The 124,575-nt window shown below is 46.8% G+C and overlaps 1 protein-coding gene across 3 annotated transcripts; it reads right to left on the bottom strand.

Annotated features, from left to right (window-relative positions):
- Positions 1-7,470: 7,470 nt before the first annotated feature.
- Positions 7,471-74,193, bottom strand: LOC137359168 (serum response factor-like). Of its 3 annotated transcripts, none has more exons than XM_068025241.1 (3): positions 73,311-74,190; positions 13,793-14,059; positions 7,471-7,550 (listed from the first exon to the last, which is right to left on the bottom strand). In XM_068025241.1, the coding sequence occupies exons 1-3, from the start codon at positions 73,812-73,814 to the stop codon at positions 7,524-7,526; spliced, it is 798 nt and encodes a 265-aa protein (XP_067881342.1). In that variant the 5' UTR covers positions 73,815-74,190; the 3' UTR covers positions 7,471-7,523. The 3 variants fall into 3 exon arrangements, with proteins under 3 accessions (XP_067881342.1, XP_067881340.1, XP_067881341.1); XM_068025239.1 differs by lacking the exon at positions 7,471-7,550 and adding an exon at positions 10,222-10,897 and having other exon boundaries at positions 73,311-74,193; XM_068025240.1 differs by lacking the exon at positions 7,471-7,550 and adding an exon at positions 10,223-10,849 and having other exon boundaries at positions 73,311-74,192.
- Between the last annotated feature and the right edge of the window lie 50,382 nt (positions 74,194-124,575).

Raw genomic sequence — 124,575 nt, 5'->3', positions numbered from 1 at the left:
TGACAATCCCTCTATCCCAGGAATTAGTTTGGTGAACCTTCGCTGCACTCCCTCTATGGCCAGTATATCTTTCCTTCAGTTCTGAAGAAGGGATACTGACCTAAAACATTAACTCTGCTTCTCTCTCCACAGATGCTGCCAGACCTGAGTATTTCCAGCATTTCTTGTTTTTATAGCATTCCTTCGGTAAGGAGACTAAAATTGCACACAATATTCCAGGTGCGGTCTCACCAAGGCTCTATACAATTGCAGTAAGACATCTTTACTCCTATACTCAAATCCTCTTTTAATAAAGGCCAATAAAGGTAACTAAAATCCCCTCTATTACTGCTTTATTACTTAGCATGGCCCTCCTGCCTTGGGCGCTATGGCGTTGGAAGGATGAATGAGAACGGGCAGAGACTGCTCGAGTTGTGTACCTATCATAACCTCTGCATCACCAACTCGTTCTTTCACACTAAACCCTGTCACCAGGTTTCATGGAGGCACCCAAGATCACGTCGTTGGCACCAGCTAGACCTCATTGTCACAAGGCGAGCCGCCTTAAACAGTGTTCAAATCACACGCAGCTTCCACAGTGCGGACTGCGACACCGACCACTCCCTGGTGTGCAGCAAGGTTAGACTCAGACCAAAGAAGTTGCATCATTCCAAGCAGAAGGGCCACCCGCGCATCAACACTAGCAGAATTTCTCACCCACAGCTGTTACAAAAATTTCTAAATTCACTTGTAACAGCCCTTCAAAACACTCCCACAGGGGATGCTGAGACCAAGTGGGCCCACATCAGAGACGCCATCTATGAGTCAGCTTTGACCACCTACGGCAAAAGTGCGAAGAGAAATGCAGACTGGTTTCAATCTCATAATGAAGAGCTGGAACCTGTCATAGCCGCTAAGCGCATTGCACTGCTGAACTACAAGAAAGCCCCCAGCGATTTAACATCCGCAGCACTTAAAGCAGCCAGAAGTACTGCACAAAGAACAGCTAGGCGTTGCGCAAACGACTACTGGCAACACCTATGCAGTCATATTCAGCTGGCCTCAGACACCGGAAACATCAGAGGAATGTATGATGGCATGAAGAGAGCTCTTGGGCCAACCATCAAGAAGATCACCCCCCTCAAATCTAAATCGGGGGACATAATCACTGACCAACGCAAACAGATGGACCGCTGGTTGAGCACTACCTAGAACTGTACTCCAGGGAGAATGCTGTCACTGAGACTGCCCTCAATGCAGCCCAGCCTCTACCAGTCATGGATGAGCTGGACATACAGCCAACCAAATCGGAACTCAGTGATGCCATTGATTCCCTAGCCAGCGGAAAAGCCCCTGGGAAGGACAGCATTACCCCTGAAATAATCAAGAGTGCCAAGCCTGCTATACTCTCAGCACTACATGAACTGCTATGCCTGTGCTGGGACGAGGGAGCAGTACCCCAGGACATGCGCGATGCCAACATCATCACCCTCTATAAAAACAAAGGTGACCGTGGTGACTGCAACAACTACCGTGGAATCTCCCTGCTCAGCATAGTGGGGAAAGTCTTTGCTCGAGTCGCTCTGAACAGGCTCCAGAAGCTGGCCGAGCGCGTCTACCCTGAGGCACAGTGTGGCTTTCGTGCAGAGAGATCGACTATTGACATGCTGTTCTCCCTTCGTCAGATACAGGAGAAATGCCGTGAACAACAGATGCCCCTCTACATTGCTTTCATTGATCTCACCAAAGCCTTTGACCTCGTCAGCAGACGTGGTCTCTTCAGACTACTAGAAAAGATCGGATGTCCACCAAAGCTACTAAGTATCATCACCTCATTCCATGACAATATGAAAGGCACAATTCAACATGGTGGCTCCTCATCAGAGCCCTTTCCTATCCTGAGTGGTGTGAAACAGGGCTGTGTTCTCGCACCCACACTTTTTGGATTTTCTTCTCCCTGCTGCTTTCACATGCGTTCAAATCCTCTGAAGAAGGAATTTTCCTCCACACAAGATCAGGGGGCAGGTTGTTCAACCTTGCCCGTCTAAGAGCGAAGTCCAAAGTACGGAAAGTCCTCATCAGAGAACTCCTCTTTGCTGACGATGCTGCTTTAACATCTCACACTGAAGAATGCCTGCAGAGTCTCATCGACAGGTTTGCGCCTGCCTGCAATGAATTTGGCCTAACCATCAGCCTCAAGAAAACGAACATCATGGGGCAGGATGTCAGAAATGCTCCATCCATCAATATTGGCGACCACGCTCTGGAAGTGGTTCAAGAGTTCACCTACCTAGGCTCAACTATCACCAGTAACCTGTCTCTAGATGCAGAAATCAACAAGCGCATGGGTAAGGCTTCCACTGCTATGTCCAGACTGGCCAAGAGAGTGTGGGAAAATGGCGCACTGACACGGAACACAAAAGTCCGAGTGTATCAGGCCTGTGTCCTCAGTACCTTGCTCTACGGCAGCGAGGCCTGGACAACGTATGCCAGCCAAGAGCGACGTCTCAATTCATTCCATCTTCGCTGCCTTCGGAGAATACTTGGCATCAGGTGGCAGGACTATATCTCCAACACAGAAGTCCTTGAAGCGGCCAACACCCCCAGCTTATACACACTACTGAGTCAGCGGCGCTTGAGATGGCTTGGCCATGTGAGCCGCATGGAAGATGGCAGGATCCCCAAAGACACATTGTACAGCGAGCTCGCCACTGGTATCAGACCCACCGGCCGTCCATGTCTCCGTTATAAAGACGTCTGCAAACGCGACATGAAATCGTGTGACATTGATCACAAGTCGTGGGAGTCAGTTGCCAGCATTCGCCAGAGCTGGCGGGCAGCCATAAAGACAGGGCTAAATTGTGGCGAGTCGAAGAGACTTAGTAGTTGGCAGGAAAAAAGACAGAGGCGCAAGGGAAGAGCCAACTGTGCAACAGCCCCAACAAACAAATTTCTCTGCAGCACCTGTGGAAGAGCCTGTCACTCCAGAATTGGCCTTTATAGCCACTCCAGGCGCTGCTTCACAAACCACTGACCACCTCCAGGCGTGTATCCATTGTCTCTCGAGATAAGGAGGCCAAAAGAAAAAGACTTAGCATGTATCAGAAATTTGCCTACTAATTCACTTTTCTATCTCGCTCGGACTGTTTGGGGTCTACAGTACACACCCAGTGAGATTTCCCCTTTTTTGTCCCTTAGTTCAACCCATATAGCCTCATTTGATGATCCCTCTAACACATCATCTTTATTGGTTTAAGCACAAAAATCCAGGCTGACACTCCAGTGCAGTACCGAGGGAGCACTGCACTGTCAGAGGTGCTGTCTTTTGGATGGGTCATTAGACCTAGACTGCATCATCTTGTTCTGGTGGATGTAAAAGATCCAATGGCACTATTTCAAAGAACAGCAGGGGAATTATCCCTGGCGACCTGCACAATATTTATCCTTCAATCAACATCACAACACTGATTAGCTGGTCATTATTACATTGCTGTTTGTGGGATCTTGCTGTGAACACTGGCTGCTGTGTTTCCTGCATTACAACAGTATTACAATACTTCAAAAAGTACTTCATTGTCTCTAAAGCAGTTTGAGATGTCCGGTGGTCTTGAAAAGCACTATACAAATACAATCTTCCTTTCTTTCTTACGACTGTAATTGTTTCTTTAAATCAATACCTCCACCCCATCTTTTTGTAATCTCCCTGTCTAAGTCACCTGAAAATCCTGTTACCAGGAACACTAACCGATTCCTGCTCTTCTCCAAGCCATGCTTCAATAATAGCTTAAAAAATCATCCTTCCATGTGTCAATCTGTGCCCTCAGCTCATCTGCCTTCTTCACTATACTCCTTGCATTTAGGTATTTACCATCAAGCACAAACAGACTCCTTTTTGTCTATTTTCCAACCTTTGTTTGCTCTGCCTTCCAATCTCTCTTGCTTATATTTGGTGTTCGATTCCCAGCTCTACTTCTCTCCCTTCTGAATCTATGCTCAGCTTCCCATCCCCCTGCCGAGCTAGTTTAAACCCTCAACAGCACTAGCAAACCTGTCCACAAGGGTACTGATCTCAGCTTGGTTGAGGTTCTACCTGTCCAGCTTGTACAGGTCCCATCTCTCCCAGAAGTGGTCCCAATGCCTCAGGAATCTGAAGCCCTCCCTCCTGTACCATCTGTCCAGCCACATTCATCAGCTCTATCTTCCTATTTCTATACTCACCAGCACGTGGCACCGGGAGTAATCCTGAGATGATTATGTTTGAGGTCCTACTTAATCTCTTTCCCAACGTCTTAAAATCTGCCTTCAGGACCTCAACCCTTTATCTACCGGTTGTTGGTACGGTAATGAATCATGACCTCTGACTGTTCACCCCCCGCTCCTCCAGAATGTTCTGCAGTTGCTCGGTGACATCCCTGACCCTGGCGCCAGGGAGGCAACATACTATTCTGGAATCACGTCTGCTTCCTTAACAAGGGAATCCCCTATTACTATGGCTCTCTTGACCTTTCTCCTCCCTCCCTGTACACCATAGTGCTATGGTCTTACCTCTGGGTGCATGCCCCATATGAACCCTCTCAGTCATCAGTATTCAGAATCAAATACTGGTTAGAGAGCAAGACGCTCACAGGGGTCTCCTGAACCACCAGTCTGCTCTTTTTGTGTGCATCTGGCAGTCACCCAGTCCATCTCTCTCTGCATTATCATAAGCTGCGGGGTGACCACCTCCTGACATGTGATATCCACAAAACGCTCATCCTAGCGGATGGAGTACAGTGACTATTGCGAAAGTTCCAAAACCCGGAACTTGAGCTCCCCCAGCTGACAACACTTGCTACACCTGTGGTTGTGCAGGAATGGGAAGCATCCTGAAGCTCTCACTTGGCACATACCATAACTGCTCAAAATGGGAGTTTCTCAAAATGGAGACGTGTGACCAGTGGTGTTCCACAGGGATCCGTGCTGGGACCACTGTTGTTTGTGATATATATATATATAAATGATTTGGAGGAAGGTATAGGTGGTCTGATTAGCAAATTTGCAGACGACACTAAGATTGGTGGAGTAGCAGATAGTGAAGGGGACTGTCAGAGAATACAGCAGAATATAGATAGATTAGAGAGTTGGGCAGAGAAATGGCAGATGGAGTTCAATCAGGGTAAATGCGAGGTGATGCATTTTGGAAGATCCAATTCAAGAGTGAACTATACAGTAAATGGAAAAGTCCTGGGGAAAATTGATGGACAGAGAGATTTGGGTGTTCAGGTCCATTGTTCCCTGAAGGTGGCAACGCAGGTCAATAGAGTGGTCAAGAAGGCATACGGCATGCTTTCCTTCATCGGACGGGGTATTGAGTACAAGAGTTGGCAGGTCATGTTACAGTTGTATAGGACTTTGGTTCGGCCACATTTGGAATACTGCGTGCAGTTCTGGTCGCCACATTACCAAAAGGATGTGGATGCTTTAGAGAGGGTGCAGAGGAGGTTCACCAGGACGTTGCCTGGTATGGAGGGCGCTAGCTATGAAGAGAGGTTGAGTAGATTAGGATTATTTTCATTAGAAAGACGGAGGTTGAGGGGGGACCTGATTGAGGTGTACAAAATCATGAGAGGTATAGACAGGGTGGATAGCAAGAAGCTTTTTCCCCCAGAGTGGGGGATTCAATTACTAGGGGTCACGAGTTCAAAGTGAGAGGGGAAAAGTTTAGGGGGGATATGCGTGGAAAGTTCTTTACGCAGAGGGTGGTGGGTGCCTGGAACGCGTTGCCAGCGGAGGTGGTAGACGCGGGCACGATAGCGTCTTTTAAGATGTATCTAGACAGATACATGAATGGGCAGGAAGCAAAGAGATACAGACCCTTAGAAAATAGGCGAGAGGTTTAGACAGAGGATCTGGATCGGCACACGCTTGGAGGGCCGAAGGGCCTGTTCCGGTGCTGTAATTTTCTTTGTTCTATATATAAACCACCTGAACCCCTCGATTAGATTCCAGTCTGTAATCACTCCCGGGTATCCATTATTCTATATATAAACCATCTGAACCCCTCGATTAGATTCCAGTCTGTTATCACTCCCGGGTATCCATTATTCTATATATAAACCACCTCCAAGTCACACATCATCCTGACTTGGAACTATATCGCCGTTCCTTCACTGTCGCTGGGTCAAAATCCTTGAACTCCCTTCCTAACAGCACTGTGGGTGTACCTACCCCACATGGACTGCAGCGGTTCAAGAAGGCAGCTAACCACCACCTTCTCAAGGGCAATTCAGGATGAGTAATAAATGCTGTCCTAGCCAGCGACGCCCACATCCCATGAATGAATAAAAAACTCAGGATACCGACCCCAGACCCTCACTAATCCTCTCCCAACCCTGGGCCCTCAGTTAAAGACCCTCCCCTCCCGACCCCGTAACCTCAGTAATCCCCTCCTGACCCCGGAACATCAGTCATCCCCTCCCGACCCCGGGCCCACAGTCATCCCCTCCCGACCCCAGAACATCAGTAATCCCCTCCGGCCCCCGGGGCCCACAGTCATCCCCTCCCGACCCCGGAACATCAGTCATCCCCTCCCGACCCCGGAACATCAGTAATCCCCTCCGGCCCCCGGGGCCCACAGTCATCCCCTCCCGACCCCGGGGCCCACAGTCATCCCCTCCTGACCCCGGAACATCAGTCATCCCCTGCGGCCCCCGGGGCCCACAGTCATCCCCTCCTGACTCCGGGCCCACAGTAAACCCCCTCCCTGCCCCCTGACTCCAGGCCCTCAAAATCCCTTTACCCCCCTCAATCCCGATCCCAGGCCCTCAGTAATCTCCTCCCTCCCTCAATCCCGACCAGGCTTGTTCACTGTCAGACGCTCAGCAAATACCCTATGACCCAGATTAGCAATCTAGAGCAACTAGTCTGGCTAATGTTTACCCAGGGAACTGAGGCCAATTTCAGCACCCTCTGACAGGAAGAGGGGGCCAGAGCCTATTATAATAAAGCAAGTTCCACACCATGCAAGCAGTGACCAGGATTCGTTGCTAGCTTCCATAGCTCAGTCTTCCTGACATCTTAAAACATAATCAACTACTTTGTTTATCCAGAGTTTTGGAAGTCAGTACTATACACAGCACACACGAGCTGCAATTGGGATATGAATGATAGATCCCAAAAAGTGAAATGACCACATCAGAAACATCTTCAAATGGTCGATGGTCGGTACAGACTCGGTGGGCCGAAGGGCCTGTTTCAGTGCTGTATCTCTAAAACTGAAACTAAATGCATCAAAACATCAAGCGGGGGTGGGGGGAAGAGACGGACGCAGGCGCGCACGCAAGGGGGGGGTGGGAGGAACACAAATACACAGGAAGGCAGAGAGAGACAAACAAAAACGCACTTGTTACAAAAGTGCTTCCATTATTTTTAATATTTTTATTTTTTTTTAGTACTTGTGTTAAAGCTGAAAAGATTCCATGGATGTGTTTTTGAATCCAAGTTCACTGACAGGACAAGATGTTGTTTGGAAGCCACCTGTGCTGGAGCTCACCTGTGATTTGGGCTCAGAAAACAGCAGAAGCCTTGGTGACCTGGGGAAATGGTTACAGAGAAGCCACACGTCAAGGTTTATGGAGGTCAGGAGGCCGACTCACTGGGGGTTTTGAACATTGTTTTCAGTTTTAGTTGTGCTGTGAACTGTTTGAAGACAGTTGGTGTTTTCCTGCCAAGAAGAAAGCACCCAGCTCACCACCTCCTCTACCTTTTTGAAGAAATCCTGTCACAATCCAGTGTGGGAAAAAAAATCCCTGGTGCCGTATAGCTCCTGAGGAGCTGAAAAAAATATCCTGCGATTCAAGTGTGTGCTGGCGGAAAAACCTTTCTCCTAGAAACCTACTAAAATAATTCTCAACATCTCCAGAACGGACTGCTTCTGAAACGATCCTAGTGACGCATCTCCGTATACCAGGATGGATACCAGTGTGGATAGACAGAAGCTTTCTCCCAGGGTGGAAGAGTCAGTTACCAAGGGATAAAGGTTTAAGGTGAGAGGGGCAAAGTTTAGAGGGGATGTGCGAGGCAAGTTCTTTACACAGAGGGTGGTGAGTGCCTGGAACTTGCTGCCAGGGGAGGTGGTGGAAGCAGATACGATAGCAACGGTTAAGAAACATCTTGACAAATATATGAATAGGATGGGAATTGAGGGATATGGGCCCCGGAAGTGCAGAAGGTTTTAGTTGAGACAGGCATCAAGATGGGCGCAGGCTTGGAGGGCCAAATGGCCTGTTCCTGTGCTGTACTGTTCTTTGTTCTTTAGACTGGGCCCCATCCAAATGCCTCATCCAAAATACAACATCTATGACACTGCAGTACTCCCTCAGTACTGCATTGAAATGAAACTCAAACATCATCATATCCAGAGGGGAGAATACTATTCACGGAGATAGAGCCAATGCTTACTTAATAGTTTACAAATGTCAACTCAGGACTGGTGAAAACTTCATGTGTCATGAGAAAAGGTCTCCAACACCACTTTGGGATTTTTGGATCATTTCTTCCATTCCCGCGCCCCCCCCCCTTAGCCATATACACAGGTAGATCCCACAGTGCAGCTCCAATCTGGGCAATCTGATCTCAGCTGAGTTGGAACAAGGACTCTGGAATTGGTCTCAGTCTCTGAGCCTGGTCATGGAGGGATGGGGGGGGGAAAAAGGAACAAAAAAAAAAAAGAGAAAATCAAATCAGCCAAGGCTCAATCCCTCAGGAGCGTATGCGCATTCAGGATATCAGCTGGCAACAACCCTACCCTCTCAAGTACCCCTGAAGACATTCACTGTCGAGGTTCACAAGCCAAACATTGCCATGGTAGCAAAAGAAGTTTTTTACCAATTGGCTTGGTTAGATGATTGAATCTTTTACGCTGGACACTGTACACCCGCAATGTAAAAATACAGCCCGCTGTCTCTAAAGCTTGAGGAAGAAACAAGCTATTTTGGAGCAAGTACATGACAGCAATTTATTCTTAAAGTCCATTCTTGGAATGTGGGTGTCACTGGCTAGGCCAACATTTATTGCCCATCCCCAATTGCCCTCGAAGGCGATGGTGAGCTGCTTTCTTGAACAGCTGTAGTCCATGGGGTGTAGGTACACCTAAAGTGCTGTGAGGAAGGGAGCAATGTTACTGGTTGTCACATGACTCAGGTTATAGAACAGAGGCAGAGGTAACAGGGGCAGAGAAGCAACAAGCATCCCTTTGTTTGGTTGTGAGTCAGTGTGCTTTTTTACCTTCTGGAGCAAGATAAACTCAAGTCTGCTGAAGCAGCATCAAGGAAGGACAGAAGACCCCAACCCAGCTCGCTTTCCAGCAATTCCATAAAAGACCCTGTGAAACCCACTGTGTTGATTCATCTCATCTCCTGTCTTTGAACAAAGCCTGCTAAAATTCTCAACACCACCTAAAAAGAACTGTTCTGAAGGATCTCAATGACCAGTCTACGTGTACTCAAAAGATCGACTATATGCCAGTTTTGGAACAACATACCTCATCTGCTGTTTTCTTCAAAAACGAGCAAGTAATCTGCCCAAGTTCTTTTGTCTGTAACAGAGCTCTGAATTTATAAAAATCCCTTTTACCTTTTCAGTTAACCGGTGTACGCGTGGGTGTGAGTGTGAAGGGACTTTAAAGGTTGGTTACGGTAATAAGGGAACTTTAAAATTTAAAATCTGTGCGTTCATGTTTTACTTCATTACTGGTTAAGACTTGTTTTGTAATATTTTTGTTGTTCAGTGAAGAAACCTGGTTAGTGTTTTCTATTCTGGGAAAAATAGAGCACATGATTGACTGTATCACTGCAGGAAAATTGAAAATATGTTGTGACCTATGGAGAATAAACAGTGCACTCCTCCTACCTCGGTCGTAACAAAATACATGGATAATACAAAAGCAAAAAACTGGTGCTAAAAATCTGAAATAAAAACAGAAAATGCTGGAAATACTCAGGAAAGGCAGCAGGACACCTAACCTGCTGAGTATTTCCAGCATCTTCTGCTTCTCGATATTATTCACTATGAAAAAGGATATTGCAAGGATGCCACGTCACCTTAATATAGCATGAAGGATAGCCCATCACAATGAGAAAAATAAAACACATCGCACCTCACAGTCAACATCAGCAAGATAAAGAATGCTTAAACAATTCTCATACTTGATTATAAAGGCTATCCAACTTTTTTTTTAATAAAAGGGCCCACTCATCTATAAATCACCATTACATGAGAAGGGCACATTATCATTAATGTATATTACAATGATGGACACCATATATCACTGGTATTCAAATGCCCATATCCCCTGGATAAAGAGCACATTACACTCTAATATAGGATGCTAAACAACAACTGCATATCTATAACACCTTTAAAATAGAAAACATCCCAGTCGCTAGAGGCATGAATCAGATCAAAATGGAGATCGGGCCAAGTAAGTAGATATTCAGAGGAGTAGATAAAAGTTTAGATGAAGAGGCGAGGTGGGTTTCAAAAAGAGTCTTACAGAAGTAATGGGAGGGAATTAGACAGTGCCATGTAACATGCATCATTTATTCCAAAGATGAAGACAGTTCAATAGGGTTAAATTATTTGAGTGAAGTTCAGACAGGAAGACATAGGCAGGAACCTGGTAGTAATTTTCGCCTTGTCAGTCACTGTCTTGATGATGTGGACAATTGATAGGTGAGCAGCATCTATCCTGGGGCTTTACAAGGCAGTGGTGAGGCTTCAGCCAGCGTACGATGTACAGTTGTGGTCACCACATGACAGGTAAGATGTGCATGTATTGGAGAACAGTAAATATGGTGTAAAACAAAAGCAACATATTGTGGATGCTGGAAATCTGAAATAAACAGGAAATGCTGGAAATATTCAGCAGGTCTGGCAGCATCTGTGGAGAGAGAAACAGAGTTAACATTTCAGGTCTGTATCCTTTCATCAGAACTGGCAAAAGTTAGAAATGAATAGGTCTTGAGCAAGTGAAGGGGGTGGGTGGGGGGGCAGGAGAATAAGAGGGAACATCTGCAATAGGGTGGAGGGCAGGAGAGATGAAATGACAAAAGGTTTCAGTGAAAATCCAAAGCGAGTGGTAATAGGACAAGTAAAGAAACTTGTCATTTTAATTCTTCACCTTGCTCCCAACTCTGACCTTCCTGCATTAGTCCAATGAAGCTCGACACAAGCTCGAGGAACAGCACTTTTGACTGGACGCTTTACAATCTTAGAACATAACCTCTTCCCCATTTTGTCTGGGATTTTTTGCTGGTTCAGTTTTACTCATTTCTTTCTTAATCCCTCTATTTTGTGTTTGTATAATTGCTCTCCTGCTATTTACACCTCACCCAGACACGTTTCTTTACTTGTCCCATTACCACTCCCTTTGGCCTTGCACATGAACCCTTTTGTCATTTAATCTCTCCTGTCCTTCACCCGATCACAACCGTCCCTCTTCTTTCTCCCCCCATTTCACTTGTTTAAAACCTCTCATTTCCAACTTTTCCCAATTCTGAAGGGTCGAGACTTGAAACATTAAATCTGTTTTTCTCTCTCCACAGATGCAGCCAGATCTGCTATTTCCAACAAAAATTATATACTGTACATACAAAAGAAACAAGGCAAGAGAAACGCAAACTCTTCAGACTAGACAAAGTTAAAGCAGCAGGGTTTTTAAAATCTTATGACAAAACTCAGTTAGGACTATAGTTCCGGTTCATCAACCTCATTTCCTGCTGTCACAATGTTTGGTCACACTTTTCTGTTAGTCATTTACAATGCTAAATGTTATGTATCACGTGACCACAAGGATGGTAGATGCAAACTAGACATTGATCTTTTTCTTCATCTAGTAATTGCTATGTTAACATAGTGCAATTAAATTGGGGCAGGCAGTCACTCATTGTAGCACAGTTACACGCTCTGGCCACCAGGTGGTACAGGCACAAATTCCTTCTGATATCCCAAATACTTAGCAGAAATAAATATATTCATCATGTGACTTGGGCAATGTCACGATATTAAATGGTATAAATGAAACAAACTATCAATTCAGATCAGTAGCAGAGAATACAAATGTGACAAGTGGAAAGTTCAATTTAAAAGTGGAATATTAGCAAAAACTCTGCTCAAAGGTTGAAACATTAGAATTAGACTTGTCCCAGGCAGATTATTCCTAATCATGTTACTCCCAGCATCTTCACCCACCCTCAACACCATCTCCTCCCAGTTGAAGCACACAGCTCTGATCATATCTTGTAAGTATTATGATGCACACACACACACAGGATAAAAACATTCAAACACACAATGAAGGTTCTGTTCAGTTAACTAATAAGATTGGTGCTCTTATTTGGTTTCTCTTCTGCTCTCCCCCTCCCCACAGATCTCTCACTCTCAAACTGGCCCACAAGAGAGTTCAGCAAGTAGCCAAGATGTCAAAAAACCAGCGGAGTGTGATTGCTAACAGCCTCATCACCTAATTCTTTGCACAAAGCTCAGCAAGGTCTGGCAGTGTCCCTGTTTCTCACAAAGTGAAAGAATGATGCTTAAAAAGATATATTCTCCCCTCGAGGTGGTTAATTTGGTCACAATTCAGTGAAATGACCACTAGGAGCCCTCAGCTCAATAGTCAGTCTCCATATGGATGTCCGGATAACCAATGTAAGCAAGCTATCTCCCAGGGAACACTTCATGGCCACTTCTAGACTGTTGCACTGCCCCATCCACCATGCACGTTATAGCAAGTGACTTATCACTGTCAATTAACAGCATGAAGCCACGCTGTGGTGTACCTTCCCTAAACCCAGCTAATGCCAGTGGTATTTCCAGTGCTATTAGCTCCAGCTCTGAACCAGAGATTCCACCTCCACCCCCAGCCTGCAAGGCTGAGTACTGCACGAGACAGTGCATCGACTCACTGAGCCTGCCTTCTCCAAATATCCACAGGTCACGGTTTGAGATAGTTATCAATGCCCAGGAAATAGTCCCTAGCCGGAGTCTCTCCCTCCAGTACATGGAGGGGGGAAACAATTCTGGAGACTGAGATTGTTCACCTCCCTGTAACATGGCCTGCCAGCCTGCTCTACATCACTGGAGACTGAGATTGTTCACCTCCCTGTAACATGGCCTGCCAGCCTGCTCTACATCACTGGAGACTGAGATTGTTCACCTCCCTGTAACATGGCCTGCCAGCCTGCTCTACATCACTGGAGACTGAGATTGTTCACCTCCCTGTAACATGGCCTGCCAGCCTGCTCTACATCACTGGAGACTGAGATTGTTCACCTCCCTGTAACATGGCCTGCCAGCCTGCTCTACATCACTGGAGACTGAGATTGTTCACCTCCCTGTAACATGGCCTGCTAGCCTGCTCTACATCACTGGTGACTGAGATTGTTCACCTCCCTGTAACATGGCCTGCCAGCCTGCTCTACATCACTGGTAACTGAGATTGTTCACCTCCCTGTAACATGGCCTGCTAGCCTGCTCTACATCACTGGTGACTGAGATTGTTCACCTCCCTGTAACATGGCCTGCCAGCCTGCTCTACATCACTGGTAACTGAGATTGTTCACCTCCCTGTAACATGGCCTGCCAGCCTGCTCTACATCACTGGTGACTGAGATTGTTCACCTCCCTGTAACATGGCCTGCTAGCCTGCTCTACATCACTGCTTTCACTACATCACTTTCTCAGCAGCCAGCTGGACACTATGCTCACTACTCACTGCCTGGCCACTCAATTTTGTTATTTTTATTCCTTCCTACCACACACCTTTTCCGGTTCTTACCTTATTTTCCCCGCTGCTGTCAGTCTCCGATACCTGATATGTGAGATCAGTTTCCTCAAATCCCGTGGCACTCATCCTCTGATCCGTGGTGGGATCTGAGCGTGGAGGAGAATCAGGGGAATTTAAACAGGTCTGGATTAGCGCTTTCCCTGTCTCACTGGTGATCATAGGCTGCAGTTTCCGTGTGGCAAAGGTATATACGTGTCCCGTCTCACTTGCCACTAGGAGGAGGACCTGGGTACCCGTTAGTGTGGAGAGTTCGTAGGCCTGCATATTAAAACAGGGTGGAGAGAAGAAAAAAAGGGATTTATAATCCCATAACACCATAATCTCACCTGCCAATTAATCCACTCCGACAGAAGGTTGGATAACACAATATAACACAACCCACTAGGATCCATGTGATATCAAGGACATGCAGTGCTGTATGCAACAGACTACGCTGTTACAGAGTCAACATGGTTTTACAAAAGAGAAACCATGCTCGACACATTTATTAAAGTTTTTTTTCCAAGATGTAACTAGTAAGATAGATAAAGGGGAACCGGTAGATGTAGCATACTTGGATTTCTAAATGGCATTTGATAAGGTGCCACACAAAAGGCTAATACAAGATAAGGGCTTATGGAGTTGAGGGTAATATATTAGCTTGGATAGAGGATTGGTTAACCGTCAGGAAGCAAGCAGCAGGGATAAACGGGCATTTTCAAGCTGGCAGGCTGTAAATAGTAGAGTTCTGCAAGGATCAGTGCTGGGGCCTCAGCTATTTACAACCTATATTAACAGCTTAGACAAAGAGCAATTACGCCAAGTTTGCTGATGATACAAAGTTAGTTTGGTATGTAGCTGTGAGGAGGACACAAGAGAAGCTGCAAAGAGATATGGACAGTGTTATAGCACAACCGTTCAAGACAAAGATAAACCAATACCTAAAGACGGGAATCTAACTCCCACATTCGAATACATATACTCAAACTAATAGCATTTTTGTTGTTTAAATTGCTTCCCAAATAGAAATAACACTAAAGTCTGCGCAGATTTAAGTTTGACAAAATGGAATCTTCAATGTAGAAGTTGCTTAAAGTCTTCGCAGTTGTCCAATGGGATCAGACGGTAGTTCAGTTCAGTATTTGAAGCATCAAACTCTTCTGCAGCGATGAGCACAGCAATTACAGTTCAGTAGTTGAAGTATTTAAATTCTTTTTTCCAGCGGAAATTCAGCAGTTCAGTAATTGGTTATTTTCTTTTAAGAAATTAGTCTAGCTTGAAGCGTCTTCAAAATATTGAGAGAGTGTTTAATAAATACTGAATAGACAGAGAGCTCTCCTATTTCCTTCAGTAGATGCTGACACAGTGTGTCTGTCTCAAACACGTTAGCCAATTTTTCAAAAGGCAATCGGCAACATTATATGTCCTGTTGTCCCTCTCTGTATGGTTGTATCCAGGAAACCAGATGCACCTTCACTTGGTAACTTCTGAGGCTGGCAGCCTCAACGTAGTACTGATCTCTCACAGCCTCAACGTAGTACTGATCTCTCACAGCCTCAACGTAGTACTGATCTCTCACAGCCTCAACGTAGTACTGATCTCTCTCAGCCTCAACGTAGTACCGATCTCTCTCAGCCTCAACGTAGTACCGATCTCTCTCAGCCTCAACGTAGTACTGATCTCACAGCCTCAACGTAGTACTGATCTCTCACAGCCTCAACGTAGTACCGATCTCTCACAGCCTCAACGTAGTACCGATCTCTCACAGCCTCAACGTAGTACCGATCTCACAGCCTCAACGTAGTACCGATCTCTCACAGCCTCAACGTAGTACCGATCTCTCACAGCCTCAACGTAGTACCGATCTCTCACAGCCTCAACGTAGTACCGATCTCTCACAGCCTCAACGTAGTACCGATCTCTCACAGCCTCAACGTAGTACCGATCTCTCACAGCCTCAACGTAGTACCGATCTCTCACAGCCTCAACGTAGTACCGATCTCTCACAGCCTCAACGTAGTACCGATCTCTCACAGCCTCAACGTAGTACTGATCTCTCACAGCCTCAACGTAGTACTGATCTCTCACAGCCTCAACGTAGTACTGATCTCTCACAGCCTCAACGTAGTACTGATCTCTCACAGCCTCAACGTAGTACTGATCTCTCACAGCCTCAACGTAGTACTGATCTCTCACAGCCTCAACGTAGTACTGATCTCTCACAGCCTCAACGTAGTACTGATCTCTCACAGCCTCAACGTAGTACTGATCTCTCACAGCCTCAACGTAGTACTGATCTCTCACAGCCTCAACGTAGTACCGATCTCTCACAGCCTCAACGTAGTACCGATCTCTCACAGCCTCAACGTAGTACCGATCTCTCACAGCCTCAACGTAGTACCGATCTCTCACAGCCTCAACGTAGTACTGATCTCTCACAGCCTCAACGTAGTACTGATCTCTCACAGCCTCAACGTAGTACTGATCTCTCACAGCCTCAACGTAGTACTGATCTCTCACAGCCTCAACGTAGTACTGATCTCTCACAGCCTCAACGTAGTACTGATCTCTCACAGCCTCAACGTAGTACTGATCTCTCACAGCCTCAACGTAGTACTGATCTCTCACAGCCTCAACGTAGTACTGATCTCTCACAGCCTCAACGTAGTACTGATCTCTCACAGCCTCAACGTAGTACTGATCTCTCACAGCCTCAACGTAGTACTGATCTCTCACAGCCTTAAAGGCACACCGTATATTTCCCGAGGAGAGAAAAAAACAGGATGACAACAGGTTAAGCGAGTGGGCAACCGGGTGGGGAGGTTGGGGATCAGCAGGGAAGTGTGAGGTTATTCACTTTGGTGAATAGAAAAGCAGAATATTTTTTAAAAGGCTTGAAGCTTCTAAATGTTGATGTTCAAAGAGACTTGGGTTTGCTTGTACAAGGAACACAAAGTTAGCATGCAGGTAAAGCATGAAATTAGGAAGGCAAATGGCCTTTATTGCAAGGGGATTTGAGTACAAGAATAAAGAAATCTTCCTCCAATTGTACAGGGCTTTGGTGTGACCACACCTGATAATACTGTGTGCAGTTTTAGTCTCCATATCTACAGGAGTCGTCACAGATTTAAGGTTTGGTCAAGAGGTGCTGGGGAGATGGGAGGAAAACTTCTTTTATTGAAACACAGTGAATTGTACTGACCTGGAACACACTGCCTACGAGGCTGGTGGAAGTGGAGATGATCAATAAAAAAGGAAATTGGATGGGCACTTGCTGTAAATAAAATTGCAGAGCTACAGGAATACAGCAGGAGAATGGGACTAACTGGATAGCTCTACGGAGAGCCAGCATGGACTCAATGGGTCGAATGGCCTCATGATGTGTCCCTACAACTCTGCATACTTGCATTGAAGGTGGTACAGTGATTGTTAACTAGATTAGTTCCTGGGTTGAGAGGGTTGTCCTATGATGAAAGGTTGAGTAAATTGGGTCTATACTCTGGAGTTGAGAAGAATGAGAAGTGATCTCATTGAAACACACAAGATTCTAAAAAGAATCTCGACAGGGTAGATGCTGAAATTGTTTCCCCTAGATGGGGAATTGAGAACATGGAGGCACAGTCTCAATTTAAAGGATGGATGAGAGGAGAAATTTCTTCACTCAGAGGCTTGTGAATCTTTGGGGGGAATTCTCCACCCCAGGGGTTGTGGATGCTCCATCGTTGAGTATATTTAAGTCCAAGATAAACAGATATTTGATCTCAGGGAATCAGGGGACATGGGCAGCGGGCAGGAAAGTGGAGTTGAGGCAGATCAGCCACCATCATACTGAATAGCACAGCAGGCTAAAGGGGCTGAATGGTGTATTCCTGCTCCTATTTCTTATGTTCCTGCTGGAGGAATGGAATTGGTGTTCCAGGGAAGAGAAAGAGCGAAGGATCTGCATTTATAAGCATTCCATCACAGTTCAGAAATGCCTCTAAAAACGGCACATGAAGTGCTTTACAATAAAGTGTAGTAACTTTCATAAAGGTAAGCACTGGCATTTATATAGCATTAGGGGGTGTTCATTCTCAGTGGTGTCAACTACCACTTGTGAATTAGACCGTCTCCCACATTCTGTTGGGCTGATGGCCAAAGCCCACTGTCGACTGAATGACCTGGTGGTCAGTCCAACCCAATGCTTGTATTCTGTGCACAGAAACGGTCAACAATTTTTAACATGAGCAGGACTATAAACATCAACAGCCAAAATTGCCATTCAAATGTACAGCAGAATCATCACACCATGGCTCAGTGCTTTTTTATTCATCCATGGGATGTGGACATCGCTGGCTAGGCCAGCATTTATCACCCATTCCTAATTGCCCATGAGAAGGTGGTGGTGAGCTGTAGCCCTTGGGGTGTAGGTACAGTAACAGTGCTGTTAGGAAGGGAGTTCCAGGATTTTGACCCAGCGACAGTGAAGGCGATATATTACCAAGTCAGGATAGTGTGTGGCTTGGAGGGGAACTTGCAGGTGGTGGTGTTCCCATGTGTCTGCTACCCTTGTCCTTCTAGGTGGTAGAGGTCACAGGTTTGGAAGGTGCTGTCTAAGGAGCCTTGGTGAGTTGCTGTACTGCATCTTGCATGTGATACACACTGCTGCCACAGTGCATCGGTGTTGAAGGGACTGAATGTTTGTGGATGGGGTGCCAATCAAGTGGGCTGCTTTGTCCTCAGTTCCGGGCACTGACCCTCTCCCAATGTACTCTGGGTGGGGGACTTCAATGTCCATCACCAAGAGTGGCTCGGTAGCACAACTACTTACCGAGCCCTAAAGGACACAGCTGCTAGACAGGGTCTGCGGTAGGTGGTGAGGGAACCAAGAAGAAAAAACATAATTGACCTCGTCCTCACCAATCTACCTGTGGCAGATGCATCTGTCCATGACAAAATTGGTAGGAGTGACCACTGCACAGTCCTTGTGGATACGCAGTCTCGTCTTCACACTGAGGGTACCCACCATGTTGTGTGGCACTACCACCATGCTAAATGGGATAGATTTCAAATAGATCCAGCAACTCAAAACTGGGCATCCATGAGGCACTGTGGACCAACAGCAGCAACAGAATTGTATTCAACCACAATCTGTAACCTCATGGTCCAGCATATCCCCCACTCTACCATTACCATCAAGCCGGGAGATCAACCTTGGTTCAATGAAGAGTGCAGGAGGGCATGTCAGGAGCAGCACCAGGCATACCTCAAAATGAAGTCTCAGTCTGGTGAAGCTACAACACAGGACTACTTGCATGCCGAACAGCAGAAACAGCACGCAATAGACAGGGCAGAGGAGAATGGCAAAGGAGGAGGGGTAGCCCTGATAGTAAAGGATGGCATAAGGATATTAATAAGCAGGGATCTGGCCTCAGAAAATCATGAAGTAGAATCAGTTTGGGTGGAAATTCAGAATAGGAGTCAGAAAATACTGGTGGGAGTAGTTTACAGGCCTCCTAACAGTCATTATATTATTGGACAGAACATTAAAAGGGAAATTGGAGCATGTATAAAGGGTAACATATTAATTGTGGGGATTTTAATCTGCCTATAGACTGGGACAACCAAAATGGCAACAGTGGTCCAGATGAAGAATTTGTAGAATGCTTTCGTGACCGTTTCTTGGAGCAATACGTTGTAGAGCCAACTAGGGATAAAGCTAATTTAGATTTAGTATTGTGCAATGAAGCAGGGTTAATGAGCAATATCATAGTAAAAGATCCACTGGGAAATAGTTATCATAATACCAGTGAATTTCATCTTAAGTTTGAAAGTGACACAATTCAATCACAGAAGAATCTTAAACTTAATCAAAAGACAATTACAAAGGTATATGGGGAGAACTGGCTAAGGTTAATTGGGTAAATAGACTGGAAGGTATGGCGGTAAATGAACAGTGGGAAATATTTAAAGAAACAATTCAAAGGGTTGAACAAAATTACATTCCATTCAAAAACAAAAACTCGTCCAGAAAGACCCATCCATGGCTCACTCAGGAAGTTAAGGAGTGTATTAGACTAAAAGAGGCTGACAATGCAGCAAAAAATAGTAGGGCGGCACAGTGGCGCAGTGGTTAGCACCGCAGCCTCACAGCTCCAGGGACCCGGGTTCGATTCCAGGTACTGCCTGTGTGGAGTTTGCAAGTTCTCCCTGTGTCTGCGTGGGTTTTCTCCGGGTGCTCCGGTTTCCTCCCACAAGCCAAAAAACTTGCAGGTTGATAGGTAAATTGGCCATTATAAATTGTCAATAGCGTAGGTAGGTGGTAGGGAAATATAGGGACAGGTGGGGATGTTTGGTGGGAATGTGGGATTAGTGTAAATGGGTGATGTTCAGCACAGACTCGGTGGGCCGAAGGGCCTGTTTCAGTGCTGTATCTCTAATCTAATCTAATCAAACCTGAGGATTGGGAGTGTGTTACAGACCAGCAAAGGGCCACCAAAAAGTTGATAAAAAGGGAAAAAATAGAATGAGAGTAAACTGGCCAGCAATATAAACACAGATTCATAGAATAGAATCATAGAAAGTTTAAGTCACAGAAAGAGGCCAATTGGCCCATCGTGTCTGTGCCAGCTGAAAAACGATCCACCTATTCCAATCCCACCTTCCAGCATTTGGTCCAAAGCACTGCAAATTACAGCATTTGAGGTGCATATCCAGACTTCTTTTGAATAATTTGAGGGTTTCTGCCTCAACTACCCTTTCAGTGAGTTCCAGACCCCCATCACCCTCTGGGTGAAAAAGTTTTTCCTCATCTCCCCTCTAATGTTTCTACCAATCATTTTACATCTATACCCCCTCGTCACTGACCTCTCTGCTAAGGTAAATAGACCCTTCACCTCCACTCTATCCAGGCCCCTCAAAATTTTGTACATTTTAATCAGATCTCCCCTCAGCCTTCTCTGTTCCAAGGAGAACAACCCCAGCCTGTTCAATCTTTCCTCATAGCTGCATTTTTCCAGTCCAGGCAACATCCTCGTAAATCTCCTCTGTACCCTCTCTAGTGCGATTACATCCTTTCTGTGATGAGGTGACCAGAACTGCACACAGTACTCCAGTTGTGGCCAAACCAATGATTTATCCAGTTCCGGCATAACCTCCCTGCTCTTGTATTCTATACCTCAGCTAATAAAGGAAAGGATTCCATATGCCTTCTCAACCACCTTATCGACCTGTCCTGCTACCTTCAGGGATCTGTGGACATTCACTCCAAGGTCCCTCACTTCCTCTACACTTCTCAGTGTTTTCCCATTAATCGTGTATTCCTTTGCCTTATTTGACCTCCCCAAATGCATCACCTCTCACTTCTCCAGGTTGAATTCTATTTGCCGCTTTTCTGCCCATCTGACCAGACCATCATTATCTTCCTGCAGCCTACAGCTATCCTCCTCGCTATCTACCACATGGCCAATCTGTGTTGCTTGCAAACTTCTTGATCATGCCTTTACATTCAAATCATTTATATACCACAAAAAGCAGCGGACCCAATATGGAGCCCTGTGGAACGCCACTGGAAACAGCCCTCCAAATCGCTAAAACATTCGTCAAATACCCTTAGTTTCCTGCCACTGAGCCTATTTTGTATCCACCTTGCTACACTTCCCGGGATCCCATGAGATTTTATTTTTTAAAACCAGTCTGCCATGTCAAAAGCTTTGCTAAAATCCATGTAGACCGCATCAACTGCACTACCTTCATCTATCTTCCTTGTTAGTTCTTGAAGAAATTCAATCAAGTTGGTCAAACAAGATCTTTCCTTAACAAATCCATGCTGACCATCCTTGATTACCCTGTGCCTTTCTAAGTGACAGTTTATCCTGTCTCTCAGAATAGATTCCAATAATTTGCCCACTACTGAGGTTAGACTGACTGGCCTGTAATTATTCGGTCGATCCCTCGCTCCTTTTTTAAACAGAGGTACAACGTTAGCAGTTCTCCAATCCTACGGCACCACACCGGTATCCAGTGAGGATTGGAAAATGGTCAGACCTTCCGCTATTTCCTCCCTTGCTTCTTTTAACAACCTGGGGTACATTTCACCTGGCCCTGGTGATTTATCAACTTTCAAGGATGCTAACCCCATTAATACTTCCTCTCTCCCTATGTTTACCACATCCAATACTTCACACTCCTCCTCCTTAACTACAATATCTGCAACGTCCCCCTTTTCTGTGAAGGCAGACGCAAAGTATTCATTAAGAACCATACCAACATCATCCACCCCTACATATAGGTTACCTTTTGGTGTTTTATAGGCCCGACTCTCAGTTTTCCTCTTACTCTTAATGTATTGATAAAACATATTTGGATTCACCTTGATTTTGTTTGCCAATATTCTTTCATGCCCTCTCTTTGCTTCCCTAATTTCCCGTTTCATTTGATCCCTATACTTTCTATACTCCTCTCGGCTTTCTGTAGTATTGAGTGCTCCGAGTCAGACATAAGCTTTCCTTTTCTGCCTTATCTTACCCTGGAAGCTCCTTGACATCCATGGGGCTCTAGATTTGGCCATTCCACCCTCCTTCTTTGTGGGAACATGTTTACCCTGAACCCCTTGAATCTCCCCTTTGAATGCCTCCCACTGTTGTGACACTGATTTACCTTCAAGTAGCTGTTTCCAGTCCACTTTCACTAAATCACTCCTCAGTTTTGTAAAATTGACCTTGCCCCAATTGAGAACTCTAACTCCTGTTCTATCTCTGTCCTTTTCCATAATTATGTTCAAACTGACTGAATTATGATCACAACTACCAAAATGCTCTCCCACTGCCACCCCTTCCAACTGCCCAGCTTCATTCTTCTGCTCTTCTATCTCCCTCTGACTGGGGGTCTATAGTACACTCCCAGCAGTGTGATTGCCCCTTTTTTGTTCCTTAGCTCAATCCACATGGCCTCATTTGATGAACCTTCCAATAGATTTTTTGGGAATTTAGAATAGTGGGAATGGAGGTTAAGGCAGTTGTATGTTCCTCCTGCAGAATGTGGGAGGTAAGGGTCGCCAAGAGTGTCCCTGCTGACTGCATCTGCGGGAAGTGCACCCAACTCCAGCTCCTCGAGAACCGCGTTAGAGAACTGGAGCTGGATGAACTTCGGATCATTCGGGAGGCGGAGGAGGTTATTGAGAGGAGTTTATAGGGAGGTAGTCACACCTCAGGTAAAAGAAGTAGGTAGATGGGTTACCGTCAGGGGAAGGAGAGGGAACCAGCAGGCAGTGCAGGGATCCCCTGTGGCCGTTTCCCTCAACAACAGGTATACCGTTTTGGATACTGTTGGGGGGGACGACTTATCAGGGGTAAGCAATGGGGTACAGGTCTCTGGCGCAGAGTCTGTCCCTGTTGCTCAGAAGGGAAGGGGGAAGAAGAGCAGAGCATTAGTCATTGGGGACTCCATAGTTAGGGGAACAGATAGGAGGTTCTGTGGGAACGAGAGAGACTCACGGTTGGTATGTTGCCTCCCAGGTGCCAGGGTTCGTGATGTCTCTGATCGTGTTTTTGGGATCCTTAAGGGGGAGGGGGAGCAGCCCCAAGTCGTGGTACACATAGGCACCAACGACATAGGTAGGAAGAGAGATGGGGATTTAAGGCAGAAATTCAGGGAGCTAGGGTGGAAGCTTAGAGCGAGAACAAACAGAGTTGCCACGTGATAGCGAAGTGAGGAATAGGGAGAGAGAGGAGTTGAACACGTGGCTGCAGGGATGGTGTAGGAGGGAGGGTTTTGGTTTCCTGGATAATTGGGGCTCTTTCTGGGGTAGGTGGGACCTCTACAAACAGGATGGTCTTCACCTGAACCAGAGGAGTACCAATATCCTGGGAGGGGAGATTTGCTAGTGCTCTTCGGCGGGGTTTAAACTAATTCAGCAGGGGGATGGGAACCTAAATTGTAGTCCCAGTGTACAGGATGTCGAGAGTAGTGAGGTCAGGGATAAGGTTACAAGGACGCAAGAGGGCACTGGCAAGCAAGAACTTGGTTTAAAGTGTGTCTTCTTCAACGCCAGGAGCATCCGGAATAAGGTGGGTGAGCTTGCAGCATGGGTTGGTACCTGGGATCTCGATGTAGTGGCCATTTCGGAGACATGGGTAGAGCAGGGGCAGGAATGGATGTTGCAGGTTCCGGGATTTAGATGTTTCAGTAAGAACAGAGAAGAGGGTAAAAGGGGGGGGGTGTGGCATTGTTAATCAAGGAGAGTATTACGGCGGCAGAAAGGACGTTTGAGGACTCGTCTACTGAGGTAGTATGGGCTGAGGTTAGAAACAGGAGAGGAGAGGTCACCCTGTTGGGAGTTTTCTACAGACCTCCGAATAGTTCCAGAGATGTAGAGGAAAGGATAGCGAAGATGATTCTCGACAGGAGCAAGAGTAACAGGGTAGTTGTTATGGGGGACTTTAACTTTCCAAATATTGACTGGAAATACTATAGTTCGAATACTTTAGATGGGTCAGTTTTTGTCCAGTGTGTGCAGGAGGGTTTTCTGACACAGTATGTAGACAGGCCAACCAGGGGGGATGCCACATTGGATTTGGTACTGGGTAATGAACCCGGCCAGGTGTTAGATTTAGATATAGGTGAGCACTTTGGTGATAGTGATCACAATTCGGTTAGGTTTACCTTAGCGATGGGCAGGGACAGGTATATACAGCAGGGCAAGAATTATAGCTGGGGGAAAGGAAATTATGATGAGATTAGGCAAGATTTAGGATGCGCAGGATGGGGAAGGAAACTGCAGGGGATGGGCACAATCGAAATGTGGAGCTTATTCAAGGAGCAGCTACTGCGTGTCCTTGATAAGTATGTACCTGTCAGGCAGGGAGGAAGTTGTCGAGCGAGGGAGCCATGGTTTACTAAAGAAGTTGAAGCGCTTGTCAAGAGGAAGAAGGCGGCTTATGTTAGGATGAGACGTGAAGGCTCAGTTAGGGCGCTTGAGAGTTACAAGCTAGCCAGGAAGGATCTAAAGGGAGAGCTAAGAAGAGCAGGGAGAGGACACGAGAAGTCATTGGCGGATAGGATCAAGGAAAACCCTAAGGCTTTCTATAGGTATATCAGGAATAAAAGAATGACTAGAGTTAGATTAGGGCCAACCAAGGATAGTAGTGGGAAGTTGTGTGTGGAATCAGAGGAGATAGGGGAAGCGTTAAAGGAATATTTTTCGTCAGTATTTACAGTGGAGAAAGAAAATGTTGTCGAGGAGAATACTGAGATACAGACTACTAGGCTAGATGCGATTGAGGTTCACAAGGAGGAGGTGTTAGCAATTTTGGAAAGTGTGAAAATAGATAAGTCCCCTGGGCCAGATGGGATTTATCCTAGGATTCTCTGGGAAGCTAGGGAGGAGATTGCAGAGCCTTTGTTGTTGATCTTTATGTCGTCATTGTCGACAGGAATAGTGCCGGAAGACTGGAGGATAGCAAATGTTGTCCCCTTGTTCAAGAAGGGGAGTAGAGACAGCCCTGGTAATTATAGACCTGTGAGCCTTACTTCGGTTGTGGGTAAAATGTTGGAAAAGGTTATAAGAGATAGGATTTATAATCATCCTGAAAAGAATAAGTTCATTAGAGATAGTCAGCACGGTTTTGTGAAGGGTAGGTCGTGCCTCACAAACCTTATTGAGTTTTTTGAGAAGGTGACCAAACAGGTGGATGAGGGTAAAGCAGTGGATGTGGTGTATATGGATTTCAGTAAGGGTTTGATAAGGTTCCCCACGGTAGGCTATTGCAGAAAATACGGAAGTATGGGATTGAAGGTGATTTAGTGCTTTGGATCAGAAATTGGCTAGCTGAAAGAAGACAGAGGGTGGTGGTTGATGGCAAATGTTCATCCTGGAGTTTAGTTACTAGCGGTGTACCGCAAGGATCTGTTTTGGGGCCACTGCTGTTTGTCATTTTTATAAATGACCTGGATGAGGGTGTAGAAGGGTGGGTTAGTAAATTTGCGGATGACACGAAGGTCGGTGGAGTTGTGGATAGTGCCGAAGGATATTGTAGGGTACAGAGGGACATAGATAGGCTGCAGAGCTGGGCTGAGAGATGGCAAATGGAGTTTAATGCGGAAAAGTGTGAGGTGATTCACTTTGGAAGGAGTAACAGGAATGCAGAGTACTGGGCTAATGGGAAGATTCTTGGTAGTGTAGATGAGCAGAGAGATCTTGGTGTCCAAGTACATAAATCCCTGAAAGTTGCTACCCAGGTTAATAGGGCTGTTAAGAAGGCATATGGTGTGTTAGCTTTTATTAGTAGGGGGATCGAGTTTCGGAGCCACGAGGTCATGCTGCAGCTGTACAAAACTCTGGTGAGACCGCACCTGGAGTATTGCGTGCAGTTCTGGTCACCGCATTATAGGAAGGATGTGGAAGCTATGGAAAGGGTGCAGAGGAGATTTACTAGGATGTTGCCTGGTATGGAGGGAAGGTCTTACGAGGAAAAGCTGAGGGACTTGAGGTTGCTTTCGTTGGAGAGAAGGAGGAGGAGGAGAGGCGACTTAATAGAGACATATAAGATAATCAGAGGGTTAGAAAGGGTGGATAGTGAGAGTCTTTTTCCTCGGATGGTGATGGCAAACACGAGGGGACATAGCTTTAAGTTGAGGGGTGATAGATATAGGACAGATGTCAGAGGTAGTTTCTTTACTCAGAGAGTAGTAGGGGCGTGGAACGCCCTGCCTGCAACAGTAGTAGACTCGCCAAGTTTAAGGGCATTTAAGTGGTCATTGGATAGACATATGGATGAAAATGGAATAGTTTAGGTCAAATGGTTTACAGGTCGGCGCAACATCGAGGGCCGAAGGGCCTGTACTGCGCTGTAGTGTTCTATGTTCTATATCATCCCTCCTCACAGCTGTAATAGTTTTTTTCACCAAAATTGCCACTCCCCGTCCTTTCTTATCCCACTCCCTATTGAGTCTAAGAAATCCTGTAACCAGGAACGTTGAGCTGCTGTTCCTGTCCCTCCTTAAGCCATGTTTCTGTTCTTCTTCCTTGGCCTCCTTGTCTCGAGAGACAATGGGTAAGCGCCTGGAGGTGGTCAGTGGTTTGTGGAGCAGGGCCTGGAGTGGCTATAAAAGCCAATTCTAGAGTGACAGACTCTTCCACAGGCGCTGCAGATAAAATTAGTTGTCGGGGCTGTTCCACAGTTGGCTCTCCCCTTGCGCTTCTGTATTTTTTCCTGCTAACTGCTAAGTCTCTTCGACTCGCCACTCTTTAGCCCCGCCTTTATGGCTGCCCGCCAGCTCTGGCGATCACTGGCAACTGACTCCCACGACTTGTGATCAATGTCACAGGATTTCATGTCGCATTTGCGACGTCTTTAAAGCGGAGACATGGACGGCCGGTGGGTCTGATACCAGTGACGAGCTCGCTGTACAATGTGTCCTTGGGGATCCTGCCATCTTCCATGCGGCTCACATGGCCAAGCCATGTTTCCATAATAGCTATGGAATTTCGCATCCACAGCTGTTACAAAAATTTCTAAATTCACTTGTCACAGCCCTTCAAAACACTCCCACAGGGGATGCTGAGACCAAGTGGGCCCACATCAGAGATGCCATCTATGAACCAGCTTTGACCACCTACGGCAAACGTGCGAAGAGGAATGTAGACTGGTTTCAATCTCACATTGAAGAGCTGGAACCTGTCATAGCCGCTCAGCGCATTGCACTGCTGAACTGCAAGAAAGCCCCCAGCGAGTTAACATCCGTAGCACTTAAAGCAGCCAGAAGCACTGCACAAAGAACAGCCAGGCGCTGCGCAAATGACTACTGGCAACACCTATGCAGTCATATTCAGCTGGCCTCTGACACCGGAAACATCAGAGGAATGTATGATGGCATTAAGAGAGCTTTTGGGCCAACCAAGAAGATCGTCCCCCTCAAATCTAAATCAGGGGAGATAATGACTGACCAACGCAAGCAAATGGACCGCTGGGTTGAGCACTACCTAGAACTGTACTCCAGGGAGAATGTTGTCACTGAGACTGCCTTCAATGCAGCCCAGCCTCTACCAGTCATGGATGAGCTGTACTTACAGCCAACAAAATCGGAACTCAGTGATGCCAATGATTCTCTAACCAGCAGAAAAGCCCCTGGGAAGGACAGCATTACCCCTGAAATAATCAAGAGTGCCAAGCCTGCTATACTCTCAGCACTACATGAACTGCTTTGCCTGTGCTGGGACGAGGGAGCAGTACCACAGGACATGCGCGATGCCAATATCATCACCCTCTATAAAAACAAAGGTGACCGTGGTGACTGCAACAACTACCGTGGAATCTCCCTGCTCAGCATAGTGGGGAAAGTCTTTGCTCGAGTCGCTTTAAACAGGCTCCAGAAGCTGGCCGAGCGCGTCTACCCTGAGGCACAGTGTGGCTTTCGTGCAGAGAGATCGACCATTGACATGCTGTTCTCCCTTCGTCAGATACAGGAGAAATGCTGCGAACAACAGATGCCCCTCTACATTGCTTTCATTGATCTCACCAAAGCCTTTGACCTCGTCAGCAGACGTGGTCTCTTCAGACTACTAGAAAAGATCGGATGTCCACCAAAGCTACCAAGTATCATCACCTCATTCCATGACAATATGAAAGTCACAATTCAACATAGCGGCACCTCATCAGACCCCTTTCCTATCCTGAGTGGTGTGAAACAGGGCTGTGTTCTCACACCCACACTTTTTGGGATTTTTTTCTCCCTGCTGCTCCCACATGCGTTCAAGTCTTAAGAAGGAAATTTCCTCCACACAAGATCAGGGGGCAGGTTGTTCAACCTTGCCCGTCTAAGAGCGAAGTCTAAAGTACGGAAAGTCATCAGGGAACTCCTCTTTGCTGACGATGCTGCTTTAACATCTCACACTGAAGAGTGTCTGCAGAGTCTCATCGATAGGTTTGCGGCTGCCTGCAACAAATTTGGCCTAACCATCAGCCTCAAGAAAACGAACATCACGGGACAGGACGTCAGAAATGCTCCATCCAACAATATCGGCGACCACGCTCTGGAAGTGGTTCAAGAGTTCACCTACCTAGGCTCAACTATCACCAGTAACCTGTCTCTCGATGCAGAAATCAACAAGCGCATGGGAAAGGCTTCCACTGCTATGTCCAGACTGGACAAGAGAGTGTGGGAAAATGGCGCACTGACACGGAACACAAAAGTCCGAGTGTATCAAGCCTGTGTCCTCAGTACCTTGCTCTATGGCAGCAAAGCCTGGACAACGTATGTCAGCCAAGAGCGACGTCTCAATTCATTCCATCTTCGCTGCCTCCAGAGAATACTTGGCATCAGGTGGCAGGACCGCACCTCCAACACAGAAGTCCTCGAGGCGGCCACCATCCCCAGCTTATACACACTACTGAGTCAGTGGCGCTTGAGATGGTTTGGCCATGTGAGCCGCATGGAAGATGGCAGGATCCCCAAAGACACATTGTACAGCGAGCTCGTCACTGGTATCAGACCCACCGGCCGTCCATGTCTCCGCTTTAAAGACGTCTGCAAATGTGACATGAGGTCCTGTGACACTGATCACAAGTCGTGGGAGTCAGTTGCCAGCGTTCGCCAGAGCTGGCGGGCAGCCATAAAGGCGGGGCTAAAGTGTGGCGAGTCGAAGAGACTTAGTAGTTGGCAGGAAAAAAAAGACAGAAGCGCAAGGTGAGAGCCAACTGTGTAACAGCCCCGACAAACAAATTTTTCTGCAGCACCTGTGGAAGAGTCTGTCACTCTAGAATTGGCGTTTATAGCCACTCCAGGTGCTGCTTCACAAACCACTGACCACCTCCAGGCGCTTACCCATCGTCTCTCGAGATAAGGAGGCCAAAGATACTGCCACATGTCTATCTGTGCCCTCAGCTCATCTGCTTTATTTGCTATACTCCTTGCATTGAAATAGATACCCTTGAACACTGCCAAACTCTATTTTATAACCCTGTCTTCCACACTCATCCATTAATCTTCTGCCTCCCATTTTCATTTCTGATTTTGTCCCAACTAAGTCTACCCACAGGTCCCCAACCTCCTACCAATCTAGTTTAAACCTTCCCCGACTGCACTAGCAATATGTCCCGCAAGGAACCCAGTCCCGACTCTGTTCCGGTGCAACACATCCGGCCTGTACAGGTCCCATCTCCCCCAGAGCCGGTCCCAATGTCCCAGAAATCTAAAGCCCTCCCTCCTGCACCATCTTTCCAGCCACGCATTCATCTGTCTTATCCTTCTATTTCTATACATACTTGTACGTGGCACTGGGAATAATCCAGAGGTGACTAGTTTGGAGTTCCTGCTTGCTAATTTCTTACCTAGCTCCCTAAATTCTAACTGCAGGGCCACATCCCTCTTTCTATCTATGTCGTTGGTTCCGATGTGGACCACAACTGCTGGCTGTTCACCCTCCCCCTTCATGATGCTCTGCAGCCGCTCAGTGACATCATTGACCCTGACACCTGGGAGGCAACACACCATCCTCGATTCACATCTGTGGCCACAGATACGCCGATCTGTTGCCCACTATTGAATCACCTATCACTCTGGCTCTTCCAGTCTCTCCTGTACCCCTCTGTGCAGCTGAGCCACCCATGGTGCCATGGACCTGGCTCTGTCTGCACTCCCCAGGTGAAGCATCACTTTCCTCAGTATTCAGAACTGAATACCTGTTGAACAGTGAGATGCACTCAGGGGTTTCCTGCACTACCTGCCTGATTCTTTTTGACTGCCTTGTGGTCACCCATTCCCTCTCTCCCTGCATACCCTTAAGCTACAGGGTGACCACATCCATAAACGTGCTATCCACGTAGCTCTCATCTCATGAATGCACTGCAGTGTCACCAACTGCTGCCCAAGTTTCAAAACCTAGAGCTCAGGCTGCTGCAATTGGCAACACTTCCTGCACAAATGGTTCTCCAGGATATGGGAAGCATTCTGGAGCTCCCACACAGCACATGAGGTGCACTCTCGAGGTTGAAGCACCCCTGCCATTCCTTTGTTTATTAGTTGACCCTTTGCTACTGCTAAAAACCTTAAAAATACAACACCATAGAATAAAACCTTACTAGTACTGATCAATCCTACTAAAAATCAGTAGTTTACTAGTTAAAATAAACCTTACTCAAAAATAACAACAATTGTAACTAAGAGCTTTTATAAGTAAAATAGAAAAGGAAGAGAGTAGCTAAAATAGACTTTTCCCTTTAGAGGCAAGGGGAATGAGGAAATGGCAGAGGCATTGAACAAATATTTTGTGTCTGTCTTCACAGTAGGAGACACAAGTTCCATTCCAGAAACAGTTAGTAACCTAGGGGCCAAGAGAGAGTGAAGAAATTAAGGATTTTGATATCAGTCGAGAAAATGCATTGGAGAAACTTGAGCAACTAAAATATAACAAGTTCCCGGGACAAGATGGCCTAGGGTTGTAAAAGAGATAGCTGCAGAGATAGTGGATGCGCTGGCTATGATTTTCCAGAATTCCTTAGATTCAGGAATGGTCCCATCAGATTATAAGTTAGCAAATGTTTACCTCCTTTCTTGAAAAGCAGTGAGAGAGAAAACAGGGAACTATAGGCCAGTTAGCCCATCATTGGGAAGATGCTGGAAACTATAATTAAAATCTTAACATTGCACTTCAAAAAGCATAGTATGATTCGAACAAGTCAACATGGTTTTACTAAAGGGAGATCCTGTTTGACAAATTTATTGAGTTTTTTTTGAGTATGTAACTCTTCTCTTCTTTGGCCTCCTTGTCTCGAGAGACAATGGGCAAGCGCCTGGAGGTGGTCAGTGGTTTGTGGAGCAGCGCCTGGAGTGGCTATAAAGCCCAATTCTAGAGTGACAGGCTCTTCCACAGGCGCTGCAGATAAAATTAGTTGTCGGGGCTGTTACACAGTTGGCTCTCCCCTTGCGCTTCTGTCTTTTTTCCTGCCAACTGCTCAGTCTCTGACTCGTCACACTTTAGCCCCGCCTTTATGGCTGCCCGCCAGCTCTGGCGAACGCTGGCAACTGACTCCCACGAATTGTGATCAATGTCACAGGACTTCATGTCACGTTTGCAGACGTCTTTAAAGCGGAGACGAGGACAGACAGTAGGTCTGATACCAGTGGCGAGCTCGCTGTACAATGTGTCTTTGGGGATCCTGCCATCTTCCATGCGGCTCACATGGCCAAACCATCTCAAGCGCCACTGACTCAGTAGTGTGTATAAGCTGGGGATGCTGGCCGCCTCGAGGACTTCGGTGTTGGAGATACGGTCCTGCCACCTGATGCCAAGGATTCTCCGGAGGCAACGAAGATGGAATGAATTGAGACGTCACTCTTGGCTGACATACGTTGTCCAGGCCTCGCTGCCATAGAGCAAGGTACTGAGGACACAGACTTGATACACTCGGACTTTTGTGTTCCGTGTCAGTGCGCCATTTTCCCACACTCTCTTGGCCAGTCTGGACATAGCAGTGGAAGCCTTTCCCATGCGCTTGTTGATTTCTGCATCGAGACACAGGTTACTGGTGATAGTTGAGCCTAGGTATGTGAACTCTTGAACCACTTCCAGAGCGTGGTCGCCAATATTGATGGATGGAGCATTTCTGACGTCCTGTCCCATGATGTTTGTTTTCTTGAGGCTGATGGTTAGGCCAAATTCGTTGTAGGCAGCCGCAAACCTATCGATGAGACTCTGCAGACACTCTTCAGTGTGTAACTAGTAGGGCAGATAAAGGGGAACCAGTAGATGTAGTATACCTGGATTTTCAAAAAGCATTCGATAAGGTGCCACATAAAAGATTAATAGGCAAGATAAGGGCTCATGATGTTGGGGGGGGGGGGGGGGGGGGGGGAGAGATATTAACGTGGAGAGAGGATTGGTTAACAGACAAAGCAGAGTGGGTATAAATGGAGCATTTTCAAGTTGGCAGGCAGTGAATAGTGGGGTGTCGCAAGGATCAGTGCTGGGGCCTCAGCTATTTACACTCTATATTGTTAGGATCCTACTGGTTTTTTTTGAGTGGAAATCTGCAGTGTGTCTTTAAGTCAGCATAAGATCAGTACTGCTTTAAGAACCAGCAAGCCTCAGGAGTTATCGAGAAGGTGCATTCCGGTTGCTGTTGGATACCACCATACAAAGTGGAAACCAACCAGCTTAAAATGTGCATCCTGGTTGCCTTGGACACAGCCACTCAGAGGCTGAGAATTGATTATACAATGTTGCAATTAAATTTTGAACTGGCTTTTAGTGGAGACAGACTGTTCTCACAGACAAACATAGCTGGGCCAGCATGAACTGAAGAGAGATTTTTTTAAATTTTTATTTATTTTATTTAGAGATACAGCACTGAAACAGGCCCTATGGCCCGAGTCTGTGCCGACCATGAACCACCCATTTATACTATTCCAACACTAATCCCATATTCCTACCACATCCCCACCTGTCCCTATATTCCCCTACCACCTACCTATACTAGGGGCAATTTATAATGCCCAATTTACCTATCAACCTGCAAGTCTTTTGGTGGTGGGAGGAAACCGGAGCACCCGGCGAAAACCCACGCAGACACAGGGAGAACTTGCAAACTCCACACAGGCAGTACCCAGAATTGAACCCGGGTCGCTGGAGCTGTGAGGCTGCGGTGCTAACCACTGTGCCACCTCTGTTGATTTAAACTGAAGGAAGGGAAGTTAGACTGTGACTTAAAATCCCTCAAAACTCTAAAGCCAAATTGATGCATTGAAGAGTGTTTGTGAGTTGTTGATCCACAGTAGTCATCGCTGGATGAAAGAGGAGTTGAAGCTTCGGATGTTGGACATTTTTCTTCCCTCATCAGACCCTGGAAGACTGCGAGTGGACTTCAATCAGACGACTGTTTCATCGGGAAGTGTATACCTGCAAGAATACTAATTTTTCTATATTTTAATATTTTTATCTTTAGTGTTTAACAGTTTAGTTTTTCCTAATAAACAGTTAATTTGTTGATCTAAAGATACCTGGTTTGGTTCACCTCAATCGGGCATTAATAGATTATTCAATTCAGCTGTGGATTTCTTTAATTTGGAAAGTTAGTTTAAAGCGAGATGTTAGGTGATTTGTGGAGTGGCGGGACTGCATCGACAGTGCGTTGCTCCACCACAAACAGAACTATATACTTCGTTTGGGGGCTTTGTCTTGAGCGGTCGGTCGTAACCATAGTAATGACTTGGATAAGGAGACAGAGTAATGTATCTACGTTTGCTGATGATACAAAGCTCGGTGGAAAGGTAAGCTGCGGGGAGGATGGAGAGGCACTGCAAAGAGATATAAACTGGTTAAGTGATTGGGCAACAAGTTGGCAAAAGTAGGGAAGTGTGAAGTTGTTCACTTTGGTCATAAAAATAGAAAAGCAGAATATTTTTTTTTTTTAAAAGATGTGAAACTGTCAGTGTCGATGTTCAGAGACACTTGGGGGTGCTCATACAAGAACGCACAAAAGTTAACATGCAGGTGCAGCAGGCTATTTGGAAGACAAATGGCATGTTGGCCTTTCTTGCAGCTACAACACTGGCATCTACCCTGCAATGTGGAAAATTGCCCAGGTATGTCTGTACACAAAAAGCAGGATAAATCCAACCGGCCAATTACTGGCATATCAGTCTACTCTCGATCATCAGCAAAAGTGAAGGAAGGTATCGTTGACAGTGCTATCAAGTGGCACTCGCTCAGCAATAACCTGCTCACTGATGCTCAGTTTAGGTTCCACCAGGGCCACTCAGCTCTTGACCTCATTACAACCTTGGTCCAAACATGGACAAAAGAGCTGAACTCAAGAGGGGAGGCGAGAGTGACTGCCCTTGACATCAAGGCAGCATTTGACCGAGTATGGCATCAAGGAGCCCGAGCAAAACTGGAGTCAATGGGAATCAGGGGGAAAACTCCCCACTGGTTGGAGTCATACCTAGCACAAAGGATGATGGTTGTGGTTGTTGGGGGTCAATCATCTGAGCTCCAGGACATCACTGCAGGAGTTCCTCAGGGTAGTGTCCTCGGCCCAACCATCTTCAGCTGCTTCATCAATGACTTTCCCTCCATCATAAGGTCAGAAATGGGGATGTTCGCTGATGATTGCACAATGTTCAGCACCATTCGCAACTCCTCAGATACTGAAGTAGCTCACGTCCGTATGCAGCAAGACCTGGACAGCAGCCAGGCTTGGGCTGATAAGTGGCAAGTTACATTCGCGCGACACAAGTGCCAGGCAATGACCATCTCAAATAAGAGAGAATCTAACCATCTCCCCTTGACGTTGAATGGCATTACCATCGCTGAATCCCCCACTAACATCCTGAGGGTTATCACTGACCAGAAACCGAACTGCAGGAGACACAGTTCTGAGATGGTCATTGCCTGGCACTTGTGTGGCGCGAATGTAACTTGCCACTTATCAGCCAAAGCCTGGCTGCTGTCCAGGTCTTGTTGCATACGGACATGAGCTACTTCAGTATCTGAGGAGTTGCGAATGGTGCTGAACATTGTGCAATCATCAGCGAACATCCCCACTGTTGAAATACTGTGGCTACTAGAGCAGGTCAGAGACTAAGAATTTTGCAGCGAGTAACTCATCTTCTGACTTCTATATACTTGTCCACCATCTACAAGGCACAGGTCAGGAGTGTGATGGAATACTCTCCACTTGCCTGGATGGGTGCAGCTCCAACAACACTCAAAAAGCTCGAAACCATCCAAGACAAAGCAGCCCACTTGATTGGCACCCCATCCACAAACATTCACTCCCTCCACCACCAACGCACAGTGGCAGCAGTGTGTACCATCTACAAGAAGCACTGCAGCAACTCACCAAGGTTCCTTAGACAGCACCGCCCAAATCCCTGACCTTGACTACCTAGAAGGACAAGGTCAGCAGATGCATGGGAACACCACCACCTTCCAGTTCCCCTGCAAGCCACACACCATCCTGACTTGGAACTATATCGCCATTCCTTCACTGTTGTGCGGTCAAAATCCTGGAACTCCCTCCCTAACAACACTGTGGGTGTACCTACACCCTAAGGACTTCAATAGTTCAAGAAGGCAGCTCACCACCACCTTCTCAAGGGCAATTAAGGATGGGCAATAAATGCTGGCCAAGCCAGCGACAACCCACATCCCATGCATGAATTAAAAACAAAGTCCAGCCAACGCCCTCAATCCCCATCGATCCCGTTTACTGACTCTCCTCCCAATCCAGTCAACACCCTCGAACCCAGGGACTGACTCTCCCCCACCAACCTAGTTATTATGAAAGTGATCCTGTTTTTTTGGTTCAAATATTTTTTGAGGAATTCGGTCAACTGAATAAGTGTTGGGGCAGTTTTGTTCCCCAAGAGGGCACTGAAAGAACTAGTTGGCAATGTTACAGGTTGTCACATGACAAGTTAAAAATAGAACAGAAACCCTGGTACCAGGAAAAAATGTGGGCAGAGAAGTCAGTTGCGCCGCTTGGTTGGGCAAGTCCAGCAGAAGCACCTCGCATCAGAGAGGATAAAAACAAGTTTTTGGCTGTAGCAGTCAGGGTGTTTTACCTTCCAGAGTGCGTGGCTGATAAAGATGACCTGAAGTGAAGGGAGGAGAGAAAACCACAACCCAGCTCGCTTTCCAACATCTCAAAGACCCTGTGAAGAGCACTGTGTCAACTCATCTTGTCTCATCTTTGAAGAAAGCCTGCTAAATTAATTCTCAACGCCACCTAAAAAGAACGGTTCTAAAAGATCCCAGTGAACTGTCTAAGTATACTCGGACATTAGACTATATGCAGGTTTGGAACACAACCTATCTCATCTGCTGTTTTCTTCAAAAATGAGCAAGTAGTAATCCCAAGTGCTTTTCTGTCTGTAACAGAGCTCTGAATTTTCAAAAACTCCCTTTGATTTTTCCACTTAATCAATATGCGCATGTGTGATTGAGTATGAGGGGCTAAGGTAAAAAGGGAACTTTTAACATTTAAATTTGTATGTTTATGCTTTGCCTCACTACTAGTCAAGACTTGTTCTATGATAAACTGATAATTTTGTTGCTCATTAAAGAAACCTGGTTAGCATGTACTATTCTGGGAAAAATATAATCGATAGTGTTAATAACTGCGAAAATTTAAAACCTAATGTTGTGACCTGTGGAGAAGTGGCACTACAATAAACAGCGCACTCCTCCCGCCTCCGTCATAACACAGTCAACAAGCTCGATCCCTGGCACCGACTCTCCCCCGACCCCCATGATCCCCGGCACTGACTCTCCCCGACCCCCATGATCCCCGGCACCGAGTCTCCCCCGACCCCCATGATCCCCGGCACCGAGTCTCCCCCGACCCCCATGATCCCCGGCACTGACTCTCCCCGACCCCCATGATCCCCGGCACCGAGTCTCCCCCGACCCCCATGATCCCCAGTACTGACTCTCCCCGACCCCCATGATCCCCGGCACCGAGTCTCCCCCGACCCCCATGATCCCCGGCACCGACTCTCCCCCGACCCCCATGATCCCCGGCACCGACTCTCCCCCGACCCCCATGATCCCCAGTACTGACTCTCCCCGACCCCCATGATCCCCGGCACTGACTCTCCCCCAATCCCGTCAATGCCCTCAATCCCCATGAGAGTTCTACAATACAACCACTCACATCAATGGCTCTACCAGAACATTAATCCCGTCCACCAGTGCCTCTCCATGATTCCCTCTGCTAATGTCTCCATATCAACAGTCATGAGTCATCCTGCAGATCCTGCCCATCATCTTCCCTTTACCTTGCTGGGGCACAGTGCCATAGACACTCCCCCCACCCCCCCTGTAATTTGTTGGGGTACAGTCCTGGAGACCACCCCACCCCTCTAACTTGCTGGGATACAGTCCCAGAGACACCACCCCCATCCCCCCAATCCTGTAATTTGTTGGGGGTACAGTCCCAGAGACCACCATCTGTCCTATAATATGCTGAGGTACAGTCCCAGAGACACCACTCCCACCCCCCCCCCCCCAATCCTGTAATTTGTTGGGGTACAGTCCCAGAGACCACCATCTGTCCTATAATATGCTGAGGTACAGTCCCAGAGACACCCCACCCCTCCATCCTGTAATTTGCTGGGGTACAGTACCAGAGACAGCCCCCACCCCCAACTCATGTATTTTACTGAGATACAGTCCCACTCACTACAGTAATTTACCCAATTCTGGAATGAATGTTGGAATAATTTTTGAATCATTGGTTTTTTGGGGGTTGTGGATGGAGGCCTTAGATGTTCACAGATAGGCATTAACAGTGGTCACTGAACAGCAGGAGCTTTGGCTGGTCTCTCCAAGGTACTGAGGTCAAATCCTATAACATCCCAATTGAAGCCAGTTAACTATGCATCAAATCTGGGGCCTTCTGGTCTGTGAAGCTGAATTCTGCATTTCAAGAACATTACTAATAATTCCTAACTCAGTTATTGATCCTTTAACAGGAGGGTGATGCAAGATCACCCACATCAAGAGATAAGAGACTGACTGGTCAGATGGGCATGAATGTTTACCTGAGCCTCTCATTTTCTGGATATTATAATGAGGCAAGAATGGCAGAGATTGACATGACCTACAGACAAACACGAATAATAGAGATTGGGACCTGAAGATTGAAGGGTATACGGCATTTAGGAAAGACAGGAAGCTAGGAAAAGGTGGAAGTGTGGTTCTGTTAATAATGGTATTAGCGCAATAGAAAGGGATGACCTAAGTTCAGGAGACCAGGATGTAGAAGCAGTTTGGGTAGAGATGAGAAATCAAAGGCAAGAAGTCACCTGTGGGAGTGGCGTACAGGACACCTAACATTAACCACACTGTTGGACAGGGTATAAAAGGAAGAAATAATGGCAGCTTATCAGAAAGGTACAATGATAATTATGGAGGATTTTAAACTACATATGGGCAGAAGTAGCCGAGACGAGGAGTACATAGAATGTTTTCGGGATAATTTCTTGGAACAATATGCTCTGGAGTCAACCAGAGAGCAAACTATACTAGACCTGGTATTGTGCAACGAGACAGGATTAATTAATGACCTCATAGTTAAGGCGTCCCTAGGTAGCAGCGATCATAATATGACTAAATTTTACATTCAGTTTGAGGGAGAAAAGAATGGGTCTAGTATTTTAAACTTAAACAAGGGGAATTATGAGGACATGAAAGCAGAGCTAGCTAAAGTGAACTGGCAAATCAGGTTATGGAATAGGTCAATAGAGATGCAGTGGCAGAGATTTGAGGTGATATTTCTGAATACAGAGAATAGATACACTTCAACGAGAAATAAAAATTCCAAAGGGTGGGACCCGCCATCCGTGGTTAACTAAAACAGTTAAAGATAGTATCAAGCCTATAAATTGCACAAAGATGAGAGGCAGGTAAGAAGATTGGCCAAAATATAAAAAACAGCAAAGAATGACAAAGATTGATGAGGAAGATAAAATTAGAGTACAAGAGAAAACTAGGTAGAAATATAAAGACAGGTAGTAAGAGTTTCTAAAGATACTTAAAAAAGAAAAAAAAGTTAACAAAGTGAGCGTTGGTCCTATAGAAAGTGAGTCTGAGGAATTAATAATGGTTAATAAGGAGATGGCGGATGAATTGAACAGATATTTGGCATCGGTCTTCACTATTGAGGTTACAAGTAACATCCCAGTATTAGCTGTAAGTCAGGAAATGGAAGGGAGGGAAGAAGAAGAAAATTACAATCACCAGGGAAATACTGAACAAATTGTTGGAGCTGTGGGCTGACAAGTCCCCGGGTCCTGATAGACTTCATCCTGGGGTCTTAAAAGAAGTGGCTAGTGAGATAGTTGATGCGTTAGTTTTAATTTTCCAAAATTACCTAGATTCGGGGAAGGTTCCATTAGATTGGAAAATAGCAAATGTAACTCCTTCATTCAAAAAGGGAGGCAGACAGAAAGCAGGAAACTACAGGCCAGTTAGCTTAACATCTGTCTTAGGGAAAATGTTAGAAGCTATTAAAAATGTTGTAACAGGGCATTTAGAAAAAAATCAAAGTAATCAGGCAAAGTCAATACGGCTTTGAGAAAAGGAAATCATGTTTAACCAATTTATTAGAGTTCTTTGAGGGAATTACATGTGCTGTGGTTAAAGGGGAACCAGTGAATGTACTGTACTTAGATTTCCAGAAGGCATTTGATAAGGTTAAATGTGCTGTGTAAAAAAAGGGAACTGCAGTTTAACAGCTAGAACACTGTGCGACATGATAATAAACTGCCACATCAAAGGTTGTTGCAGAAAATAAAAGCTCATGGTGTAAGGGACAACATATTGGCACGGATAGAAGATTGGCTAGCTAATAGGAAACAGTAGACATGAATGGGTCATTTTCTGGTCAGTAAGATGTAACGAGTGGTGTGCAGCAGGGATCTGTGCCGGGGCCTCAACTTTTTACGATTTACATAAATGACTCAGATGAAGGGACCGAAGGTATGCTTGCTAAATTTGCTGATGACACAAAGATAGGTGGGAAAGTAACTTGTGAAGAGGACACGAGGAAGCTACAAAGGGAAATAGATAGGTTAAGTGAGTGGGCAAAGATCTGGCAAATTGAATAAAATGTGGGAAAGTGGGAAATTGTCCACTTTGGCAAGAATAAAAAAAAACAGCATTTATATCAATGGAGAGAGATTGCAGAGCTGAGATGGGTGTCCTAGTGCATGAATCGCAAAAGGTTACTGTGCAGGTACAGCACGTAATTAGAATAAAGAACAGTACAGCACAGGAACAGGCCACTCGGCCCTCCAAGCCTGCGCCCATCTTGATGCCTGTCTAAACTAAAACCTTCTGCACTTCCAGGGCCCATATCCCTCTATTCCCTTCCTATTCATGTGTTTGTCAAGATGTCTCTTAAATGTTCCTATCGTATCTGCTTCCACCACCTCCCCCAGCAGCAAGTTCCAGGCACTCACCACCCTCTGTGCAAAGAACTTGCCTCGCACATCCCCTCTAAACTTTGCCCCTCGCACCTTAAACCTATGTCCCCTAGTAACTGACTCTTACACCCTGGGAAAAAGCTTCTGACTATCCACTCTGTCCATGCCGCTCATAACTTTGTAAACCTCTATCATGTCGCCCCTCCACCGCCGTCGTTACAGTGAAAACAATCCGAGTTTTTCCAGCCTCTCCTCATAGCTAATGCCCTCCAGACCAGGCAACATCCTGGTAAACCTCCTCTGTACCCTCTCCAAAGCCTCCACGTCCTTCTGGTAGTGAGGCAACCAGAATTGCACGCAATATTCTAAGTGTGGTCTAACTAAGGTTCTGTATAGCTGCAACATGACTTGCCAATTTTTATACTCTATGCCCCGACCGATGTTGGCAAGCATGCCGTATGCCTTCTTGACTACCTTACCCACCTGCGTTGCCACTTTCAGTGACCTGTGGACCTGTACGCCCAGATCTCTTTGCCTGTCAATACTCCTAAAGGTTCTGCCATTTACTGTATACCTTCCACCTGCATTAGACCCTCCAAAATGCATTACCTCACATTTGTCCGGATTAAACTCCATCTGCCATTTCTCCGCCCAAGTCTCCAACCGATCGATATCCTGCTGTATCCTCTGACAATCCTCATCATTATCTGCAACTCCACCAACTTTTGTGTCATCCGCAAGCTTACTAATCAGACCAGCTACATTTTCCTCCAAATCATTTATATATACTACAAACAGCAAAGGTCCCAGCACTGATCCCTGCGGAACACCACTAGTCACATCCCTCCATTCAGAAAAACACCCTTCCACCGATACCCTCTCTCTTCTATGACCGAGCCAGTTCTGTATCCATCTTGCCAGCTCACCTCTGATCCCGTGCGACTTCACCTTTTGTACCAGTCTGCCATGAGGGACCTTGTCAAAGACTTCACTGAAGTCCATATAGATAACATCCACTGCTCTTCCTTCATCAATCATCTTCGTCACTTCCTCAAAAAACTCAAATTAGTAAGACACGACCTCCCCTTCACTAAACCATGCTGTCTCTCGCTAATAAGTTAGTTTCCAAATGGGAGTAAATCTGTCCCGAAGAATCCTCTCTAATGGTTTCCCTACCACTGACGTAAGGCTCACCGGCCTATAATTTCCTGGATTATCCTTGCTACCCTTCTTAAACAAAGGAACAACATTGGCTATTCTCCAGTCCTCTGGGACCTCACCTGTAGCCAATGAGGAAGCAAAGATTTCTGTCAAGGCCCCAGCAATTTCTTCCCTTGCCTCCCTCAGTATTCTGGGGTAGATCCCATCAGGCCCTGGGGACTTATCTACCTTAATGCTTTGCAAGACACCCAACACCTCCTCCTTTTTGATAATGAGAAGACAGAGACCATCTGCACTCCCTTCCCCAGGCTCATCATCCACCAAGTCCTTCTCCTTGGTGAATACTGATGCAAAGTACTCATTTAGCACCTCACCCATTTCCTCTGGCTCCACACATAGATTCCCTTCTCTGTCCTTGAGTGGGCCAACCCTTTCCCTGGTTACCCTCTTGCTCTTTATATATGTATAAAAAGCCTTGGGATTTTCCTTAAGCCTGTTTGCCAATGACTTTTCATGACCCCTTTTAGCCCTCCTAACTCCTTGCTTAAGTTCCTTCCTACTGTCTTTATATTCCTCAAGTGCTTCATCTGTTCCTAGCCTTCCAGCCCTTACGAATGCTTCCTTTTTCTTTTTGACTAGGCTCACAATATCCTGTGTTATCCAAGCTTCCCGAAACTTGCCAAACTTGTCCTTCTTCATCTTCCTTAGGAAAGCTAATTGAAAGTTACTGTTCGTCGTGAAGGGAATTGAATACAAAAGTAGGGAGGTTATGCTTCAGTTATACAGGGCATTGGTGAGACTACCTTGGGATGTACTATGTACAGTACTGCTCTCCTTATTAAAGGAAGGATGTAAATGCATTGGAGGCAGTACAGAGAAGGTTTACTCGACTATACCTGGAATGGGTGGGTTGTCTTAGGAGGAAAAATTGAACAGGCTTGTACCCGCTGGAATTTGGAAGAGTAAGAGGCAACTTGATTGGATATGGAAAGGATGTTTCCCCTTGTGGGAGAATCGAGAACGAGGGGTCACTGTTTAAAAATAAGGGGTCGCCCATTGAAGACAGAGATGAGGAGAAGTTTTCTCTGAGAGGGTCGTGGGATTAAGGTAGGATTAGTATAAATGGGTGGTTGATGGTCGGCGCAGACTCGGTGGGCCGAAAGGGCCTGTTTCGGTGCACTATGACTGTTTGGAATTCTCTGCCTCAAAAGGCAGTGGAAGCTGAATCTTTGAATATTTTTAAGGCAGAGGTAGACAGATTCTTGAGAAGCAAGGGGTGGAAGGTTATCGGAGGTAGATGGAAATGTGGAGTAATCAGTTCAGCCATGCACTTATTGAAAGGCAGAGCAGGCTCAAAGGGCCAAATGGCCCACTCCTGCTCTTAATTCCTACGTTCGTAATAAAATACAACACATTATATAGCAATAATGCGATTGAACTACACAGAAAAAAAAAGATTATATGGTCATGTTACAAATTCTGGGATTTGTAAATACACTTCAAAAGGACGAGAAAGCACTTTCAGACACCATTAAAGGTATTATTTAATTGCAAAATCTACCTGAAATAACACACCATACTTAGCAATGAACTCTAGAGTCCTGCTAAAAATGAAGTCAGAAAATAAATCGCAGTTTAACAGCTCGGACACTGTGCTACATAATAATAAACTGCAGTTTAACAGCTCGGACACTGTGCTATATAATAATAAACTGCAGTTTAACAGCTCGGACACTGTGCTATATAATAATAAACTGCAGTTTAACAGCTCGGACACTGTGCTATATAATAATAAAATGCAGTTTAACAGCTCGGACACTGTGCTATATAATAATAAACTGCAGTTTAACAGCTCGGACACTGTGCTATATAATAATAAACTGCAGTTTAACAGCTAGGACACTGTGCTATATAATAATAAACTGCAGTTTAACAGCTCGGACACTGTGCTATATAATAATAAAATGCAGTTTAACAACTAGGACACTGTTATATAATAATAAACTACAGTTTAACAGCTCGGACACTGTGCTATATAATAATAAACTGCAGTTTAATAGCTCGGACACTGCTATATAATAATAAACTACAGTTTAATAGCTCGGACACTGTGCTATATAATAATAAACTACAGTTTAATAGCTCGGACACTGTGCTATATAATAATAAACTACAGTTTAATAGCTCGGACACTGCTATATAATAATAAACTGCAGTTTAATAGCTCGGACACTGTGCTATATAATAATAAACTGCAGTTTAATAGCTCGGACACTGTGCTATATAATAATAAACTGCAGTTTAATAGCTCGGACACTGTGCTATATAATAATAAACTACAGTTTAATAGCTCGGACACTGTGCTATATAATAATAAACTACAGCTTAATAGCTCGGACACTGTGCTATATAATAATAAACTGCAGTTTAATAGCTCGGACACTGTGCTATATAATAATAAACTACAGCTTAATAGCTCGGACACTGTGCTATATAATAATAAACTACAGCTTAATAGCTCGGACACTGTGCTATATAATAATAAACTGCAGTTTAATAGCTCGGACACTGTGCTATATAATAATAAACTGCAGTTTAACAGCTCGGACACTGTTATATAATAATAAACTGCAGTTTAATAGCTCGGACACTGTGCTATATAATAATAAACTGCAGTTTAATAGCTCGGACACTGTGCTATATAATAATAAACTGCAGTTTAATAGCTCGGACACTGTGCTATATAATAATAAACTACAGCTTAATAGCTCGGACACTGTGCGAAATAATAATAAACTGCAGTTTAATAGCTCGGACACTGTGCTATATAATAATAAACTGCAGTTTAATAGCTCGGACACTGTGCTATATAACAATAAACTGCAGTTTAATAGCTCGGACACTGTGCTATATAATAATAAACTACAGTTTAATAGCTCGGACACTGTGCTATATAATAATAAACTGCAGTTTAATAGCTCGGACACTGTGCTATATAATAATAAACTGCAGTTTAATAGCTCGGACACTGTGCTATATAATAATAAACTGCAGTTTAACAGCTAGGACACTGTGCTATATAATAATAAACTGCAGTTTAATAGCTCGGACACTGTGCTATATAATAATAAACTGCAGTTTAATAGCTCGGACACTGCTATATAATAATAAACTGCAGTTTAACAGCTAGGACACTGCTATATAATAATAAACTGCAGTTTAACAGCTCGGACACTGTGCTATATAATAATAAACTGCAGTTTAATAGCTCGGACACTGTGCTATATAATAATAAACTGCAGTTTAATAGCTCGGACACTGTGCTATATAATAATAAACTGCAGTTTAATAGCTCGGACACTGTGCTATATAATAATAAACTGCAGTTTAACAGCTAGGACACTGCTATATAATAATAAACTGCAGTTTAACAGCTCGGACACTGTGCTACATAATAATAAACTGCAGTTTAATAGCTCGGACACTGTGCTATATAATAATAAACTACAGTTTAATAGCTCGGACACTGTGCTATATAATAATAAACTACAGTTTAATAGCTCGGACACTGTGCTATATAATAATAAACTGCAGTTTAATAGCTCGGACACTGTGCTATATAATAATAAACTGCAGTTTAATAGCTCGGACACTGTTATATAATAATAAACTGCAGTTTAACAGCTCGGACACTGTGCTATATAATAATAAACTGCAGTTTAATAGCTCGGACACTGTGCTATATAATAATAAACTACAGTTTAACAGCTCGGACACTGTGCTATATAATAATAAACTGCAGTTTAAATAGCTCGGACACTGTGCTATATAATAATAAACTGCAGTTTAACAGCTCGGACACTGTGCTATATAATAATAAACTGCAGTTTAATAGCTCGGACACTGTGCTATATAATAATAAACTGCAGTTTAACAGCTCGGACACTGTGCTATATAATAATAAACTGCAGTTTAATAGCTCGGACACTGTGCTATATAATAATAAACTGCAGTTTAATAGCTCGGACACTGTGTTATATAATAATAAACTGCAGTTTAATAGCTCGGACACTGTGTTATATAATAATAAACTGCAGTTTAACAGCTCGGACACTGTGCTATATAATAATAAACTGCAGTTTAACAGCTCGGACACTGTGCTATATAATAATAAACTACAGTTTAACAGCTCGGACACTGTGCTATATAATAATAAACTACAGTTTAATAGCTCGGACACTGTGCTATATAATAATAAACTACAGTTTAACAGCTAGGACACTGTTATATAATAATAAACTACAGTTTAACAGCTAGGACACTGTTATATAATAATAAACTGCAGTTTAATAGCTCGGACACTGTTATATAATAATAAACTGCAGTTTAACAGCTCGGACACTGTGCTGTATAATAATAAACTGCAGTTTAACAGCTGGGACACTGTGCTATATAATAATAAACTGCAGTTTAACAGCTCGGACACTGTGCTATATAATAATAAACTGCAGTTTAATAGCTCGGACACTGTTATATAATAATAAACTGCAGTTTAATAGCTCGGACACTGTGCTATATAATAATAAACTACAGTTTAACAACTAGGACACTGTTATATAATAATAAACTGCAGTTTAACAACTAGGTCACTGTGTTATATAATAATAAACTGCAGTTTAACAACTAGGTCACTGTTATATAATAATAAACTGCAGTTTAACAACTAGGACACTGTGCTATATAATAATAAACTGCAGTTTAACAGCTCGGACACTGTGCTATATAATAATAAACTGCAGTTTAACAACGAGGTCACTGTGTGAAATAATAATAAACTGCAGTTTAACAACAAGGTCACTGTGTTATATAATAATAAACTGCAGTTTAACAACTAGGTCACTGTGTTTTATAATAATAAACTGCAGTTTAACAACTAGGTCACTGTGTTATATAATAATAAACTGCAGTTTAACAACTAGGTCACTGCGCTATATAATAATAAACTGCAGTTTAACAACTAGGTCACTGCTATATAATAATAAACTGCAGTTTAACAACTAGGACACTGTGCTGTATAATAATAAACTGCAGTTTAACAACTAGGTTACTGTTATATAATAATAAACTGCAGTTTAACAACTAGGACACTGTGCTGTATAATAATAAACTGCAGTTTAACAACTAGGTTACTGTTATATAATAATAAACTGCAGTTTAACAGCTCGGACACTGTGCTATATAATAATAAACTGCAGTTTAACAACTAGGTTACTGTTATATAATAATAAACTGCAGTTTAACAACTAGGTTACTGTTATATAATAATAAACTGCAGTTTAACAGCTCGGACACTGTGCTATATAATAATAAACTGCAGTTTAACAACTAGGTTACTGTTATATAATAATAAACTGCAGTTTAACAACTAGGTTACTGTTATATAATAATAAACTGCAGTTTAACAACTAGGACACTGTGCTGTATAATAATAAACTGCAGTTTAACAACTAGGTTACTGTTATATAATAATAAACTGCAGTTTAACAGCTCGGACACTGTGCTATATAATAATAAACTGCAGTTTAACAACTAGGTTACTGTTATATAATAATAAACTGCAGTTTAACAACTAGGTTACTGTTATATAATAATAAACTGCAGTTTAATAGCTCGGACACAGTGCTATATAATAATAAACTGCAGTTTAACAACTAGGTTACTGTTATATAATAATAAACTGCAGTTTAACAGCTCGGACACTGTTATATAATAATAAACTGCAGTTTAACAACTAGGTTACTGTTATATAATAATAAACTGCAGTTTAATAGCTCGGACACTGTGCTATATAATAATAAACTGCAGTTTAACAACTAGGTTACTGTTATATAATAATAAACTGCAGTTTAACAGCTCGGACACTGTTATATAATAATAAACTGCAGTTTAACAGCTCGGACACTGTGCTATATAATAATAAACTGCAGTTTAATAGCTCGGACACTGTGCTATATAATAATAAACTGCAGTTTAACAGCTAGGACACTGTGCTATATAATAATAAACTGCAGTTTAATAGCTCGGACACTGTGCTATATAATAATAAACTGCAGTTTAACAGCTCGGACACTGTGCTATATAATAATAAACTGCAGTTTAACAGCTCGGACACTGTGCTATATAATAATAAACTGCAGTTTAACAGCTGGGAAACTGTGCTGTATAATAATAAACTGCAGTTTAACAGCTGGGAAACTGTGCTGTATAATAATAAACTGCAGTTTAATAGCTCGGACACTGTGCTATATAATAATAAACTGCAGTTTAATAGCTCGGACACTGTGCTGTATAATAATAAACTGCAGTTTAACAGCTGGGAAACTGTGCTATATAATAATAAACTGCAGTTTAATAGCTCAGACACTGTGCTATATAATAATAAACTGCAGTTTAACAGCTCGGACACTGTGCTATATAATAATAAACTGCAGTTTAACAGCTCGGACACTGTGCTATATAATAATAAACTGCAGTTTAACAGCTGGGAAACTGTGCTGTATAATAATAAACTGCAGTTTAACAGCTGGGAAACTGTGCTGTATAATAATAAACTGCAGTTTAATAGCTCGGACACTGTGCTGTATAATAATAAACTGCAGTTTAATAGCTCGGACACTGTGCTGTATAATAATAAACTGCAGTTTAACAGCTGGGAAACTGTGCTGTATAATAATAAACTGCAGTTTAACAGCTCGGACACTGTGCTATATAATAATAAACTGCAGTTTAATAGCTCGGACACTGTGCTGTATAATAATAAACTGCAGTTTAACAGCTGGGAAACTGTGCTGTATAATAATAAACTGCAGTTTAATAGCTCGGACACTGTGCTATATAATAATAAACTGCAGTTAAACAGCTCGGACACTGTGCTATATAATAATAAACTACAGTTTAATAGCTCGGACACTGTGTTATATAATAATAAACTGCAGTTTAATAGCTCGGACACTGCTATATAATAAACTGCAGTTTAACAACTAGGTCACTGTGCTATATAATAATAAACTGCAGTTTAATAGCTCGGAAACTGTGCTATATAATAATAAACTGCAGTTTAATAGCTCGGACACTGTGCTATATAATAATAAACTGCAGTTTAACAACTAGGTCACTGTGCTATATAATAATAAACTGCAGTTTAATAGCTCGGACACTGTGCTATATAATAATAAACTGCAGTTTAACAACTAGGTCACTGTGCTATATAATAATAAACTGCAGTTTAATAGCTCGGACACTGTGCTATATAATAATAAACTGCAGTTTAACAACTAGGTCACTGTGCTATATAATAATAAACTGCAGTTTAATAGCTCGGACACTGTGCTATATAATAATAAACTGCAGTTTAACAGCTCGGACACTGTGCTATATAATAATAAACTGCAGTTTAACAGCTAGGACACTGTGCTATATAATAATAAACTGCAGTTTAACTGCTCGGAAACTGTGCTATATAATAATAAACTGCAGTTTAACAGCTAGGACACTGTGCTATATAATAATAAACTGCAGTTTAACAGCTAGGTCACTGTGCTATATAATAATAAACTGCAGTTTAACAGCTCGGACACTGTGCTATATAATAATAAACTGCAGTTTAACAGCTCGGACACTGTGCTATATAATAATAAACTGCAGTTTAACAGCTCGGACACTGTGCTATATAATAATAAACTGCAGTTTAACAGTTCGGACACTGTGCTATATAATAATAAACTGCAGTTTAACAGCTCGGACACTGTGCTATATAATAATAAACTGCAGTTTAACAGCTCGGACACTGTGCTATATAATAATAAACTGCAGTTTAATAGCTCGGACACTGTGCTATATAATAATAAACTGCAGTTTAATAGCTCGGACACTGTGCTATATAATAATAAACTGCAATTTAACAGCTCGGACACTGTGCTATATAATAATAAACTGCAGTTTAACAGCTCGGACACTGTGCTATATAATAATAAACTGCAGTTTAATAGCTCGGACACTGTGCTATATAATAATAAACTGCAGTTTAATAGCTCGGACATTGCTATATAATAATAAACTGCAGTTTAACAGCTCGGACACTGTGCTATATAATAATAAACTGCAGTTTAATAGCTCGGACACTGTGCTATATAATAATAAACTGCAGTTTAATAGCTCGGACACTGTGCTATATAATAAACTGCAGTTTAACAGCTCGGACACTGTGCTATATAATAATAAACTGCAGTTTAACAGCTCGGACACTGTGCTATATAATAATAAACTGCAGTTTAATAGCTCGGACACTGTGCTATATAATAATAAACTGCAGTTTAATAGCTCGGACACTGTGCTGTATAATAATAAACTGCAGTTTAACAGCTCGGACACTGTGCTATATAATAATAAACTGCAGTTTAATAGCTCGGACACTGTGCTATATAATAATAAACTGCAGTTTAACAGCTAGGACACTGTTATATAATAATAAACTGCAGTTTAATAGCTCGGACACTGTGCTGTATAATAATAAACTGCAGTTTAACAGCTCGGACACTGTGCTATATAATAATAAACTGCAGTTTAACAGCTCGGACTCTGCTATATAATAATAAACTGCAGTTTAATAGCTCGGACACTGTGCTATATAATAATAAACTGCAGTTTAATAGCTCGGACACTGTGCTATATAATAATAAACTGCAGTTTAATAGCTCGGACACTGTGCTATATAATAATAAACTGCAGTTTAATAGCTCGGACACTGTGCTATATAATAATAAACTGCAGTTTAACAGCTCGGACACTGTGCTATATAATAATAAACTGCAGTTTAATAGCTCGGACACTGTGCTATATAATAAACTGCAGTTTAACAGCTCGGACACTGTGCTATATAATAATAAACTGCAGTTTAACAGCTCGGACACTGTGCTATATAATAATAAACTGCAGTTTAATAGCTCGGACACTGTGCTATATAATAATAAACTGCAGTTTAATAGCTCGGACACTGTGCTGTATAATAATAAACTGCAGTTTAACAGCTCGGACACTGTGCTATATAATAATAAACTGCAGTTTAATAGCTCGGACACTGTGCTATATAATAATAAACTGCAGTTTAACAGCTAGGACACTGTTATATAATAATAAACTGCAGTTTAATAGCTCGGACACTGTGCTGTATAATAATAAACTGCAGTTTAACAGCTAGGACACTGTTATATAATAATAAACTGCAGTTTAACAGCTCGGACACTGTGCTATATAATAATAAACTGCAGTTTAACAGCTCGGACTCTGCTATATAATAATAAACTGCAGTTTAATAGCTCGGACACTGTGCTATATAATAATAAACTGCAGTTTAATAGCTCGGACACTGTGCTATATAATAATAAACTGCAGTTTAATAGCTCGGACACTGTGCTATATAATAATAAACTGCAGTTTAACAGCTCGGACACTGTGCTATATAATAATAAACTGCAGTTTAACAGCTCGGACACTGTGCTATATAATAATAAACTGCAGTTTAATAGCTCGGACACTGTGCTATATAATAATAAACTGCAGTTTAATAGCTCGGACACTGTGCTATATAATAATAAACTGCAGTTTAACAGCTCGGACACTGTTATATAATAATAAACTACAGTTTAATAGCTCGGACACTGTTATATAATAATAAACTGCAGTTTAACAGCTCGGACACTGTGCTATATAATAATAAACTGCAGTTTAATAGCTCGGACACTGTGCCATATAATAATAAACTGCAGTTTAACAGCTCGGACACTGTTATATAATAATAAACTACAGTTTAATAGCTCGGACACTGTGCCATATAATAATAAACTGCAGTTTAACAGCTCGGACACTGTGCCATATAATAATAAACTGCAGTTTAACAGCTCGGACACTGCTATATAATAATAAACTGCAGTTTAATAGCTCGGACACTGCTATATAATAATAAACTGCAGTTTAATAGCTCGGACACTGTGTTATATAATAATAAACTGCAGTTTAATAGCTCGGACACTGTGCTATATAATAATAAACTGCAGTTTAATAGCTCGGACACTGTGCTATATAATAATAAACTGCAGCTTAATAGCTCGGACACTGTTATATAATAATAAACTGCAGTTTAATAGCTCGGACACTGTGCTATATAATAATAAACTGCAGTTTAATAGCTCGGACACTGTGTTATATAATAATAAACTGCAGTTTAACAGCTCGGACACTGCTATATAATAATAAACTGCAGTTTAACAGCTCGGACACTGTGCTATATAATAATAAACTGCAGTTTAATAGCTCGGACACTGTGCTATATAATAATAAACTGCAGTTTAATAGCTCGGACACTGTGCTATATAATAATAAACTGCAGTTTAACAGCTCGGACACTGTGCTATATAATAATAAACTGCAGTTTAATAGCTCGGACACTGTTATATAATAATAAACTGCAGTTTAATAGCTCGGACACTGTGCTATATAATAAACTGCAGTTTAACAGCTCGGACACTGCTATATAATAATAAACTGCACTTTAACAGCTCGGACACTGTGCTATATAATAATAAACTGCAGTTTAACAGCTCGGACACTGTGCTATATAATAAACTGCAGTTTAATAGCTCGGACACTGTGCTATATAATAATAAACTGCAGTTTAACAGCTCGGACACTGTGCTATATAATAATAAACTGCAGTTTAACAGCTCGGACACTGTGCTATATAATAATAAACTGCAGTTTAATAGCTCGGACACTGTGCTATATAATAATAAACTGCAGTTTAATAGCTCGGACACTGTGCTATATAATAATAAACTGCAGTTTAACAGCTGGGAAACTGTGCTGTATAATAATAAACTGCAGTTTAACAGCTCGGACACTGTGCTATATAATAATAAACTGCAGTTTAATAGCTCGGACACTGTGCTATATAATAATAAACTGCAGTTTAATAGCTCGGACACTGTGCTATATAATAATAAACTGCAGTTTAACAGCTGGGAAACTGTGCTGTATAATAATAAACTGCAGTTTAACAGCTCGGACACTGTGCTATATAATAATAAACTGCAGTTTAACAGCTCGGACACTGTGCTATATAATAATAAACTGCAGTTTAATAGCTCGGACACTGTGCTGTATAATAATAAACTGCAGTTTAACAGCTGGGAAACTGTGCTGTATAATAATAAACTGCAGTTTAACAGCTCGGACACTGTGCTATATAATAATAAACTGCAGTTTAATAGCTCGGACACTGTGCTATATAATAATAAACAGCAGTTTAACAGCTCGGACACTGTGCTATATAATAATAAACTGCAGTTTAATAGCTCGGACACTGTGTTATATAATAATAAACTGCAGTTTAATAGCTCGGACACTGTGCTATATAATAATAAACTACAGTTTAATAGCTCGGACACTGTGCTATATAATAATAAACTGCAGTTTAACAGCACTGTTATATAATAATAAAATGCAGTTTAATAGCTCGGACACTGTGCTATATAATAATAAACTGCAGTTTAATAGCTAGGACACTGTGTTATATAATAATAAACTGCAGTTTAACAGCTCGGACACTGTGTTATATAATAATAAACTGCAGTTTAATAAGCTCGGACACTGTGCTATATAATAATAAACTGCAGTTTAATAGCTCGGACACTGTGTTATATAATAATAAACTGCAGTTTAATAGCTCGGACACTGCTATATAATAATAAACTGAGTGTAACAGCTGGGACACTGTTATATAATAATAAACTGCAGTTTAATAGCTCGGACACTGTTATATAATAATAAACTGCAGTTTAATAGCTCGGACACTGTTATATAATAATAAACTGCAGTTTAATAGCTCGGACACTGTTATATAATAATAAACTGCAGTTTAATAGCTCGGACACTGTGCTATATAATAATAAACTGCAGTTTAACAGCTCGGACACTGTGTTATATAATAATAAACTGCAGTTTAATAGCTCGGACACTGCTATATAATAATAAACTGCAGTTTAACAACTAGGACACTGTGCTGTATAATAATAAACTGCAGTTTAACAACTAGGTCACTGTTATATAATAATAAACTGCAGTTTAACAGCTCGGACACTGTTATATAATAATAAACTGCAGTTTAACAGCTCGGACACTGTGCTATATAATAATAAACTGCAGTTTAATAGCTCGGACACTGTGCTATATAATAATAAACTGCAGTTTAACAGCGAGGACACTGTGCTATATAATAATAAACTGCAGTTTAATAGCTCGGACACTGTGCTATATAATAATAAACTACAGTTTAATAGCTCGGACACTGTGCTATATAATAATAAACTGCAGTTTAATAGCTCGGACACTGTGCTATATAATAATAAACTGCAGTTTAATAGCTCGGACACTGTGCTATATAATAATAAACTGCAGTTTAACAGCTCGGACACTGTGCTATATAATAATAAACTGCAGTTTAATAGCTCGGACACTGTGCTATATAATAATAAACTGCAGTTTAACAGCTCGTACACTGTGCTATATAATAATAAACTGCAGTTTAATAGCTCGGACACTGTGCTATATAATAATAAACTGCAGTTTAACAGCTCGGACACTGTGCTATATAATAAACTACAGTTTAACAGCTCGGACACTGTGCTATATAATAATAAACTACAGTTTAACAGCTCGGACACTGTGCTATATAATAATAAACTACAGTTTAACAGCTCGGACACTGTGCTATATAATAATAAACTACAGTTTAACAGCTCGGACACTGTGCTATATAATAATAAACTGCAGTTTAACAGCTCGGACACTGTGCTATATAATAATAAACTGCAGTTTAATAGCTCGGACACTGTGCTATATAATAATAAACTGCAGTTTAACAGCTCGGACACTGTGCTACATAATAATAAACTGCAGTTTAATAGCTCGGACACTGTGCTATATAATAATAAACTGCAGTTTAATAGCTCGGACACTGTGCTATATAATAATAAACTACAGTTTAATAGCTCGGACACTGTTATATAATAATAAACTGCAGTTTAATAGCTCGGACACTGTGCTATATAATAATAAACTGCAGTTTAATAGCTCGGACACTGCTATATAATAATAAACTGCAGTTTAATAGCTCGGACACTGTGCTATATAATAATAAAATGCAGTTTAACAACTAGGACACTGTGCTATATAATAATAAACTACAGTTTAACAACTAGGACACTGTGTTATATAATAATAAACTGCAGTTTAATAGCTCGGACACTGCTATATAATAATAAACTGCAGTTTAACAGCTCGGACACTGTGCTATATAATAATAAACTGCAGTTTAACAGCTCGGACACTGTGCTATATAATAATAAACTACAGTTTAACAACTAGGACACTGTTATATAATAATAAACTGCAGTTTAACAACTAGGACACTGTGCTGTATTATAATAAACTGCAGTTTAACAACTAGGACACTGCTATATAATAATAAACTGCAGTTTAACAACTAGGACACTGTGCTGTATTATAATAAACTACAGTTTAACAACTAGGACACTGTGCTATATAATAATAAACTGCAGTTTAATAGCTCGGACAATGTGCTATATAATAATAAACTGCAGTTTAACAGCTCGGACACTGTGCTATATAATAATAAACTGCAGTTTAACAGCGAGGACACTGTGCTATATAATAATAAACTGCAGTTTAACAGCTCGGACACTGTGCTATATAATAATAAACTACAGTTTAACAGCTCGGACACTGTGCTATATAATAATAAACTACAGTTTAACAGCTCGGACACTGTGCTATATAATAATAAACTGCAGTTTAACAGCTCGGACACTGTGCTATATAATAATAAACTACAGTTTAACAGCTCGGACACTGTGCTATATAATAATAAACTACAGTTTAACAGCTCGGACACTGTGCTATATAATAATAAACTGCAGTTTAACAGCTCGGACACTGTGCTATATAATAATAAAATGCAGTTTAACAGCTCGGACACTGTGCTATATAATAATAAACTGCAGTTTAACAGCTCGGACACTGTGCTATATAATAATAAACTGCAGTTTAATAGCTCGGACACTGTGCTATATAATAATAAACTGCAGTTTAACAGCTCGGACACTGTGCTATATAATAATAAACTGCAGTTTAATAGCTCGGACACTGTGCTATATAATAATAAACTGCAGTTTAATAGCTCGGACACTGTGCTATATAATAATAAACTGCAGTTTAATAGCTCGGACACTGTGCTATATAATAATAAACTGCAGTTTAATAGCTCGGACACTGTGCTATATAATAATAAACTGCAGTTTAATAGCTCGGACACTGTGCTATATAATAATAAACTGCAGTTTAATAGCTCGAACACTGTGCTATATAATAATAAAATGCAGTTTAACAGCTCGGACACTGTGCTATATAATAATAAACTGCAGTTTAACAGCTCGGACACTGTGCTATATAATAATAAACTGCAGTTTAATAGCTCGGACACTGCTATATAATAATAAACTGCAGTTTAACAGCTCGGACACTGTGCTATATAATAATAAACTGCAGTTTAACAGCTCGGACACTGTGCTATATAATAATAAACTACAGTTTAACAACTAGGACACTGTTATATAATAATAAACTGCAGTTTAACAGCTAGGACACTGTGCTGTAGAATAATAAACTACAGTTTAACAACTAGGACACTGTGCTATATAATAATAAACTGCAGTTTAACAACTAGGTCACTGTGTTATATAATAATAAACTGCAGTTTAACAACTAGGTCACTGTGTTATATAATAATAAACTGCAGTTTAACAACTAGGTCACTGTGTTATATAATAATAAACTGCAGTTTAACAACAAGGTCACTGTGTTATATAATAATAAACTGCAGTTTAACAACAAGGTCACTGTGTTATATAATAATAAACTGCAGTTTAACAACTAGGTCACTGTGCTATATAATAATAAACTGCAGTTTAACAACTAGGTCACTGTGTTATATAATAATAAACTGCAGTTTAACAACTAGGTCACTGTGTTATATAATAATAAACTGCAGTTTAACAACAAGGTCACTGTGTTATATAATAAACTGCAGTTTAACAACTAGGTCACTGTGTTATATAATAATAAACTGCAGTTTAACAACTAGGACACTGTGTTATATAATAATAAACTGCAGTTTAACAACTAGGTCACTGTGTTATATAATAATAAACTGCAGTTTAACAACTAGGTCACTGTGTTATATAATAATAAACTGCAGTTTAACAACTAGGTCACTGTGTTATATAATAATAAACTGCAGTTTAACAACAAGGTCACTGTGTTATATAATAATAAACTGCAGTTTAACAACAAGGTCACTGTGTTATATAATAATAAACTGCAGTTTAACAACTAGGTCACTGTGTTATATAATAATAAACTGCAGTTTAACAACTAGGTCACTGTGTTATATAATAATAAACTGCAGTTTAACAACAAGGTCACTGTGTTATATAATAATAAACTGCAGTTTAACAACTAGGACACTGTGTTATATAATAATAAACTGCAGTTTAACAACTAGGACACTGTGCTGTATAATAATAAACTGCAGTTTAACAACTAGGTCACTGTTATATAATAATAAACTGCAGTTTAACAGCTCGGACACTGTGTTATATAATAATAAACTGCAGTTTAACAGCTCGGACACTGTGCTATATAATAATAAACTGCAGTTTAATAGCTCGGACACTGTGCTATATAATAATAAACTGCAGTTTAACAGCGAGGACACTGTGTTATATAATAAACTGCAGTTTAATAGCTCGGACACTGTGCTATATAATAATAAACTGCAGTTTAATAGCTCGGACACTGTGCTATATAATAATAAACTGCAGTTTAATAGCTCGGACACTGCTATATAATAATAAACTACAGTTTAACAGCTCGGACACTGCTATATAATAATAAACTGCAGTTTAACAGCTCGGACACTGTGCTATATAATAATAAACTGCAGTTTAACAGCTAGGACACTGTGCAGTAGAATAATAAACTACAGTTTAACAACTAGGACACTGTTATATAATAATAAACTGCAGTTTAACAACTAGGACACTGTGCTATATAATAATAAACTGCAGTTTAACAACTAGGACACTGTGCTATATAATAATAAACTGCAGTTTAACAACTAGGACACTGTGCTGTATTATAATAAACTACAGTTTAACAACTAGGACACTGTGCTATATAATAATAAACTGCAGTTTAATAGCTCGGACACTGTGCTATATAATAATAAACTGCAGTTTAACAGCGAGGACACTGTGCTATATAATAATAAACTGCAGTTTAACAGCGAGGACACTGTGCTATATAATAATAAACTGCAGTTTAATAGCTCGGACACTGTGCTATATAATAATAAACTGCAGTTTAACAGCTCGGACACTGTGCTATATAATAATAAACTGCAGTTTAATAGCTCGGACACTGTGCTATATAATAATAAACTGCAGTTTAACAGCTCGGACACTGTGCTATATAATAATAAACTACAGTTTAACAGCTCGGACACTGTGCTATATAATAATAAACTGCAGTTTAATAGCTCGGACACTGTGCTATATAATAATAAACTGCAGTTTAATAGCTCGGACACTGTTATATAATAATAAACTGCAGTTTAACAGCTCGGACACTGTTATATAATAATAAACTGCAGTTTAATAGCTCGGACACTGTTATATAATAATAAACTGCAGTTTAACAGCTCGGACACTGTTATATAATAACAAACTGCAGTTTAATAGCTCGGACACTGTGTTATATAATAACAAACTGCAGTTTAACAGCTCGGACACTGTGCTATATAATAATAAACTGCAGTTTAACAGCTCGGACACTGTGCTATATAATAATAAACTGCAGTTTAACAGCTCGGACACTGTGCTATATAATAATAAACTGCAGTTTAATAGCTCGGACACTGCTGTATAATAATAAACTGCAGTTTAACAGCTCGGACACTGCTATATTATAATAAACTGCAGTTTAATAGCTCGGACACTGTGCTATATAATAATAAACTGCAGTTTAATAGCTCGGACACTGTGCTATATAATAATAAACTGCAGTTTAACAGCTCGGACACTGTGCTATATAATAATAAACTGCAGTTTAATAGCTCGGACACTGTGCTATATAATAATAAACTGCAGTTTAATAGCTCGGACACTGTGCTATATAATAATAAACTGCAGTTTAACAGCTCGGACACTGTTATATAATAATAAACTGCAGTTTAACAGCTCGGACACTGTGCTATATAATAATAAACTGCAGTTTAACAGCTCGGACACTGTGCTATATAATAATAAACTGCAGTTCAACAGCTCGGACACTGTGCTATATTATAATAAACTGCAGTTCAACAGCTGGGATAGTGTGCTATGTGTCTCCATTTTAACACTTTCCCAAAGTTACAGCACGCAAGAGGCAGAGGCACCGAGTATGGGACTGAGCTGTCTGGACCAGCTCATCATCTTCAAGGGCAATAAATACTGACCTTGCCTGTGACACTCACATCCCACAAATGAATGAAAAAAGAATCAGGGAAATATTTGGGACTATAATTTGCCTCTGCCCCTGGGGAGTCTAGCATGACAGGAATATTTAAGAGGAAGCTGGAAAGGTATTGGAGACAGACAAGGAGGATATGCTGATAGGGCTACGTGAAGCCAAGTGGGAGCAAACCCATTGCAACAAACATCAACAGAGGCCAGTTGAGACAACCGACCTGTTGTTTCGATGCTCTAACTTCTATTTAACACTCGGCTAGGGTCCCATTGCGAACCTCTATCCAGTTCTCCCTGTTGGAACTCCACAGTTCAACTGCCAGCATTCAGTATTTAGGCTGATACCTGGAACGATGACCTAAATGTGCACTGAACCGGGCTCCAACATTTGTGGGATGCTTCCGTACTAGTCAGCAGCCTGAAGGCGAGGAGGCAGCAACCAGGCCCCACACACAGGTAAAACTCTGGTGCTTTCTCACCGTCAGATGCAACAGTTTCCCGGTAACATTCACTTGCAGTAAACCCCTTCAACACCCAATGACACTGCAACATCCACATTTTACCCAACATTGGCCTGGGAACCAAGGATGTACAATTCCCTCTGCTGAAGATAGTATTACATGGAAATTACAGCAGGTAAACAGGCTGATCAGATCAACTGCTCTTCCCACTCTATTTACTTCATCTAATCACATCCATAGATGCTTCGATTCCCCTCTCCCTCATGAGCAAATCTAACTTCCCATTAAATGCATCTATACCATTCACCTCAATTACTCTACCTGGAGGACAGTTAGAATGTGGAATTTTACCAGGTGAAGAAGTTTCTCCTGAATTCCTTACTGAATTTAGTGCTGACTATCTCATATTTAAGCTAGTGCTGGTCTCCCCCGCAGATGGAAACATCTCCGCTGCAACAACCCTTTCAACCACCTTCATAATTTAAAGAGCTCTACTAGGTCAGGTCACCCAGCAACCTTTATTTTCCTGCTGCATCCATCTCTTCCGATAGTTCCGACTTCTCAGAGCTGGCAGCTCCTTTACAAATTTGTATTTAATTAATGCATAGATATAGAACCGCAGCAGCACATTATCCAGTGCTGGGGAGGGCGAGCAAGATTGTGAACAACTGTGGCCCCAGCACTGATCCTTGCAGCATCCCACTAGTAACAGCCTGCCACCCTGTGAATGATCCATTTATTCCTACTCGGTTTTCTGTCTGTTAACCAATTCTCAATCCATACCAGTATCTTACCCCCAATCCCATGTGCTCTAATTTTGTTTACTAATCTCCTTTGTGGGACCTTATCAAAAATCTTCTGAAAATCCAAATACACCACATCCACTGGTTCTCCTTTTTCTATGCTGCAAGTAACATCCTCAAAAAACTCCTAACAGGTTTGTCAAACACGATTTCCCCTTCATAAATCCATGTTGACTCTGCCCAATAATACTTTTCTTTTGTGTGTCTAGTTATCACATCCTTTATATCAGATTCTAACAAATTTGGAGCGCAGGAAAACAGAGGGACATGTATATGTGCACAAATCACTGAAGGTGGCAGGGAAGGTTGAGAAAGCAGGTAATAAGGCATATGGAATCCTGGGCTTTATAAATCGGCATGTAGAGTAGTAAAGCAAGGAAGTTTTATGATGCACCCATACAAAACTCTGGTTTGGCCTCAACTGGAGTACTGTGTTCAGTTCTGGACACTGCACTTTAGATAGGATATGGTTATGTGAGTGTTTCTATTTTTCTTTGCAGAAAGTGCTCTAAGAGCTGATATTAGAATTGAGGACTGAGTGAAGTGTGCACAGACTGCAAGGCACCTGTTTCCAAGCAGCTCAACAGGGAAATGGCAGGAAGATTTATGACTATCACATGACTTAATTGTGGGTTTTAGTGTCACTTTGCATTCTGAAAGTGGTGTGGGCTGGACCAGCAGCATGCAGTGAGCTGGCTGAGACCTTTTTGCAGACAAGAGAAAAAGACCTACTCTCCGTAAAAGACGACTTGCCTCTCAGAAAAAGAAATCCTTCATTCGAGGTGGTGGCTGTGGTCTGCCTGGAGAGGAAAAGGCCCCTGGAAAGGAAAAAAGACCCAGGAAAAGAGGAACTGCTGCTGTCTATGGAAGAAGACTGCTTTGCAGAGAGGCATTGAAAGGCAGCAGTTTCCTATTGCCTCCAGTCTCAAGAATCTCTGCCTCAAGAGTGATTCCTGTTGCCTTTTGTGTTTTGGGAGATCCTGAAATCTCAAGAAAGCTTCTATTGCTAGACTGCTACTTCAGAACCCAAGTAGGCCAGTTGCTACAGCCCTTTGCTGAAAGGCCTACCCAATTGCCTTGAAAGCCTACCCATCAGACTGTTCAACAACCTCGCCAGGAGAGACTGAGTGGCACCCAACTATTCATCTCTGGGACATCTCACCGACCCAGAAATATCCTACCAGACCTTGACAACCCTATTAGTTTATTATTCCTAATAAACAGTTGTAAACAGAGAAAACTTTTTCCCTGGTTAACTGTTTTTTTGAATGTGTGTGTGCGCATGAGGGTTAGGAAGAATATGAAGTTTTAAAAGAATCTATTTCACACAGAGTTATCTCACTATTGCTCAAGACCTAGTTTATTCATAAATAGTTAATTTTGTTGTTGTTTCAAGAAACCTGGTTTGGGGTGTTTTATTCTGGGGGACAAATAGTGCGTTTAATTTGGCTATTTTCTGGTAGGTGGGAAACTTTACTAATATATGCTGTGAACTGTGGAGTAGTGGGACTGAATTAACAGTGCATTACTCCCGCCTTGGTCGTAACAATACGAAGGCATTAGGGAGAGTGCAGAAAAGATTCACGAGAATGGTTCCAGAGATATATGGATAGCGTAGAGAAGCTGGGGTTGTTCTCTTCAGAGAAGGGTTGAGAGATTTGATAGCAGTGTTCAAAATCACGAGGTGTCTAAATAGAAACTACTCCCACTGGCAAGAAGCAGAGGACACTGATTTAAGGTGACTCGAAAAAGCAGCATCAGCGACATGAGGAAAATTAACACATTGAGTGATTACGATCTGGAATATACTGCCCAAGAGTGTGGTGGAGGCAGATTTAATCATGGCTTTCAAAAAAGAGAATTAGCTACTTATTTGAAGGAAAGAAATTTGCAGGGCTATAAGGACAGGGCAGAAGATAGGACTAGCTAAATTGCTCGTGCAGAGAGCCAGCAGGGCTTGATGGGCCAAATGGCCTCTTTCTGTACTGTAACCATTCTATGATTCTAAAGTGGACATAAAAGATCCCAGAGCACAATACTGAAGAGAAGTAGGGGAGTTCGCCTTGGTGTCCTGATCAATATATATCCCTTCACCAACATCACTAAAATAGAATATATGGTCCTTTGTTTCACTGCGATGAACAAATCAGCTGCTGCATTTTAATGTTAGTCGTAATGCCTACATTTCAAGAATATTTCATTGGCTGAAGGACTTTGGGACTTCCCAAGATACAGTAAAATCTGACACTGAGCCACATAAGGCAATATTACAGAAGATGGTCAAAAGCTCAGTCAAACAGGTACGTTTTAAGGAGTGTTTTAAAGGAGGAAAGTGAGATAGCGAGGCAGCAAGGTGGAGAGGGGGTATTCGCGTTTAGAGCCTAGGCAGCTGAAGGCGTAGTCACCAATGGTGGAGCGATTAAAATCAGGGATGCACAAGAGGCCAGAATTATACGAGTACAGGTTACTGATGGTTGTGGGGCTGCAGAAAATTACAGAGATAGGGAGGGGCGAGGTCATGGAGGAGATTAGAGAGATAGGGAGGGGCGAGGTCATGGAGGAGATTACAGAGATAGGGAGGGGCGAGGTCATGGAGGAGATTACAGAGATAGGGAGGGGCGAGGTCATGGAGGAGATTACAGAGATAGGGAGGGGCGAGGTCATGGAGGAGATTACAGAGATAGGGAGGGGCGAGGTCATGGAGGAGATTACAGAGATAGGGAGGGGCGAGGTCATGGAGGAGATTACAGAGATAGGGAGGGGCGAGGTCATGGAGGAGATTACAGAGATAGGGAGGGGCGAGGTCATGGAGGAGATTACAGAGATAGGGAGGGGCGAGGTCATGGAAGAGATTAGAGATAGGGAGGGGCGAGGTCATGGAAGAGATTAGAGATAGGGAGGGGCGAGGTCATGGAGGAGATTACAGAGATAGGGAGGGGTGAGGTCATGGAGGGATCTGAAAACAAGGATGAGAATGTTTTTTTTAAATTGAGCATTGCTTGCCAGGAGCCAATGACTATCAGTGAGCACAGGGGTGACAGATGGGAATTGGTGTAACTAATGACACAGGCAAGAGTTTTGGATAACCTTGAGTTTACAGACAGTAGAATGTGGGAGACCAGCCAGCAGTGCATCGGAATAGTCAAGTCCGAAGGTAACAAAGGCAAGGATGAGAGTTTCAGTGGCAGATCAGCTGAGACGGGGCAAAGTCAGGAGATGTTAGAGATAGAAAAAGGCAATCTTAGTGATGTATGGCTGGAAGCTCATCCCAAGGTCAAACATGACACTAAGGTTGAGAACAGTCTGGTTCAGCCTCAGACAGTTGCGAGGGAGAGGGATGGAGTCAGTAGATAGAGTACGCCGTTTTTGTGGCAGGGACCGAAAACAGCAGCCTCAGTCTTCCCAACAGAAACATAGAAAGATATAAGGCACAGTAGTTGGCCATTCGGCCCATCGTGTCCATACCAGCCCAAATAGATCTATCCGGTCTAATCCCACTTTCCAACTCTTGATCCAGAGCACTTCAAGTGAATATCCAAGTGTTTTTAAATGAGTTGAGGGTTTCTGCCTCTACCACTCTTATACGCAGTGAGTTCCAGACCCCCACCACCCTCTGGGTGAAAAAATACTCAATTACCCTCTTATCCTTCTGCCAATTACGTTAAACCTAAGCTCCCTGGTTATTAACCTCTGTTAATGGAAATAGGTCCTTCCCATCCAATCTGTCTAGGCCCCTCATAATTTTATACACCTCAATTAAATCTCTCAGCCTCCTCTATTCCAAAGAAAACCCCAGCCCATCCAACCTTTCCTCATAGCTAAAATTCTCCATCCCTGGCAACATCCTCATGCCTTGTCAGTGCATTTGGGGAAAGCTATCCCCCACTTCTCCATATTGAACTCTATTTGCCACTGTTCCGCCTCCCGTCTAGTCCATTGATAACTTCCTGCAGTCGACAGCTTTCTTCTTCATTATCAAGCTTTTTAAATCATACCCCTACATTCAAAGGCAAATCATTTATATATACACCACAAAAACCAAGGGACCTATTCAGAGCCCGATGGAACTCCACAGGGAACAGTCTTCCAATCACAAAAACATCCATCTACCATTACCCTTTGCTTCATGCCTCTGAGCCAATTGTGAATCCAATTTGCCACTTTCCCTTAGATACCATGGGCCTTTGGTTTTGTGACTAGTCTGCCAGTGGAATGTTATCAAAAGCCTTGATAAAATTGATATAGACGACATCAAAGAACAGTACAGCACAGGAACAGGCCATTCGGCCCTCCAAGCCTGCACCAATCTGGATGCCTGTCTAAACTAACACCTTCTGTACTTCCGGGGCCCATATCCCTCTATTCCCTTCCTATTCATGTATTTGTCAAGATGTCTCTTAAACTTCGCTATCGTATCTGCTTCCACCACCTCACCGGCAGCAAGTTCCAGGCACTCACCACCCTCTGTGTAAAGAACTTGCCTCGCACATCCCCTCTAAACTTTGCCCCTCGCACCTTAAACCTATGTCCCCTAGTAACTGACTCTTCCACCCTGCGAAAAAGCTTCTGACTATCCACTCTGTGCATGCCACTCATAACTTTGTAAACCTCTACCATGTCGCCCCTCCACCTCCGTCGTTCCAGTGAAAACAATCCGAGTTTATCCAACCTCTCCTCATAGCTAATGCCCTCTAGATCAGGCAACATCCTGGTAAACCTCCTCTGTACCCTCTCCAAAGCCTCCACGTCCTTCTGGTAGTGTGGCGACCAGAATTGTATGCAATATTCCAAGTGTGGCCTAACTAAGACTCCGTACAGCTGCAACATGACTTGCCAATTTTTATACTCTATGCCCCGACCGATGAAGGCAAGCATGCCGTATGCCTTCTTGACTACCTTATCCACCTGCGTTGCCACTTTGTGACCTGTGGACCTGTACACCCAGATCTCTCTGCCTGTCAATACTCCTAAGGGTTCTGCCATTTACTGACCTGCATCAGACCTTCCAAAATGCATTACCTCACATTTGTCCGGATTAAACTCCATCTGCCATTTCTCCGCCCAAGTCTCCAACCGATCTATATCCTGCTGTATCCTCTGACAATCCTCATCATTATCCGCAATTCCACCAACCTTTGTGTCGTCCGCAAACTTACTAATCAGACCGGCTACATTTTCCTCCAAATCATTTATATATACTACAAACACAGGATAGGTGGTGGCGTAGTGGTATTATCACTGGACTAGTAACCCAGGGTATTGCTCTGGGGACATGGGTTCGAATCCCACAACAGCAGAAGGTGGAATTTGAATTTAATTAATAAATCTGGAATGAAAAGCTAGTCTAATGATGGCCATGAAATCATTGTCGATTGTTCTAAAAACCCATCTGGTTCACTAATGTCCTTTAGGGAAGGAAATCTGCTGTCCTTACCTGGTCTGGCCGACATGTGACTCCAGACCCACAGCAATGTGGTTAACTCTTACATGCCCTCTGAAATGGCCTAGCAAGCCACTCAGTTGTACCTAACTGCTACACAGTCAATAAAAAGGAATGAAACCAGACAGACCACCCGGCATCGACCGAGACACCGGAAACAACAACGGCAAACCCAGCCCTGTTGACCCTGCAAAGTCCTCCTTACTAACATCTGGTGGCTTGTGCCAAAGTTGGGAGAGCTGTCCCACAGACTAGTCAATCAACAGTCTGACATAGTCATACTCACAGAGTCATACCTTACAGACAATGTCCCAGACACTGCCATCACCATCCCCGAGTATGTCCTGTCCCACCGGCAGGACAGACCCAGCAGAGGTGGTGGGACAGTGGTACATAGTAGGGAGGGAGTTGCCCTGGGAATCCTCAACATCAAACCTGGACCCCATGAAGTCTCATGGCATCAGGCCAAACATGGGCAAGGTAACCTCCTACTGGTTACCACCTACTGCCCTCCCTCAGCTGATGAGTCAGTACTCCTCCATGTTGAACACCACTTGGAGGAAGCATTGAGGGCGGCAAGGGCACAAAATGTACTCTGGGTGGGAGACTTCAATGTCCATCACCAAGAGTGGCTCGGCAGCACCAGTACTGACCGAGCGGCCGAGTCCTAAAGGACATAGCTGCTAAACTGGGTCTGCAGCAGGTGGGGGGGCGGGGGGAACCAACACGAGGGAAAAACATACTTGACCTCGTCCTCACCAATCTGCCTGCCGCAGATGCTTCTGTCCATGACAGTACTGGTAGGAGTGACCACCGCACAGTCCTTGTGGAGACGAAGTCCCGCCTTCACATTAAGGATACCCTCCATCGTGTTGTGTGGCACTACCACCGTGCTAAATGGGATAGATTTCTAACAGATCGAGCAATGCAAAACTGGGCATCCATGAGGCGCTGTGGGCCATCAGCAGCAGCAGAATTGTACTCAACCACAATCTGTAACCTCATAGACCGGCATATCCCCCACTCTACCATTACCATCAAGCCAGGAGACCAACCCTGGTTCAATGAAGAGTGCAGGAGGGCATGCCAGGAACAGAACCAGGCATACCTCAAAATGAGGTGTCAACCTGGTGAAGCTACAACACAGGACTATCTGCATGCCAAACTGCGTAAGCAGCATGCGATAGACAGAGCTAAGCAATCCCATAACCAACGGATCAGATCTAAGCTCTGCAGTCCTGCCAAATCCAGCCGTGAATGGTGGTGGACAATTAAACAACTAACTGGAGGAGGTGGCTCCACAAATATCCCCATCCTCAATGATGGGGGAGCCCAGCACATCAGTGCAAAAGATAAGGCTGAAGCATTTGCAACAATCTTCAGCCAGAAGTGCCAAGTTCATGATCCATCTCGGCCCCCTCCTGAAGTCCCCAGCATCACAGATACCAAACTTCAGCCAATTTGATTCATTCCGCGCGATATCAAGAAATGACTGAAGACACTGGATACTGCAAAGGCTATGGGCCCTGACAATATTCTGGCAATAGTACTGAAGACCTGTGCTCCAGAACTTGCTGCACCCCTAGCCAAGCTGTTCCAGTACAGCTACAACACTGGCATCGACCAGGCAATGTGGAAAATTGCCCAAGTATGTCCTGTACACAAAAAGCAGGAATAATCCAACCCGGCCAATTAACCCCCCATCAGTCTACTCTCAATCAGTAAAGTGATGGAAGGTGTCATCAACAGTGCCATCAAGCAGCACTTGCTTAGCAATAACCTATGCAGTGACGCTCAGTTTGGGTTCCGCCAGGGCCACTCAGCTCCTGACCTCATGACAGCCTTGGTTCAAACATGGACAAAAGAGCTGAACGCAAGAGGTGAGGTGAGAGTGACTGACCTTGACATCAAGGCAGCATTTGACCGAGTATGGCATCAAGGAGCCCTAGCAAAACTGAGGTCAATGGGAATCAGGGGGAAAACTCTCCGCTGGCTGGAGTCATACCTAGCACAAAGGAAGATGGTTGTGGTTGTTGGGGGTCAATCATCGCAGTCCCAGGACATCACTGCAGGAGTTGCTCAGGATAATGTCCTGGGCCCAACCATCTTCAGCTGCTTCATCAATGACCTTCCTTCAATCATAAGGTTAGAAGTGGGGATGTTCGCTGATGATTGCACAATGTTCAGCACCATTCATGACTCCTCAGATACTGAAGCTGTCCGTGTAGAAATGCAGCAAGACCTGGACAACATCCAGGCTTGGGCTGAGAAATGGCAAGTAACATTCGCGCCACACAAGTGCCCGGCAATGACCATCTCCAACTAGAGAGAATCTAACCATCTCCCCATGACATTCAACAGCATTACCATCGCTGAATCCCTCCACTATCAACATCCTGGGGTTACCATTGACCAGAAACTGAACTGGAGTAACCATATAAATACCGTGGCTACACGAGCAGGTCAGAGGCGAGGAATCCTGATGCGAGTAACTCACCTCCTGACTCTCCAAAGCCTGTCCACCATCTACAAGGCACAAGTCAGGAGTGTGATGGAATACTCTCGACTTGCCTGGATGGGTGCAGTTCCAACAACACTCAAGAAGTTCGACACCATCCAGGACAAAGCAGCCCGCTTGATTGACACCCCATCTACAAACATTCACTCCCTCCACCACCGACGCACAGTGGCAGCAGTGTGTACCCTCTACAAGATGCACTGCAACAATGCACCAAGGCTCCTTAGACAGAACCCACGGCCTCGACCACCTAGAAGGACAAGGACAGCAGACACATGGGAACACCACCACCTGCAAGTTCCCCTCCAAGTCACTCACCATCCTGACTTGGAACTATATCGCCGTTCCTTCACTGTCGCTGGGTCAAAATCCTGGAATTCCCTTCCTAACAGCACTGTTGGTGTACCTACCCCACATGGACAGCAGTGGTTCAAGTTGGCAGCTTACCACCACCTTCTCAAGGGCAATTAGGGACGAGCAATAAATGCTGACCTCACCAGCAACAACCACATCCCATGAACAAATAAAAAAAATGCAGGAAGAGAATTGGAGAGAACTAAACCGTGCCAGACACAGTGACAACTCCAAACTCAAAGTTTCAACTGCTCCCTTTAGTCACTCACAGCTGGTCATTCCTTGACACATGCTGAATGAAATATTTTTAAAAAGTTAAAACAGAAGCCAGCTAATTCCAAAGGTAAAGCCCTAATTACAATTAGCATTTATCCAGTGTCTTTAATGTAATAGAAATGCACCAAGGTGCTTCACAGGAATGCTATCAGACAAAATTGATCAGCAAGCTATATAAAGTAAGTTACAGACTTGGGGGAGGCAAGGTTGCATGAAGAGATTTTAACAGAAGAATAAGAATTTCCAAACCTCCTGGTGGTGGTCAGCAAGTACAGGAGTGATGGGTGAGCAGGTTCGGCAAGATGCAAGGCCAGCTGAGAGAATGTTGGAATAGACAAGGATAGAGCTAACAAATGTGTAGATGAGGGTTGCAGCAGCAGATGAGCTCAGCAGGGTGGAGATGAGTGATATTATAAAGTAGGGATATGGGATCAGAGCTCAGGGTCACCTCGGATGCCAAGGTTGTGAACAGTCTGGTTCAGCCTCAGTGACCAGGAAGAGGAACGGAATAAGCAGCAACAAACTGGGGAGGGGGCCACATTGGGGTCATGGCCTCAACTACAAGATCGAGATCCACAACCGTGATTATCTGGTCCCAATTACCAACAGAACAGCTGATATCCTGAAAGCCCAGTGGCCTATACCGACTGCCATGACACTTTAAACTGGATCACACAGCCAACCTGACATTCACAATTCACCGTTAGCACAAAGTTTTAACATCCCCCAAATCGCTGGGGAACAGTTCCCTTCAATAGCTCACTCAAGCACCCAACCTTCATGTGGATGCGAGCAGGCTAATCGGCCATGGCAGGAATAATCAGCAGCGTGGAAATCAACCATCAGCAAAAGAAATTACACTATTAACCAGGTTCGGTCACAATTCATCCAAGCACACGGCCTGCTCACTGGGATAGACAGTATACAGACGTAAATAGACAGATTTTTATACACACCGTCCAGCCCAGCAAGTCCCTTCAATCTCCAGGGGCTCTCGACTGCACTTTCTTTACTCCATCTGGAACATTTTCTTTCTTCATGCCCTTCCCCAAACATACCTAACAATTTACCAGTGCCTATTCCAACCTGCACCCCACACCGTTACTTTAATAGCTTTACCTATTTTCTTGTTCATTTTAAAGGGAGGATTCAGCCTCGCAGACGCACCCACCCCCTCCCCGACTCACCCACCCCTTGCCACCCGGCCCTCCCCTCACAGCCTCACTACGCCCCCCCCTTCCCCCTCACAGCCTCACTACGCCCCCCCCTTCCCCCTCACAGCCTCACTACGCCCCCCCCTTCCCCCTCACAGCCTCACTACGCCCCCCCCTTCCCCCTCACAGCCTCACTACGCCCCCCCCTTCCCCCTCACAGCCTCACTACGCCCCCCCCTTCCCCCTCACAGCCTCACTACGCCCCCCCCTTCCCCCTCACAGCCTCACTACGCCCCCCCCTTCCCCCTCACAGCCTCACTACGCCCCCCCCTTCCCCCTCACAGCCTCACTACGCCCCCCCCTTCCCCCTCACAGCCTCACTACGCCCCCCCCTTCCCCCTCACAGCCTCACTACGCCCCCCCTTCCCCCTCACAGCCTCACTACGCCCCCCCCTTCCCCCTCACAGCCTCACTACGCCCCCCCCTTCCCCCTCACAGCCTCACTACGCCCCCCCCTTCCCCCTCACAGCCTCACTACGCCCCCCCCTTCCCCCTCACAGCCTCACTACGCCCCCCCCTTCCCCCTCACAGCCTCACTACGCCCCCCCCTTCCCCCTCACAGCCTCACTACGCCCCCCCTTCCCCCTCACAGCCTCACTACGCCCCCCCCTTCCCCCTCACAGCCTCACTACGCCCCCCCCTTCCCCCTCACAGCCTCACTACGCTCCCCTTCCCCCTCACAGCCTCACTACGCTCCCCTTCCCCCTCACAGCCTCACTCGCTCCCCTTCCCCCTCACAGCCTCACTCGCTCCCCTTCCCCCTCACAGCCTCACTCGCTCCCCTTCCCCCTCACAGCCTCACTCGCTCCCCTTCCCCCTCACAGCCTCACTCGCTCCCCTTCCCCCTCACAGCCTCACTCGCTCCCCTTCCCCCTCACAGCCTCACTCGCTCCCCTTCCCCCTCACAGCCTCACTCGCTCCCCTTCCCCCTCACAGCCTCACTCGCTCCCCTTCCCCCTCACAGCCTCACTCGCTCCCCTTCCCCCTCACAGCCTCACTCGCTCCCCTTCCCCCTCACAGCCTCACTCGCTCCCCTTCCCCCTCACAGCCTCACTCGCTCCCCTTCCCCCTCACAGCCTCACTCGCTCCCCTTCCCCCTCACAGCCTCACTCGCTCCCCTTCCCCCTCACAGCCTCACTCGCTCCCCTTCCCCCTCACAGCCTCACTCGCTCCCCTTCCCCCTCACAGCCTCACTCGCTCCCCTTCCCCCTCACAGCCTCACTCGCTCCCCTTCCCCCTCACAGCCTCACTCGCTCCCCTTCCCCCTCACAGCCTCACTCGCTCCCCTTCCCCCTCACAGCCTCACTCGCTCCCCTTCCCCCTCACAGCCTCACTCGCTCCCCTTCCCCCTCACAGCCTCACTCGCTCCCCTTCCCCCTCACAGCCTCACTCGCTCCCCTTCCCCCTCACAGCCTCACTCGCTCCCCTTCCCCCTCACAGCCTCACTCGCTCCCCTTCCCCCTCACAGCCTCACTCGCTCCCCTTCCCCCTCACAGCCTCACTCGCTCCCCTTCCCCCTCACAGCCTCACACTCCCCCCCATTCCCCCTCATAGCCTCACTCGCCCCCCCCATTCCCCCTCATAGCCTCACACTCCCCCCCATTCCCCCTCATAGCCTCACTCGCCCCCCCCATTCCCCCTCATAGCCTCACTCGCCCCCCCCATTCCCCTCACAGCCTCACTCGCCCCCCCCATTCCCCCTCACAGCCTCACTCGCCCCCCCCCCATTCCCCCTCACAGCCTCACTCGCTCCCCCCCATTCCCCCTCATAGCCTCACTCGCCCCCCCCATTCCCCCTCATAGCCTCACTCGCCCCCCCCATTCCCCCTCACAGCCTCACACTCCCCCCCATTCCCCCTCATAGCCTCACTCGCCCCCCCCATTCCCCCTCATAGCCTCACACTCCCCCCCATTCCCCCTCATAGCCTCACTCGCCCCCCCCATTCCCCCTCACAGCCTCACACTCCCCCCCATTCCCCCTCATAGCCTCACTCGCCCCCCCCATTCCCCCTCATAGCCTCACACTCCCCCCCATTCCCTCTCACAGCCTCACTCGCCCCCCCCATTCCCCCTCACAGCCTCACACTCCCCCCCATTCCCCCTCATAGCCTCACTCGCCCCCCCCATTCCCCCTCATAGCCTCACACTCCCCCCCATTCCCCCTCATAGCCTCACTCGCCCCCCCCATTCCCCCTCATAGCCTCACACTCCCCCCCATTCCCTCTCACAGCCTCACTCGCTCCCCCCCATTCCCCCTCATAGCCTCACTCGCCCCCCCCATTCCCCCTCATAGCCTCACTCGCCCCCCCCATTCCCCCTCATAGCCTCACACTCCCCCCCATTCCCCCTCACAGCCTCACTCGCTCCCCTTCCCCCTCACAGCCTCACTCGCTCCCCTTCCCCCTCACAGCCTCACTCGCTCCCCTTCCCCCTCACAGCCTCACTCGCTCCCCCCCATTCCCCCTCACAGCCTCACTCGCCCCCCCCCTTCCCCCTCACAGCCTCACTCGCCCCCCCCATTCCCCCTCACAGCCTCACTCGCTCCCCTTCCCCCTCACAGCCTCACTCCTTGACTCTATCCAGAGGTTTCTCCCTGTCTGTCGCTGTTAAATGCTATGTGTATGTGAGAGGTAGGTAAGAGTAGGCGGGCAGACGGACCCAGGACCACCTCGTGTGTGTGTGTGTGTAGATATCTCTCACCTTCTTCATGATGCCAGTCTTCCTCTTGCTGAAAGTTGTGTATCTCCTCAGTTTATTATCGATGAATTCCATTTTAATCTTCACTCGCCCTCGTGTTTTCTTGCCGGGTTTGAGTCCGGCTCCCGCCGCCGCTCCTCCTCCTGCTGCCGCCGCTGCTCCGTAGCCGCCTCCGGCCGCTGTCAGGCCGCCCCCGCTCTCACCGGCCAATCCAGTGGCCGCCGCCGCCTCCAAGTCGGAGAGACGCCGCTTCACCCCGCGCCTGTCAACCGGGGCCGGAGCCACCACCAGCTCCTCGTCTTCATCAGTGCTGGGCTCGGAGCCGCTGTAAGAAGCAGCAGCGGTGCTGGGGAGCTCCCTTTCCCGGAGACTGCCCAGGAGGAGGGGGGTGACAGTAGGAGGAGGTGCTGGAGGTTGAGGGACTGCCTGTTGGAGGCTGCCCGCTGGGGAGCTGCTGTTCTCGGGAGCAGCGGCCGCGGCTCCAGTTCCAGCCTGACTCTGTAACATGGTTCCCGGCTCCAAGAGGCGGCCTGTCTCCCGGACTGTCCCGCTCCCTATCCCGGACTGTGCCAGTCCCGTTCCCACTACCGGGCTCTCCCACTCTCTATCCCGGACTGTCCCGTTCCCACTCCCGGACTGTCCTGGTCTCCCTATCCCAGCTTGTCCCAGTTTCCCTATCCCACTCTCGGGCTCTCTTCCCGCGGGGAAACTAGTTACAATGTGGAACCCGGAGACACCGGGAGAGGAAACCCAGGTCGGATCACAGCCACTGACAACACACCACACAGAAAGTAATCCCTCCTCTCACTACTCACCCGGACCCACTAAAATCACCCTCAACCCAAACTACCTCGCCCCTCCCTCAAAATTCAAACTGAATCAAAATAAAGCAATGTTTTCTGCCTCTGGTAACCCTTTTCCGCCGCTTTTACTGGCGGATGAAGAGCAGCTAGCAGGCCCGTACCCGGCACTACTTCACCCTCCCCATATAAAGAGACAATGTTTCCTTTTATGGCGCCAGCTCTCCTTATATGGTGAGTCACCGCTCTGCCCGCTGATTGGTGCAGCCCCTCCTCCCTCCTGGAATAATTTACATACCACAGCGGCTTCCAATGACATCATAGGCGGCAGCTCGGCGCAGGCAGGACGAGTTGTTGCTGTGACAGAGTGTGGGATAGAGAGAGTGTGTGAGGGAGAGAGAGAGTGAGAGAGTGTGGGATAGAGAGAGTGTGAGGGATAGAGAGAGAGTGAGAGTGAGGGATAGAGAGAGAGTGAGAGATAGAGAGTGAGGAATAGAGAGAGAGTGAGGAATAGAGAGAGAGTGTGGGACAGAGAGAGAGTGTGACAGAGTGTGGGATAGAGAGAGTGTGTGAGGGAGAGAGAGAGAGTGAGAGATAGAGAGTGAGGGATAGAGAGGGAGTGTGGGACAGAGAGAGAGTGAGAGAGAGAGTGACAGAGTGTGGGATAGAGAGAGAGTGAGGGATAGAGAGAGTGTGAGGGATAGAGAGAGAGTGAGGGATAGAGAGAGAGTGTGGGACAGAGAGAGAGTGAGGGATAGAGAGAGAGTGAGAGATAGAGAGAGAGTGAGAGAGAGTGACAGAGTGTGGGATAAAGAGAGTGTGGGATAGAGTGTGAGAGGGATAGAGAGAGAGTGTGGGACAGAGAGAGAGTGAGAGAGAGAGTGACAGAGTGTGGGATAGAGAGAGGGTGTGAGGGAGAGAGAGAGAGTGAGAGATAGAGAGTGAGGGATAGAGAGAGAGTGTGGGACAGAGAGAGAGTGAGAGAGAGAGTGACAGAGTGTGGGATAGAGAGAGTGTGTGAGGGAGAAAGAGAGAGTGAGGGATAGAGTGAGGGATAGAGAGAGAGTGTGGGACAGAGAGAGAGTGACAGAGTGTGGGATAGAGAGAGTGTGTGAGGGAGAGAGAGAGAGAGTGAGAGATAGAGAGTGAGGGATAGAGAGAGAGTGTGGGACAGAGAGAGATAGTGAGAGAGAGTGACAGAGTGTGGGATAGAGAGAGTGTGTGAGGGAGAGAGAGAGAGTGAGAGATAGAGAGTGAGGGATAGAGAGAGAGTGTGGGACAGAGAGAGAGTGAGAGAGAGAGTGACAGAGTGTGGGATAGAGAGAGTGTGTGAGGGAGAGAGAGAGAGAGTGAGAGATAGAGAGTGTGGGATAGAGAGAGAGTGAGGGATAGAGAGAGTGTGAGGGATAGAGAGAGAGTGAGGGATAGAGAGAGAGTGTGGGACAGAGAGAGAGTGAGAGAGAGAGTGACAGAGTGTGGGATAGAGAGAGTGTGAGGGATAGAGAGAGAGTGAGGGATAGAGAGAGAGTGAGGGATAGAGAGAGAGTGAGAGATAGAGAGAGAGTGAGAGAGAGTGACAGAGTGTGGGATAAAGAGAGTGTGGGATAGAGTGTGAGAGGGATAGAGAGAGAGTGTGGGACAGAGAGAGAGTGAGAGAGAGAGTGACAGAGTGTGGGATAGAGAGAGTGTGTGAGGGAGAGAGAGAGAGTGAGAGATAGAGAGTGAGGGATAGAGAGAGAGTGTGGGACAGAGAGAGAGTGAGAGAGAGAGTGACAGAGTGTGAGGGATAGAGAGAGTGTGAGGGATAGAGAGAGTGTGAGGGATAGAGAGAGTGTGAGGGATAGAGAGAGAGTGAGGGATAGAGAGAGAGTGAGAGATAGAGAGAGAGTGACAGAGTGTGGGATAGAGAGAGAGTGAGGGATAGAGAGAGAGTGAGAGTGAGAGATAGAGAGAGAGTGAGAGAGAGTGACAGAGTGTGGGATAGAGAGAGTGTGGGATAGAGAGAGTGTGAGGGATAGAGAGAGAGTGAGAGATCGAGAGTGTGGGATAGAGAGAGAGTGAGGGATAGAGAGAGAGTGAGGGATAGAGAGAGAGTGAGAGATAGAGAGAGAGTGACAGTGTGGGATAGAGAGAGAGTGAGGGATAGAGAGAGAGTGAGAGTGAGAGATAGAGAGAGAGTGAGAGAGAGTGACAGAGTGTGGGATAGAGAGAGTGTGGGATAGAGAGAGAGTGACAGTGTGAGGGATAGAGAGAGTGTGAGGGATAGAGAGAGTGTGAGGGATAGAGAGAGAGTGAGAGAGTGTGGGATAGAGAGAGAGTGAGAGAGTGTGGGATAGAGAGAGAGTGTGGGATAGAGAGAGAGTGTGAGATAGAGAGAGAGTGAGAGAGTGAGGGATAGAGAGAGAGTGAGAGAGAGAGAGTGAGGGATAGAGAGAGAGTGAGAGAGTGTGGGATAGAGAGAGAGTGTGAGATAGAGAGAGAGTGAGAGAGTGAGGGATAGAGAGAGAGTGAGTGAGAGAGTGAGGGATAGAGAGAGAGTGAGAGATAGAGAGTGAGGGATAGAGAGAGAGTGAGAGAGTGTGGGATAGAGAGAGAGTGTGAGATAGAGAGAGAGTGTGGGATAGAGAGAGAGTGACAGAGTGTGGGATAGAGAGAGAGAGAGTGAGGGATAGAGAGAGAGTGTGGGACAGAGAGAGAGTGAGAGAGAGAGTGACAGAGTGTGGGATAGAGAGAGAGTGAGGGATAGAGAGAGAGTGAGGGATAGAGAGAGTGTGAGGGATAGAGAGAGAGTGAGGGATAGAGAGAGAGTGAGAGATAGAGAGAGAGTGACAGAGTGTGGGATAGAGAGAGAGTGAGGGATAGAGAGAGAGAGAGTGAGAGAGAGTGACAGAGTGTGGGATAAAGAGAGTGTGGGATAAAGAGAGTGTGGGATAGAGAGAGTGTGAGGGATAGAGAGAGAGTGAGAGATCGAGAGTGTGGGATAGAGAGAGAGTGAGGGATAGAGAGAGAGTGAGAGATAGAGAGAGAGTGACAGAGTGTGGGATAGAGAGAGAGTGAGAGAGAGTGACAGAGTGTGGGATAAAGAGAGAGTGTGGGATAGAGAGAGAGTGACAGAGTGTGGGATAGAGAGAGTGTGAGGGATAGAGAGAGAGTGAGAGAGTGTGGGATAGAGAGAGAGTGTGGGATAGAGAGAGAGTGTGAGATAGAGAGAGAGTGTGAGATAGAGAGAGAGTGAGAGAGTGAGGGATAGAGAGAGAGTGAGAGAGTGAGGGATAGAGAGAGAGTGAGAGAGTGTGGGATAGAGAGAGAGTGTGAGATAGAGAGAGAGTGAGAGAGTGAGGGATAGAGAGAGAGTGAGTGAGAGAGTGAGGGATAGAGAGAGAGTGAGAGATAGAGAGTGAGGGATAGAGAGAGAGTGTGAGATAGAGAGAGAGTGTGGGATAGAGAGAGAGTGACAGAGTGTGGGATAGAGAGAGAGAGAGAGTGAGGGATAGAGAGAGAGTGAGGGTTAGAGAGAGAGTGAGAGATAGAGAGTGAGGGATAGAGAGAGAGTGAGAGAGTGAGGGATAGAGAGAGAGTGAGGGATAGAGAGAGAGTGAGAGAGTGAGGGATAGAGAGAGAGTGAGGGATAGAGAGAGAGTGAGAGAGTGTGGGATAGAGAGAGAGTGACAGAGTGTGGGATAGAGAGAGAGAGTGTGAGGGATAGAGAGAGAGTGAGAGAGTGTGGGATAGAGAGAGAGTGAGGGATAGAGAGAGAGTGAGAGAGTGTGGGATAGAGAGAGAGTGAGGGATAGAGAGTGAGGGATAGAGAGAGAGTGAGAGAGTGTGGGATAGAGAGAGAGTGAGGGATAGAGAGAGAGTGAGAGAGTGTGGGATAGAGAGAGAGTGAGAGAGTGTGGGATAGAGAGAGAGTGAGGGATAGAGAGAGAGTGAGAGAGTGTGGGATAGAGAGAGAGTGAGGGATAGAGAGAGAGAGTGAGAGATAGAGAGAGAGTGACAGAGTGTGGGATAGAGAGAGAGAGAGTGAGGGATAGAGAGAGAGTGAGGGATAGAGAGAGAGTGTGGGATAGAGAGAGAGTGTGGGATAGAGAGAGAGTGTGGGATAGAGAGAGAGTGTGGGATAGAGAGAGAGTGTGGGATAGAGAGAGAGTGAGAGTGTGTGGGATAGAGAGAGAGAGTGTGGGATAGAGAGAGAGTGTGGGATAGAGAGAGAGTGTGTGAGAGTGACAGAGTGTGGGATAGAGATAGAGTGTGTGAGAGTGACAGAGTGTGGGATAGAGATAGAGAGAGAGTGTGGGATAGAGAGAGAGTGAGGGATAGAGAGTGAGGGATAGAGAGAGTGAGAGAGTGTGGGATAGAGAGAGAGTGTGGGATAGAGAGAGAGTGTGGGATGGAGAGAGAGTGTGTGGGATGGAGAGAGAGTGTGGGATAGAGAGAGAGTGAGAGAGAGTGACAGAGTGTGGGATAGAGAGAGAGTGTGGGATAGAGAGAGAGTGTGGGATAGAGAGAGAGTGTGGGATAGAGAGAGAGTGACAGAGTGTGGGATAAGAGAGAGTGAGGGATAGAGAGAGAGTGAGAGATAGAGAGAGAGTGACAGAGTGTGGGATAGAGAGAGAGTGTGGCATAGAGAGAGAGTGTGGGATAGAGAGAGAGTGTGTGAGAGTGACAGAGTGTGGGATAGAGATAGAGAGAGAGTGTGGGATAGAGAGAGAGAGAGAGTGAGGGATAGAGAGAGAGTGAGGGATAGAGAGAGAGTGAGGGATAGAGAGAGAGTGAGAGAGTGAGGGATAGAGAGAGAGTGAGAGAGTGAGGGATAGAGAGAGAGTGAGAGAGTGTGGGATAGAGAGAGAGTGTGGGATAGAGAGAGAGTGAGAGAGTGTGGGATAGAGAGAGAGTGAGAGAGTGTGGGATAGAGAGAGAGTGAGGGATAGAGAGAGAGTGAGAGAGTGTGGGATAGAGAGAGAGTGAGGGATAGAGAGAGAGAGTGAGAGATAGAGAGAGAGTGACAGAGTGTGGGATAGAGAGAGAGAGAGTGAGGGATAGAGAGAGAGTGAGGGATAGAGAGAGAGTGAGAGATAGAGAGAGAGTGAGAGAGAGTGACAGAGTGTGGGATAGAGAGAGAGTGTGGGATAGAGAGAGAGTGTGGGATAGAGAGAGAGTGAGAGTGTGTGGGATAGAGAGAGAGAGTGTGGGATAGAGAGAGAGTGTGGGATAGAGAGAGAGTGTGTGAGAGTGACAGAGTGTGGGATAGAGATAGAGTGTGTGAGAGTGACAGAGTGTGGGATAGAGATAGAGAGAGAGTGTGGGATAGAGAGAGAGTGAGGGATAGAGAGTGAGGGATAGAGAGAGTGAGAGAGTGTGGGATAGAGAGAGAGTGTGGGATAGAGAGAGAGTGTGGGATAGAGAGAGAGTGTGGGATGGAGAGAGAGTGTGTGGGATGGAGAGAGAGTGTGGGATAGAGAGAGAGTGTGGGATAGAGAGAGAGTGTGTGAGAGTGACAGAGTGTGGGATAGAGAGAGAGTGTGGGATAGAGAGAGAGTGTGGGATAGAGAGAGAGTGTGTGAGAGTGACAGTGTGTGGGATAGAGAGAGAGTGTGGGATAGAGAGAGAGTGTGGGATAGAGAGAGAGTGACAGAGTGTGGGATAAAGAGAGAGTGAGGGATAGAGAGAGAGTGAGAGATAGAGAGAGAGTGACAGAGTGTGGGATAGAGAGAGAGTGTGGCATAGAGAGAGAGTGTGGGATAGAGAGAGAGTGTGTGAGAGTGACAGAGTGTGGGATAGAGATAGAGAGAGAGTGTGGGATAGAGAGAGAGAGAGAGTGAGGGATAGAGAGAGAGTGAGGGATAGAGAGAGAGTGAGGGATAGAGAGAGAGTGAGAGAGTGAGGGATAGAGAGAGAGTGAGAGAGTGAGGGATAGAGAGAGAGTGAGAGAGTGTGGGATAGAGAGAGAGTGTGGGATAGAGAGAGAGTGTGTGAGAGTGACAGAGTGTGGGATAGAGAGAGAGTGAGAGTGTGGGATAGAGAGAGAGAGAGAGTGTGGGATAGAGAGAGAGTGTGTGTGAGAGTGACAGTGTGTGGGATAGAGAGAGAGTGTGTGAGAGTGACAGTGTGTGGGATAGAGAGAGAGTGTGTGAGAGTGACAGTGTGTGGGATAGAGAGAGAGTGTGTGAGAGTGACAGAGTGTGGGATAGAGAGAGAGTGTGTGAGAGTGACAGAGTGTGGGATAGAGAGAGAGTGACAGAGTGTGGGATAGAGAGAGAGTGTGTGAGAGTGACAGAGTGTGGGATGGAGAGAGAGTGTATGAGAGGGAGTGAGAGTGACAGAGTGTGGGATAGAGAGAGATTGACAGAGTGTGGGATAGAGAGAGAGAGAGAGTGTGGGATAGAGAGAGAGTGTGTGTGAGAGTGACAGTGTGTGGGATAGAGAGAGAGTGTGTGAGAGTGACAGTGTGTGGGATAGAGAGAGAGTGTGTGAGAGTGACAGTGTGTGGGATAGAGAGAGAGTGTGTGAGAGTGACAGAGTGTGGGATAGAGAGAGAGTGTGTGAGAGTGACAGAGTGTGGGATAGAGAGAGAGTGTGTGAGAGTGACAGAGTGTGGGATAGAGAGAGAGTGACAGAGTGTGGGATAGAGAGAGAGTGTGTGAGAGGGAGTGAGAGTGACAGAGTGTGGGATAGAGAGAGAGTGTGGGATAGAGAGAGAGTGTGGGATAGAGAGAGAGTGTGTGTGAGAGTGACAGAGTGTGGGATAGAGAGAGAGTGTGTGAGAGTGACAGAGTGTGGGATAGAGAGAGAGTGTGTGAGAGTGACAGTGTGTGGGATAGAGAGAGAGTGTGTGAGAGTGACAGTGTGTGGGATAGAGAGAGTGTGTGAGAGTCACAGTGTGTGGGATAGAGAGAGAGTGTGGGATAGAGAGAGAGTGTGGGATAGAGAGAGAGTGAGGGATAGAGAGAGAGTGAGAGAGAGAGAGAGAGTGACAGAGTGTGGGATAAAGAGAGAGTGTGGGATAAAGAGAGAGTGTGGGATAAAGAGAGAGTGAGGGATAGAGAGAGAGTGAGAGATAGAGAGAGAGTGACAGAGTGTGGCATAGAGAGAGAGTGTGGCATAGAGAGAGAGTGTGGGATAGAGAGAGAGTGTGGGATAGAGAGAGAGTGTGTGAGAGTGACAGAGTGTGGGATAGAGATAGAGAGAGTGTGTGGGATAGAGATAGAGAGAGTGTGTGGGATAGAGAGAGAGTGTGGGATAGAGAGAGAGTGAGGGATAGAGAGAGAGTGAGGGATAGAGAGAGAGTGAGGGATAGAGAGAGAGTGAGAGAGTGAGAGAGTGTGGGATAGAGAGAGAGTGTGGGATAGAGAGAGAGTGTGTGAGAGTGACAGAGTGTGGGATAGAGAGAGAGTGACAGAGTGTGGGATAGAGAGAGAGAGAGAGTGTGGGATAGAGAGAGAGTGTGTGTGAGAGTGACAGAGTGTGGGATAGAGAGAGAGTGTGTGAGAGTGACAGTGTGTGGGATAGAGAGAGAGTGTGTGAGAGTGACAGTGTGTGGGATAGAGAGAGAGTGTGTGAGAGTGACAGAGTGTGGGATAGAGAGAGAGTGTGTGAGAGTGACAGAGTGTGGGATAGAGAGAGAGTGACAGAGTGTGGGATAGAGAGAGAGTGTGTGAGAGTGACAGAGTGTGGGATGGAGAGAGAGTGTATGAGAGGGAGTGAGAGTGACAGAGTGTGGGATAGAGAGAGATTGACAGAGTGTGGGATAGAGAGAGATTGACAGAGTGTGGGATAGAGAGAGAGTGTGTGAGAGTGACAGAGTGTGGGATAGAGAGAGAGTGTGTGAGAGTGACAGAGTGTGGGATAGAGAGAGAGTGTGTGAGAGTGACAGAGTGTGGGATAGAGAGAGAGTGTGTGAGAGTGACAGAGTGTGGAATAGAGAGAGAGTGTGTGAGAGTGACAGAGTGTGGGATAGAGAGAGAGTGTGTGAGAGTGACAGAGTGTGGGATAGAGAGAGAGAGTGTGTGAGAGTGAGTGAGAGTGACAGAGTGTGGGATAGAGAGAGAGTGTGTGAGAGTGACAGAGTGTGTGAGAGGGAGTGAGAGTGACAGAGTGTGGGATAGAGAGAGATTGACAGAGTGTGGGATAGAGAGAGATTGACAGTGTGGGATAGAGAGAGAGTGACAGAGTGTGGGATAGAGGGAGCGTGTGTGAGAGTGACAGAGTGTGGGATAGAGAGAGAGTGTGTGAGAGTGAGTGAGAGTGACAGAGTGTGGGAGCGAGAGAGAGTGTGTGAGAGTGACAGAGTGTGGGATAGAGAGAGAGTGTGTGAGAGTGACAGAGTGTGGGATAGAGAGAGAGTGACAGAGTGTGGGATAGAGAGAGAGTGTGTGAGAGTGACAGAGTGTGGGATAGAGAGAGAGTGTGTGAGAGTGACAGAGTGTGGGATAGAGAGAGAGTGTGTGAGAGTGACAGAGTGTGGGATAGAGAGAGAGTGACAGAGTGTGGGATAGAGAGAGAGTGTGTGAGAGTGACAGAGAGAGAGAGAGATGGAGTGAGAGCGAGAGAGAGTGGGACAGAGAGAGAGTGTGAGGGACAGAGTGAGTGAGTCAGAGAGAGAGAGACAGTGTGAGGGGCAGAGAGAGAGTGAGTGACAGAGAGAGTGCGAGGGACAGACAGGGAGAGAGTGCGCGGGACAGAGAGCGTGTGAAGGGACAGAGAGAGTGAGAGAGAGAGGGACAGAGAGAGTGAGAGACCGAGAGAGTGAGAGAGAGAGAGAGAGAGAGAGAGAGAGAGAGGGTCTGGGACTGAAAGAGAGTGAGTGTGAGAGAGATAGGGACAGAAAGAGTGTGAGTGTGAGGGCCAGAGTGACAGAGAGAGTGAGTGTAGGAGACAGAGAGAGTGTGAGAGGGACAGAGAGAGTGAGTTAGAGTCTGAGGAGAAAGAGAGAGTGAGAGAGAGAGTGTGAGGGACAGAGAAGAGAGTAAGTGAGTGTGTGGGAGAAGAGAGTGAGTGAGTGAGGGACAGAGAGAGAGTGAGTGAGGGAGAGTGAGGGACAGTGAAAGTATGAGTGACAGAGAGAATATGAATGACAGAGAGAGATGGAGTGAGAGTGACAGAGAGAGAGAGTGTGAGGGACAGAGAGGGAGAGAGTGTGTGAGGGACAGAGAGAGAGATGGAGTGCGAGTGACAGAGAGATGGAGTGAGAGTGAGTGAGTGAGCAGCACACTCTGTAAACTCAGTGAGTGAGTGAGCAGCACACTCTCTCAGTAAACTCAGTGAGTGAGTGAGCAGCACACTCTCTCTGTCCACTCAGTGAGTGAGTGAGCAGCACACTCTCTCTGTCCACTCAGTGAGTGAGTGAGCAGCACACTCTCTCTGTCCACTCAGTGAGTGAGTGAGCAGCACACTCTCTCTGTCCACTCAGTGAGTGAGTGAGCAGCACACTCTCTCTGTAAACTCAGTGAGTGAGTGAGAAGCACACTCTCTCTGTACACTGAGTGAGTGAGTGAGCAGCACAGTCTCTCTGTACACTCAGTGAGTGAGTGAGCAGCACACTCTCTCTGTAAACTCAGTGAGTGAGTGAGCAGCACACTCTCTCTGTAATCTCAGTGAGTGAGTGAGCAGCACACTCTCTCTGTAAACTCAGTGAGTGAGTGAGCAGCACACTCTCTCTGTAAACTCAGTGAGTGAGTGAGCAGCACACTCTCTCTGTAAACTCAGTGAGTGAGTGAGCAGCACACTCTCTCTGTAATCTCAGTGAGTGAGTGAGCAGCACACTCTCTCTGTAATCTCAGTGAGTGAGTGAGCAGCACACTCTCTCTGTAAACTCAGTGAGTGAGTGAGCAGCACACTCTCTCTGTAATCTCAGTAAGTGAGTGAGCAGCACACTCTCTCTGTAAACTCAGTGAGTGAGTGAGCAGCACACTCTCTCTGTAAACTCAGTCAGTGAGTGAGCAGCACACTCTCTCTGTCCACTCAGTGAGTGAGTGAGCAGCACACTCTCTCTGTAAACTCAGTGAGTGAGTGAGAAGCACACTCTCTCTGTAAACTCAGTGAGTGAGTGAGCAGCACACTCTCTCTGTCCACTCAGTGAGAGAGTGAGCAGCACACTCTCTTTGTAAACTCAGTGAGTGAGTGAGCAGCACACTCTCTCTGTAAACTCAGTGAGTGAGTGATCAGCACACTCTCTCTGTACACTCAGTGAGTGAGTGAGCAGCACACTCTCTCTGTACACTCAGTGAGTGAGTGAGCAGCACACTCTCTCTGTAAACTCAGTGAGTGAGTGAGCAGCACACTCTCTCTGTACACTCAGTGAGTGAGTGAGCGGCACACTCTCTCTGTACACTCAGTGAGTGAGTGAGCAGCACACTCTCTCTGTAAACTCAGTGAGTGAGTGAGCAGCACACTCTCTCTGTACACTCAGTGAGTGAGTGAGCAGCACACTCTCTCTGTAAACTCAGTGAGTGAGTGAGTGTGCAGCACACTCTCTCTGTACACTCAGTGAGTGAGTGAGCAGCACACTCTCTCTGTAAACTCAGTGAGTGAGTGAGCAGCACACTCTCTCTGTAAACTCAGTGAGTGAGTGAGCAGCACACTCTCTCTGTAAACTCAGTGAGTGAGTGAGCAGCACACTCTCTCTGTCCACTCAGTGAGTGAGTGAGCAGCACACTCTCTCTGTAAACTCAGTGAGTGAGTGAGCAGCACACTCTCTCTGTCCACTCAGTGAGTGAGTGAGCAGCACACTCTGTCCACTCAGTGAGTGAGTGAGCAGCACACTCTCTCTGTCCACTCAGTGAGTGAGTGAGCAGCACACTCTCTCTGTAAACTCAGTGAGTGAGTGAGCAGCACACTCTCTCTGTAAACTCAGTGAGTGAGTGAGCAGCACACTCTCTCTGTAAACTCAGTGAGTGAGTGAGCAGCACACTCTCTCTGTAAACTCAGTGAGTGAGTGAGCAGCACACTCTCTCTGTAAACTCAGTGAGTGAGTGAGCAGCACACTCTCTCTGGAAACTCAGTGAGTGAGTGAGCAGCACACTCTCTCTGTAAACTCAGTGAGTGAGTGAGCAGCACACTCTCTCTGTAAACTCAGTGAGTGAGTGAGCAGCACACTCTCTCTGTAAACTCAGTGAGTGAGTGATCAGCACATTCTCTCTGTACACTCAGTGAGTGAGTGAGCAGCACACTCTCTCTGTAAACTCAGTGAGTGAGTGAGCAGCACACTCTCTCTGTAAACTCAGTGAGTGAGTGAGCAGCACACTCTCTCTGTAAACTCAGTGAGTGAGTGAGCAGCACACTCTCTCTGTCCACTCAGTGAGTGAGTGAGCAGCACACTCTCTCTGTAAACTCAGTGAGTGAGTGAGCAGCACACTCTCTCTGTCCACTCAGTGAGTGAGTGAGCAGCACACTCTGTCCACTCAGTGAGTGAGTGAGCAGCACACTCTCTCTGTCCACTCAGTGAGTGAGTGAGCAGCACACTCTCTCTGTACACTCAGTGAGTGAGTGAGCAGCACACTCTCTCTGTAAACTCAGTCAGTGAGTGAGCAGCACACTCTCTCTGTCCACTCAGTGAGTGAGTGAGCAGCACACTATCTCTGTAAACTCAGTGAGTGAGTGAGAAGCACACTCTCTCTGTAAACTCAGTGAGTGAGTGAGCAGCACACTCTCTCTGTCCACTCAGTGAGAGAGTGAGCAGCACACTCTCTTTGTAAACTCAGTGAGTGAGTGAGCAGCACACTCTCTCTGTACACTCAGTGAGTGAGTGAGCAGCACACTCTCTCTGTACACTCAGTGAGTGAGTGAGCAGCACACTCTCTCTGGAAACTCAGTGAGTGAGTGAGCAGCACACTCTCTCTGTAAACTCAGTGAGTGAGTGAGCAGCACACTCTCTCTGTAAACTCAGTGAGTGAGTGAGCAGCACACTCTCTCTGTAATCTCAGTGAGTGAGTGAGCAGCACACTCTCTCTGTAAACTCAGTGAGTGAGTGAGCAGCACACTCTCTCTGTAAACTCAGTGAGTGAGTGAGAAGCACACTCTCTCAGTAAACTCAGTGAGTGAGTGAGCAGCACACTCTCTCTGTCCACTCAGTGAGTGAGTGAGCAGCACACTCTCTCTGTCCACTCAGTGAGTGAGTGAGCAGCACACTCTCTCAGTAAACTCAGTGAGTGAGTGAGCAGCACACTCTCTCTGTCCACTCAGTGAGTGAGTGAGCAGCACACTCTCTCTGTCCACTCAGTGAGTGAGTGAGCAGCACACTCTCTCTGTCCACTCAGTGAGTGAGTGAGCAGCACACTCTCTCTGTCCACTCAGTGAGTGAGTGAGCAGCACACTCTCTCTGTAAACTCAGTGAGTGAGTGAGAAGCACACTCTCTCTGTACACTGAGTGAGTGAGTGAGCAGCACAGTCTCTCTGTACACTCAGTGAGTGAGTGAGCAGCACACTCTCTCTGTAAACTCAGTGAGTGAGTGAGCAGCACACTCTCTCTGTAATCTCAGTGAGTGAGTGAGCAGCACACTCTCTCTGTAAACTCAGTGAGTGAGTGAGCAGCACACTCTCTCTGTAAACTCAGTGAGTGAGTGAGCAGCACACTCTCTCTGTAAACTCAGTGAGTGAGTGAGCAGCACACTCTCTCTGTAATCTCAGTGAGTGAGTGAGCAGCACACTCTCTCTGTAATCTCAGTGAGTGAGTGAGCAGCACACTCTCTCTGTAAACTCAGTGAGTGAGTGAGCAGCACACTCTCTCTGTAATCTCAGTAAGTGAGTGAGCAGCACACTCTCTCTGTAAACTCAGTGAGTGAGTGAGCAGCACACTCTCTCTGTAAACTCAGTCAGTGAGTGAGCAGCACACTCTCTCTGTCCACTCAGTGAGTGAGTGAGCAGCACACTCTCTCTGTAAACTCAGTGAGTGAGTGAGAAGCACACTCTCTCTGTAAACTCAGTGAGTGAGTGAGCAGCACACTCTCTCTGTCCACTCAGTGAGAGAGTGAGCAGCACACTCTCTTTGTAAACTCAGTGAGTGAGTGAGCAGCACACTCTCTCTGTAAACTCAGTGAGTGAGTGATCAGCACACTCTCTCTGTACACTCAGTGAGTGAGTGAGCAGCACACTCTCTCTGTACACTCAGTGAGTGAGTGAGCAGCACACTCTCTCTGTAAACTCAGTGAGTGAGTGAGCAGCACACTCTCTCTGTACACTCAGTGAGTGAGTGAGCGGCACACTCTCTCTGTACACTCAGTGAGTGAGTGAGCAGCACACTCTCTCTGTAAACTCAGTGAGTGAGTGAGCAGCACACTCTCTCTGTACACTCAGTGAGTGAGTGAGCAGCACACTCTCTCTGTAAACTCAGTGAGTGAGTGAGTGTGCAGCACACTCTCTCTGTACACTCAGTGAGTGAGTGAGCAGCACACTCTCTCTGTAAACTCAGTGAGTGAGTGAGCAGCACACTCTCTCTGTAAACTCAGTGAGTGAGTGAGCAGCACACTCTCTCTGTAAACTCAGTGAGTGAGTGAGCAGCACACTCTCTCTGTCCACTCAGTGAGTGAGTGAGCAGCACACTCTCTCTGTAAACTCAGTGAGTGAGTGAGCAGCACACTCTCTCTGTCCACTCAGTGAGTGAGTGAGCAGCACACTCTGTCCACTCAGTGAGTGAGTGAGCAGCACACTCTCTCTGTCCACTCAGTGAGTGAGTGAGCAGCACACTCTCTCTGTAAACTCAGTGAGTGAGTGAGCAGCACACTCTCTCTGTAAACTCAGTGAGTGAGTGAGCAGCACACTCTCTCTGTAAACTCAGTGAGTGAGTGAGCAGCACACTCTCTCTGTAAACTCAGTGAGTGAGTGAGCAGCACACTCTCTCTGTAAACTCAGTGAGTGAGTGAGCAGCACACTCTCTCTGGAAACTCAGTGAGTGAGTGAGCAGCACACTCTCTCTGTAAACTCAGTGAGTGAGTGAGCAGCACACTCTCTCTGTAAACTCAGTGAGTGAGTGAGCAGCACACTCTCTCTGTAAACTCAGTGAGTGAGTGATCAGCACATTCTCTCTGTACACTCAGTGAGTGAGTGAGCAGCACACTCTCTCTGTAAACTCAGTGAGTGAGTGAGCAGCACACTCTCTCTGTAAACTCAGTGAGTGAGTGAGCAGCACACTCTCTCTGTAAACTCAGTGAGTGAGTGAGCAGCACACTCTCTCTGTCCACTCAGTGAGTGAGTGAGCAGCACACTCTCTCTGTAAACTCAGTGAGTGAGTGAGCAGCACACTCTCTCTGTCCACTCAGTGAGTGAGTGAGCAGCACACTCTGTCCACTCAGTGAGTGAGTGAGCAGCACACTCTCTCTGTCCACTCAGTGAGTGAGTGAGCAGCACACTCTCTCTGTACACTCAGTGAGTGAGTGAGCAGCACACTCTCTCTGTAAACTCAGTCAGTGAGTGAGCAGCACACTCTCTCTGTCCACTCAGTGAGTGAGTGAGCAGCACACTATCTCTGTAAACTCAGTGAGTGAGTGAGAAGCACACTCTCTCTGTAAACTCAGTGAGTGAGTGAGCAGCACACTCTCTCTGTCCACTCAGTGAGAGAGTGAGCAGCACACTCTCTTTGTAAACTCAGTGAGTGAGTGAGCAGCACACTCTCTCTGTACACTCAGTGAGTGAGTGAGCAGCACACTCTCTCTGTACACTCAGTGAGTGAGTGAGCAGCACACTCTCTCTGGAAACTCAGTGAGTGAGTGAGCAGCACACTCTCTCTGTAAACTCAGTGAGTGAGTGAGCAGCACACTCTCTCTGTAAACTCAGTGAGTGAGTGAGCAGCACACTCTCTCTGTAATCTCAGTGAGTGAGTGAGCAGCACACTCTCTCTGTAAACTCAGTGAGTGAGTGAGCAGCACACTCTCTCTGTAAACTCAGTGAGTGAGTGAGCAGCACACTCTCTGTAAACTCAGTGAGTGAGTGAGCAGCACACTCTCTCTGTAAACTCAGTGAGTGAGGGAGCAGCACACTCTCTCTGTACACTCAGTGAGTGAGTGAGCAGCACACTCTCTCTGTAAACTCAGTGAGTGAGTGAGCAGCACACTCTCTCTGTAAACTCAGTGAGTGAGTGAGCAGCACACTCTCTCTGTAAACTCAGTGAGTGAGTGAGCAGCACACTCTCCCTGTAAACTCAGTGAGTGAGTGAGCAGCACACTCTCTGTAAACTCAGTGAGTGAGTGAGCAGCACACTCTCTCTGTAAACTCAGTGAGTGAGTGAGCAGCACACTCTCTCTGTAAACTCAGTGAGTGAGTGAGCAGCACACTCTCTCTGTAAACTCAGTGAGTGAGTGAGCAGCACACTCTCTCTGTAAACTCAGTGAGTGAGTGAGCAGCACACTCTCTCTGTAATCTCAGTGAGTGAGTGAGCAGCACACTCTCTCTGTAAACTCAGTGAGTGAGTGAGCAGCACACTCTGTCCACTCAGTGAGTGAGTGAGCAGCACACTCTCTCTGTCCACTCAGTGAGTGAGTGAGCAGCACACTCTCTCTGTACACTCAGTGAGTGAGTGAGCAGCACACTCTCTCTGTAAACTCAGTCACTGAGTGAGCAGCACACTCTCTCTGTCCACTCAGTGAGTGAGTGAGCAGCACACTATCTCTGTAAACTCAGTGAGTGAGTGAGAAGCACACTCTCTCTGTAAACTCAGTGAGTGAGTGAGCAGCACACTCTCTCTGTCCACTCAGTGAGAGAGTGAGCAGCACACTCTCTTTGTAAACTCAGTGAGTGAGTGAGCAGCACACTCTCTCTGTACACTCAGTGAGTGAGTGAGCAGCACACTCTCTCTGTACACTCAGTGAGTGAGTGAGCAGCACACTCTCTCTGGAAACTCAGTGAGTGAGTGAGCAGCACACTCTCTCTGTAAACTCAGTGAGTGAGTGAGCAGCACACTCTCTCTGTAAACTCAGTGAGTGAGTGAGCAGCACACTCTCTCTGTAATCTCAGTGAGTGAGTGAGCAGCACACTCTCTCTGTAAACTCAGTGAGTGAGTGAGCAGCACACTCTCTCTGTAAACTCAGTGAGTGAGTGAGCAGCACACTCTCTGTAAACTCAGTGAGTGAGTGAGCAGCACACTCTCTCTGTAAACTCAGTGAGTGAGGGAGCAGCACACTCTCTCTGTACACTCAGTGAGTGAGTGAGCAGCACACTCTCTCTGTAAACTCAGTGAGTGAGTGAGCAGCACACTCTCTCTGTAAACTCAGTGAGTGAGTGAGCAGCACACTCTCTCTGTAAACTCAGTGAGTGAGTGAGCAGCACACTCTCCCTGTAAACTCAGTGAGTGAGTGAGCAGCACACTCTCTGTAAACTCAGTGAGTGAGTGAGCAGCACACTCTCTCTGTAAACTCAGTGAGTGAGTGAGCAGCACACTCTCTCTGTAAACTCAGTGAGTGAGTGAGCAGCACACTCTCTCTGTAAACTCAGTGAGTGAGTGAGCAGCACACTCTCTCTGTAAACTCAGTGAGTGAGTGAGCAGCACACTCTCTCTGTAATCTCAGTGAGTGAGTGAGCAGCACACTCTCTCTGTAAACTCAGTGAGTGAGTGAGCAGCACACTCTCTCTGTAAACTCAGTGAGTGAGTGAGCAGCACACTCTCTGTAAACTCAGTGAGTGAGTGAGCAGCACACTCTCTCTGTAAACTCAGTGCGTGAGGGAGCAGCACACTCTCTCTGTACACTCAGTGAGTGAGTGAGCAGCACACTCTCTCTGTAAACTCAGTGAGTGAGTGAGCAGCACACTCTCTCTGTAAACTCAGTGAGTGAGTGAGCAGCACACTCTCTCTGTAAACTCAGTGAGTGAGTGAGCAGCACACTCTCCCTGTAAACTCAGTGAGTGAGTGAGCAGCACACTCTCTGTAAACTCAGTGAGTGAGTGAGCAGCACACTCTCTCTGTAAACTCAGTGAGTGAGTGAGCAGCACACTCTCTCTGTAAACTCAGTGAGTGAGTGAGCAGCACACTCTCTCTGTAAACTCAGTGAGTGAGTGAGCAGCACACTATCTCTGTCCACTCAGTGAGTGAGTGAGCAGCACACTCTCTCTGTAAACTCAGTGAGTGAGTGAGCAGCACACTCTCTCTGTCCACTCAGTGAGTGAGTGAGCAGCACACTCTCTCTGTCCACTCAGTGAGTGAGTGAGCAGCACACTCTCTCTGTAAACTCAGTGAGTGAGTGAGAAGCACACTCTCTCTGTACACTGAGTGAGTGAGTGAGCAGCACAGTCTCTCTGTACACTCAGTGAGTGAGTGAGCAGCACACTCTCTCTGTAAACTCAGTGAGTGAGTGAGCAGCACACTCTCTCTGTAATCTCAGTGAGTGAGTGAGCAGCACACTCTCTCTGTAAACTCAGTGAGTGAGTGAGCAGCACACTCTCTCTGTAAACTGAGTGAGTGAGCAACACACTCTCTCTGTAAACTCAGTGAGTGAGTGAGCAGCATACTCTCTCTGTAAACTCAGTGAGTGAGTGAGCAGCACACTCTCTCTGTAAACTCAGTGAGTGAGTGAGCAGCACACTCTCTCTGTAAACTCAGTGAGTGAGTGAGCAGCACACTCTCTCTGTAAACTCAGTGAGTGAGTGAGCAGCACACTCTCTCTGTCCACTCAGTGAGTGAGTGAGCAGCACACTCTCTCTGTCCACTCAGTGAGTGAGTGAGCAGCACACTCTCTCTGTCCACTCAGTGAGTGAGTGAGCAGCACACTCTCTCTGTCCACTCAGTGAGTGAGTGAGCAGCACACTCTCTCTGTACACTCAGTGAGTGAGTGAGCAGCACACTCTCTCTGTACACTCAGTGAGTGAGTGAGCAGCACACTCTCTCTGTAAACTCAGTCAGTGAGTGAGCAGCACACTCTCTCTGTCCACTCAGTGAGTGAGTGAGCAGCACACTCTCTCTGTAAACTCAGTGAGTGAGTGAGAAGCACACTCTCTCTGTAAACTCAGTGAGTGAGTGAGCAGCACACTCTCTCTGTCCACTCAGTGAGAGAGTGAGCAGCACACTCCCTTTGTAAACTCAGTGAGTGAGTGAGCAGCACACTCTCTCTGTAAACTCAGTGAGTGAGTGAGCAGCACACTCTCTCTGTACACTCAGTGAGTGAGTGAGCAGCACACTCTCTCTGTCCACTCAGTGAGTGAGTGAGCAGCACACTCTCTCTGTCCACTCAGTGAGTGAGTGAGCAGCACACTCTCTCTGTCCACTCAGTGAGTGAGTGAGCAGCACACTCTCTCTGTACACTCAGTGAGTGAGTGAGCAGCACACTCTCTCTGTACACTCAGTGAGTGAGTGAGCAGCACACTCTCTCTGTAAACTCAGTCAGTGAGTGAGCAGCACACTCTCTCTGTCCACTCAGTGAGTGAGTGAGCAGCACACTCTCTCTGTAAACTCAGTGAGTGAGTGAGAAGCACACTCTCTCTGTAAACTCAGTGAGTGAGTGAGCAGCACACTCTCTCTGTCCACTCAGTGAGAGAGTGAGCAGCACACTCCCTTTGTAAACTCAGTGAGTGAGTGAGCAGCACACTCTCTCTGTAAACTCAGTGAGTGAGTGAGCAGCACACTCTCTCTGTACACTCAGTGAGTGAGTGAGCAGCACACTCTCTCTGTACACTCAGTGAGTGAGTGAGCAGCACACTCTCTCTGTAAACTCAGTGAGTGAGTGAGCAGCACACTCTCTCTGTCCACTCAGTGAGAGAGTGAGCAGCACACTCCCTTTGTAAACTCAGTGAGTGAGTGAGCAGCACACTCTCTCTGTAAACTCAGTGAGTGAGTGAGCAGCACACTCTCTCTGTACACTCAGTGAGTGAGTGAGCAGCACACTCTCTCTGTCCACTCAGTGAGTGAGTGAGCAGCACACTCTCTCTGTCCACTCAGTGAGTGAGTGAGCAGCACACTCTCTCTGTCCACTCAGTGAGTGAGTGAGCAGCACACTCTCTCTGTACACTCAGTGAGTGAGTGAGCAGCACACTCTCTCTGTACACTCAGTGAGTGAGTGAGCAGCACACTCTCTCTGTAAACTCAGTCAGTGAGTGAGCAGCACACTCTCTCTGTCCACTCAGTGAGTGAGTGAGCAGCACACTCTCTCTGTAAACTCAGTGAGTGAGTGAGAAGCACACTCTCTCTGTAAACTCAGTGAGTGAGTGAGCAGCACACTCTCTCTGTCCACTCAGTGAGAGAGTGAGCAGCACACTCCCTTTGTAAACTCAGTGAGTGAGTGAGCAGCACACTCTCTCTGTAAACTCAGTGAGTGAGTGAGCAGCACACTCTCTCTGTACACTCAGTGAGTGAGTGAGCAGCACACTCTCTCTGTACACTCAGTGAGTGAGTGAGCAGCACACTCTCTCTGTAAACTCAGTGAGTGAGTGAGCAGCACACTCTCTCTGTACACTCAGTGAGTGAGTGAGCGGCACACTCTCTCTGTACACTCAGTGAGTGAGTGAGCAGCACACTCTCTCTGTAAACTCAGTGAGTGAGTGAGCAGCACACTCTCTCTGTACACTCAGTGAGTGAGTGAGCGGCACACTCTCTCTGTACACTCAGTGAGTGAGTGAGCGGCACACTCTCTCTGTAAACTCAGTGAGTGAGTGAGCAGCACACTCTCTCTGTACACTCAGTGAGTGAGTGAGCAGCACACTCTCTCTGTAAACTCAGTGAGTGAGTGAGTGTGCAGCACACTCTCTCTGTACACTCAGTGAGTGAGTGAGCAGCACACTCTCTGTACACTCAGTGAGTGAGTGAGCAGCACACTCTCTCTGTACACTCAGTGAGTGAGTGAGCAGCACACTCTCTCTGTACACTCAGTGAGTGAGTGAGCAGCACACTCTCTCTGTACACTCAGTGAGTGAGTGAGCGACACACTCTGTCTGTAAACTCGGTGAGTGAGTGAGCAGCACACTCTCTCTGTAAACTCAGTCAGTGAGTGAGCAGCACACTCTCTCTGTAAACTCAGTGAGTGAGTGAGCAGCACACTCTCTCTGTAATCTCAGTGAGTGAGTGAGCAGCACACTCTCTCTGTAAACTCAGTGAGTGAGTGAGCAGCACACTCTCTCTGTAATCTCAGTGAGTGAGTGAGCAGCACACTCTCTCTGTAAACTCAGTGAGTGAGTGAGCAGCACACTCTCTCTGGAAACTCAGTGAGTGAGTGAGCAGCACACTCTCTCTGTAATCTCAGTGAGTGAGTGAGCAGCACACTCTCTCTGTAAACTCAGTGAGTGAGTGAGCAGCACACTCTCTCTGTAATCTCAGTGAGTGAGTGAGCAGCACACTCTCTCTGTAAACTCAGTGAGTGAGTAAGCAGCACACTCTCTCTGTCCACTCAGTGAGAGAGTGAGCAGCACACTCCCTTTGTAAACTCAGTGAGTGAGTGAGCAGCACACTCTCTCTGTAAACTCAGTGAGTGAGTGAGCAGCACACTCTCTCTGTACACTCGGTGAGTGAGTGAGCAGCACACTCTCTCTGTCCACTCAGTGAGTGAGTGAGCAGCACACTCTCTCTGTCCACTCAGTGAGTGAGTGAGCAGCACACTCTCTCTGTCCACTCAGTGAGTGAGTGAGCAGCACACTCTCTCTGTACACTCAGTGAGTGAGTGAGCAGCACACTCTCTCTGTACACTCAGTGAGTGAGTGAGCAGCACACTCTCTCTGTAAACTCAGTCAGTGAGTGAGCAGCACACTCTCTCTGTCCACTCAGTGAGTGAGTGAGCAGCACACTCTCTCTGTAAACTCAGTGAGTGAGTGAGAAGCACACTCTCTCTGTAAACTCAGTGAGTGAGTGAGCAGCACACTCTCTCTGTCCACTCAGTGAGAGAGTGAGCAGCACACTCCCTTTGTAAACTCAGTGAGTGAGTGAGCAGCACACTCTCTCTGTAAACTCAGTGAGTGAGTGAGCAGCACACTCTCTCTGTACACTCAGTGAGTGAGTGAGCAGCACACTCTCTCTGTACACTCAGTGAGTGAGTGAGCAGCACACTCTCTCTGTAAACTCAGTGAGTGAGTGAGCAGCACACTCTCTCTGTACACTCAGTGAGTGAGTGAGCGGCACACTCTCTCTGTACACTCAGTGAGTGAGTGAGCAGCACACTCTCTCTGTAAACTCAGTGAGTGAGTGAGCAGCACACTCTCTCTGTACACTCAGTGAGTGAGTGAGCGGCACACTCTCTCTGTACACTCAGTGAGTGAGTGAGCGGCACACTCTCTCTGTAAACTCAGTGAGTGAGTGAGCAGCACACTCTCTCTGTACACTCAGTGAGTGAGTGAGCAGCACACTCTCTCTGTAAACTCAGTGAGTGAGTGAGTGTGCAGCACACTCTCTCTGTACACTCAGTGAGTGAGTGAGCAGCACACTCTCTCTGTACACTCAGTGAGTGAGTGAGCAGCACACTCTCTCTGTACACTCAGTGAGTGAGTGAGCAGCACACTCTCTCTGTACACTCAGTGAGTGAGTGAGCAGCACACTCTCTCTGTACACTCAGTGAGTGAGTGAGCGACACACTCTGTCTGTAAACTCGGTGAGTGAGTGAGCAGCACACTCTCTCTGTAAACTCAGTCAGTGAGTGAGCAGCACACTCTCTCTGTAAACTCAGTGAGTGAGTGAGCAGCACACTCTCTCTGTAATCTCAGTGAGTGAGTGAGCAGCACACTCTCTCTGTAAACTCAGTGAGTGAGTGAGCAGCACACTCTCTCTGTAAACTCAGTGAGTGAGTGAGCAGCACACTCTCTCTGTAATCTCAGTGAGTGAGTGAGCAGCACACTCTCTCTGTAAACTCAGTGAGTGAGTGAGCAGCACACTCTCTCTGGATACTCAGTGAGTGAGTGAGCAGCACACTCTCTCTGTAATCTCAGTGAGTGAGTGAGCAGCACACTCTCTCTGTAAACTCAGTGAGTGAGTAAGCAGCACACTCTCTCTGTCCACTCAGTGAGAGAGTGAGCAGCACACTCCCTTTGTAAACTCAGTGAGTGAGTGAGCAGCACACTCTCTCTGTAAACTCAGTGAGTGAGTGAGCAGCACACTCTCTCTGTACACTCAGTGAGTGAGTGAGCAGCACACTCTCTCTGTCCACTCAGTGAGTGAGTGAGCAGCACACTCTCTCTGTCCACTCAGTGAGTGAGTGAGCAGCACACTCTCTCTGTCCACTCAGTGAGTGAGTGAGCAGCACACTCTCTCTGTACACTCAGTGAGTGAGTGAGCAGCACACTCTCTCTGTACACTCAGTGAGTGAGTGAGCAGCACACTCTCTCTGTAAACTCAGTCAGTGAGTGAGCAGCACACTCTCTCTGTCCACTCAGTGAGTGAGTGAGCAGCACACTCTCTCTGTAAACTCAGTGAGTGAGTGAGAAGCACACTCTCTCTGTAAACTCAGTGAGTGAGTGAGCAGCACACTCTCTCTGTCCACTCAGTGAGAGAGTGAGCAGCACACTCCCTTTGTAAACTCAGTGAGTGAGTGAGCAGCACACTCTCTCTGTAAACTCAGTGAGTGAGTGAGCAGCACACTCTCTCTGTACACTCAGTGAGTGAGTGAGCAGCACACTCTCTCTGTACACTCAGTGAGTGAGTGAGCAGCACACTCTCTCTGTAAACTCAGTGAGTGAGTGAGCAGCACACTCTCTCTGTACACTCAGTGAGTGAGTGAGCGGCACACTCTCTCTGTACACTCAGTGAGTGAGTGAGCAGCACACTCTCTCTGTAAACTCAGTGAGTGAGTGAGCAGCACACTCTCTCTGTACACTCAGTGAGTGAGTGAGCGGCACACTCTCTCTGTACACTCAGTGAGTGAGTGAGCGGCACACTCTCTCTGTAAACTCAGTGAGTGAGTGAGCAGCACACTCTCTCTGGAAACTCAGTGAGTGAGTGAGAAGCACACTCTCTCTGTAAACTCAGTGAGTGAGTGAGCAGCACACTCTGGAAACTCAGTGAGTGAGTGAGTGAGAAGCACACTCTCTCTGTAAACTCAGTGAGTGAGTGAGCAGCACACTCTCTCTGTAAACTCAGTGAGTGAGTGAGCAGCACACTCTCTCTGTCCACTCAGTGAGAGAGTGAGCAGCACACTCCCTTTGTAAACTCAGTGAGTGAGTGAGCAGCACACTCTCTCTGTAAACTCAGTGAGTGAGTGAGCAGCACACTCTCTCTGTACACTCAGTGAGTGAGTGAGCAGCACACTCTCTCTGTCCACTCAGTGAGTGAGTGAGCAGCACACTCTCTCTGTCCACTCAGTGAGTGAGTGAGCAGCACACTCTCTCTGTCCACTCAGTGAGTGAGTGAGCAGCACACTCTCTCTGTACACTCAGTGAGTGAGTGAGCAGCACACTCTCTCTGTACACTCAGTGAGTGAGTGAGCAGCACACTCTCTCTGTAAACTCAGTCAGTGAGTGAGCAGCACACTCTCTCTGTCCACTCAGTGAGTGAGTGAGCAGCACACTCTCTCTGTAAACTCAGTGAGTGAGTGAGAAGCACACTCTCTCTGTAAACTCAGTCAGTGAGTGAGCAGCACACTCTCTCTGTAAACTCAGTGAGTGAGTGAGCAGCACACTCTCTCTGTAATCTCAGTGAGTGAGTGAGCAGCACACTCTCTCTGTAAACTCAGTGAGTGAGTGAGCAGCACACTCTCTCTGTAAACTCAGTGAGTGAGTGAGCAGCACACTCTCTCTGTACACTCAGTGAGTGAGTGAGCAGCACACTCTCTCTGTAAACTCAGTGAGTGAGTGAGTGTGCAGCACACTCTCTCTGTACACTCAGTGAGTGAGTGAGCAGCACACTCTCTCTGTACACTCAGTGAGTGAGTGAGCAGCACACTCTCTCTGTACACTCAGTGAGTGAGTGAGCAGCACACTCTCTCTGTACACTCAGTGAGTGAGTGAGCAGCACACTCTCTCTGTACACTCAGTGAGTGAGTGAGCGACACACTCTGTCTGTAAACTCGGTGAGTGAGTGAGCAGCACACTCTCTCTGTAAACTCAGTCAGTGAGTGAGCAGCACACTCTCTCTGTAAACTCAGTGAGTGAGTGAGCAGCACACTCTCTCTGTAATCTCAGTGAGTGAGTGAGCAGCACACTCTCTCTGTAAACTCAGTGAGTGAGTGAGCAGCACACTCTCTCTGTAAACTCAGTGAGTGAGTGAGCAGCACACTCTCTCTGTAATCTCAGTGAGTGAGTGAGCAGCACACTCTCTCTGTAAACTCAGTGAGTGAGTGAGCTGCACACTCTCTCTGGAAACTCAGTGAGTGAGTGAGCAGCACACTCTCTCTGTAATCTCAGTGAGTGAGTGAGCAGCACACTCTCTCTGTAAACTCAGTGAGTGAGTAAGCAGCACACTCTCTCTGTCCACTCAGTGAGAGAGTGAGCAGCACACTCCCTTTGTAAACTCAGTGAGTGAGTGAGCAGCACACTCTCTCTGTACACTCAGTGAGTGAGTGAGCAGCACACTCTCTCTGTACACTCAGTGAGTGAGTGAGCAGCACACTCTCTCTGTACACTCAGTGAGTGAGTGAGCAGCACACTCTCTCTGTCCACTCAGTGAGTGAGTGAGCAGCACACTCTCTCTGTCCACTCAGTGAGTGAGTGAGCAGCACACTCTCTCTGTCCACTCAGTGAGTGAGTGAGCAGCACACTCTCTCTGTACACTCAGTGAGTGAGTGAGCAGCACACTCTCTCTGTACACTCAGTGAGTGAGTGAGCAGCACACTCTCTCTGTAAACTCAGTCAGTGAGTGAGCAGCACACTCTCTCTGTCCACTCAGTGAGTGAGTGAGCAGCACACTCTCTCTGTAAACTCAGTGAGTGAGTGAGAAGCACACTCTCTCTGTAAACTCAGTGAGTGAGTGAGCAGCACACTCTCTCTGTCCACTCAGTGAGAGAGTGAGCAGCACACTCCCTTTGTAAACTCAGTGAGTGAGTGAGCAGCACACTCTCTCTGTAAACTCAGTGAGTGAGTGAGCAGCACACACTCTCTGTACACTCAGTGAGTGAGTGAGCAGCACACTCTCTCTGTACACTCAGTGAGTGAGTGAGCAGCACACTCTCTCTGTAAACTCAGTGAGTGAGTGAGCAGCACACTCTCTCTGTACACTCAGTGAGTGAGTGAGCGGCACACTCTCTCTGTACACTCAGTGAGTGAGTGAGCAGCACACTCTCTCTGTAAACTCAGTGAGTGAGTGAGCAGCACACTCTCTCTGTACACTCAGTGAGTGAGTGAGCGGCACACTCTCTCTGTACACTCACTGAGTGAGTGAGCGGCACACTCTCTCTGTAAACTCAGTGAGTGAGTGAGCAGCACACTCTCTCTGTACACTCAGTGAGTGAGTGAGCAGCACACTCTCTCTGTAAACTCAGTGAGTGAGTGAGTGTGCAGCACACTCTCTCTGTACACTCAGTGAGTGAGTGAGCAGCACACTCTCTCTGTACACTCAGTGAGTGAGTGAGCAGCACACTCTCTCTGTACACTCAGTGAGTGAGTGAGCAGCACACTCTCTCTGTACACTCAGTGAGTGAGTGAGCAGCACACTCTCTCTGTACACTCAGTGAGTGAGTGAGCGACACACTCTGTCTGTAAACTCGGTGAGTGAGTGAGCAGCACACTCTCTCTGTAAACTCAGTCAGTGAGTGAGCAGCACACTCTCTCTGTAAACTCAGTGAGTGAGTGAGCAGCACACTCTCTCTGTAATCTCAGTGAGTGAGTGAGCAGCACACTCTCTCTGTAAACTCAGTGAGTGAGTGAGCAGCACACTCTCTCTGTAAACTCAGTGAGTGAGTGAGCAGCACACTCTCTCTGTAATCTCAGTGAGTGAGTGAGCAGCACACTCTCTCTGTAAACTCAGTGAGTGAGTGAGCAGCACACTCTCTCTGGAAACTCAGTGAGTGAGTGAGCAGCACACTCTCTCTGTAATCTCAGTGAGTGAGTGAGCAGCACACTCTCTCTGTAAACTCAGTGAGTGAGTGAGCAGCACACTCTCTCTGTAATCTCAGTGAGTGAGTGAGCAGCACACTCTCTCTGTAAACTCAGTGAGTGAGTAAGCAGCACACTCTCTCTGTACACTCAGTGAGTGAGTGAGCAGCACACTCTCTCTGTAATCTCAGTGAGTGAGTGAGCAGCACACTCTGTAAACTCAGTGAGTGAGTGAGCAGCACAATCTCTCAGTAAACTCAGTGAGTGAGTGAGCAGCACACTCTCTCTGTCCACTCAGTGAGTGAGTGAGCAGCACACTCTCTCTGTCCACTCAGTGAGTGAGTGAGCAGCACACTCTCTCTGTCCACTCAGTGAGTGAGTGAGCAGCACACTCTCTCTGTAAACTCAGTGAGTGAGTGAGAAGCACACTCTCTCTGTACACTGAGTGAGTGAGTGAGCAGCACAGTCTCTCTGTACACTCAGTGAGTGAGTGAGCAGCACACTCTCTCTGTAAACTCAGTGAGTGAGTGAGCAGCACACTCTCTCTGTAATCTCAGTGAGTGAGTGAGCAGCACACTCTCTCTGTAAACTCAGTGAGTGAGTGAGCAGCACACTCTCTCTGTAAACTCAGTGAGTGAGTGAGCAGCACACTCTCTCTGTAATCTCAGTGAGTGAGTGAGCAGCACACTCTCTCTGTAATCTCAGTGAGTGAGTGAGCAGCACACTCTCTCTGTAAACTCAGTGAGTGAGTGAGCAGCACACTCTCTCTGTAATCTCAGTGAGTGAGTGAGCAGCACACTCTCTCTGTAAACTCAGTGAGTGAGTGAGCAGCACACTCTCTCTGTAAACTCAGTCAGTGAGTGAGCAGCACACTCTCTCTGTCCACTCAGTGAGTGAGTGAGCAGCACACTCTCTCTGTAAACTCAGTGAGTGAGTGAGAAGCACACTCTCTCTGTAAACTCAGTGAGTGAGTGAGCAGCACACTCTCTCTGTCCACTCAGTGAGAGAGTGAGCAGCACACTCTCTTTGTAAACTCAGTGAGTGAGTGAGCAGCACACTCTCTCTGTAAACTCAGTGAGTGAGTGAGCAGCACACTCTCTCTGTAAACTCAGTGAGTGAGTGAGCAGCACACTCTCTCTGTACACTCAGTGAGTGAGTGAGCAGCACACTCTCTCTGTAAACTCAGTGAGTGAGTGAGCAGCACACTCTCTCTGTACACTCAGTGAGTGAGTGAGCGGCACACTCTCTCTGTACACTCAGTGAGTGAGTGAGCAGCACACTCTCTCTGTAAACTCAGTGAGTGAGTGAGCAGCACACTCTCTCTGTCCACTCAGTGAGAGAGTGAGCAGCACACTCCCTTTGTAAACTCAGTGAGTGAGTGAGCAGCACACTCTCTCTGTAAACTCAGTGAGTGAGTGAGCAGCACACTCTCTCTGTACACTCAGTGAGTGAGTGAGCAGCACACTCTCTCTGTCCACTCAGTGAGTGAGTGAGCAGCACACTCTCTCTGTCCACTCAGTGAGTGAGTGAGCAGCACACTCTCTCTGTCCACTCAGTGAGTGAGTGAGCAGCACACTCTCTCTGTACACTCAGTGAGTGAGTGAGCAGCACACTCTCTCTGTACACTCAGTGAGTGAGTGAGCAGCACACTCTCTCTGTAAACTCAGTCAGTGAGTGAGCAGCACACTCTCTCTGTCCACTCAGTGAGTGAGTGAGCAGCACACTCTCTCTGTAAACTCAGTGAGTGAGTGAGAAGCACACTCTCTCTGTAAACTCAGTGAGTGAGTGAGCAGCACACTCTCTCTGTCCACTCAGTGAGAGAGTGAGCAGCACACTCCCTTTGTAAACTCAGTGAGTGAGTGAGCAGCACACTCTCTCTGTAAACTCAGTGAGTGAGTGAGCAGCACACTCTCTCTGGAAACTCAGTGAGTGAGTGAGCAGCACACTCTCTCTGGAAACTCAGTGAGTGAGTGAGCAGCACACTCTCTCTGTAATCTCAGTGAGTGAGTGAGCAGCACACTCTCTCTGTAAACTCAGTGAGTGAGTGAGCAGCACACTCTCTCTGTAATCTCAGTGAGTGAGTGAGCAGCACACTCTCTCTGTAAACTCAGTGAGTGAGTAAGCAGCACACTCTCTCTGTACACTCAGTGAGTGAGTGAGCAGCACACTCTCTCTGTAATCTCAGTGAGTGAGTGAGCAGCACACTCTGTAAACTCAGTGAGTGAGTGAGCAGCACACTCTCTCAGTAAACTCAGTGAGTGAGTGAGCAGCACACTCTCTCTGTCCACTCAGTGAGTGAGTGAGCAGCACACTCTCTCTGTCCACTCAGTGAGTGAGTGAGCAGCACACTCTCTCTGTCCACTCAGTGAGTGAGTGAGCAGCACACTCTCTCTGTAAACTCAGTGAGTGAGTGAGAAGCACACTCTCTCTGTACACTGAGTGAGTGAGTGAGCAGCACAGTCTCTCTGTACACTCAGTGAGTGAGTGAGCAGCACACTCTCTCTGTAAACTCAGTGAGTGAGTGAGCAGCACACTCTCTCTGTAAACTCAGTGAGTGAGTGAGCAGCACACTCTCTCTGTAATCTCAGTGAGTGAGTGAGCAGCACACTCTCTCTGTAATCTCAGTGAGTGAGTGAGCAGCACACTCTCTCTGTAAACTCAGTGAGTGAGTGAGCAGCACACTCTCTCTGTAATCTCAGTGAGTGAGTGAGCAGCACACTCTCTCTGTAAACTCAGTGAGTGAGTGAGCAGCACACTCTCTCTGTAAACTCAGTCAGTGAGTGAGCAGCACACTCTCTCTGTCCACTCAGTGAGTGAGTGAGCAGCACACTCTCTCTGTAAACTCAGTGAGTGAGTGAGAAGCACACTCTCTCTGTAAACTCAGTGAGTGAGTGAGCAGCACACTCTCTCTGTCCACTCAGTGAGAGAGTGAGCAGCACACTCTCTCTGTAAACTCAGTGAGTGAGTGAGCAGCACACTCTCTCTGTAAACTCAGTGAGTGAGTGAGCAGCACACTCTCTCTGTAAACTCAGTGAGTGAGTGAGCAGCACACTCTCTCTGTAAACTCAGTGAGTGAGTGAGCAGCACACTCTCTCTGTACACTCAGTGAGTGAGTGAGCGGCACACTCTCTCTGTACACTCAGTGAGTGAGTGAGCAGCACACTCTCTCTGTAAACTCAGTGAGTGAGTGAGCAGCACACTCTCTCTGTCCACTCAGTGAGAGAGTGAGCAGCACACTCCCTTTGTAAACTCAGTGAGTGAGTGAGCAGCACACTCTCTCTGTAAACTCAGTGAGTGAGTGAGCAGCACACTCTCTCTGTACACTCAGTGAGTGAGTGAGCAGCACACTCTCTCTGTCCACTCAGTGAGTGAGTGAGCAGCACACTCTCTCTGTCCACTCAGTGAGTGAGTGAGCATCACACTCTCTCTGTCCACTCAGTGAGTGAGTGAGCAGCACACTCTCTCTGTACACTCAGTGAGTGAGTGAGCAGCACACTCTCTCTGTACACTCAGTGAGTGAGTGAGCAGCACACTCTCTCTGTAAACTCAGTCAGTGAGTGAGCAGCACACTCTCTCTGTCCACTCAGTGAGTGAGTGAGCAGCACACTCTCTCTGTAAACTCAGTGAGTGAGTGAGAAGCACACTCTCTCTGTAAACTCAGTGAGTGAGTGAGCAGCACACTCTCTCTGTCCACTCAGTGAGAGAGTGAGCAGCACACTCCCTTTGTAAACTCAGTGAGTGAGTGAGCAGCACACTCTCTCTGTAAACTCAGTGAGTGAGTGAGCAGCACACTCTCTCTGTAATCTCAGTGAGTGAGTGAGCAGCACACTCTCTCTGTAAACTCAGTGAGTGAGTGAGCAGCACACTCTCTCTGTAATCTCAGTGAGTGAGTGAGCAGCACACTCTCTCTGTAAACTCAGTGAGTGAGTGAGCAGCACACTCTCTCTGTAAACTCAGTGAGTGAGTAAGCAGCACACTCTCTCTGTACACTCAGTGAGTGAGTGAGCAGCACACTCTCTCTGTAATCTCAGTGAGTGAGTGAGCAGCACACTCTGTAAACTCAGTGAGTGAGTGAGCAGCACACTCTCTCAGTAAACTCAGTGAGTGAGTGAGCAGCACATTCTCTCTGTCCACTCAGTGAGTGAGTGAGCAGCACACTCTCTCTGTCCACTCAGTGAGTGAGTGAGCAGCACACTCTCTCTGTCCACTCAGTGAGTGAGTGAGCAGCACACTCTCTCTGTAAACTCAGTGAGTGAGTGAGAAGCACACTCTCTCTGTACACTGAGTGAGTGAGTGAGCAGCACAGTCTCTCTGTACACTCAGTGAGTGAGTGAGCAGCACACTCTCTCTGTAAACTCAGTGAGTGAGTGAGCAGCACACTCTCTCTGTAATCTCAGTGAGTGAGTGAGCAGCACACTCTCTCTGTAAACTCAGTGAGTGAGTGAGCAGCACACTCTCTCTGTAAACTCAGTGAGTGAGTGAGCAGCACACTCTCTCTGTAATCTCAGTGAGTGAGTGAGCAGCACACTCTCTCTGTAATCTCAGTGAGTGAGTGAGCAGCACACTCTCTCTGTAAACTCAGTGAGTGAGTGAGCAGCACACTCTCTCTGTAATCTCAGTGAGTGAGTGAGCAGCACACTCTCTCTGTAAACTCAGTGAGTGAGTGAGCAGCACACTCTCTCTGTAAACTCAGTCAGTGAGTGAGCAGCACACTCTCTCTGTCCACTCAGTGAGTGAGTGAGCAGCACACTCTCTCTGTAAACTCAGTGAGTGAGTGAGAAGCACACTCTCTCTGTAAACTCAGTGAGTGAGTGAGCAGCACACTCTCTCTGTCCACTCAGTGAGAGAGTGAGCAGCACACTGTCTTTGTAAACTCAGTGAGTGAGTGAGCAGCACACTCTCTCTGTAAACTCAGTGAGTGAGTGAGCAGCACACTCTCTCTGTAAACTCAGTGAGTGAGTGAGCAGCACACTCTCTCTGTACACTCAGTGAGTGAGTGAGCAGCACACTCTCTCTGTAAACTCAGTGAGTGAGTGAGCAGCACACTCTCTCTGTACACTCAGTGAGTGAGTGAGCGGCACACTCTCTCTGTACACTCAGTGAGTGAGTGAGCAGCACACTCTCTCTGTAAACTCAGTGAGTGAGTGAGCAGCACACTCTCTCTGTCCACTCAGTGAGAGAGTGAGCAGCACACTCCCTTTGTAAACTCAGTGAGTGAGTGAGCAGCACACTCTCTCTGTAAACTCAGTGAGTGAGTGAGCAGCACACTCTCTCTGTACACTCAGTGAGTGAGTGAGCAGCACACTCTCTCTGTCCACTCAGTGAGTGAGTGAGCAGCACACTCTCTCTGTCCACTCAGTGAGTGAGTGAGCAGCACACTCTCTCTGTCCACTCAGTGAGTGAGTGAGCAGCACACTCTCTCTGTACACTCAGTGAGTGAGTGAGCAGCACACTCTCTCTGTACACTCAGTGAGTGAGTGAGCAGCACACTCTCTCTGTAAACTCAGTCAGTGAGTGAGCAGCACACTCTCTCTGTCCACTCAGTGAGTGAGTGAGCAGCACACTCTCTCTGTAAACTCAGTGAGTGAGTGAGAAGCACACTCTCTCTGTAAACTCAGTGAGTGAGTGAGCAGCACACTCTCTCTGTCCACTCAGTGAGAGAGTGAGCAGCACACTCCCTTTGTAAACTCAGTGAGTGAGTGAGCAGCACACTCTCTCTGTAAACTCAGTGAGTGAGTGAGCAGCACACTCTCTCTGTACACTCAGTGAGTGAGTGAGCAGCACACTCTCTCTGTACACTCAGTGAGTGAGTGAGCAGCACACTCTCTCTGTAAACTCAGTGAGTGAGTGAGCAGCACACTCTCTCTGTACACTCAGTGAGTGAGTGAGCGGCACACTCTCTCTGTACACTCAGTGAGTGAGTGAGCAGCACACTCTCTCTGTAAACTCAGTGAGTGAGTGAGCAGCACACTCTCTCTGTACACTCAGTGAGTGAGTGAGCGGCACACTCTCTCTGTACACTCAGTGAGTGAGTGAGCGGCACACTCTCTCTGTAAACTCAGTGAGTGAGTGAGCAGCACACTCTCTCTGTACACTCAGTGAGTGAGTGAGCAGCACACTCTCTCTGTAAACTCAGTGAGTGAGTGAGTGTGCAGCACACTCTCTCTGTACACTCAGTGAGTGAGTGAGCAGCACACTCTCTCTGTACACTCAGTGAGTGAGTGAGCAGCACACTCTCTCTGTACACTCAGTGAGTGAGTGAGCAGCACACTCTCTCTGTACACTCAGTGAGTGAGTGAGCAGCACACTCTCTCTGTACACTCAGTGAGTGAGTGAGCGACACACTCTGTCTGTAAACTCGGTGAGTGAGTGAGCAGCACACTCTCTCTGTAAACTCAGTCAGTGAGTGAGCAGCACACTCTCTCTGTAAACTCAGTGAGTGAGTGAGCAGCACACTCTCTCTGTAATCTCAGTGAGTGAGTGAGCAGCACACTCTCTCTGTAAACTCAGTGAGTGAGTGAGCAGCACACTCTCTCTGTAATCTCAGTGAGTGAGTGAGCAGCACACTCTCTCTGTAAACTCAGTGAGTGAGTGAGCAGCACACTCTCTCTGGAAACTCAGTGAGTGAGTGAGCAGCACACTCTCTCTGTAATCTCAGTGAGTGAGTGAGCAGCACACTCTCTCTGTAAACTCAGTGAGTGAGTGAGCAGCACACTCTCTCTGTAATCTCAGTGAGTGAGTGAGCAGCACACTCTCTCTGTAAACTCAGTGAGTGAGTAAGCAGCACACTCTCTCTGTCCACTCAGTGAGAGAGTGAGCAGCACACTCCCTTTGTAAACTCAGTGAGTGAGTGAGCAGCACACTCTCTCTGTAAACTCAGTGAGTGAGTGAGCAGCACACTCTCTCTGTACACTCAGTGAGTGAGTGAGCAGCACACTCTCTCTGTCCACTCAGTGAGTGAGTGAGCAGCACACTCTCTCTGTCCACTCAGTGAGTGAGTGAGCAGCACACTCTCTCTGTCCACTCAGTGAGTGAGTGAGCAGCACACTCTCTCTGTACACTCAGTGAGTGAGTGAGCAGCACACTCTCTCTGTACACTCAGTGAGTGAGTGAGCAGCACACTCTCTCTGTAAACTCAGTCAGTGAGTGAGCAGCACACTCTCTCTGTCCACTCAGTGAGTGAGTGAGCAGCACACTCTCTCTGTAAACTCAGTGAGTGAGTGAGAAGCACACTCTCTCTGTAAACTCAGTGAGTGAGTGAGCAGCACACTCTCTCTGTCCACTCAGTGAGAGAGTGAGCAGCACACTCCCTTTGTAAACTCAGTGAGTGAGTGAGCAGCACACTCTCTCTGTCCACTCAGTGAGAGAGTGAGCAGCACACTCTCTCTGTACACTCAGTGAGTGAGTGAGCAGCACACTCTCTCTGTAAACTCAGTGAGTGAGTGAGCAGCACACTCTCTCTGTAATCTCAGTGAGTGAGTGAGCAGCACACTCTCTCTGTAATCTCAGTGAGTGAGTGAGCAGCACACTCTCTCTGTAAACTCAGTGAGTGAGTGAGCAGCACACTCTCTCTGTAATCTCAGTGAGTGAGTGAGCAGCACACTCTCTCTGTAAACTCAGTGAGTGAGTGAGCAGCACACTCTCTCTGTAAACTCAGTCAGTGAGTGAGCAGCACACTCTCTCTGTCCACTCAGTGAGTGAGTGAGCAGCACACTCTCTCTGTAAACTCAGTGAGTGAGTGAGAAGCACACTCTCTCTGTAAACTCAGTGAGTGAGTGAGCAGCACACTCTCTCTGTCCACTCAGTGAGAGAGTGAGCAGCACACTCTCTTTGTAAACTCAGTGAGTGAGTGAGCAGCACACTCTCTCTGTAAACTCAGTGAGTGAGTGAGCAGCACACTCTCTCTGTAAACTCAGTGAGTGAGTGAGCAGCACACTCTCTCTGTACACTCAGTGAGTGAGTGAGCAGCACACTCTCTCTGTAAACTCAGTGAGTGAGTGAGCAGCACACTCTCTCTGTACACTCAGTGAGTGAGTGAGCGGCACACTCTCTCTGTACACTCAGTGAGTGAGTGAGCAGCACACTCTCTCTGTAAACTCAGTGAGTGAGTGAGCAGCACACTCTCTCTGTCCACTCAGTGAGAGAGTGAGCAGCACACTCCCTTTGTAAACTCAGTGAGTGAGTGAGCAGCACACTCTCTCTGTAAACTCAGTGAGTGAGTGAGCAGCACACTCTCTCTGTACACTCAGTGAGTGAGTGAGCAGCACACTCTCTCTGTCCACTCAGTGAGTGAGTGAGCAGCACACTCTCTCTGTCCACTCAGTGAGTGAGTGAGCAGCACACTCTCTCTGTCCACTCAGTGAGTGAGTGAGCAGCACACTCTCTCTGTACACTCAGTGAGTGAGTGAGCAGCACACTCTCTCTGTACACTCAGTGAGTGAGTGAGCAGCACACTCTCTCTGTAAACTCAGTCAGTGAGTGAGCAGCACACTCTCTCTGTCCACTCAGTGAGTGAGTGAGCAGCACACTCTCTCTGTAAACTCAGTGAGTGAGTGAGAAGCACACTCTCTCTGTAAACTCAGTGAGTGAGTGAGCAGCACACTCTCTCTGTCCACTCAGTGAGAGAGTGAGCAGCACACTCCCTTTGTAAACTCAGTGAGTGAGTGAGCAGCACACTCTCTCTGTAAACTCAGTGAGTGAGTGAGCAGCACACTCTCTCTGGAAACTCAGTGAGTGAGTGAGCAGCACACTCTCTCTGGAAACTCAGTGAGTGAGTGAGCAGCACACTCTCTCTGTAATCTCAGTGAGTGAGTGAGCAGCACACTCTCTCTGTAAACTCAGTGAGTGAGTGAGCAGCACACTCTCTCTGTAATCTCAGTGAGTGAGTGAGCAGCACACTCTCTCTGTAAACTCAGTGAGTGAGTAAGCAGCACACTCTCTCTGTACACTCAGTGAGTGAGTGAGCAGCACACTCTCTCTGTAATCTCAGTGAGTGAGTGAGCAGCACACTCTGTAAACTCAGTGAGTGAGTGAGCAGCACACTCTCTCAGTAAACTCAGTGAGTGAGTGAGCAGCACACTCTCTCTGTCCACTCAGTGAGTGAGTGAGCAGCACACTCTCTCTGTCCACTCAGTGAGTGAGTGAGCAGCACACTCTCTCTGTCCACTCAGTGAGTGAGTGAGCAGCACACTCTCTCTGTAAACTCAGTGAGTGAGTGAGAAGCACACTCTCTCTGTACACTGAGTGAGTGAGTGAGCAGCACAGTCTCTCTGTACACTCAGTGAGTGAGTGAGCAGCACACTCTCTCTGTAAACTCAGTGAGTGAGTGAGCAGCACACTCTCTCTGTAAACTCAGTGAGTGAGTGAGCAGCACACTCTCTCTGTAATCTCAGTGAGTGAGTGAGCAGCACACTCTCTCTGTAATCTCAGTGAGTGAGTGAGCAGCACACTCTCTCTGTAAACTCAGTGAGTGAGTGAGCAGCACACTCTCTCTGTAATCTCAGTGAGTGAGTGAGCAGCACACTCTCTCTGTAAACTCAGTGAGTGAGTGAGCAGCACACTCTCTCTGTAAACTCAGTCAGTGAGTGAGCAGCACACTCTCTCTGTCCACTCAGTGAGTGAGTGAGCAGCACACTCTCTCTGTAAACTCAGTGAGTGAGTGAGAAGCACACTCTCTCTGTAAACTCAGTGAGTGAGTGAGCAGCACACTCTCTCTGTCCACTCAGTGAGAGAGTGAGCAGCACACTCTCTCTGTAAACTCAGTGAGTGAGTGAGCAGCACACTCTCTCTGTAAACTCAGTGAGTGAGTGAGCAGCACACTCTCTCTGTAAACTCAGTGAGTGAGTGAGCAGCACACTCTCTCTGTAAACTCAGTGAGTGAGTGAGCAGCACACTCTCTCTGTACACTCAGTGAGTGAGTGAGCGGCACACTCTCTCTGTTCACTCAGTGAGTGAGTGAGCAGCACACTCTCTCTGTAAACTCAGTGAGTGAGTGAGCAGCACACTCTCTCTGTCCACTCAGTGAGAGAGTGAGCAGCACACTCCCTTTGTAAACTCAGTGAGTGAGTGAGCAGCACACTCTCTCTGTAAACTCAGTGAGTGAGTGAGCAGCACACTCTCTCTGTACACTCAGTGAGTGAGTGAGCAGCACACTCTCTCTGTCCACTCAGTGAGTGAGTGAGCAGCACACTCTCTCTGTCCACTCAGTGAGTGAGTGAGCATCACACTCTCTCTGTCCACTCAGTGAGTGAGTGAGCAGCACACTCTCTCTGTACACTCAGTGAGTGAGTGAGCAGCACACTCTCTCTGTACACTCAGTGAGTGAGTGAGCAGCACACTCTCTCTGTAAACTCAGTCAGTGAGTGAGCAGCACACTCTCTCTGTCCACTCAGTGAGTGAGTGAGCAGCACACTCTCTCTGTAAACTCAGTGAGTGAGTGAGAAGCACACTCTCTCTGTAAACTCAGTGAGTGAGTGAGCAGCACACTCTCTCTGTCCACTCAGTGAGAGAGTGAGCAGCACACTCCCTTTGTAAACTCAGTGAGTGAGTGAGCAGCACACTCTCTCTGTAAACTCAGTGAGTGAGTGAGCAGCACACTCTCTCTGTAATCTCAGTGAGTGAGTGAGCAGCACACTCTCTCTGTAAACTCAGTGAGTGAGTGAGCAGCACACTCTCTCTGTAATCTCAGTGAGTGAGTGAGCAGCACACTCTCTCTGTAAACTCAGTGAGTGAGTGAGCAGCACACTCTCTCTGTAAACTCAGTGAGTGAGTAAGCAGCACACTCTCTCTGTACACTCAGTGAGTGAGTGAGCAGCACACTCTCTCTGTAATCTCAGTGAGTGAGTGAGCAGCACACTCTGTAAACTCAGTGAGTGAGTGAGCAGCACACTCTCTCAGTAAACTCAGTGAGTGAGTGAGCAGCACATTCTCTCTGTCCACTCAGTGAGTGAGTGAGCAGCACACTCTCTCTGTCCACTCAGTGAGTGAGTGAGCAGCACACTCTCTCTGTCCACTCAGTGAGTGAGTGAGCAGCACACTCTCTCTGTAAACTCAGTGAGTGAGTGAGAAGCACACTCTCTCTGTACACTGAGTGAGTGAGTGAGCAGCACAGTCTCTCTGTACACTCAGTGAGTGAGTGAGCAGCACACTCTCTCTGTAAACTCAGTGAGTGAGTGAGCAGCACACTCTCTCTGTAATCTCAGTGAGTGAGTGAGCAGCACACTCTCTCTGTAAACTCAGTGAGTGAGTGAGCAGCACACTCTCTCTGTAAACTCAGTGAGTGAGTGAGCAGCACACTCTCTCTGTAATCTCAGTGAGTGAGTGAGCAGCACACTCTCTCTGTAATCTCAGTGAGTGAGTGAGCAGCACACTCTCTCTGTAAACTCAGTGAGTGAGTGAGCAGCACACTCTCTCTGTAATCTCAGTGAGTGAGTGAGCAGCACACTCTCTCTGTAAACTCAGTGAGTGAGTGAGCAGCACACTCTCTCTGTAAACTCAGTCAGTGAGTGAGCAGCACACTCTCTCTGTCCACTCAGTGAGTGAGTGAGCAGCACACTCTCTCTGTAAACTCAGTGAGTGAGTGAGAAGCACACTCTCTCTGTAAACTCAGTGAGTGAGTGAGCAGCACACTCTCTCTGTCCACTCAGTGAGAGAGTGAGCAGCACACTGTCTTTGTAAACTCAGTGAGTGAGTGAGCAGCACACTCTCTCTGTAAACTCAGTGAGTGAGTGAGCAGCACACTCTCTCTGTAAACTCAGTGAGTGAGTGAGCAGCACACTCTCTCTGTACACTCAGTGAGTGAGTGAGCAGCACACTCTCTCTGTAAACTCAGTGAGTGAGTGAGCAGCACACTCTCTCTGTACACTCAGTGAGTGAGTGAGCGGCACACTCTCTCTGTACACTCAGTGAGTGAGTGAGCAGCACACTCTCTCTGTAAACTCAGTGAGTGAGTGAGCAGCACACTCTCTCTGTCCACTCAGTGAGAGAGTGAGCAGCACACTCCCTTTGTAAACTCAGTGAGTGAGTGAGCAGCACACTCTCTCTGTAAACTCAGTGAGTGAGTGAGCAGCACACTCTCTCTGTACACTCAGTGAGTGAGTGAGCAGCACACTCTCTCTGTCCACTCAGTGAGTGAGTGAGCAGCACACTCTCTCTGTCCACTCAGTGAGTGAGTGAGCAGCACACTCTCTCTGTCCACTCAGTGAGTGAGTGAGCAGCACACTCTCTCTGTACACTCAGTGAGTGAGTGAGCAGCACACTCTCTCTGTACACTCAGTGAGTGAGTGAGCAGCACACTCTCTCTGTAAACTCAGTCAGTGAGTGAGCAGCACACTCTCTCTGTCCACTCAGTGAGTGAGTGAGCAGCACACTCTCTCTGTAAACTCAGTGAGTGAGTGAGAAGCACACTCTCTATGTAAACTCAGTGAGTGAGTGAGCAGCACACTCTCTCTGTCCACTCAGTGAGAGAGTGAGCAGCACACTCCCTTTGTAAACTCAGTGAGTGAGTGAGCAGCACACTCTCTCTGTAAACTCAGTGAGTGAGTGAGCAGCACACTCTCTCTGTACACTCAGTGAGTGAGTGAGCAGCACACTCTCTCTGTACACTCAGTGAGTGAGTGAGCAGCACACTCTCTCTGTAAACTCAGTGAGTGAGTGAGCAGCACACTCTCTCTGTACACTCAGTGAGTGAGTGAGCGGCACACTCTCTCTGTACACTCAGTGAGTGAGTGAGCAGCACACTCTCTCTGTAAACTCAGTGAGTGAGTGAGCAGCACACTCTCTCTGTACACTCAGTGAGTGAGTGAGCGGCACACTCTCTCTGTACACTCAGTGAGTGAGTGAGCGGCACACTCTCTCTGTAAACTCAGTGAGTGAGTGAGCAGCACACTCTCTCTGTACACTCAGTGAGTGAGTGAGCAGCACACTCTCTCTGTAAACTCAGTGAGTGAGTGAGTGTGCAGCACACTCTCTCTGTACACTCAGTGAGTGAGTGAGCAGCACACTCTCTCTGTACACTCAGTGAGTGAGTGAGCAGCACACTCTCTCTGTACACTCAGTGAGTGAGTGAGCAGCACACTCTCTCTGTACACTCAGTGAGTGAGTGAGCAGCACACTCTCTCTGTACACTCAGTGAGTGAGTGAGCGACACACTCTGTCTGTAAACTCGGTGAGTGAGTGAGCAGCACACTCTCTCTGTAAACTCAGTCAGTGAGTGAGCAGCACACTCTCTCTGTAAACTCAGTGAGTGAGTGAGCAGCACACTCTCTCTGTAATCTCAGTGAGTGAGTGAGCAGCACACTCTCTCTGTAAACTCAGTGAGTGAGTGAGCAGCACACTCTCTCTGTAATCTCAGTGAGTGAGTGAGCAGCACACTCTCTCTGTAAACTCAGTGAGTGAGTGAGCAGCACACTCTCTCTGGAAACTCAGTGAGTGAGTGAGCAGCACACTCTCTCTGTAATCTCAGTGAGTGAGTGAGCAGCACACTCTCTCTGTAAACTCAGTGAGTGAGTGAGCAGCACACTCTCTCTGTAATCTCAGTGAGTGAGTGAGCAGCACACTCTCTCTGTAAACTCAGTGAGTGAGTAAGCAGCACACTCTCTCTGTCCACTCAGTGAGAGAGTGAGCAGCACACTCCCTTTGTAAACTCAGTGAGTGAGTGAGCAGCACACTCTCTCTGTAAACTCAGTGAGTGAGTGAGCAGCACACTCTCTCTGTACACTCAGTGAGTGAGTGAGCAGCACACTCTCTCTGTCCACTCAGTGAGTGAGTGAGCAGCACACTCTCTCTGTCCACTCAGTGAGTGAGTGAGCAGCACACTCTCTCTGTCCACTCAGTGAGTGAGTGAGCAGCACACTCTCTCTGTACACTCAGTGAGTGAGTGAGCAGCACACTCTCTCTGTACACTCAGTGAGTGAGTGAGCAGCACACTCTCTCTGTACACTCAGTGAGTGAGTGAGCAGCACACTCTCTCTGTCCACTCAGTGAGTGAGTGAGCAGCACACTCTCTCTGTAAACTCAGTGAGTGAGTGAGAAGCACACTCTCTCTGTAAACTCAGTGAGTGAGTGAGCAGCACACTCTCTCTGTCCACTCAGTGAGAGAGTGAGCAGCACACTCCCTTTGTAAACTCAGTGAGTGAGTGAGCAGCACACTCTCTCTGTCCACTCAGTGAGAGAGTGAGCAGCACACTCTCTCTGTACACTCAGTGAGTGAGTGAGCAGCACACTCTCTCTGTACACTCAGTGAGTGAGTGAGCAGCACACTCTCTCTGTACACTCAGTGAGTGAGTGAGCAGCACACTCTCTCTGTACACTCAGTGAGTGAGTGAGCAGCACACTCTCTCTGTAAACTCAGTGAGTGAGTGAGTGTGCAGCACACTCTCTCTGTACACTCAGTGAGTGAGTGAGCAGCACACTCTCTCTGTACACTCAGTGAGTGAGTGAGCAGCACACTCTCTCTGTACACTCAGTGAGTGAGTGAGCGACACACTCTCTCTGTAAACTCAGTGAGTGGGTGAGCGGCACACTCTCTCTGTCCACTCAGTGAGTGAGTGAGTGTGCAGCACACTCTCTCTGTACACTCAGTGAGTGAGTGAGCAGCACACTCTCTCTGTACAATCAGTGAGTGAGTGAGCAGCACACTCTCTCTGTACACTCAGTGAGTGAGCAGCACACTCTCTCTGTACACTCAGTGAGTGAGTGAGCGGCACACTCTCTCTGTAAACTCAGTGAGTGAGTGAGCAGCACACTCTCTCTGTACACTCAGTGAGTGAGTGAGCAGCACACTCTCTCTGTACACTCAGTGAGTGAGTGAGCGGCACACTCTCTCTGTAAACTCAGTGAGTGGGTGAGCGGCACACTCTCTCTGTCCACTCAGTGAGTGAGTGAGTGTGCAGCACACTCTCTCTGTACACTCCGTGAGTGAGTGAGCAGCACACTCTCTGGAAACTCAGTGAGTGAGTGAGCAGCACACTCTCTCTGGAAACTCAGTGAGTGAGTGAGCAGCACACTCTCTCTGTAAACTCAGTGAGTGAGTGAGCAGCACACTCTCTCTGTAATCTCAGTGAGTGAGTGAGCAGCACACTCTCTCTGTAAACTCAGTGAGTGAGTGAGCAGCACACTCTCTCTGTAATCTCAGTGAGTGAGTGAGCAGCACACTCTCTCTGTAAACTCAGTGAGTGAGTGAGCAGCACACTCTCTCTGTAATCTCAGTGAGTGAGTGAGCAGCACACTCTCTCTGGAAACTCAGTGAGTGAGTGAGCAGCACACTCTCTCTGTAATCTCAGTGAGTGAGTGAGCAGCACACTCTCTCTGTAAACTCAGTGAGTGAGTGAGCAGCACACTCTCTCTGTAATCTGAGTGAGTGAGTGAGCAGCACACTCTCTCTGTAAACTCAGTGAGTGAGTGAGCAGCACACTCTCTCTGTACACTCAGTGAGTGAGTGAGCAGCACACTCTCTCTGTAATCTCAGTGAGTGAGTGAGCAGCACACTCTGTAAACTCAGTGAGTGAGTGAGCAGCACACTCTCTCTGTACACTCAGTGAGTGAGTGAGCAGCACACTCTCTCTGTAAACTCAGTGAGTGAGTGAGCAGCACACTCTCTCTGTAAACTCAGTGAGTGAGTGAGCAGCACACTCTCTCTGTAAACTCAGTGAGTGAGTGAGCAGCACACTCTCTCTGTCCACTCAGTGAGTGAGTGAGCAGCACACTCTCTCTGTAAACTCAGTGAGTGAGTGAGCAGCACACTCTCTCTGTCCACTCAGTGAGTGAGTGAGCAGCACACTCTCTCTGTCCACTCAGTGAGTGAGTGAGCAGCACACTCTCTCTGTCCACTCAGTGAGTGAGTGAGCAGCACACTCTCTCTGTACACTCAGTGAGTGAGTGAGCAGCACACTCTCTCTGTAAACTCAGTCAGTGAGTGAGCAGCACACTCTCTCTGTCCACTCAGTGAGTGAGTGAGCAGCACACTCTCTCTGTAAACTCAGTGAGTGAGTGAGCAGCACACTCTCTCTGTACACTCAGTGAGTGAGTGAGCAGCACACTCTCTCTGTACACTCAGTGAGTGAGTGAGCAGCACACTCTCTCTGTAAACTCAGTGAGTGAGTGAGCAGCACACTCTCTCTGTACACTCAGTGAGTGAGTGAGCAGCACACTCTCTCTGTACACTCAGTGAGTGAGTGAGCAGCACACTCTCTCTGTACACTCAGTGAGTGAGTGAGCAGCACACTCTCTCTGTAAACTCAGTGAGTGAGTGAGTGTGCAGCACACTCTCTCTGTACACTCAGTGAGTGAGTGAGCAGCACACTCTCTCTGTACACTCAGTGAGTGAGTGAGCAGCACACTCTCTCTGTACACTCAGTGAGTGAGTGAGCGACACACTCTCTCTGTAAACTCAGTGAGTGGGTGAGCGGCACACTCTCTCTGTCCACTCAGTGAGTGAGTGAGTGTGCAGCACACTCTCTCTGTACACTCAGTGAGTGAGTGAGCAGCACACTCTCTCTGTACAATCAGTGAGTGAGTGAGCAGCACACTCTCTCTGTACACTCAGTGAGTGAGCAGCACACTCTCTCTGTACACTCAGTGAGTGAGTGAGCGGCACACTCTCTCTGTAAACTCAGTGAGTGAGTGAGCAGCACACTCTCTCTGTACACTCAGTGAGTGAGTGAGCAGCACACTCTCTCTGTACACTCAGTGAGTGAGTGAGCGGCACACTCTCTCTGTAAACTCAGTGAGTGGGTGAGCGGCACACTCTCTCTGTCCACTCAGTGAGTGAGTGAGTGTGCAGCACACTCTCTCTGTACACTCCGTGAGTGAGTGAGCAGCACACTCTCTCTGTAAACTCAGTGAGTGAGTGAGCAGCACACTCTCTGGAAACTCAGTGAGTGAGTGAGCAGCACACTCTCTCTGGAAACTCAGTGAGTGAGTGAGCAGCACACTCTCTCTGTAAACTCAGTGAGTGAGTGAGCAGCACACTCTCTCTGTAATCTCAGTGAGTGAGTGAGCAGCACACTCTCTCTGTAAACTCAGTGAGTGAGTGAGCAGCACACTCTCTCTGTAATCTCAGTGAGTGAGTGAGCAGCACACTCTCTCTGTAAACTCAGTGAGTGAGTGAGCAGCACACTCTCTCTGTAATCTCAGTGAGTGAGTGAGCAGCACACTCTCTCTGGAAACTCAGTGAGTGAGTGAGCAGCACACTCTCTCTGTAATCTCAGTGAGTGAGTGAGCAGCACACTCTCTCTGTAAACTCAGTGAGTGAGTGAGCAGCACACTCTCTCTGTAATCTGAGTGAGTGAGTGAGCAGCACACTCTCTCTGTAAACTCAGTGAGTGAGTGAGCAGCACACTCTCTCTGTACACTCAGTGAGTGAGTGAGCAGCACACTCTCTCTGTAATCTCAGTGAGTGAGTGAGCAGCACACTCTGTAAACTCAGTGAGTGAGTGAGCAGCACACTCTCTCTGTACACTCAGTGAGTGAGTGAGCAGCACACTCTCTCTGTAAACTCAGTGAGTGAGTGAGCAGCACACTCTCTCTGTAAACTCAGTGAGTGAGTGAGCAGCACACTCTCTCTGTAAACTCAGTGAGTGAGTGAGCAGCACACTCTCTCTGTCCACTCAGTGAGTGAGTGAGCAGCACACTCTCTCTGTAAACTCAGTGAGTGAGTGAGCAGCACACTCTCTCTGTCCACTCAGTGAGTGAGTGAGCAGCACACTCTCTCTGTCCACTCAGTGAGTGAGTGAGCAGCACACTCTCTCTGTCCACTCAGTGAGTGAGTGAGCAGCACACTCTCTCTGTACACTCAGTGAGTGAGTGAGCAGCACACTCTCTCTGTAAACTCAGTCAGTGAGTGAGCAGCACACTCTCTCTGTCCACTCAGTGAGTGAGTGAGCAGCACACTCTCTCTGTAAACTCAGTGAGTGAGTGAGCAGCACACTCTCTCTGTACACTCAGTGAGTGAGTGAGCAGCACACTCTCTCTGTACACTCAGTGAGTGAGTGAGCAGCACACTCTCTCTGTAAACTCAGTGAGTGAGTGAGCAGCACACTCTCTCTGTACACTCAGTGAGTGAGTGAGCAGCACACTCTCTCTGTAAACTCAGTGAGTGAGTGAGTGTGCAGCACACTCTCTCTGTACACTCAGTGAGTGAGTGAGCGGCACACTCTCTCTGTAAACTCAGTGAGTGGGTGAGCGGCACACTCTCTGTCCACTCAGTGAGTGAGTGAGTGTGCAGCACACTCTCTCTGTACACTCAGTGAGTGAGTGAGCAGCACACTCTCTCTGTACAATCAGTGAGTGAGTGAGCAGCACACTCTCTCTGTACACTCAGTGAGTGAGCAGCACACTCTCTCTGTACACTCAGTGAGTGAGTGAGCGGCACACTCTCTCTGTAAACTCAGTGAGTGAGTGAGCAGCACACTCTCTCTGTACACTCAGTGAGTGAGTGAGCAGCACACTCTCTCTGTACACTCAGTGAGTGATTGAGCGGCACACTCTCTCTGTAAACTCAATGAGTGGGTGAGCGGCACACTCTCTCTGTCCACTCAGTGAGTGAGTGAATGTGCAGCACACTCTCTCTGTACACTCAGTGAGTGAGTGAGCAGCACACTCTCTCTGTAAACTCAGTGAGTCAGTGAGCAGCACACTCTCTCTGTAAACTCAGTGAGTCAGTGAGCGGCACACTCTCTCTGTAAGCTCAGTGAGTGAGTGAGCAGCACACTCTCTGGAAACTCAGTGAGTGAGTGAGCAGCACACTCTCTCTGGAAACTCAGTGAGTGAGTGAGCAGCACACTCTCTCTGTAAACTCAGTGAGTGAGTGAGCAGCACACTCTCTCTGTAATCTCAGTGAGTGAGTGAGCAGCACACTCTCTCTGTAAACTCAGTGAGTGAGTGAGCAGCACACTCTCTCTGTAATCTCAGTGAGTGAGTGAGCAGCACACTCTCTCTGTAAGCTCAGTGAGTGAGTGAGCAGCACACTCTCTCTGTAATCTCAGTGAGTGAGTGAGCAGCACACTCTCTCTGTAAACTCAGTGAGTGAGTGAGCAGCACACTCTCTCTGTACACTCAGTGAGTGAGTGAGCAGCACACTCTCTCTGTGAACTCAGTGAGTGAGGGAGCAGCACACTCTCTCTGTGAACTCAGTGAGTGAGGGAGCAGCACGCTCTCTCTGTAAACTCAGTGAGTGAGTGAGCAGCACGCTCTCTCTGTAACCTCAGTGAGTGAGTGAGCAGCACGCACTCTCTGTAAACTCAGTGAGTGAGTGAGCAGCACACTCTCTCTGTAATCTCAGTGAGTGAGTGAGCAGCACACTCTCTCTGTAAACTCAGTGAGTGAGTGAGCAGCACACTCTCTCTGTAAACTCAGTGAGTGAGTGAGCAGCACACTCTCTCTGTAAACTCAGTGAGTGAGTGAGCAGCACACTCTCTATGTAATCTCAGTGAGTGAGTGAGCAGCACACTCTCTCTGGAAACTCAGTGAGTGAGTGAGCAGCACACTCTCTCTGTAATCTCAGTGAGTGCGTGAGCAGCACACTCTCTCTGTAAACTCAGTGAGTGAGTGAGCAGCACACTCTCTCTGTAAACTCAGTGAGTGAGTGAGAAGCACACTCTCTCTGTAAACTCAGTGAGTGAGTGAGCAGCACACTCTCTCTGTAAACTCAGTGAGTGAGTGAGCAGCACACTCTCTCTGTACACTCAGTGAGTGAGTGAGCAGCACACTCTCTCTGTACACTCAGTGAGTGAGTGAGCAGCACACTCTCTCTGTAAACTCAGTGAGTGAGTGAGCAGCACACTCTCTCTGTACACTCAGTGAGTGAGTGAGCGGCACACTCTCTCTGTAATCTCAGTGAGTGAGTGAGCAGCACACTCTCTCTGTACACTCAGTGAGTGAGTGAGCAGCACACTCTCTCTGTAAACTCAGTGAGTGAGTGAGTGTGCAGCACACTCTCTCTGTACACTCAGTGAGTGAGTGAGCAGCACACTCTCTCTGTACACTCAGTGAGTGAGTGAGCAGCACACTCTCTCTGTACACTCAGTGAGTGAGTGAGCAGCACACTCTCTCTGTAAACTCAGTGAGTGGGTGAGCGGCACACTCTCTCTGTCCACTCAGTGAGTGAGTGAGTGTGCAGCACACTCTCTCTGTACACTCAGTGAGTGAGTGAGCAGCACACTCTCTCTGTACAATCAGTGAGTGAGTGAGCAGCACACTCTCTCTGTACACTCAGTGAGTGAGCAGCAAACTCTCTCTGTACACTCAGTGAGTGAGTGAGCGGCACACTCTCTCTGTAAACTCAGTGAGTGAGTGAGCAGCACACTCTCTCTGTACACTCAGTGAGTGAGTGAGCAGCACACTCTCTCTGTACACTCAGTGAGTGAGTGAGCGGCACACTCTCTCTGTAAACTGAATGAGTGGGTGAGCGGCACACTCTCTCTGTCCACTCAGTGAGTGAGTGAGTGTGCAGCACACTCTCTCTGTACACTCAGTGAGTGAGTGAGCAGCACACTCTCTCTGTAAACTCAGTGAGTCAGTGAGCAGCACACTCTCTCTGTGAACTCAGTGACTGAGGGAGCAGCACGCTCTCTCTGTAAACTCAGTGAGTGAGTGAGCAGCACGCTCTCTCTGTAACCTCAGTGAGTGAGTGAGCAGCACACTCTCTCAGTAAACTCAGTGAGTGAGTGTGCAGCACACTCTCTCTGTACATTCAGTGAGTGAGTGAGCAGCACACTCTCTGTAAACTCAGTGAGTGAGTGAGCAGCACACTCTCTCTGTAAACTCAGTGAGTGAGTGAGCAGCACACTCTCTCTGTAAACTCAGTGAGTGAGTGAGCAGCACACTCTCTCTGTCCACTCAGTGAGTGAGTGAGCAGCACACTCTCTCTGTAAACTCAGTGAGTTAGTGAGCAGCACACTCTCTCTGTCCACTCAGTGAGTGAGTGAGCAGCACACTCTCTCTGGAAACTCAGTGAGTGAGTGAGCAGCACACTCTCTCTGTCCACTCAGTGAGTGAGTGAGCAGCACACTCTCTCTGTACACTCAGTGAGTGAGTGAGCAGCAAACTCTCTCTGTAAACTCAGTCAGTGAGTGAGCAGCACACTCTCTCTGTACACTCAGTGAGTGAGTGAGCAGCACACTCTCTCTGTAAACTCAGTGAGTGAGTGAGCAGCACACTCTCTCTGTACACTCAGTGAGTGAGTGAGCAGCACACTCTCTCTGTACACTCAGTGAGTGAGTGAGCAGCACACTCTCTCTGTAAACTCAGTGAGTGAGTGAGCAGCACACACTCTCTGTACACTCAGTGAGTGAGTGAGCGGCACACTCTCTCTGTAATCTCAGTGAGTGAGTGAGCAGCACACTCTCTCTGTACACTCAGTGAGTGAGTGAGCAGCACACTCTCTCTGTAAACTCAGTGAGTGAGTGAGTGTGCAGCACACTCTCTCTGTACACTCAGTGAGTGAGTGAGCAGCACACTCTCTCTGTACACTCAGTGAGTGAGTGAGCAGCACACTCTCTCTGTACACTCAGTGAGTGAGTGAGCGGCACACTCTCTCTGTAAACTCAGTGAGTGGGTGAGCGGCACACTCTCTCTGTCCACTCAGTGAGTGAGTGAGTGTGCAGCACACTCTCTCTGTACACTCAGTGAGTGAGTGAGCAGCACACTCTCTCTGTACACTCAGTGAGTGAGTGAGCAGCACACTCTCTCTGTACATTCAGTGAGTGAGTGAGCAGCACACTCTCTGTAAACTCAGTGAGTGAGTGAGCAGCACACTCTCTCTGTAAACTCAGTGAGTGAGTGAGCAGCACACTCTCTCTGTAAACTCAGTGAGTGAGTGAGCAGCACACTCTCTCTGTCCACTCAGTGAGTGAGTGAGCAGCACACTCTCTCTGTAAACTCAGTGAGTGAGTGAGCAGCACACTCTCTCTGTCCACTCAGTGAGTGAGTGAGCAGCACACTCTCTCTGTCCACTCAGTGAGTGAGTGAGCAGCACACTCTCTCTGTCCACTCAGTGAGTGAGTGAGCAGCACACTCTCTCTGTACACTCAGTGAGTGAGTGAGCAGCAAACTCTCTCTGTAAACTCAGTCAGTGAGTGAGCAGCACACTCTCTCTGTACACTCAGTGAGTGAGTGAGCAGCACACTCTCTCTGTAAACTCAGTGAGTGAGTGAGCAGCACACTCTCTCTGTACACTCAGTGAGTGAGTGAGCAGCACACTCTCTCTGTACACTCAGTGAGTGAGTGAGCAGCACACTCTCTCTGTAAACTCAGTGAGTGAGTGAGCAGCACACTCTCTCTGTACACTCAGTGAGTGAGTGAGCGGCACACTCTCTCTGTAATCTCAGTGAGTGAGTGAGCAGCACACTCTCTCTGTACACTCAGTGAGTGAGTGAGCAGCACACTCTCTCTGTAAACTCAGTGAGTGAGTGAGTGTGCAGCACACTCTCTCTGTACACTCAGTGAGTGAGTGAGCAGCACACTCTCTCTGTACACTCAGTGAGTGAGTGAGCAGCACACTCTCTCTGTACACTCAGTGAGTGAGTGAGCGGCACACTCTCTCTGTAAACTCAGTGAGTGGGTGAGCGGCACACTCTCTCTGTCCACTCAGTGAGTGAGTGAGTGTGCAGCACACTCTCTCTGTACACTCAGTGAGTGAGTGAGCAGCACACTCTCTCTGTACACTCAGTGAGTGAGTGAGCAGCACACTCTCTCTGTACACTCAGTGAGTGGGTGAGCGGCACACTCTCTCTGTCCACTCAGTGAGTGAGTGAGCAGCACACTCTCTCTGTCCACTCAGTGAGTGAGTGAGAAGCACACTCTCTCTGTACACTGAGTGAGTGAGTGAGCAGCACAGTCTCTCTGTACACTCAGTGAGTGAGTGAGCAGCACACTCTCTCTGTAAACTCAGTGAGTGAGTGAGCAGCACACTCTCTCTGTAATCTCAGTGAGTGAGTGAGCAGCACACTCTCTCTGTAAACTCAGTGAGTGAGTGAGCAGCACACTCTCTCTGTAAACTCAGTGAGTGAGTGAGCAGCACACTCTCTCTGTAATCTCAGTGAGTGAGTGAGCAGCACACTCTCTCTGTAATCTCAGTGAGTGAGTGAGCAGCACACTCTCTCTGTAAACTCAGTGAGTGAGTGAGCAGCACACTCTCTCTGTAATCTCAGTGAGTGAGTGAGCAGCACACTCTCTCTGTAAACTCAGTGAGTGAGTGAGCAGCACACTCTCTCTGTAAACTCAGTCAGTGAGTGAGCAGCACACTCTCTCTGTCCACTCAGTGAGTGAGTGAGCAGCACACTCTCTCTGTAAACTCAGTGAGTGAGTGAGCAGCACACTCTCTCTGTAAACTCAGTGAGTGAGTGAGCAGCACACTCTCTCTGTCCACTCAGTGAGTGAGTGAGCAGCACACTCTCTCTGTACACTCAGTGAGTGAGTGAGCAGCAAACTCTCTCTGTAAACTCAGTCAGTGAGTGAGCAGCACACTCTCTCTGTACACTCAGTGAGTGAGTGAGCAGCACACTCTCTCTGTAAACTCAGTGAGTGAGTGAGCAGCACACTCTCTCTGTACACTCAGTGAGTGAGTGAGCAGCACACTCTCTCTGTACACTCAGTGAGTGAGTGAGCAGCACACTCTCTCTGTAAACTCAGTGAGTGAGTGAGCAGCACACTCTCTCTGTCCACTCAGTGAGTGAGTGAGCAGCACACTCTCTCTGTAAACTCAGTGAGTGAGTGAGCAGCACACTCTCTCTGTCCACTCAGTGAGTGAGTGAGCAGCACACTCTCTCTGTCCACTCAGTGAGTGAGTGAGCAGCACACTCTCTCTGTCCACTCAGTGAGTGAGTGAGCAGCACACTCTCTCTGTACACTCAGTGAGTGAGTGAGCAGCAAACTCTCTCTGTAAACTCAGTCAGTGAGTGAGCAGCACACTCTCTCTGTACACTCAGTGAGTGAGTGAGCAGCACACTCTCTCTGTAAACTCAGTGAGTGAGTGAGCAGCACACTCTCTCTGTACACTCAGTGAGTGAGTGAGCAGCACACTCTCTCTGTACACTCAGTGAGTGAGTGAGCAGCACACTCTCTCTGTAAACTCAGTGAGTGAGTGAGCAGCACACTCTCTCTGTACACTCAGTGAGTGAGTGAGCGGCACACTCTCTCTGTAATCTCAGTGAGTGAGTGAGCAGCACACTCTCTCTGTACACTCAGTGAGTGAGTGAGCAGCACACTCTCTCTGTAAACTCAGTGAGTGAGTGAGTGTGCAGCACACTCTCTCTGTACACTCAGTGAGTGAGTGAGCAGCACACTCTCTCTGTACACTCAGTGAGTGAGTGAGCAGCACACTCTCTCTGTACACTCAGTGAGTGAGTGAGCGGCACACTCTCTCTGTAAACTCAGTGAGTGAGTGAGCAGCACACTCTCTCTGTACACTCAGTGAGTGAGTGAGCGGCACACTCTCTCTGTACACTCAGTGAGTGAGTGAGCGGCACACTCTCTCTGTACACTCAGTGAGTGAGTGAGCAGCACACTCTCTCTGTAAACTCAGTGAGTGAGTGAGTGTGCAGCACACTCTCTCTGTACACTCAGTGAGTGAGTGAGCAGCACACTCTCTCTGTACACTCAGTGAGTGAGTGAGCAGC

The sequence above is a fragment of the Heterodontus francisci genome, unplaced genomic scaffold (assembly GCF_036365525.1).
Source record: "Heterodontus francisci isolate sHetFra1 unplaced genomic scaffold, sHetFra1.hap1 HAP1_SCAFFOLD_824, whole genome shotgun sequence".
Classification (NCBI taxonomy): Eukaryota; Metazoa; Chordata; class Chondrichthyes; order Heterodontiformes; family Heterodontidae; genus Heterodontus; species Heterodontus francisci.
This window is presented reverse-complemented; position numbering and strand designations above follow the sequence as displayed.

Excerpts from the sequence above, each read along its gene's own strand:
- LOC137359168 (XM_068025239.1), bottom strand. The coding sequence starts at position 73,814 with ATGTTACAGAGTCAGGCTGGAACTGGAGCCGCGGCCGCTGCTCCCGAG. Across the intron at positions 14,060-73,310 it reads AGACTGGCATCATGAAGAAG|GCCTACGAACTCTCCACACT; the intron begins GTGAGAGATATC and ends TTTAATATGCAG. Across the intron at positions 10,898-13,792 it reads ACAGCAGCGGGGAAAATAAG|ATGCTGCCAGACCTGCTGAA; the intron begins GTAAGAACCGGA and ends CTCTCTCCACAG.